The 139998-nt window shown below is 40.5% G+C and overlaps 15 protein-coding genes and 1 long non-coding RNA gene across 19 annotated transcripts; 7 read left to right on the top strand and 9 right to left on the bottom strand.

Moving 5' to 3' along the window:
• The first annotated feature begins 642 nt into the window (after positions 1-642).
• LOC145894676 (solute carrier family 23 member 2-like) lies at positions 643-6591 on the top strand. The gene is made up of 12 exons (XM_082983309.1): positions 643-786; positions 1186-1352; positions 1593-1779; positions 1984-2165; positions 2577-2697; positions 2854-2990; positions 3568-3735; positions 3919-4039; positions 4892-5064; positions 5547-5728; positions 6138-6261; positions 6483-6591. Exons 1-12 carry the CDS (start codon positions 643-645, stop codon positions 6589-6591), a joined length of 1815 nt encoding a protein of 604 aa, XP_082839435.1.
• Positions 6592-7637: 1046 nt separating this feature from the next.
• Positions 7638-15305, top strand: LOC145894901 (salivary peroxidase/catechol oxidase-like). The gene is made up of 18 exons (XM_082983571.1): positions 7638-7755; positions 8034-8082; positions 8142-8248; positions 8810-8959; positions 9291-9434; positions 9850-9963; positions 10220-10351; positions 10700-10827; positions 10965-11078; positions 11155-11309; positions 11840-11976; positions 12291-12444; positions 12843-13015; positions 13344-13541; positions 14032-14265; positions 14499-14617; positions 14844-14970; positions 15261-15305. The coding sequence occupies exons 1-18, from the start codon at positions 7701-7703 to the stop codon at positions 15263-15265; spliced, it is 2295 nt and encodes a 764-aa protein (XP_082839697.1). The 5' UTR covers positions 7638-7700; the 3' UTR covers positions 15266-15305.
• Positions 15306-17826: 2521 nt separating this feature from the next.
• LOC145894675 (myeloperoxidase-like) lies at positions 17827-24477 on the top strand. Its single transcript, XM_082983308.1, has 18 exons — positions 17827-17932; positions 18113-18164; positions 18379-18488; positions 18749-18904; positions 19198-19341; positions 19395-19508; positions 19953-20084; positions 20428-20555; positions 20801-20914; positions 21096-21250; positions 21446-21582; positions 22077-22230; positions 22671-22843; positions 23115-23315; positions 23599-23832; positions 23891-24009; positions 24089-24215; positions 24397-24477. Coding segments are annotated over exons 1-18 (2304 nt in total). The 5' UTR covers positions 17827-17880; the 3' UTR covers positions 24399-24477.
• A 1347-nt stretch (positions 24478-25824) lies between these two features.
• LOC145896079 (sodium/nucleoside cotransporter 1-like) lies at positions 25825-38039 on the top strand. Of its 2 annotated transcripts, XM_082984908.1 has the most exons (16): positions 25825-26013; positions 26086-26193; positions 29386-29525; positions 29762-29853; positions 30067-30256; positions 30420-30561; positions 30692-30883; positions 31794-31935; positions 32238-32383; positions 33239-33369; positions 33630-33798; positions 34136-34204; positions 35689-35902; positions 36155-36253; positions 36607-36718; positions 36992-38039. In XM_082984908.1, exons 1-16 carry the CDS (start codon positions 25903-25905, stop codon positions 37080-37082), a joined length of 2148 nt encoding a protein of 715 aa, XP_082841034.1. In that variant the 5' UTR covers positions 25825-25902; the 3' UTR covers positions 37083-38039. The 2 variants fall into 2 exon arrangements, with proteins under 2 accessions (XP_082841034.1, XP_082841033.1); XM_082984907.1 differs by lacking the exons at positions 25825-26013; positions 26086-26193 and adding an exon at positions 28615-28957.
• Positions 38040-38481: 442 nt separating this feature from the next.
• LOC145894257 (uncharacterized) lies at positions 38482-46588 on the bottom strand. 2 transcript variants are annotated; one of them, XM_082982788.1, is made up of 20 exons: positions 46437-46588; positions 45859-45985; positions 45564-45646; positions 45439-45494; positions 45306-45363; positions 44973-45213; positions 44794-44907; positions 44491-44677; positions 42969-43053; positions 42008-42125; positions 41846-41922; positions 41658-41761; positions 41256-41299; positions 40929-41182; positions 40698-40804; positions 40010-40316; positions 39695-39792; positions 39352-39444; positions 38912-39084; positions 38482-38695 (listed from the first exon to the last, which is right to left on the bottom strand). In XM_082982788.1, the coding sequence occupies exons 1-19, from the start codon at positions 46519-46521 to the stop codon at positions 38944-38946; spliced, it is 2379 nt and encodes a 792-aa protein (XP_082838914.1). In that variant the 5' UTR covers positions 46522-46588; the 3' UTR covers positions 38482-38695; positions 38912-38943. The 2 variants fall into 2 exon arrangements, with proteins under 2 accessions (XP_082838914.1, XP_082838913.1); XM_082982787.1 differs by having other exon boundaries at positions 38483-38695; positions 45439-45497.
• Positions 46589-50356: 3768 nt separating this feature from the next.
• LOC145893894 (NAD-dependent protein deacylase-like) lies at positions 50357-51638 on the top strand. Its single transcript, XM_082982270.1, has one exon. It carries the CDS (start codon positions 50408-50410, stop codon positions 51308-51310), a length of 903 nt encoding a protein of 300 aa, XP_082838396.1. The 5' UTR covers positions 50357-50407; the 3' UTR covers positions 51311-51638.
• A 135-nt stretch (positions 51639-51773) lies between these two features.
• LOC145893893 (NADPH oxidase 4-like) lies at positions 51774-65367 on the bottom strand. Its single transcript, XM_082982269.1, has 14 exons — positions 65228-65367; positions 63856-63951; positions 63436-63546; positions 61849-61933; positions 56257-56354; positions 56081-56181; positions 55778-55858; positions 54989-55418; positions 54610-54777; positions 54312-54435; positions 53492-53927; positions 53093-53210; positions 52787-52956; positions 51774-52279 (listed from the first exon to the last, which is right to left on the bottom strand). The coding sequence occupies exons 1-14, from the start codon at positions 65282-65284 to the stop codon at positions 52159-52161; spliced, it is 2196 nt and encodes a 731-aa protein (XP_082838395.1). The 5' UTR covers positions 65285-65367; the 3' UTR covers positions 51774-52158.
• Positions 65368-71470: 6103 nt separating this feature from the next.
• Positions 71471-82079, bottom strand: LOC145894160 (cilia- and flagella-associated protein 61-like). Its single transcript, XM_082982635.1, has 22 exons — positions 81954-82079; positions 81490-81642; positions 81293-81414; positions 80796-80980; positions 80601-80728; positions 80180-80314; positions 79781-79976; positions 79112-79353; positions 78825-78925; positions 78493-78688; positions 77940-78068; positions 77313-77580; positions 76811-76962; positions 76273-76486; positions 75750-75853; positions 75260-75454; positions 74757-75027; positions 74231-74498; positions 73835-74018; positions 73454-73655; positions 72990-73165; positions 71471-71799 (listed from the first exon to the last, which is right to left on the bottom strand). The coding sequence occupies exons 1-22, from the start codon at positions 81987-81989 to the stop codon at positions 71566-71568; spliced, it is 3891 nt and encodes a 1296-aa protein (XP_082838761.1). The 5' UTR covers positions 81990-82079; the 3' UTR covers positions 71471-71565.
• Positions 82080-83784: 1705 nt separating this feature from the next.
• Positions 83785-93698, top strand: LOC145894400 (G-protein coupled receptor 84-like). Of its 2 annotated transcripts, none has more exons than XM_082982977.1 (8): positions 83785-83933; positions 85004-85201; positions 86767-86922; positions 88115-88292; positions 89947-90129; positions 90924-91009; positions 91378-91479; positions 91997-93698. In XM_082982977.1, the coding sequence occupies exons 1-8, from the start codon at positions 83875-83877 to the stop codon at positions 92277-92279; spliced, it is 1245 nt and encodes a 414-aa protein (XP_082839103.1). In that variant the 5' UTR covers positions 83785-83874; the 3' UTR covers positions 92280-93698. The 2 variants fall into 2 exon arrangements, with proteins under 2 accessions (XP_082839103.1, XP_082839101.1); XM_082982975.1 differs by having other exon boundaries at positions 90921-91009.
• Positions 93699-96083: 2385 nt separating this feature from the next.
• Positions 96084-100720, bottom strand: LOC145894234 (coiled-coil domain-containing protein 83-like). Its single transcript, XM_082982753.1, has 10 exons — positions 100543-100720; positions 100149-100233; positions 99678-99846; positions 99249-99358; positions 98968-99025; positions 98734-98908; positions 98350-98457; positions 97618-97751; positions 97177-97295; positions 96084-96867 (listed from the first exon to the last, which is right to left on the bottom strand). Exons 1-10 carry the CDS (start codon positions 100647-100649, stop codon positions 96628-96630), a joined length of 1305 nt encoding a protein of 434 aa, XP_082838879.1. The 5' UTR covers positions 100650-100720; the 3' UTR covers positions 96084-96627.
• A 33-nt stretch (positions 100721-100753) lies between these two features.
• Positions 100754-102062, bottom strand: LOC145894235 (uncharacterized). Its single transcript, XM_082982754.1, has 2 exons — positions 101948-102062; positions 100754-101871 (listed from the first exon to the last, which is right to left on the bottom strand). Exon 2 carries the CDS (start codon positions 101865-101867, stop codon positions 100869-100871), a length of 999 nt encoding a protein of 332 aa, XP_082838880.1. The 5' UTR covers positions 101868-101871; positions 101948-102062; the 3' UTR covers positions 100754-100868.
• Positions 102063-103193: 1131 nt separating this feature from the next.
• LOC145894674 (uncharacterized) lies at positions 103194-108183 on the bottom strand. Its single transcript, XM_082983307.1, has 5 exons — positions 106479-108183; positions 106268-106369; positions 105749-105927; positions 103821-103923; positions 103194-103642 (listed from the first exon to the last, which is right to left on the bottom strand). The coding sequence occupies exons 1-5, from the start codon at positions 108181-108183 to the stop codon at positions 103194-103196; spliced, it is 2538 nt and encodes an 845-aa protein (XP_082839433.1).
• Positions 108184-113721: 5538 nt separating this feature from the next.
• LOC145896040 (uncharacterized) lies at positions 113722-114557 on the bottom strand. The gene is made up of 3 exons (XR_014401642.1): positions 114470-114557; positions 114084-114156; positions 113722-113863 (listed from the first exon to the last, which is right to left on the bottom strand). It is a non-coding gene; the product is annotated as an uncharacterized LOC145896040 (long non-coding RNA).
• An 868-nt stretch (positions 114558-115425) lies between these two features.
• LOC145895179 (A-kinase anchor protein 7-like) lies at positions 115426-117795 on the bottom strand. Its single transcript, XM_082983950.1, has 8 exons — positions 117629-117795; positions 117461-117565; positions 117187-117316; positions 116971-117131; positions 116700-116803; positions 116407-116551; positions 115893-116072; positions 115426-115773 (listed from the first exon to the last, which is right to left on the bottom strand). The coding sequence occupies exons 1-8, from the start codon at positions 117687-117689 to the stop codon at positions 115664-115666; spliced, it is 996 nt and encodes a 331-aa protein (XP_082840076.1). The 5' UTR covers positions 117690-117795; the 3' UTR covers positions 115426-115663.
• A 265-nt stretch (positions 117796-118060) lies between these two features.
• Positions 118061-123856, bottom strand: LOC145896191 (uncharacterized). The gene is made up of 4 exons (XM_082985073.1): positions 123548-123856; positions 121378-121525; positions 119787-119893; positions 118061-119191 (listed from the first exon to the last, which is right to left on the bottom strand). Exons 1-4 carry the CDS (start codon positions 123797-123799, stop codon positions 118931-118933), a joined length of 768 nt encoding a protein of 255 aa, XP_082841199.1. The 5' UTR covers positions 123800-123856; the 3' UTR covers positions 118061-118930.
• An 11533-nt stretch (positions 123857-135389) lies between these two features.
• Positions 135390-138977, top strand: LOC145895053 (uncharacterized). Its single transcript, XM_082983800.1, has 5 exons — positions 135390-135529; positions 136513-136555; positions 136616-136687; positions 137814-138016; positions 138352-138977. The coding sequence occupies exons 1-5, from the start codon at positions 135476-135478 to the stop codon at positions 138499-138501; spliced, it is 522 nt and encodes a 173-aa protein (XP_082839926.1). The 5' UTR covers positions 135390-135475; the 3' UTR covers positions 138502-138977.
• Positions 138978-139998: the final 1021 nt, after the last annotated feature.

Below are 139998 nucleotides of genomic sequence, written 5' to 3'. Positions count from 1 at the left end.
TAATACACAAAAACATATGTCACACGCTTGGACAAATATCCTGTTGGTCGCCGCAGTTTTAAAAAAAAGTTCGTGGAGACCTTACTGTGAACCTTTTTTTCGCACTGGTTCTTCGCAGTTGAAAAAGGCTAGGTGTCGGTTCTATTTAAGTCCTGTTCACTGTTGATCAGCGTGCAAATCATCATGGAAAGTGTTCGAGTTTTATGGTGAGCATGTCGAATATTTTCCTTCACTGCTGTTTCATAACACCACAAACTGGCTTGGACAAATACGCCGGCCAATTAGGAACGGTTCAACACAGCTTGAACGAGCGAGTGCATGTTTTCTTCTGGTGTTGGCGCGCAGTGACAAATCAGACGGACTCGGATGACCCCTCACTTGTTGTTTGTCAGAATTAGGGCAGTGGTGTTAATAAAACCGACTGAAAGCGAAAATTTACACTTTACAATTCCCTTGGACAAAGTCTGAAGTACAGAACATCAAAGGATTTTTAAGCTTGAGTGAAACGTGTTTGAAAACGGTCGGCAACAGCGAAAATGAAACAGCACCAACTTCTTTACTTTAGGCACTTTTTCCAACAGCATTTAGAAACCGAGGTAAAGGATTCTGAATTGCTTTAGGGGAATAAGTTCAAATATAAGAATGTCAGAACAAAAGAAAGACGACAGTTCAGCATCCGAAACTGTATGTGAAGAAACACCAAAACTTTCGGACGCCAACAGCTGGCTTCTGTACTCTATTAACGACTCACCACCATGGTACCTATCCATGTTGTTTGGCTTGCAGGTATTTGCTTGAACATTTTGTTAATTAAGTTAAATATTATAAGAAAAGAGCCCAACGGATGACGGTGATTGTATAGTCACCACAAAAGTGGAAGTCTTTGCTTGGCCGTTTGGTCAGCAAAGTCGTCTGAAAGTCATACCAGCTACACTGATGAGACCTTTTAGGTCGAAACAGTGGCCATCTGTCTGCAGCTTATACACGAGTTAAATATTGTTTGCAACACTTCCACGATCATGCAAATAGAGTTTCTTTGCTGCTTTTTTTTCCTGGAAACGAGTTAATTACGAAAATCTTTTTTACAAATTTTACAACAACGCAACGTATATCTCTCTCCCGGATTTATTTTCGTAGTAACAAGTAACAGTGGTGACAATTTTATCACTTGACCTTTTCGTGTAGCATTGCCTTCTGTCTATCAGTGGACTTATGGGTGTTCCCCTACTTCTTGCTTCTTACATTTGCTTGAACAACAACGAGGTCGGGAACACCGCGCGAGCTTTGCTTATCAGCTCAGTGTTCTTTGTTAGCGGGCTATCCACACTTTTGCAGACAACTCTGGGAAACAGGTAATGTTATTGTGCGGTCCAACACTAAACTGATTGTCAGTCTTAAGTCCGTTTAAAAATATTTGCAAACTTTAAATGAATTTAATAATTGAATAACAGCAGAACACGACAAAAAAGCACTGCAGAAACTTATGCGATGCATCTTGAAGTTTCAAGAACAGACAATAGTGTTTCAACAAATTTTTTTTATTGGGCCCTTTGTTTATGGGACTCCTTGACACACATTTTCCCTGTTTGCAGATTGCCCATCCTGCAAGGAAGTTCATTCGCGTATCTGGCAGCTACTTTCGCGACGCTGGCCCTGCCAAAAAATCAGTGTCCTGACCCATTGCCTGCGGGCTTGTTTAACTCCACCAAGACTTTGTATAACGACACTGACGGACAAATTGTGGATGAAGAGCAACTATGGATGAAGAGGGTTGCAGAGGTACACGTAGTTACCCCTAAGTAAAACAGCATAGCAGTACTCATTTACTTGAATGATTACGGCGCTGGACGAATACACCCTTACTGGTGACTTGCATTGTATACTGTCTAATTTAAGTAATCAATTCAAATCTACTCAGTTATAAATCGTAATACGAAGTATCTATGCGGCGCAACATCTTCAACATCAAGTTATCTTTTGCAGATTCAAGGATCAATCGCTGTAGCCGCGGTTACGGAGGTGCTGTTGGGTTTAACTGGTTCGATCAGTTTCATTCTCCGTCTGGTTGGTCCTCTTACCATCACTCCCACCATCGCATTGATCGGACTGGATCTTTTTATGGTCGCACCCACACACGCATCAACTCACTGGGGAACCGCATTATTGTGAGTTTCTTCTATATCATATATTGTCACGTTATTGTTGATTGGTTGTGTGTTACGCTATAGAACGAACGTTTTTCTTGTTGTCGGCATTGTTAATCCAAACAAGGTGTTCAAAAGTACATTCGTTACGACTGCAAAATGGAACCAGTTACAAAGTAATCAATTCTCTAATTGTAGAGCTTAATTTTGGAGAAGATCCACCAAATAGTTTCAACATTTAACGTTTCATGAACGTTTTGAATTGAAACAAAGACTCGATACTTCAAAAAACATCTTATGATTAATTAATCCCCTACACGGGCTGTATACTGTTTGAATTTACAACCCAAGTCAAAACGTGCTACAATCTGCGATAAATTCATCTCAACTGAATAGTGTACACGTTGAATACACACATGCGGCTGTTTTTAGCACAATGATAGTGCTGATTGTGACGTCACAATACTGCAAGAACTGTCGAGTGCCGATTCCTGCCTTCGACCGGAAGCGGAAGTGTCACGTGACAAGGTGCCAACTATTCAAAATGTTTCCGGTAAGAAACTGCTTCAACTCAGAGTGCTTTAAGCCAAGATATAACAAGATATGAAGAGTAAAATTATCAAGAGGTTGATGTTTCGTAAACACAAAAAATTTCCAGGATATATCCAGGATTAAAAAAATATTTGTTATTGTGTTACATTGCATGCAGGTGCTCATAGCTTTGGTGCTTGGCTGGATGTTGTGTTGGATTCTTACTGTCACCAAAGTGTTACCAGCAGATCCCAACCACCCACAACATGTGGCAAGAACAGATTTTCGAATGGATGTACTGCGTAACAGCCCATGGTGAGTAGTGCCTTTACAACATCAATTTCAATACTAATTTGTTAGTTATCAGTTATTTTGTTTTTTCCAACTGCCATATCTGATATGTTTGCATCGAGGCATATTGGTATCGGCATAACAAATCCAACGTAAAAACACGATACCACATGGAATTTATTTACAATGACGTAATAATGTGGTCCCATCAATCACAACATGGTGGCGAACTCAAACTTTTGACACCACTGCACGTGGCACAATATAATGAATGTTATTTCACTATCTTTCGAACAAACGTGACAATATAACTTTTCACGCGTTACCATTTATCGTCATCTCTGTGTCTGGTTTATTTGTCCTGATGAAGGTCGGTTGCGTAGCGACCGAAACGTCGACCAAACTAATCATTATTTGCCCGAAGAGCCTTGAGTTATTGAACATTATGTCTGCTAGCGTCAGCAACAAATTTATGTAACACTGCCTTTACACTTCCTTAGTAGTCGCGGCTGAACCAAACCGCGAAGTTAAACTTATTCACAAACTCCACCCATAAGAATAGCATGCATTGACATAAAAAATGCAGTTGAAATATCTTCAGGTTCAGAGTACCTTACCCTTTCCAATGGGGAGTCCCCCGCGTATCATTTGCAAGTGTGATCGGGATGATGGCTGGTGTTTTCGCCTCCACCGTCGAATCGATAGGCGACTACTACGCATGCGCAAAACTGTCAGGGGCCCCGCCCCCTCCGAAGCACGTCATCAACCGGTAAAGTTCATGCTTCACTTTGTTTTTTTGTCACACCGGGATTTAAACCCTAGATATCCTGGGCATGAATCCCGTTAAGGTTTTCTTTTTGATATACGGGTCGGGCGCTTGACCTATGCTGCCAATCACCTACCCATGTTTTATTTTGCTTTGTGTGAATCGTGATGATTTTTGTGATGACAGAGGAATACTTGTGGAGGGAATCGGGTGCGTATTTTCGGGACTTTTTGGAACCACGACTGGCACGACCTCGTTTAGCGAAAACATCGCAGCTATTGGAATCACGCGGGTCGGAAGCAGAAAGGTAGGAGTTTTAATTTTTTTTTCATGCAAATGAGGTTTTGGAGTTTACTAAATCTCAAACCAATCACAGAAAACAAAATCGAATAATAATTTTCGTTTTCAAATGTGTCTTTGCGATTTACAATCAAAGTCGGCCTCCAATATTGTCTTGCTGAAGTAATATTATGGGTTAGGGGCGGATATATCGTCAACGCCCACAATTTACAGCAAACCACATCAATGCATCAAACATGACAGTGCGACAAGCAGGTTGACCAACGCAATACCTGCTTTGAGCTATAGTTCGTTGAAGCTTATTAACCGTTGTAACAGAATATTGACAATTCAACCGTCGAGATGGCATTTTTGGTCATGTTTACATGTAGACCAACAGATGTTTGCGGAAATGCGAACAAGGAAGCTAACGCGAACATTCTCAGCTAATCCGCAACTTCAACTATGTTTAAAGACCTTTATTTGCACTGGTAACCACGTTGTAGCGATCTCGTATATTTGAAATACATGCGTGAACAACACAGATTTAATGATTAAACCTGGGTTGGGATGTAACCCACGCGCCAACAAGCGATTGGAAACACGCAAAGTTGACTAAATAAGGCCTAAGCACGTAGGCATGTGTCCTGAAATAGGCAGGTGGTGATGGGTAATGTATGGTGCCAAGATGGGTTATACCAGATGTATTGTTGTTAATTTACCACAGTAGGATTTCCATTAACGTTTACCCACAATACAAGCGCCAGATATATCTATCTGTAACATGTGGATTATCTCGTATTCCACATCGTGAGAAGGTTATCTTTTAATGGATTTAACCAAATGAAAGGAACATTAATACATTATTTTCTTATCAAAGGTTCTTCAAATTGCGGGTTTGATTCTTGTTGTTCTTGGTTGCATCGGAAAGCTCGGAGGAATTTTTGTGCTCGTACCAGAACCAGTGATAGGCGGTTTGTTTATGGTTTTGTTTGGGATGATAGCAGCAGTCGGCCTTTCCAATCTACAGTACGTAGATCTCAATTCAAGCAGGTATGTGAAATAAAATTTTAATTGATCGTAATTCGACATTGTTTGGAGCAAAACAAAATTACTCACCAAGTTCGACGTGGGATATCTGACCAGTAACAATAGATCCGCCGGCACCACCAAGCAAAACTGGCTTTTGTGAAAAATTACCCGTTGTTTTGCTATATTAGTACAAGCAACCAGGCACCTAGAGAGTTTGTTTATACCGCAATGCTCCGGCTTAAAATTTCTTCTGTGTGCAGTTCCCCTAAAGCATGGGTCGCCAATCCATGTCCTCACAATAAATTCACCTGTAGCAGATGTATAGTGAAGTTCTGTATGCTCCAAAATACCTCTGAAAACAATGGAGCACAATTTGTTATCAGTGAGCTACATACAGGGCCACTGTTTCGACGCATTAGGCCTCATCAGTCTTCAAGCTGCACACCTAAAAATGCAGTATGTTTTATGACATGAATTGCATTTATTATGACTAATTCTTTCAGGAATATTTTCATCATCGGTTTTTCCCTCTTCCTGGGTCTTTCAGTACCTGAATGGTTGAAAGCGAACCGCGGTGCCATAGATACGGGAATATCAGAGTTGGACAACATCTTCAACGTCGTTCTGCAGTCCTCTATGCTGGTCGGAGGACTCACAGGAATGTTTTTTGATAACACTCTGCCAGGTATGGTCACGACTTGCTTGTGACTTATTAGTGATTGTCAAATGCACAAAGCAATATGCCCTCCCATCTCGTTGTTTTGTTAGAATACTATGGTCTGGATCCTCTTATTTTAACGGCTTGGTTTGTTGTAAAGCATGCAGCAAAACCACCGAAATTGCGCGAACTGTTTTTAACGTTATTTACCAAGACTAGTGTCTATCACGCCGTCTAGTGATAGGATTAGTAACCGGTTATTTGCAGTCTTGCGGTTACAAAATTTAAGCAACCCTTTTAAAATCTTTTGCTGGAAGCTATAGTTGACCGCAAATCTAATTGAATATTTAACAGCACAACTTTCACCATTGACTTTTTGGTTGATTTTGGCCCCCTTTTTTCCCGTTCGACTGTTGTAATGTTAAACCTTCTCCAGGTACTGAAAAGGAACGAGGGTTTAAAAATTGGTTACATTGTCATGCAAGCGGTTTCGGTGACCTCAGTTCAGCGAAAGAACACGAAAAGAAGTGTTATGACCTCCCGTTCTCAACCAATTTCAGGTGATTGGTTCGTTCTGACATTTGTGTTATTTTGCTGTACTTATCAAGGAGAACATTGAAAACCTTTTTCTTTAATAAATTGCTTGTTGTTTTTTAACCCCTTCAAACAAATCGAATTAAGATTGATAAGACCTCTTGTAAATTTACAATTTCATGTCAAGTATTGTTATGTCTAAAACATTTATACTTAAAAAAATCCTGAAATTCCTTTTGACCCTCAGATTCGCAAAATACATTCCAATTCTTCCTCAATTCGACGACTCGAAGACAATTGCAGAGGAAAGTGAAATGGAGTCGGCGTTTCTTGAAGGAAAAGAATCCACTCTTTAAGCAGCATATATTTGTTTTTTCTCTTTTATATACAGTTCCAACTGGTCTGGACCGATGTCCCCACAGTAACATATGAGAAATGTCAGATAAAGAGCCTTTCAGGCAATGTAATTTATCCTCATAACAAACTGTGTTTGTTGTACTCCGTACGTTTGATTATTTCAAAATGCTTGAAAAATTTCCGTGCATTCGTTTCAATCACCTGTTGTTCCTCAAAAAAACTGTCAGCTTACATGATGTGTACAATTGTTATTGTTGTACTTTTAAAGAACAAGTGCTTGTAGCCTATTACATTTCGTGCGATGTAAATTGTACAGATAAGAGTGTTCTTGGATGTCGTGCCTTTTGTAATGTTTGCAATTTTCTCCTACAATAATTGACGCAACAAATAGTGCTCTGTACAATTGTGGGTATTCAACCTTGTCGCAATAAAATTTGACAAACGTGTTTTGACAAAAGCAACTTGCATTACTAATTTTCTTGAAATATATGTTGTTTCTGAAAAACACGCATTAAGTTGGTTGAGAATCCCATTTAGTATTCAAAAAGTGGTTTTGTTGTTCATCGTTTAAAACAAAGATTACTCGATTATCCTACATAATAATACACGTGCCAGTGTCACAAAGGATTGTAATTGCAATCGCAACCAATTGTTCTATGTTCTGTATTCATCGTGGTTTCCGGAGTATAGAGGCCGCTGCGTGGCTTACTAACCAGCGCACGTAAGCATAGCTCGACGACAGAAGCAAGGGGACAATAAACGAACAAGAGTTGTGGGGATGTCGCTTCTGACAAGCCACATTTGTGATACACGTCAGCTGTGGTTTCATGAAATCTGATTATGTGGCGAGCTATGCTTTGGATACGAGCCAATCGTTATCCAGATGTATGCAGCTTGGAAAAGGTTTTTGATCCATAATGATGGCAGCCAAGTAAACGTGTTCATTCCAATATCTAAAGTGTGAACTAGTTCGTGCCAAATAACTGGTGTTTGTACTAAATATTGGCACTTGATGCAAAAAGTTGTTTATCTGTCACCAGGTGAACGTCATAACTGCGTTAACGCACTTAAATTAATCTTGTGCAAGGTAGTCTGTTGGATTCCTGTGATGAGATTTGTCTTTCTTTTACTCTGGTGTGTTGCCCAGTGGAATGGAAATGCTGGTAAGATGTGGCATGACCTATAACGCACTGCAACCAGTATGTCAATCCATTGTTCATTTAATTAATAGTGATTTTTGGTGTCGTTTCGTTCAACATATCTTTCTTCGGATCAAAACCCGACATAAAAAAATTTAAACGCTATCGTTTGTTGAGAGATTGAATCTACTTGTTAAGCTTTCAAAAACTTGTTTATTTTGATATATTTTAACCAAAATGTTACAAAGTGATCCATTTAATGTCATGTACATCTGAATATGCACCTCTGTTCACAATCGCAGGCGAAATGGCATCGAGACGTTGCTTGCAGGATGTCAACTGTCACCATACGTAAGTAAAATGAAGGTGTTTCCAATACTTTTTACTACCTCGTTGAACAATGTAATCAGGTATCCTCCTCATGATGGTTCGTGCAACAACCCATTGGATCCACACAGAGGAAGCGCCAGCCTTGCTTTTAAGAGATACATTCGACCCTTTTACCAAGACGATGAAGGTAAAACACCACGGATAAATGTGTAATAGAGATAGTTGTGGTAATGAGACAGGTTGGTGTGTACACCTGCATCCTCTTGCATGTACAGTTTAATGCGGATTTAGTGTTTCCCGTAAGGCGAGATAAAAGTATTTACGTTAAACTACGAAGTACCTTCGAGCATCAAACAGTAGCAACGGCTTATTATGATGGGCCAAGACAGTACTTGTACTTGTGATAAACAGTGTCAGATTAACCATTAGGACTTACGGGCCTTGGGGCTGGCCAAAAATCCAGGTTTTTTATGACGTAAGTTTAGGATTAAAGAGGCGAAACGGTCAAAAATACCGTGGTACTCTTTTTTATATCGCAAGTCTTGATTCATTCACAAACTGGACTTCCAAAAATAGTTTGTCGAGTTTGGCGCTCTGCTCTTGTACCGTACAATATATATTCAAAACGTTTTACACCGTTTTTGCAGGGTTAGATCAACTTTAATCCAAACTTTATCCTTAGCGAGTGGAACTTTAATCTCCTCTGTGGATAATATGACGTATTTTTATGTTGTTTTTCGTGCCACAGAAATCCCAAGAGACTCTTTACCATCGGCTCGAGCAATCAGCCTTACGATCAGAGGAGCTGAAGAATCAAACTCGACCGAAATCTCAAACCTCCTGCCCACATGGGGGCAATTCTTAGCCCACGATATCGCAAGAAGTCAGGCGAGTGAAGGTACGTTGTGCAATTTCCACAAAATTTCGCAAGGAAAGAAATGTATTTGGATTGAACCTCCACCTTTCAAAGAAAAACCATTTATATTTTGCACGAAAACTCAACACATGGACAATAAACATGCAAAAATAAAAATAACATGGCCACATATAAAACCATATATTGATATCGAGTCAGTTACCCATCCCTTGCAGTTATCACCGTCGTAGGATCGCAAGTCGCACTTCGAAAGGCGAAGATTTGCGACAGGCTGCATAGGAAATTGCGTGGTTATCGAGCCATGTTGTTTCAAACACAATAAATAACCAACATTTCGCGTTCTCATTTACAGACAGCAATCTGACATGCCCATGTAACAACTCTATCAACGACGAGTGCTTTAATATACCTGTGGCAGTTGGCGATCCTATGAGAGATGTGGGTGGCACTGAATGCATCGTGTTCGTACGTAGCGCTCAAGCCTACAACGAAACATGTAAGAACAAAATTATTCTTAACGCTTGAAACATGTTTACTTTAACAATTTTGTGCTTTTGTTACGCATTTTCATCTGCTAATATCTTTATCGCCTCTACTGGATACATGTAATTTCTATGACAGCTTGTGGGTGTGGTCAAAAAAGGATGTTGCCTTTCCGTGTATGTTAGTAACACGAACCACTTGTCTGGTGAAGGGCGTGCTTTTCATCGCCTTTTACGGTTTTAATAAATGCATATATCCTACTGGCTTGAAGCAGGTCCTGAGAGCCCGAGAAAAATAACTGTTGCACTTTGACTTTGCCAAATTTCAGCCAGAGACAAATATCCAAAAAATGTTTTAGACAAATACAATTCCATGACGTTTTAAACACATTGAAACCTGCATATTCAATGCTGGCTTTTCGTGCACAGGTCGACTGCTACCTCGGGAGCAAGTGAATTTGGAGTCAGCTTACATTGATGCCAGCATGGTTTACGGAAGCACTGACTCACTGGCGGCGGCGTTACGATCAGAAACAGAACCTGGTGAGGATATTTCATCTATCAAGCAACCAATACTTACTGTCTACATCAAACAAGAAAGTGGTTTTGTCAAATTTATAACGCCTTGAGAAAGGTATAAAAACCTAAAGCTCATTTTCCTAATGGTAGAACGAAGCCTCAAAAATTACCACAAATTTTAAACTATACATAAGACCAACATCAAAATTCTAAGGAAGTATTTGTGATATGTCTTGTTGTGGTCGTTGACGTAAAGATAATGCTCTAACATTCCGCTAAGGTGAGCTTAAAGTGATGAACGTGACGTCATCAAATCCAGAAAACCTCCCTCTGGAATCTCAAGTGGTCAGCGATGTTCCAATGGACTGTCCAGCTATCCACACGCCAATAGATACACCTTGTTTTGCTGCAGGTTCGATAATGAGAAAGTTCTTCCTTCTGTAAAACCTGTTAAACGATTTCCGGAAACCATTTTCCATTCCACAGACAAACAATTTTCATCTTTTGTTATCGATCTTTTAAAAAAAACTCAGAAAATTGGTGCTGAATGTCCAGGACCCCTATTTAAACCCAAGTAACATCAAAACAGATTTACAAACTAATTTTACAAAATATTATGGAAACATTTTGTCGCAAATAACATTGGGTGCGGGTAAATGTCTTAGACCTTATAGGTCGAAACAATGGCCATCTGCATGCATCTCACAGTAATTATATTATTGACAGCTTATGTATCTTATTTTAACTCTGCCTCTTACAGGGGACGCCCGCATCAACGAGCAACCGCCCTTATCCGTAACCCACCTTACCTTCCTAAGGCTGCACAACAAAATAGTTCGTTATCTCGCACAACACAATCCGCTATGGGAAAACGAGAAGCTTTACCAGGTAAAACTGCCACCCTATATGGTATTCAACAGAAACTATCACCTTCTGTTGTAAAGACTTAGTGCAAAGCCAATGTCTATATGTTACTTACCCATGTGACAAATGTAAACAACACAAATTTCTAACTTCAACATTAGACTGCACGGAGGATCGTTGGCGCTGTTACGCAACAGATTACTTACAACGAGTTTCTGCCTTTGGTCCTCGGTCCGACATATATGGAGAGATTTCGACTGAAACTAACGACCAGTGTAAGTTGCTGCTTAAATCTCCAGGCTTTTAAAGCATTTGGTGCAATCAATTGTCATGTTATGTATATTATTGCAGGATTACTGGTACGGTTATGATCCCCAATACGACGCAACGATAGACAACAGTTTCACTACCGCTGCATTCCGGTTTGGTCACACCGCTGTACAAGGAAGACAAACCATGCGTGACGCCCATTACGACATCGCTCGAACTTTAAAACTTGAAAACATGTGAGTATAAACACAACTTTTTCAATAAGATCAAAAAATGAACCAGCCCAATTCGGTGGTGGGAATATGGGTAGCGTGAAATGCCTTGCCAAGATGATCTGTGTTCGTTCGAGAGAAGCTTTGCAAAACAGGTACAACTGAATGCAGCACATATAATTGTTGAAAGATTTTGGCACTGCGTAAGTCTCCTAAAACTCCATTCAACTTTCTGAGAACATGAGGTTTCTAATGACGATTTTGTGCAGTGGAAGCAGCAGTGGGAAAACACCTCAACTCGTTTAAAGGACGATGCCAGTTGTTCTCATAAAAATATGATTTAATCCATTATTTGCAGCATGATTGGTCCCCATACTTACGTCGATCGTGATCGACCGGGCCTTTCCTTTCAACAAACGCGTTGTATATGAGTCGATTTAGGAAGTTTTGTTGTCAATCGTATTCGCTGACAAGTTTGCCACCTCTGACATGCATGATCAAAAATGAACTTCATTGCTTGGAATGTTGACTGAAATATTCTTTTTTTTCCACAGATTTTTCAATACAGAACAGATCATGATGCAGGACGGAGTGGAGGAGATTGTCAGGGGTTTGAGCAACGATCCAGCCTCCAGTTTCGATCCTGAACTTAGTTTGGCGTTGACCGACAGACTTTTCAAGGATCAAGGCGGTGAATAACTCCTTTGCTGTTACAATTTTTGTCACTTGTTAGGTTTTCCTTGTGATAACAAAAACTGAAACGTTTGCAAACAGTGCGACCGTTACTTCCTCAGTATTTGTTTAGAACCTGCTTCAACCAGTAGTGCAATAGCCCTTTACTTGTCTAGACACGTCTGCTGGGTTCTTCAATGAGCTCTATGTCGACCACTTCCAGAGCTGGTTATATAATTAAACTGGAAAAAAATCAATTCATCATTCTAACCAAGAAAGAAACCATTTCCAGAATATCATGATAGCGCTTACACAGTTTCGTGTACTTAATAGACGAATTCGGATCGGATCTTTTGGCTCTGAACATTCAGAGAGGACGTGATCACGGCATTCCATCCTACATGGAACACAGGCAACTATGCGGTTTGCCTGAAAACAACGACGACATTGACGCAGAAAAGTGGGAAAGACTATTGGAAGCTTACGGGTGAGTCACGAGTTAACTTATTTGTTACTTTGCCAGGTGTCGTAAAATTGTATTTGAAGTTGTTATTTTGCAGTTGGGCTGACATTACTCTGATTATGTCTATCTATACGCCCGTCTACAGGGTTTCATTATCTACTATCTACTCTAAATTATTTTTAGACAGAATGTGCTGGTGAGGTTTTTCCGTAAGCCTTTGGACAACAAACGCATGAGAACAAAACCGAAACAAAATAATAACAATAAGTTTGGTGAAAATAAACATTTTTGTTTACTTGACGTTTTGAGGGTTTCTTGTAACCTTGAAGTGTTCCGCGGACAAAGCAATTTGGGAAACACTGTTATTGCCAAATAGGCAATATTGCCTAAACTGCAATATAGGACACGTATTTTCTTGACAGGAACCAAACACAAGACATCGACCTTTTCCCTGGAGGCGTTTCCGAAAGATCTGTGGATGGGGGAATCGTTGGCAACACATTCGCTTGCATTCTCTCAATGCAATTTCGCGATCTGAAGTTAGGCGACATTCGCTGGTTTGAAAACAGGGAACATCCAAATCCGTTTACCCCAGGTATAAAAAACTAAACACGTGACAGACATGGGATGTTGGTCTGGGGAAAGTGTGACCGGTGGACAACTTATTTATCGCCGCCGAAGACATTGTACCAGAGTTTTAATAGGGGGTTATTTAGGAACACCTCTTGTTGTCAATCAATAAACTTGAAACGAACGAAAGCATGGCGAGTCAGGCGCCCATGTTTATGGTGATTTCCTCACGGAGAATTGCCGACTGCCGTAGGATCACAAGGACGTTGCAGCAGGCTGCATAGTTCTTTAGAGATGGTCACCAGGCTATTAAGGAAACCACAATCATTCACTAACTTATGATTACTTTGTAGATCAATTGGACGCAATCAAGGAGATCACTTTGGCCGATGTGATGTGCGCTGCCAACGAGCTGACATCCATGCAATCCCGTGCGATGGAAATGGTGTCTGAGGGAAATCAAAGGGAGGAGTGCAGTAGTGGAAAATTTGAGAGACTCACAAAACTTTTCTCCCAGTCTTGTCGCAGTGAAAAACATTATCCAACCACAGGTGACACTTTAAAGTTGGGATATTGTCTTTAACATTTTCTGAAAATGGTTGTCAATTAAGGCTGCAGACAGGTGTACACACAGTCAGGTATCATCAGTGCATCTGTTGACTGTTGCACTGGGCTTGCTGGTAGACTAGCAGGCACACAGATTCTACTTTGTGATACTTTTCGGTCAATCGTAGATCCATTGGGTACCCTATACTGAGTACCAAACAACAGAGACGAACCACGTGGAGCGCACTATGGCCAAACAACTGTTTGGGATCCAATAGTACTACCGGCTCGGCTGTCACCCAAATCATATTATATGCGCGACTTTCACCCTAAACAGTGTGTACACCTGTCTACAGCTCTCGTTAATTATTATGGCTCTTTTGTGCATATGGTTGTGAATTGTTACCGCAAAGACAACACAGGATAACAATAACTAACAAATAGTTTATATCCAGCGTATAATTATACTTGACTAACGAACGACATTTTTTGCAGAGGACGCGGAATGGAGTGCTTGGATCCCAATGGCGGAATACAACGTGGTTCAACTCCCACAAGAACCACTTCCCGTGTTGCTGGAAATCGCTCTCGGGCGCCGTACGGCGGATGTATGCAGAAAACCCATCGAGTTGCAGACAAGAAAAGTTAACGGACACTTCCAGGCCCGGTTCCTCTGTCCACCCGGATTAATTCGCGCAACCGACTATCCGGTTACAGATGCTCTGCATGGTGAGCACGGAAAATTAAGATTTTATTACTTTTTACTGGTGCATTGGCACAATTAATAAATAGGCTTCCTTTAAACTTGTTTCAAACAAAATGCCTGGAAATAGCAGTTTAGTGGTATGAGACCTGATACGACTGACAGTAGAATTTATTAAATTATGACAACCTTTCACGTGATTTACGGGAATCTGTTAAATTGCTCAATAAAATCCTGCTCTGTCCTTGATAATTTTTAGTGCATTGGAGCGAATGGTCAAATCAACAAACGCCCGCTGCACCCTCACTGAATGATCAGGAACCCTTCGCTGGAATATGTTCTCAACCTGTGGCCATACAAGCACAGACAGTAAATGGGGTGCGTTTTCAACTCTATTTTCGTCAACCTTACATATATTTATGTTGAGAATTTAACGAATTTACACAAAACATGGCAATACCAGGACATAGTGCATGTGCACCATTTCTACTGGCCGCGTTTGTGAATATCAAAGGACCAATTAAGTTAGGTTTGACCCGACGTGAATGTGTTACGCATGCGTTGTGGGGTGATTCCTTATACTTGTATGTATGTACTCACACAGACACCAGCCCGTGAAACAGGTGACGTATTTGAGAAGATAAGTCCTACAGAAGGCTTGCTGTGCCTGGGAGAACACCAGCCGTCCAACTCATGTTACGATTATCGTGTGAGATACCTCTGCCCAAACGGTTGGTTTTTGTTTAAATTTTACTGTATATTTCCTGCAAGACGGATTGAACAGTGCTTACTTTACCTTTCATGGTAAAACGCGTCATAATAAACTGCAAATAAAATAAACATGCACCTACGTAGCACAAAAGGAAGAATATAATAACGTTATTGAGTTGTGATATTTTTTTAAAGACAACAATTTGTTTGACCATCGTTACATAGATCAAAAGTATCGCTGAAGCAACAGCCGATTTGTTGTTGCCACAAACTAATTACGTGTATTGACGTAATGCTTCTTGTTTTACAGATTGACGGGGAGATTTGTAAATACTCAATCAATTTTACTTGGACCAGTTGTTGAATTTTATTTCGTGGTGAATGAAAATAAATGCTACTCCGTTTATCAAGATCTATTGTTGTTGTAGCAGCACATATCACGGCCCACCAAGCGAACCTTTGCCTCGTGTCAAAACGCAGATTTATTTTAAGGAAAGTATGTTTCGCTACACAGCGTCATCAGTTCTAATATAAAAACGGAAAAAAATGTTAAATTCTAAAAAAGTAAAATGGTGAAACTGGCCGGACGTACATATATAGGTTGCTGAGGTCAACTACCTCCAAGTCAAAATTTTAAAGATTTGTGTGTTGTTTATTGTTTGATTATCATCGACTGAAAAAATAATAATGATAAAATAGGTTTTGTGCATTCCAGTCAGCTTTATTACATAATATAGATGACGCCTTTCTATCAATAAAAAGAAAGATTGGACCTCATTTTACCAGCTAGACCTTACCACCTTCAAGTACACTACTTTATAAACCAATCGTAGCGGTCGATATTAAGCAAAACTCACACAAAACCAACACGTCATATTTCGTATAAAATTACAAGTTCGGCGTCACACAATTCCCTTGTCATATAGGGTGAAGGTGTCCGCTAAACCTTATTGCACAACAGGCGTATAAAAACATAGCTAAAAATACAAAATAACGGCGATGTTTAGGTGCTCATGTTCGCCTTAACGCTTTTGAAGTTTCAGGGGACTTCGTTATTTATATAAGTATTTATGTCTTGCGAACGAAATTGGTCGGGAAGAGACTACAGCGTATAGTAACCCCACAAGTTTATTGGTTGCTATTAGTGATGCACCGAAACAGCATTTTTTTTTATTCGGCCGAAACCGAATATTCGGCAAAAGTTGCTGAATAAATTCGGCCGAATAAACCGAAACTAATTTTGGTATCCATCTCTTTAAAATCGCAATAAATGTAAACAAAACATATGCTACAATGCATCTGATCTAGGGATGTGACAAGGCGAACCCGAACCCGAATAGATTCTACGAATTTGAGCACAGATTTCAGATTCGTACGAACCCGAATGTTGCGCAAGATTCGTATGCGAATATTTATTGAAGCATAATATGGTTGTGTGATACAAGTTTTTGTCTTTTTCGCATGACCAATAACGGTAGCACACCGCTTATAATGCCACGAGAACTGGTGTAGTCGTTTTTGCTGTTGGTTTATCACCACGATTGAACAAAACGTGACGAAAATGCCGTTGCGATTTGTAGCTAACATCGTATTGCAGTTCTGGGCGCTGCTCGTATAGCACGGGTTTTCGTCACTAAAATACAAAAGCGCATTTGAAAACAAAAGAACGGAAGTCCTGTATTGTTCAACATTATATTTGCTCAATCATGACATAACGGCTGTATTACGTTATGTCAATCAAAGTATCGTTTTTCCTAAACACTAGCGGTAAAGGCTACTGTTCGTCTGAGGAATAGTATAGACTCGGTTGTTGGTTTCCAAAAGTTTATTAAACTTTGGAGAAAACAACTGTATGCAATTTATTTGTCGTGTGATATCAAAAGAATAGTTGGTGAAGCAACATACTTGCGCACGTGATGCAAACGACCAACTATTATTGACGTCACACTGACATACCAATATATTTGGATTCGCACGAACCCGAATCTTTGTCCATTTGGCACATCCCTATTCTCATCCTATCATACAACCTTATTGGCACTTAAAAAGTGCTGTACCAACTGCTTAAAGTTGATTTCGATGACAATTACCAAACGAAACACACAAATACAATTTGAACTATGATTCTAATTTATACTAAACTGTGCGTACCAGTGTTGCATGCAGTAAAAAAGTTTGGGTTTCGGCCGAATTTTGCAAAAATATTCGACCGAAACCGAATAATTATAAAAACCTTGGTTTCGGCCGAAAAAATTCTTTTCTTTCGGTGCATCCCCTATTTGCTATCAAACAGTTGATAAAACTCAAATCCAGTAGCACGGGTAAAAACGTAATAATACTTAAAACAGATTGTTATTATTCCTACATGGTTGCTTCTTTCTATTTATCATCACATCCGTCCAATTGTGTGCTGGTTTTGTGCCATTGTGTGGTGGGGGATGTGGTGGCATTTCAAAATGTTTACGCGGTCGGGTTGTGAAGCTTTGTCTGTTCTTTAAATGCCACGTTTCGTTCAGTGGGCAAAAAGATGCGTCAGATTCAACCGAAGTAGATGTCTGCAAGAACAAATTGTGTTGATGGGAGTAGGATTCTATGCATTATGTGATAAATTTCGTGTATTCTAACCGAAAAGAATCGCGTGCAGCAAATTCATTCTAACTCATCAAGTGAGAGTTTGATTTCTTTGAATCGCCTGTATAATCTCTATCGCTGACAGAAACTCAGTAACGGATTAGTACAATATATGGTAAATAGTTCTAAATCGTCTGTCTGTTTCAAGTTTCTATATGTCAAACAGACAGACGACTTAGGACTGATTATCATATTTTGTAACTCGTCAAGGTTTTATATCAAAACGTTTTTCTATACCTTGAAACAGAAGTTGAGTAAGTCAGTTAATAATCCGACTGTGAAGCTGTTGCGTTAAAGTAATGAGGATGCTACTTTTCATTAGCTTCCTGGCCATTTGGAACGCGGCTGAAGGTATGAATTTAATGAGTTTTAAATATTTGTCGTTCAATGCTCGCTCGTTTTCAAATATGTTCGTTTAATATTACATACCATGTAACGTAGTAATACATGCATTATACTAATACTAAGCTACATTTATACGAATACTAACTTAAATCCTTCCTAACTTTGCCTTTGTTGCCTTTTTGCAAGGAGGATTGACGTCACGACCGTGTTTGAACCAAATCACTTGCCCTCCTAACAGGTAGATAGCCTATAGCCATACATGAACGCTAGCATTTATAACATGTATTGTAATCCCATGTATATTGTTTTGTGGTTAAAAAGAAGACCAAAATAGCCTAAATAGAAGGCACGTCATCTAAATTGTAAAAAAATGCGTGAATATCACCAAGCCAGTTCGTCCTAATTTCTAGAGATTCAGATCAAAATGATGTAAAGCAACTGATTTTTTACAGAATGTATCCAACGATTGACGGATCCTGTAATAATCCTTTTGACCCAAATGCTGGCAAAGCTGGAATTGCGTTGAAGAGGTATCTGCCTCCGACTTACGAAGACACCCAAGGTAGCCAATAACCCTTCGTCTAAGCTCAATTTGATGGTGCTGGTATGATATTTCCTGCATTCCTTATATGACAGAATGCGTAATTTAACATCATACGCTGACGCTAGAACAATATTTCCCAATCTAACAGTGAAATACAGTATTTGAAAGAGTGAAATCATACGCAGTGTTCGTCCCCTGCCCAAGTATATTCTGTTCGGGTTTCGTGAAAGCACAGCATTTATTTGGGCCAGTCTAACGCTTTTACCACCTTATGGCAGGCGTGCCAAGAGGAAAAAGCAATCTCCCCTCGGCCCGAGCCGTCAGCGTGGCGATCAGAGGAGCAAGCGAACCAAACTCAACATTGTTTTCCAATGTGTTTCCAACCTGGGGTCAATTTTTGGCACATGACTTGGCCAGATCCCAAATGAACACAAGTAAGCATAACGCTAATGAATACAAATAAGGAATATATATTGTGGAATCTGAGAAATCGATTAATGAACTACAACATCACCAAGTAGGTGATTGCCATATGGCTGTAAAATGTTTTACCAATGAAAATTACCGTTAACGCTTTATTCAAGAAATCATTGCAAGCAAAAGCATATTTAAAAGGTGATTGTAGAACTCAACATTCTGTTTTGTGTTCCACACACAATGATATATGTGTTGTTGGGAAAGCATGATGAACCTAACGTCTTGTTATGACCACAATTCTTACCAACAGATTCCAGCCTATCTTGCCCGTGCAACAACCCTATCAGTGACGAGTGCTTTAACATTCCGATCGCTGTTGGCGACCCGATGAGAGATATAGGAGGGAAAGAATGTATTGTATTCAAACGAAGCGCTGCGGCCTATGCAGGAAACTGTATGACGATATCCATATTTTGCCAGGAGACATAACCGTTTGATATTGTGCAGGCAGCCTTGTGCCACGGGAACAGATTAATTTGGAATCAGCGTACATCGATGCGAGCTTTGTGTACGGCAGTGATGACTCATTGGCAGCGGCACTGCGCTCTAACACAGTACCGGGTATAATGGTTAACCACAACATACGGTTTTACGATTATATAAATTAGAGCCAATAGGGCAGCTTGCTATAAAAGTACATGATATGCTTACATAATTATTTTATTGCAAATTCTCCAGAAAGCATCAAATATTTATTCATCCTCGGCCGAAAAAAGTTATAAAAACTTACTGTAGGCCGTGCCGGATTGTACGTTATCTCTTTGTATCAATTTTCTTTTAATGACCATTTAATCACGGCACTTTTTGACCAATTAACTAGGGCACATCCTGGTAACGGAAACGACCAGTCGTTAGCTTGCAGTCAGTCAATGGATCTGGTCGATACTGAACAAATATAACTGGTTTCCTTACTCGCGTGGAACATATTTCCCCAGCTAGAATCATCGTCGACAGTCTGCGACCCAGACTTTAAAAAGTTTCTAACTCTTTCGTTTCTCTGTGAAGGAGAACTTAAGGTCGGAAACCAGACTTCGCCGAACACCGAAAGTTTGCCCTTGCAGCCGCAAGTGGTGAGCGACATTCCGATGGACTGCCAAGCAATCCACAGGCCGGTTGGAACTCCATGCTTTGCTGCAGGTGTGATTTCTTGTTTTTCCGAACATTGTGCAGTTTTACAGCGTTCTCCTTGTTGATCTTAAAAATATATTCTCACGTTTGTAAAGTTCCAAAGCCGTAACTATTGTTTTTGGAGTTGCACAGTTGTGAAGCGAACGTGTTTTAGTGTTAAAAGTTTAAGTGTTGTTTTTTAGTGTTAACTCAGTTTATTCTAAAAATGATGCAGCATTTCGTTAAAGGCAGATCAACCGTAGGTTAAAACCAAACAACCCAAGGGTAATGTCGGCCGTTGCGTAGAAATACATTGTTAATGAAATAAATATCCCCCTTTGGCCCCACAACAACAGTTCATTTGTCACTGCAGGAGACCCGAGGGCGAACGAACAGCCGCCGTTATCCGTCGACCACCTTGTCCTTCTGAGGTTGCACAACGAACTCGTGCGCAAACTAACCCAGTATAACCCGACCTGGGACAGTGACAAACTGTATGAGGTGGGGGTCTTCACTAGTACTTTTTGCAGCTTACTCTCAAATATCAAATTAAAATCAAATCAAATGTATTTTGGGCAAAAAGCAACTATACGCAGATGAACAATATATACAACAGAAATAAAATGGCATGGGCACCGATAAAACCATTAAGGTAATCACGTCCGGCGCCCATCAAATAGCCTATAAGAAGAATGTTCGTATAACTCTTGTGTTAGTATAGCTAAAGGTGCTGCAATGTTTTCCAGGTTAGCAGAAAGATCGTCGCAGCGTTGACGCAGCAAATTAACTACCTCGAATTTTTGCCTTTGGTGCTCGGACCAACGTACATGAAAAGGTTCCGTCTTGGCCTGACTAAAAACGTAAGTGTTCTGGTTCTGGAGAAAGATATTCTTTAAAGAGCAGCCGTTTCTTGGATGTTTACCTGGAAAAAATAGTTAGGCTACGCGGAGAATTTCACACTGCTTTCGTATGTGTTGTGTGGATGAATGCTAATTCAGGTGTTTCCTTGGAGAATAAAGTGGGCCGACCTTCGTGTTACAGGATTACTGGTACGGTTACGACCCCGAATACGACGCTTCGATCGACAACAGTTTCACAACCGCAGCATTCCGGTTTGGCCACTCCATGGTGCAAGGAAGCCCAACCATGCGTGACCACAATCACGTGACTACCCGCGTCATACCCTTGGAAGACATGTAAGCAGGGGAAAGGAAGCATGCGACTGTAATATTATGTGTGGTTTGGTGGTAACGCCAAATTATTCAATTTTCTCTGTTCTGTGTGTTTAACTTCTAATTCTTACATGGCAGCATGCATTGAGAACTGCATTCAATAATTGGATGGGGTCGATTTCCATTAAAATACCTGCGTTCTACTGCCTATTTTTACAGATATTTTAGCACAGCGGAAATTATTTCACCAGACGGGGCCGGCGAAATACTTCGGGGAATGAATAGTGACCCTGCCTCACATTTCGACCCACAGTTCGCTCTGGCTATGACCGACCAGCTGTTCAAAAAACCCAACGGTAAGTTACAATTGACAATCTACTTTACAATGCACAGACGTTTTGTACACGATACTGTTTCGGGGAAGGATTTCATTGTAAAAGGTGATTGCGTGGTGACTCAACCAAATTAACCATAGCAGACCACATCAGATGGTGACCGTTTTTACATGATAGGAACATAACAAACTTTCAGCACAAACAAAACAGCCCATAACCATTTGAGAAAAATTGCCAAAGTGATGTTTACATCAGTAAGGCTAGCCTATATGTGTCGTTTATAGCGAAAGTTTTCTGTTAACGGCCAATGCATTTGATATGTGCATTAACAATTAGACAGACGAGAAAGCTAATTTAATAGTCTGTTCTTCTGGCACAATAAAAACGTTATTAACCGACGTTTCGCCTGTTATCCAACAAGGCTTCTTCAGGGTAATGAACAAGATTTCCTCGGGGTAAGCTAATCTTCAAACAATTTTTCTCTATTTGTTAAACGTGACACATTCGTTTTGCAGATCAATTTGGATCGGATCTTTTGGCTCTCAACATTCAGAGAGGACGTGATCACGGCATTCCATCCTACATGGAGCACAGAAAACTATGCGGTTTGTCTGAAAACAATGACGACATCGACGCAGAAAAGTGGCAGAAATTGCTTGACGCTTATGAGTAAAACTACTTTTAGTACTTTTTTATATGTTGCAAAAAATGTCTGTTAATCGCGTCTTGCCTTGGTCAGCACGGGCGGTGTGCCCAAGATGAGGTCCGACGCGGCAGGTTGGAACAAACCGCTTGTCACGCCAACCGGCTGCGATCTTATACGCATATACGATGTAGTACCAAACCTTTTGCACATGCGGATGACTCGAATACGTGCATGTTTTTAACCAAAAACAACATTTTGGTGGGATGATTTAGAAGCAATCTAGGCCAGTCCTAAAGGGATCACTTTTTGCAGGAACTTCTGTGCTTTTATCCCAAAACCATCCAAGTTGTCAGTGGGAGTTCAATGGTTTTTATAAACATTTCTACATGATTTTAACATTGCCCATTGACATGTAAGACAAACTTAATTTGACCAAAATGCTAATCTTTTTTTTCGTTCTCAGCAACAACGTACAGAACATCGACCTTTTTCCAGCCGGCCTATCGGAAACCATTATAGAGGGAGGATCCGTCGGCAACACTTTCGCTTGTCTGATTGGAATGCAGTTCCGTGACCTGAAGTTTGGTGACATTCGTTGGTTTGAAAACAGAGAGCATCCAGATCGATTTACTCCAGGTTAAACAACAAATGCAGGCATTTCTTTACCTGACAAAAAAAATTACAAATATCTTTCCTTTAGGCCTATATTGAGTCACAGACAATCACGGCCAAGCTGGATTCGGCGTGATTTTAGTTAAAATGGTTTCAGTGTTTGTGAACTTTCCAGTGGGCCCATCTGCAACCGTTTTTAATAGTGGATGTTTAATTACAATATCATTCTTATCACCAGTTTGCAGTAGAAAGAAATTCAGTATTGATAACCAGACTTACGTCGTATTCGTTCCAGAACAACTGACTGCTATCAAAGGGGTCTCACTGGCCGATCTACTGTGCATAGCTGGCGAGGTAACGACTGTTCAGCCTCGAGTGATGGAATTGGTTTCAGAAACAAACCAGAGGCAGAATTGCGAGCAAGGCATAATAGAAGAACTTGCCAAATTGTTCTCATATACAAATTGCAATGACGAGAAACATTTTCCTAACAAAGGTCGGTCTGAAAGATTGTGACTGAAATCGTAAAATTGTGCAACGGCCAACATTTTCATTACAACATGTTGTATTAAATGTAGTTTTCTCCCGAACTTCTATTACCCAGGCAAAATTATAAGTCGAGGAGAAAACAACCCAGTTGCGTTCAAAACCTCTGCTCAATGAGAAGCATAATAGCTTTGGCATTCATATTCAGATTAATTAACTCAAATTTTTACTCGAGTAAAACACATAAATGGAACCTCCTATTACAACCCGATACAATTTGCCGTTGTACACAGAGGACGCGGAATGGAGTGCTTGGATTCCAATGGCGGAATACAACGTGGTTCAACCTCCACAGGAACCACTTCCCGAGTTGCTGGAAATCGCTCTCGGGCGCCGTCCGGCGGATGTGTGCAGAAAAGCCATCGAGTTGCAGACGAGAAAAGTTAACGGACACTTCCAGGCCCGGTTCCTCTGTCCACCCGGATTAATTCGCGCAACCGACTATCCGGTTCCTGATGCATCGAAAAGTAAGTGTTTAAGGTTTGGCCGACGATGTAGAAATTGACAACAGAACGATCTTCTTAGACTATTGGAGCGCATGGTCGGATCAATACACACCCAGTGCTCCTTTATGGAATGACCAGGAACCATTTGCTGGAGCATGCTCAAAACCTGTGGCCATACAAGCACAGACACTAAACGGGGTGCGTTATCACAACAAATAAAGAAATGTGGCCCAAATAGGTTTTAGAGATGCGTTTGTCATAATCTACTCATCTACAGGTACCAGCCCGTGAGACTGGTGACGTATTTGAGAAGCTTAGTGCCGCAGATGGTTTGGTGTGTATAGGAGAACACCAGTCCTCCAACTATTGTCATGACTACCGAGTCAGATATCTGTGCCTCAACTGTGAGTATTATTTTTAGGCTAAATTGCACAAGAAAGTAGGCGCAAGACTATATTGCTTTATACTCTAAAATACCATTTACGCAAATGATTTCGATGGTTTCACAATGCCAAATCAACAGCTGGGATTTTGCACAGAAACCAGTACAACGTATGCGTAAACGTGTTTTTTTTCTTGTTTCAGGATAAAGAAAAACAATACCTCTACATGCACTACTCAGATTTCCACGGTTGTGGTTGACGATATCGATGTAAATAAACCATATATCTCAATGTGATTTGACATCTCTAGTATCCAGCTACCTGGCTACACTTTGTGATAGAAAAATGTCTTTGCGAAACAAAATGAAAAAAAATTAGCAAGTTACCTAAAATACAAAGACGAATTTATATCTTTTTGCACAAAATATAACATTCACAACATCGTCCATTAAAAAAGCAACATATATGAAACATATCAACTTCAGGAAAAACAATCTTGCGAGAGAAGCCCTTTTGTATTTGTATAAAAAAGAATTTGCTAAAGATATTAGTGACTTTGCGGCCGAATACAGGGCTGCAAACGCAAACGACCTGTAGCTACAGCACACAAAAGATGTCCAAATATTTGCAGAATGATTCGATCCGCTTCACCAAGTAAAGAACACATTGGCAAGGCAAACTTGCTTCCATGCCATTTTGGCAATTCAGCACTGATAGGTTAAGTGTGCAAAGAAATCACTTGGTCCGTGAACACGTTAGGAATCGTTGTATGCAGTTTAAAGAAAATAAAGTTTACTTGTTATGTCATGCATTTTTGTGTTATTTCTGCTTTAAATTGCTTTCAGGGGAATTTTTAATTGTTTGAAAATTGGTAAAGGGCTATGACCAAAGGTAACTATTGCTAAAAACCGGTAAATAATTTACTAGGGATTCTAAATTACGTCAAGTAATGGCCAAATGAATATATAGAAAAGTGGATTTAGAGTGTAACATAAATCGACATTTCTTCGTACAGACAAGCAGAGATTGTGCAATCGCTATGTTGACTAAGAGGTTCTAATCACTTGTTGTACGTGATATTTATTAACCTTCATTAAATTAGTGATAACAGATATTTTATTGACAACCCCATCACGTAAAAGCGGCTGGGCCATTTGCACATTAAAGCTGTGTCTTGCTTGAGTCTAAAATTAATTTATTTGAAAATCAAAATATGGAAAGTCATACGTGGTTATATCCCGTGTAAATTTGTTGAGGGGTTAGTGGAGTCAAAGTTGTTTGTCGATATCTATCGCTTTTGCCGTACCCGCATACAAGCTGTAAAGGTGCCTTTTCTCCGGTATGAGTTGCGTGAAAATAAGAAGGCGCCGAGGGATTTAAACCCGACGAACCCAAACATTTGTCAGCAGACCTGTTAAATCAGGTTCTGTATTGTTGTCTGGCGACCGGGTAGTTCGCAATAAAAATAAGTGAAATTTTAGAGGTCAAATGTGCAGTGTAGCATGAAGGGAGTGGAATCTTTTGAATAATTTCGAACGTTTCTTTTTATCTACCTGCAAGTTGTATAGCTTGCACCGCTTGTAAATATTGTCGAAATATTTAATTTAATCGAAGGGTTTCTCGCAGCAGGCAATAAACAGCAGTCGGTATTCTTTTGTTAAAGCGAAGAAACCATTCAATAGCTCCTGGTAATTAAAAGAAAGTGCACATGGACAAAAGTACGTCGTTTAGCGTCGAACCTCTCGCCGACACGGACGGAATATATGTAAATGTTGACGACCCAGAAGACGGGCAAGGGGAGGATAATCCTGCTTTCCAAGTAAGAATGTTAAACAATTGTTTGAGTTTTAGTCGTGGCATTGATGATAATTGCTATTTATTAATACTTTAGGATGAAGAAAGCACATCTTTTAGTACCCCCAGCAATGGTATTTCCGAAGGCGTGGTTTTGGATGCGAAAAAGCTGAATGTTCCTAATGGCGAGGACAAAAAACCAAAGGTAAAAATGACACCGAGTTTTTAAACACGCTTGTAGCAGTGCAATATATGATTAAGGCTGTATGTTAGAATTCTAAACCCGAACGTTATAAGTCGTGTAATCAACGGGGCTGCCTTTGAACTTAATAAAAATAATACACCTGCCTACAGATGCTGATGACTCTTAAATTTAGCTAAAAACAAACTTTAAAAAACCCCAAAACGTCATCAATAGACCCGTGAATCAGACGAAGAAACGATATTTAAACCGATTATCGTACGGGACATTATACATGCCAGCATAAATCTTTGCCGCTTCACTGCCCACGCAATAGAGTAGGTAAACACTTTCTACAACCACAGCAAAGTTAAGTACCTGATACTTCACGGGGTTTGCGGTTCTTCAACAGAATATTAAATAGCGCACGTTTCTATGGTGACGTAAGCGAACTCCCTTCTGTGACGTACAAGGCGCGATGTGTCACCATGTGTTTGACGTAAGTTGACCCCACCTGATACCGTAGGTGGAGATGGAGGTACAAAAACAACTTTCAAAACAATTTTATTATTCGAAACATTGCTTTTATCTGGCCTTTACAGCACATGAATGGATCTGTGGTGTAGACATGTCGTCTTGACAACGCAAATTCTGCTTACGGAAGCAAAAAATTACCCCGTGTGACTATTCTTATAAATTAGCAGGCACAATATTATGCAAAATAAACGCTTATGCTGTGGGATCATAAAAACAGTCTAGTTATTCTCAAAACTATAATTTCAAATTGTAGAATACTCTGGTTTGAACAAACGATAGATAAAGACGTTGGTCTCAGCATAACCCTTTGTTTTTTACTTGTGAATGAATTGAATCATTATTGACACAAAAATCAATTTACTCATAATGGGATTAAACAGACAAGAAAATGAATTTTAGTGTCAAAGAAGTTTACACAGAATATTTAAACCACTAACCTTAAAATAAAGGCAATTCCACATTCCGATTAGACGTGCTATTTTTCCTTCGCTCGGATAAGATCGCCTATTTAAAACATCAGTAAAAAGCAACTTTATTACGTGTCACGCGCCGTATTTATTTGCATATTTGACAGGTGTTATTGACAACTACCGGGACTTTCTGTAATATATCATCACTTGCCAGCAATATCAATATGCAGTAGGCCTACACAAATAGACAGATAATAGAGCTGAAAAACTGTATTGTTACATCACAATATAAATGGCGGGAAAATGGTGGGTAATAAAAATATTTGATGTGCAGCTATTTTCATTGACGCTTTTGAATTTGCAACTGCAAAATTGCAAAAAAACCGACACAAGGTTAAATTTAAATAACAATCACATTGATAGAACAACAAAACTTTAATCTGAATAAGAATCTCTAGTACTGATGGTGAACCCAGTATGCTAATACAGACAAGCATAGTAATTATATGCTTGGAAAACATTTCCTTCATCGACGCCAGCCATATTCGTGGATTTTTACATGTCCAAAAACCCAATTGCTTTGCGGCGCCCTCCTGTGCACAGCGGCAATTCGAATTTTGCTGGCGGAAAACTTTCAAACGAGGTAAACTGACATAGCAAGCTCGCAGCTGCCCGAGCGTTTTTCTTGTAGTAACGGCGGTCATTCATGTTTCCGCGTTTCGTAGTATTTCAAAGCGCCTTTCTCCCATTAGTCATCCTCAACTCTGATTGGTTAGCAAACACTGAAAACGCCCACTTTTAAAGTGATGGCTGTGAAGCAAATGTCCATTGCGTCACAAAATATAGATTGTTAGAAATATAAAAAAGTAAAGAAACTTTATAAATAATAAAATTTCACAAAAGTCTTACATGTGAAACGTCGTAAAGATAAGTTTTACTATTCTGTTACGGCGCACACTCTTCTTTAAACCTGTAACACGTGTTGCCAACCGGCGTTCCGTGACAAAAGTCGAATTTTGGTGGGTCTTTTTCCCGCGTGGTGCTTCAAATCTAGTTAAATTCTATTGGCGGGAGTGGAACAAAATATGGGAAGGGCGCTTGTTTTCAAGCAATGTTATTGAGTTAGGGCAGGGTAATGTTTGTATCACAATCTCTCCGTGTTATCCTGTGTATGTGGGGGTTCGTTTGGCGGATTGTGACAAATGGAGGCGATTGAAATTATCCCAGGTCTAGAAAAACTTACTTAGTGTATGAAAAGGGTTTGTAAGACAGTCTTGCTGTTGTTACTTTAAAAAAGTGGGCTCATCTTTTTAGCGAAATGTTTTGTTTCCACATTCTTGGGCAAGAATTGTAAGCTATTCTATTTTAACAGCAGTCATTTTTACAAAACCAGTCAACCCAAAATATATAGCTGTGTTTTCAAAAAAACAAATTTTTGAGCATTAAGTGTGTAGGCTACAGTTTATTAATAAAATTGTTCTCTTGTGTTGCCAGGAATCAATCATATGCGCAATAAATTTACCTAAAGACATTTGTTAAGCTGCTATAGCCAATACTCAATCCTTCAAGACGCTAAGGTGCCAAAAGTGACCATGACTAAACAAAATGAACTGCATTCCGACTGTATTATTACGTCACACAAAAAACATGTCAACATTGGCATTGATTACAACTCGCACGAGATTCCACATACAGTAGAAGACATTTGTGGAAAAGCAACAGACCTCAACAATTCTGCTACACCTCTGATTAACCACCAATATTCTACCTCAACAATGATCTCTGCTAATACGGAAAATGACAGCAGTTCTTCTGGGTTTGCATCATTTTCTATCAACATGGTGGGAAATGGTTGTGTTACAAGTTTGACTTAAAAGTGGTTATTGACAGATTAGTGGTTTGGGAGCATTTATTTGTGTTTTGATGCGACGATAAAAAAAACATCCTAATCCCTTTCAGTTGTTCAGGGACGGGATTGTGAGTTTATTTAAACTACTTTTGGTTTGCAAAACTCTTTAATCAGGTAATGCCCTCACTTCACATGTTGTAAAGAGGTCGGCCAGTATCCTTGTATGCCCTTCAGATTAAAATCACAATCGCTGCATTTATAACAACTATTCAGCAACGTCACTACAACTGCATGCATTTTGCTGACTAGCTGATCACAGCATTGGCACAAAACGCTAATATGGTAAAAACTACATAGTTTGGCATGCAAGGAATAATCAGATCAAAATGGAATCTAAGGAATTGTCCTATTTTTTTGCAGAGCGATGAGCAAGGAGTTGATTCGAGCCAGAAGAAGTTGATGTCCACGCCTGACAGCTCAGACAGTGACATATGCAATGCACAAATTGATATTGAGGATGAAGATGATGATTATGTTGCGGAAACCGCCTCCTTTTTGAAGTATACACAATTAACCTACAAATGTAGCGTACATATGCAAATAAAAATTGCATTTATTATACAAGTTATCGAAATGATTTCATTTTTTATGACGAGTCATCTTCCACGTAGCGAGGCTTCATCAGGATTTATATTTTTGCTCCCAAATGCTTTTGTTTGATATTCTTTTTATGTCAGATTAATTTTCATGTAACATTCCCCATTACTAATTTTATTTTGTTCCATTTTTGTTTTAGGTATTTAACCATTCCCATCACGCTGGCAACTCAGTTTGTAAGCAAATACAAAAGCATTCTGCTCAAGATATTTGGGGTGTTATTTTTTATCGGTAAGTTTACCATGCATACATAAATTTTAATGTTGAAATTTTTTTGAATAAAATAAAAATGTGTGTAGTTGCAAAATTCCACTGATTACACCAGAAAACAAGTGGGTGCTTTGCCGTGCCGCAAACCAGTTTTCTATACAATCATTTTGGTTAAATTAGGACCACTGTTCATTCTTTTAGAAACTCTTATATTCAAACGACCTTTGGTTTCAGGTATCACAGTATACTTGGGATTTGCATGTGATCGCAACCTCAGTAGAGCCATGCCCTTGCTGGTTATTTATTGTGTTGTGATTGGTTACAACATCTATGCATTTTTCCGTGATCGCTATGGGGATGAAATAAGTGACAAACTGTATCCCGTTTTCAAATTTATCGACAAGAACATGTTCTGGATTAAATGGTGGGTTGATGTTATTGTAATTATTATTTTCCTGTTTTGGGTAAATATTGTCTGTCTATGCTTTTTATTGCAGTAAAATTTATGCTTAAAATAAAATATCACATGTGCTTGTAGGGAGTTGAAATATGTTCAGAATGTAAACACTTTATTTTTGCAATCTTAGGATTTTCATAGCTGCTATTGTTGCTGGGCTGGGTGTATGGATTGCGTTGGACACGTCAAAGAGACCCGAACAGCTGGTGTCAGGGGCTGGCTATCTTGTGTTTGTGTTTGGTCTTTTCATCACATCAAAATATCCTGACCGTGTATGTTTTTTTGTTATTTAATAATAAATATAAAGGTATTTGAACACATTTATTCAAAAAATTCTCATTTTATGTAAAGCTTATGCAAGCATGTTACTTTAACTATCAATTCTTGGGATTTGCTTTGCAGGTGATATGGCGCCCTGTGCTCTGGGGTTATCTCATACAAGTGTGCTTTGGAATGTTTATTCTTCGAACTGAGGCAGGCTTCGAAGCATTCAACTGGTTGGGTAACCTTGCCCAGACATTCATCAACTACGTGGATGCTGGTGCTGAGTTTGTGTTTGGGGAAAGCTTCGAGGATCACTACTTTGCTTTCAAGGTAAACCAATGGAAATTGGCCTTATTCCAAGTGTGTCTGGAGCCACATGCACTTATTTCTGTTCTCACTGGATAGAGAAATAAAGATTATTGAGGGAAAAGCAGTAACGTGAATAAACATTAAACACTTTTGGTGTGACCATTTTTTAATAATACCAGTGCTGAAATCGTTCAGCCATACTTATTTTGTTTTGTGTGCATGAGTTTGGCATAAAAAAGGTCTGACTGATTCTTTTATATGCTGAAGGTTGCCAGACTCTCCAGTATTTCAATGGCAATAGCTGTTGTGAAAGCATTGTATAAAACAACATTCAAAAACCCATAAGCTTGAATGCGCACCCTTCCTGCATTCCCTGTAGCGACTGGATATGATGACGTTTCGGTGCAACGCCCCCTTTTCTCCGAGCCATGTTGTTTTAACATCCCGCACGCCTCTTGTTGATTAGCGACCGTTTACAAAACGTGTTGCCGTCCCACATTTGCCGGCCCTCCTTTTGGTTTTGTGGCTGCAATTCTGGGGATCTCCTGTACTTGGAAAGGGCTGCAACAATAATTGAAAGTGTGCTACTGCGGTTAAAAGTACTGGGTACTGTTTTGTAACGTTGCTGATTGTGGCCAAGGTTCACTACAAGCGTGCATAAGTGATCGTTTCAAAGAATGAAATGTTACAAAGAGTTTAAGCATTTGTAAAGTACATTTTGTACTGTGCGACGAAACATGCATATTTTCTCATTTTCAAAAAATTCTGCACATCTGTCTATAATCACATTCCGCCGCATACGAAAAGTTGAGATTGTTATGATTTATATTTTTATATGTATTGGTGACACTAGCAACATTTCAGACCATTTTCTGCAATGTTTTAAAATGTTTGAAGACTTTTTGAAGGTTTAAAATATCCGTTGCTTTAGGTACTTCCCATCGTACTCTACTTCAGCGCCTTCATCTCCATCATGTATTACTTGGGTGCGATGCAATGGCTCATTCTGAAGATAGCCTGGCTCATGCAAATGACGCTTAATACCTCTGCCACAGAATCCATGGTAGCGGCAGGTAAATACAAAGTCTTGGGTGAATTGCGTTACTCAGTAGTTGCCTTGGTTAGCGTTGAACAATTATGTATGTCATAGGCATCTAATTTACATTTATATATTTTAAACTGTAGTCCATTGCTAGATTGCTCTGCTCCTGGTATAAGAATGTAATGTAAACTTGCTTTTGGCGCAGCCTAGCCAATGATTGTAATGTTTAGCATAGGTTTTTACTCTAACCTTCCAACAAAGCCAAAGATAATTTTCCGTGCGATGAATTCATGTGAAATGTTTCTAAATAGTTTGATTTTCTGCACGTCACAGGTAACATCTTCGTCGGGCAAACCGAGTCTCCGTTATTGATTCGTCCTTACATCCACGACCTTACGACTTCTGAGCTCAACGCCATCATGGTCGCCGGTTTTGGAACTATTGCTGGGAGCGTCCTTGGAGCGTATCTCGGTTTCGGCGTGAGTCAACAACCTGTTCGCTTGGAATGTGATAAGCCATAGTTTCACTTCGAAAAAAGATGTCTAAATGTTGAATACTGCATTGACATTTTTCGTACGTTTGCAAATCTAAATCTTCTATACTTTCTGGTGAATGAACAATCCAAGTGTTGCCCCCCCCCTTCATTTCAAAGGCAATGCAAATATTTTTTACGTGCGGAACTATTTTTTAAAACAATTCCACATGTACATATCCATTCACTTCTGGCGACTTTTGAATTGTTCCATATTTTTTTGCGTTCTTTGCAAAATGGAAAATGCTTTTTTGTGAAAGTTTCGCCAAACGCACGAAGTCTTTTTCCACCAGCCACGGTTTTCTTCATTGAAAGCAGAAGCTGTAATGAACGCCGACCACTTGTATTTGAAGTAACCAATCAGAAAACATACTTGGCTTGTTACGTAGCGACAATCCCGTAAAACATGCGAATCTCTGTCGTTGCACAGTCTTAAAACAACAATCCTTGCTTCGCGAAGGACAGTTAAACATTAACCAGTGCCACAAGCACATTGCAGCTACTTATTTATGGTTGTTGCGCTTGTGGTGTGTTATACATTGTCGCATTATATCTTCTACATACGTGCATGTGTTGTTGATGCATAGACGGTAATTAGGCTTGTGACGTAATAGAGTCACTTGCAACAACATTCGAACGTCATTGGCTACAATTCATTCTATTTGTGAGTGGCTACTGCGTGGACGTGTTTTACTTGGCATTAAAGTTTCGCAATACCCACGACAATAACAGGTGTAACCGCATAAAGCAAAAATGTCGTAACAGTGCTGGTGCAAGGAGTTACCCCTCTTTACTTTAACAGATTCAACCTGTGTACGTCATCACTGCATGCTTCATGGCTGCCCCGTGCGCTCTCGCTACAGCGAAGTTGGTTTATCCCGAAACGAAAAAATCGAAGTTCTTCTCCAACGAGGGTTTGGTGCTTGAAAAAACGTAAGACCTCAATTTTTGTTCGTGCTCAGTTCGGTGGTGCTCAAACTTTATCGCGTGCGACGCACTTGGAAAAACTCACCGCACTTGTGATTAACAGTTGTATATCTATGAAGAAGGTTTACATTTTGCCTCCATTTCTCCAAAACATTAACTCTTTTTTTTTTAGTGCAAATTTTTATGCGACGCCATTAGAAACTCAAAAAGACGCACGATCTGAGAATAACTGTCTCAGTAAATTAAATCTTCACCTTTTTATTCAGGGACCAGAAAAACATCATTGAAGCAGCTTTCGTCGGTACTTCGCAAGCTATTCCCTTGGTTCTAAACATTGGTGGAAATCTCATTGCCTTCCTGTCCTTGTTGGCTGCGATCAACGGATTCCTGGGTTGGTTCGGAGGTTTGCTAGACTTTCCTGAACTGAGTTTTGAGGTGATTAATATAACCATATGCTGTTGTTGTTTTTCTTAATTATTTTAGAAACAAAACAACTTGGTTACACCCTTTTTTTAAATTTTTACTGGTTCTTGTGAACGCTCGGTAAAAGTGGGATGTAATGTAAATCAATTTAAGCTTTTTGTCATGTTGTGCACTGAACCTCTGAAACAAAGGTTCAAAAGTGTTTGTTTGTTCTTGCAACCCTCCCGTCTGTGGTGCGTGTGACGTTTCATTCGACTGTTGCGTAATCCACCCCCAATTAACACTTTTGTTGGGGTGGTCGCCTTTTGCAAGTGTATTTTCCACAATCCAAATATATCCTTTTTTGCAGCTGATGTGTTCCTACGTGTTCCTGCCGATCACATACCTCATGGGGATAGGCTGGAACGACTGCTTCAAGGTAAACATTCACCTTAGCCTGATGCCGTAAAACCAGGGTAACTTTTGGACGCATTGGGCGGACGTTTGTCGTAAAATCCTGTCTCCGAAAGTATGCAATAAGCCTGAACATAAAGTGGATGATTGCCGCTCCGAGCGAAATAATGAAGTTGCTGCACGCTTTCGCCATAAAACATGGGCATAATATGATTTACAAGTTATTCGAGTCAAGATAGGTTGTAAATTCGCGTAAAGTCCCATCTCTCTACCGGAAAATCGTTGTCGTTCACTGCCCGTTAAACACCAGTATAGCCTGTATGTTGTACTCTGCACGCGAGAAGGTCGATTTTGCAATAAATCCAGCTGTCTGCTCTCATCCGCTTTCGGTAATAATTTACCCGCTTGATGGATGACCCGTGGAAGTTGGAACCTTGCTGGGATGTTTGCTGAAGTTTATCTGATTAACCTTTGGTTTGTTTGTCAGATTTCTTGCAGGGATCTACAAAGTAAATACTCGGCCCTAATGCGCACTGTTTGTTTTTGAACCGCGGTTACTTCAAAATATTTGTCAGAGGCGTCATAAGCCCCCATGCAAGGAAACGAAAAGTGTTTGAAACTTCTAAAATTTAGTTTAAAATATATATAAAGAAGTCACCGAATTTTTTTGTACGAGATGCACATTTTTTAGTCAAAATGTCGATGTACTACGTGTAGATTATTCACAATGAAATCCGATAGTTAAGTACACTGCACTCCTGTTTGGATGATTTCTTACACGTGCCCCATTCCTAAGGTGCTTAAGCCATATATCAACAAATAGAAGTGCCCTGTTAATTTTGTGTCTACGCCATCCAAGCAGCACGTTTAATTCACCACTTGTTGACGTTTTGTACGTGACTGCGTTGAAATTGCGACGTGGCATTGGACGGAATGCATTAAGGCAAAGTAGTCCACGTACTTGAACCCCATTTGAATCAACAAGCAATGAGTAATTCTCGTTTACCAAACGACGACATATCTAGCTGTGTCAGGCAAGATCTGCAAACAGGGGTTGAGTGGTTTTTGGTATTTTGAAACACAAACTAAACTTGCCAAAGTCGAAAAACGTACAAAACAATGATTAAATACCCTCCCGATCAGAAAGCTCCGGGTAACTTAAATACCTTCCAACTTCTATTTCAAGTTGTTTCCTAACCGTTGTTTTCTCGTTTAACCCTATAGGTCTGGGGTCCTTGTGCAGGTGTTAAGACGTCAGATTGTAAAGGTGAAGCCTTTGCGGCAGGAAAACCTCCGTTTATGAGCAAATAATGACCTCCCACGTAGACCGTAGGGTCTGTAGGGTACTTGTGTTGTTGAAGACCTTGTTAAAATCTTGTTGTTGGAAGTGTTTGGACTAAGTTACGTAATCCACGATTTCAAATCACGCAAGTTATACTCCTTTTTTTATCCTACAAGACGTCAATATATATCCCGGGGTAAGAAACCATGTTCTTTTTGCATACGTAGGCTGCTGAGCTAGTTGGAACCAAGATATTTCTCAACGAATTCATCGCATACGAAGAGTTGGCTCGCCTCATATCCAACAGAGACAACGGTACGATAGCGAGAGTTGATGATGGAGTCGTACAATGGGTTGACGAACGAACAGAAGCGATTGTGACATACGCTCTGTGTGGTTTTGCCAACATTGGTTCCCTCGGTATTATGCTGGGTGGCTTGGGTAAGTGCATTCCACTAATATGTAGGAAATAAATGGTTGTTGCGGATTTCAAAGCCATGTGATTGGGCGATAAACGGTCACGTGCTAAAGGCAATCTGTTTGTTGCTAACGCTGCCAGGAATGATGCTAAATTAACTTAAAAACTCTAAATTTCAGCTCGTTTGTCAATTTGTGTTAGTTGTACACAAATCAAAACTAAACAATTTCACATTGTGTTATTGTTGGTCGATAAACCCAGTTTTCTGTTTGCAGGAAGTATGGCACCCAAGAGACAGAGCGAAATGGCGAAGATTATCATACGGGCGTTGATATCCGGGATTTTTGTGAGCCTCCTGAACGCCTGTGTAGCAGGTTGGTGTTGCTACAAAATACGAACACTTTTCAATTCATAGCGAATGGCTACGACTGACAGGACGGGAGTGCAGTCATATTTTGTTCAACTAAGAACTATTTTAGTGATATGCGCAAAATAAGGGTAATAATTCAACACTTAGTAGTTGCGTTTTTGCGTCCAGCCAGTAATATGGTTTTTGTAACCGTTCAAAACCCTTTTGGAACTGTTTTTTTATTTATTTGAAAAGGCTTTTAGTGCATTTACAACGAGAAACAAATAATATCTGTAAACTTTGCAATAAAATGACTTGCTCTCTACCACACCCGTGTGGTGGCCATACGGTTGCTTTTAATGAATTTACAATTTCTAGGATTTCTGTACGTGCCACGTCCGATTGTGTGCGACAATATAATGGCTACCACCGATTGGTTGAATACGGAGCCGGATCGACTGTATCAGTGCTGCACAAGGGACTTATACGCGTAAGTGTAATAATTAACACAGGAGCCAACCACGATAGTTCAGCTACGGACAATGGACTCTTTCGACTTGTCCAGATGCCTTATAGTCACAAGTGATACTGATCTGATATATAAAGTCGAAATAGTGCATTGTGTGTGGTTATCTCCAATGCCTGCCAGTAATATACGCAACAACACTTGCTTAATTGTGAGTTTTTTTTGTTAGAGCAAGGTAAAAATTAAAACAGAACATAAAGTTAGACCTGATAACAACATTTTTGTAATTGTACACAGGTCAAACAGCACAACGGCGTGTAACTGTTGTGAGTGGCTCGGCAATAGCACCACGTACCTCCCAGACTACTGTGGCGGTATGACCTGCTAGCCAAGGGTAAAAATTATCCTCTTTGCTTGGTTAAATATGCTGGCTGTACTGTGATAATAGCAATGCGAGTTTTACGCTGGTTTTTTGTTTGTATGTATTTTTAGCGTTGGTTTTTGACGTGTTTATCGTTTTCATGTTCTCCTGCAGACTGCTAGTGTATCATACATAATTCGATATGCTGTGTTTTTGCGTATTGTTTGACAGCTTGCTAGTGTGACGGTTGCCTGTATTGAACGGCGCAGTATTTTCGCTTTCGTAAAGCAAACAGGTGCAAAAATAAGTTTTTACTCACGGTTTTGCGTTTAATCTTTCCAAGGAACCATTTCCTTACAACTCATTTATGCTGCAGACGAACTTATGTTTTGAACTCGTATTCATTCATCAAGCTATACAGCTGTTATTGTGTACTAAGAACTACAGCAATGCACGTTGCATGTATATTGTCAGCATTAGGTTCTGTATCAACCTTTGCAAAAATATCAAAATGTGAATATTGATGCCGTAAGACGATATTTTTGTTTTTGAAATCTCTGCTCCTGATTTTACAATGTCGTTCTTTCATGTGCGCGCAATGGTTTTGTGCGTGTATTTGCTCGTTGCTGGTGTGTGTTTTTTCACTTATGTGCGTACTTTGGTCGGCGTGACAAATTTTCAATTCATTCCGTGTTATGTGCTTCGTCTATTACACCTCTTCCCTTCTTAAAAAGCTATCAACTCGCATTGAGCATGTGATGATAATATGCGCTACTGTATATGCACCGAGCGACCACTGACTTGCTGCAAGCATGTATCAAATTACCGCCATCTTCAAAATGAACCCCGTGAGCAAATGTTACCAGAAGTTCTTAAGTTCCCACATACGGAAGTGTTAAATCAACTCCTGCCTTGTTATCTGATGGCCTTAAATACACCCGTGTTTTTTCGCAATTTTGTTGAAATAAACTGAATCTGTAGTGCGACCGAAGTTTGCATCTCCAGTTTCAAATTAGAAGCAGAAAGGTCTCTAGATCAACGGTTTCTCAGACAATCTCTGGTCTACATATGTTTGAATGACAACTTGTGACCCACTACCAGGGCCGGTTGTACAAAATCTCGGTGGTGAACATTTTCGGTCTCTCTGGAATCCAGACCTTATGTCAAGCGAATGGTAGAGCAAGGACAGGCCAAAGAAACTTTAAATTGTTCAAAAATCTCTCTTAGAGGCCCATTGATAATGTCACGCTGAGATGTGCGCAATAAATTCAGACACTTGTTTAAAGTGAACCACCAGGGATAGTCACTGGAACAACGCACAACAAAACCTTATACTGAGAAGCGCTTTGTAGCAAGTAAATAAAAAAAACTGTTGGCTTCGTGACAACCTCGGTTCTGTTTGCTTTTGGTACCAATTTAACCCTCATATGACCACTCCAAGAATATTCGTGTGTGCAATCCCCGAGGATGTATGGCACAGGTAGTTTATTGTGAAAGAAGTTGTTAAAGGTTTTATTGACACACTCAGAAAAGGTATCGCACGAAAGACATAAGCTACACTAATGTTGACGTGGCAACCATTCATTGGCCGAACTCGTAGCTCAAATTCAAATAAGTCGAATTAAGATTGCGAGGAATCCCTGTAAAAATATCGCTGTTGAATTAATTAAAACCGATGAAATGTATTTCTACGTTAATTCCAATTCAGTGATGTTGCACACAGCTCAGTTAGATGATGTTTAGAAGAAAATATTTCGCCTCGAAGCATCATTAGTTTGTGGAACTTACTCAAATAAAATCTTTATTAGTTTATTATACAACAAGTTCAAGAAATACTTTCATCAACTAATTGTTACCAGCAATAAATTCTCAAAACCGTCGATTTTTTTTAGCCAGGATTCTCTTTTTGTCGCTTGAGTTCCTGTAAATGTTCCTTGACTTTGTCGTAATGGGATTTAGTTTTACAATGGCTGACTTTCCCGGCAGTTTCCGAATTGTAAAACTTGCGGCAGAGCTGGCAAAAGAAACCCTGAAAAATAGTTTTTTATAAAATTTCGAACAAGAATAAAGCACCCTGATAAAGCCTGGCTGTGTCGGTAAAACGTCGGACAATAAACGTCACGGTAATTGTGCCAGATTATTAAATATGATATGCCTGGACGCCACAGCAACAGGACCAGACATATCGGGGACAAAAATTTGGTGTACAGCGAAATATGTTCTTGCATTGGGATTCACATTCACACTGAACGTATCAATACAAAGTGGTGGTCCCACTACTGCGCCGCCCACTCACTTGCATGACTTGTATTGAACATTGTCCGGCAGGTTTGGTGGCATCAAATGGGAGAAGACGGTACTTGAAAGGGTCTTCCGGGAAGGGCTCAACCTACAAAAGTAAAGGTGAGCAAATCATCTATTGGGTAAAAAATGTAAAGGAATTTTGCTTCAATTTTGACCAAACCGGGATTCGAACCCTGGATATCCAAACGCCACCAACTCGGGCTTTGCTAGTATGGGCGAAACGCCATAATCCGGTTTATAAACTGCTTTAAATTTACACTAGTGAAGTGTACACGAAGTTGTATTTTCGAAACACACAAAGTTTGGGATTTTTTGCAGAAAAGTTGTGAACTTACAATGATAGTTTCCACGCGTTTCTCAGGGATGACGTCTTGATTCGTTCGTTTCCGTTTCTCGGGTTTCGGATTCCGGTCTTCTTCCCATCGGCTTTTCCCTAAACGTGGAACATTCATTAAACATTGAAGGTCAGTAAACTTCTACACAAAACTTAAAAAAAGGTTGACTAAGCCAGCTAGAATCAGATAGTGTGTGCAGATCACAAACATCGCCTAATCCGGACAAATCACATTCCAATGAACCGACTCTTCTATATTATGCATTTTCCTCCACAAGAGGTATAAGAGGGCACATCTTCGTCAGAAATTACGTACTCCGTCTGTGGTTGTAACGATCGGGACTCCTACGTCTGGGAGAATATTCCCGTCGTTTGGGACGATTACGTGGAGGACTCCGGCTCCTTCTCGGCGAGGGTTCGCGTCTTCTCGTTCGAACCGACTCCGTCTCGCGTTTTCTGTTCAACAGTGGCGAAATGTGGCGAGGGGGTAGAGGGATTGGAGGGCCGGGAAGCATCTCCAACGAGATGGCGTTCTTCCTTATCAACATTCCTTGTCGTCTGATAGCCATGGCGTTGTCATCTGGTGTGTAAAAGTCAATGTCGAAGATGTTGTAGCCCGTGTTCTGTGGACGAAGGAAATATACCAGTTTATTACAGGTCAGGGGCAGGCAACCTTTTCACCACCGCGCGCTAGGTTACAAACGATTTGTTTATGACCTCGCGCGCAAACATATATCAATTCATATAAAGCCCTGACGGGTATTTCCACATTTTTTCAACCTTTTTAAAGCTATTCTGAACTGTTGCAAATTTCCGTGGTAGTGATTATTTAATATTCCACCAGATCATACTCATGTATTTTTTCCTAGCATTTAAAATCTCACACGATTCAGAAACTTAAAAGACAGTACATGAAACTGTTCCTTGTTAAATAATTGTCTATGGCCGGGAAATGCAAAGCACACATAATTTAAACAAGGTTGTAGCTAATACAACTGTAATACCTGGGCAATTTTGGCAGGTACTATAGGCGCGAAAAATGCCTTGATATCTTCTGTAGTCGCCTGTTCTGGTAAGTTGTACATTCGCATGTATATCGTCGGCATGAACCCTGTAAGTTACAATTAGACGCACGTTTAATTTGCAATCAGTTCTTCTGTACCTTTCTCCAATATATTTTTTACGTCCAACATGGGTCTGCTGAAAAAAACTCACTTCCTACTTATAGTCTATACCTCTTGGGCCCATTGGTGGCCCGGGCCGCATTCCAGGTGGTCTCATCATGCCGGGCGGACCTGGACCCATCGGCCTTCCGCCTGGCCTCATTGGCATCATTCTTGGGGGTCCCATCATATTGGGGCCAGGCATGAATGGAGGACACATGGGTGCCATTGGCCCCATGTGGTGGGGGGGCATTGGAAATGGGCCATTGGGCCTCGGTGTTATGTTTGGGGCCAGATGTCTTGGTCCTTGATCTTGGGGTTTTTGACTAGGTTCAATACAGAGAGCAAAAGTATTGTTAAATTACATTGGTTGCAGTGAGCAACACCATGCACGTCTACCTTGTAGTGGACTTGACTGTTGTTTTTTTCTTGTCATCAGAATTCTGAAAAAAAAACATTACTTATATTTACTTGATTGTATTTTTACGTACAATGACACTGTCAATTCTGCTTTGGCTTCAAAATTATTTTTACTTTAGGCACCCACTCTCCAAAGCATGATACAACTTTAAAAACCAGTCAAAATGCACAACAATTACAACACAAGCGAAAAATGTCATTCAAACAACAGGAATCAGTCTGTTTGCTATGTGGTACTGACGGATCTGTCCTGTCTTGTCAGATATCCAAAAATAATTCACAAGGCTGATCGTCTATCACTCTTTGTGAGTTGTTTTGAATTCAACACATTATTCATTTCTGCAGTACAAAGGTATTAAATAGCCAATCCTTTATGTTTACCTTGGGTGTAATAACTGCATCAATATTTTTCTTATTCAAACCAACAGTTGTAGATCCGGAATCAGAAGCATTTTCCTCTTTCGGCTTTTCTGTTTTCTTGGCAACTGTGAAACAGTCAACACCCCATTTTTAGCAGAGTTAAAATTGTGTAAAGAAAAAATGCAACTTGGTACATAAAGGCAACCTACCTCTGTCTTGAGGAACTTTGTTACTCGCACACCACTCGAAAAACACATTCGGATGAACTTTAGCAGCAAAAACAGATCTGAAACAAGGATTTCTTGATCATTTTCTACACACTTATAGCAAATGTATAAGTGACTGGGGCACACTAAATAACAGTTTTCAACCTTTCTCCAATAGTTTGTGGTTGTGAGCAAATTTCTTCAGCAACCTCCGATGAGTCAGCAGCAATATAAACTGTGCCATTGTTTTGTGTATCCTTGTTTGGTGCAAAGCAGTAAACATCTAAAAAATATCACGCAAAAGCTAAATTACATCTAGCAGTTTTTTTGCATGTAGTCAAGCACACATTGGTTTCCTGTGTGTTTTTCTGCCAACCTAGGGATGCCATAATACTGTTTGCCATAATACTGTTTAGGCCAAATTAATTGCTTGCGAAAAACTGTTTGTTGTACAAAATGTTCATGAAGGCATTTTTGTGAAACTCATATTTTGGGTTAGGGTTTTAGGCAGATATTGTACCATCAAAAATATCTGCTATTCAATTCAAACGCATTGTTATAAGATAGCGAAAACAAAAGTACTGTACCGCTACATACAACAAACTAGATATTCCCCTAACACTTTCTTATAACAACATATATCATGTAAAAGCAGAACTTATAAGAGCATGCATACATAAATACAAATAAAAATGTCTGAAAATTGGACATGTTTATTAAAATGCACACAATAAACAGGTAAAACTCATGAAGGTATTTTGCAACAAGATGTGGAAAATTGACTGGACATCAATCCATCTGAAATCAGTTTAATTTCCACCTACCAAACTGCTGTAAAATTACGCTGGTCAAAAATATGAAATCAAATATAAAACTGACAGCATCCTGGCCTCCACGGAGCCTCAAAATACACACTTGTCATTTACTAGACAGTTTAAATGTTGTCATAATGTACAGCACATCCCATCAAACTTGTTGAACCAACAACAAATACAAATTAAAGCAATTTTTGTGTTAAATATACTGTACATATATATGTATAGGAATTTTTCACTGTATACTACAACTTAATCATTCTAAAACAGCCATTACTTACAAGTTACCCCAACTGTGTGTAGTTTGTTACCTTCTGGTTTCAGTTTGAACTTTGCCAGGGCCTTGACAATATCTTCTTTGCTTGACGATGTATTCAAGTTAGACAGACGGACAAACTGATTGCAAAAAAACATAATAAATAACCCATTACACAACATAAAAATTACCAGAATTTTTTTTAGATTAAACAACTGGTACATCTACTTATATATCATTGTTTTAAAACAAATGCTTTTTACCCACAAATACAAAATTTCAGTCATTGATTTTCACAAGTTTAGTTCCTGGTGCCTTAAAGCTCAACTGCTGTGAAAACCACACAGGTTTTTCAACTACTCCGAAATGATCAGCTAAGATGAAATTGCTTCTGCTTTGTGCACCACATTTTGTTTGCAAAAAAACACATGTATGACTAGCAAATATTTTAACGGTTAAAACACATTGATTCAAAATTCTTCTGCAATAAATTTGACAATTCTGTATCTGCAACTTTGTGCTTGAAAATCATTTTTATACTTTTGCTCACCAAGTCAGCAATAACACTAACTGACAATGTGGTTTTGAGAATAAAACTTTTTTCAGTTGCAAATTAAATTTACTAGAAACTTTTAACAGGCAAGCGACAACAAACTTTGTTTGTTAAAAACCATGTAATAAATGAACAATACAAGGCCGTAAAATATAGGCAGTAATCAGTCAGTCGAGAGTATTTTTTAAATTCTTACGCATTTTTCACTTTACCGTTTCATATAGAAATTGTTTTATTTATTATTCACAAAACAACAAAAAGTTCAATTATTAATGAGCAAGCAAACGACAAATCAAACTCAATGTACCTACTATTATAAACCAAAAAATTTATTTTTAACATTCAAAATCAAAACTTCTGTCATGACTATCTCTGAGAATAACCTTCAATATTTTCGTTCCAAAATAGACTTTTTTCCAACGCCACTTGTTGTGCGTGACACAGGTGGAAACTTCAAATTTAAAATTACAACATAAATAATCTCATGTCATTATTACTTTGTAATAATTTGTAATAAACTGTGTTTTGACACAAGGTTATTATTTCTCGTAATTTTGCTAATTCAGAGAATGACGCTTTTTAATACTGGCTAAATTATATACACTGCCACTGAGATGGATTAAGATCTGCAGATAGATATGTAGCAACAAAAATTAGGTATTTTAATTCAACTTCAAACTATGCTTGTGAATGGATGCTCCTCTATCGCAATAACTTTTTAATGCAAGTTTTTTCTTTCTGTAGTTGGTATTTGCTGTAACATGATACTTTCTTGAAAATTAAAAACTCATGTCTACAGGCATTCTTTCTAGGTAATATCAAGCTAATGATAACCACAATAAAAGATTATATTTTTTAGTTAAAAAAAAGTTTAAATTATATCAAACTGCTAATATCAAAACAAAACTAAATGGTAAACAAAACAGACTAACAAAAAAATAACAAACCTAAAAAATAAACAAATGTTGTCTGACACAAGTCATCCAGGCAGAATCACTAAAATAAAAAAAAGTTCAAACGATACCTGTGATTGTTGAACTTCTAGTGTGGCATGTTCAGTTATTTCCCAATCCTTTTCCATTTGGGCCTCCGAGGATAGCTGAGTTTTTATCTTTCGAGTGTTAAAAGGCATCCCTGACATTCTCAAAAAATCCATTTTGTCTTGTTGCCTTTCAACTTCGAAGTATGCACACCCATTGCGTTCTCCATTACTAAACAATAATATTCACTAAAACGTCTTGAAAACTGAGGCAACATCCTTGAAAACCAAACCATTTGTTGAACTAGTTTAATCTTCAAACTACCATACATTGTACTGTGCACACACCTATCTGTGATAATGCGGACTCCATCACTTCCATTGCTTGGCCAAACACCAAAAAATATCATGAGGTCACGTTTGGTGAAATCTTGCGTCAGTCCAGTGATGCGCATAAAAAATCTGAAAAATTTTGTTGTTTAAAAAGATAGTTAATTCTCTTTATAAGAGTTATGGAAACAACAAACCTATTTGAAGATGTATTCTTTTGGCTTAATGTATTATTTTCTTTGGCAGTGTCGTTTAAATTGTCTTGTACTATGTCAACAGAAGTGTCCACATTGTTACTGGTTGGCACATTATTTGTTTGGCACAGATCTCCTGACTGAGTGACAGTGTTGTTGTTCCTTTTCACTTTGCTTTCCAATGGTGTTGAGTTATTTAATGCAATTGACTCAACAGAACCAGATTGGGAAGAGACTTTGGTTTCTACACAGAAATACACATGGATATTTATTAGATTTGTTGTCCCCAACTTCTACCACTGAGCAACATTATTCAATTGGCAAAACAAATCGTACCACCAGGCTCTTCGCTGCATTCTTGTGTTGCGTTTATTTCCACATCTTTCACTTCTTCCTGTACCATCACAAAAATATGTTTATTTTGTTATGTGGGAAAAGCAAATCATGCCATATGAAATTACAAGTGTACCTTGCCATCTGCTTCATCGTTTTTTGCAGACACCAATATTTTGGTTTGGCGGTCTCCTGCTGATTATTTGATCGAACAATAACCATTATATGTAAATATATGCAAAGAGATATATTTTAACATACCAATTTGTGGTGGAGAGTGGTTGTTTAAAGTTCTGTCCTGTTTATTTCTGCACTCCTCATTCTCCAAAGTGCCATTGTTGGTTCTATAGAATGACAGTGTAAACAGAAAATGAGTTGTTCTGCTAATTCATAACCATAGTAATTGACAATTTTATTTTTTCCCATCATATTGGCAAGTATAGTTATGATTAAAACGAGTGTATACAATAAACTGACGAGTACCAACAGTTTTGAACCATAGGGGGTTATCAAGAAGCTGTCCGGAAAAGGTAGCAGCACATAACAGATTAAATACTTTTTGAGGGTAACTTCCATCACAGACATATCTTGCTTCAGTTCTTTGCGCTTTAAAATACTTTTTATTGGTTGCTCAGGTTGCGAGGATTCAAAATGTAGACGTAAGAATTCCTCATTGCTGAGTGCTGGATAAACAATGAAAAAAAATAACTGTCAGTTCAAAATTAAATATCTTTTTTTCTAGATTAGCACTTTTCGATTATTATCTTAATTTGAAATAGCAATAGTGATGCAAATATATTTTACTATATGATATAAATATTTTGCATTTGTCAAGGATGCTGATAAGAAAGAATCATTGATAAATCCCCCAAACACCTGTTCCAAATATCAGAACTAATTCACCCAATAACTAAATATATGCAAAACACATTGGTTTGTTAATGTAATCAACGCTTGTAAAAAAAAAAACACTTCTGCACATTAGGAACTTTCCAATCTGGTCTAAACTTGGTCATATACCATATAGGCTTAGGCACTAAATGCACAGTGTTTTTAAATTGTTTTTTGCTCATGGCTTTACACACAAGGCAACACTACGACTAATAACCAAAATTACAAAAAGAAAAAACCAACATTTTGCATCTTCTTCTTCCTCCTCATCGTCGGACTCCACCATCATTCTCACTGCTGCCAAAGCATTTGGTTTCTTTCCAGACATGTCTTTGCACACTATAATAACTCTTCAAGAATTCAAGCATCATTGAAAAATCATTCTAGTTGTGAATTACCTTTCATTGCACCACAGAAAAGCAGCATTAAAAAATTTAAAAAAAAAGGTTTTGGTAGTATTGCAAAACAATAACATCATTATATATGTAGGTGTAAGACTTGGTTTCAAAAGTTGTTTACCAACGTTTCACTTAAGTTCAATGCAATCAAGGCATTTTTTTCAATTTGGTTTGTAACACATCCTCAATGTCAACGATACTACGCACTGTAAACCTTCAAAATAAAAGTGAGTGGTGTGCTACTTTTTTAAGTGCAATACATTTACCCCCACACGATACCAGAGTGATGTTAGTTGACAAAAAAAAAACGCCAGTTAACAAAAGTTTGGACGCGCGTTACTCGGCCACCTTACGAGGTAGCGGCATGATTTCACACGATACAGATCATAGGCTGATCTTTCCAACGATACCAAAATTATTAAAAAAAAACATATTCATATTCGGTTATGAATATGATTTGCGTATTATGACATAAATCGCGAAAACAAGATTCGCTTCGCTAAATTTTAAAGCATAACATTGTACGCGCTAAACCCTTTCAAACGATATCAAAACTTTTGAAAAATTCGCTGGGGCTTGTACAGAAAAATGAATTTATATTTTTGAAATATGAAAAAATATCGATTTTTCCCTAATAACTTTTTTTATCGTTATGGCCCAAGTTTCAATTTACAACCATACGAAAGCCCAAAAATCAAGCTTTCCAAAAATATTAAACATGTCTAAAAACACATTGAGCTGCCGCTGTACGAGCCGATTACACTTCAACCCTACACCCCCCACTGTAAACACGGTTTAGGGGTGCTCTGGTGCATACTTTCACCGATAAATGTTGCTACAAAGCGAGTCGCAAGCTTTTCTTTTGCACAAACAACCTTATACCATCCCACTATCGAATGAAATCAAAGTTGAATCAATTCAGTCAGAGATGCTATGCTAAATCCAACGATTACTTACTCAAACCCGACCGTCGCCCGCCGCTTTTTTAAACCGCCAAGCCATATGTATGGGCGTCACGTACTTTCACCGATAAATGTTGCTACAAAGCGAGTCGCAAGCTTTTCTTTTGCACAAACCACCTTATACCATCCCACTATCGAATGAAATCAAAGTTGAATCAATTCCGTCAGAGATGCTATGCTAAATCCAACGATTACTTACTCAAACCCGACCGTCGCCCGCCGCTTTTTTAAACCGCCAAGCCATATGTATGGGCGTCACGTACTTTCGCCGATAAATGTTGCTACAAAGCGAGTCGCAAGCTTTTCTTTTGCACAAACCACCTTATACCATCCCACTATCGAATGAAATCAAAGTTGAATCAATTCAGTCAGAGATGCTATGCTAAATCCAACGATTACTTACTCAAACCCGACCGTCGCCCGCCGCTTTTTTAAACCGCCAAATTTTGTAGTTCTAGTTAATTAAAAATTTATGAAAATATTTTTCCGATTTAATAAAGTTTAAAAGTTTAGTCGCCTCTGTGTTTGGTCAGCCGAAACTGCTTCCAGTCGCACCACGAGGAGGTACACAGATGACTTGGTGTTTGAGCCAAATAGGCCACAAACAACCCAGCGACCAGCCTGTAAAATACTTAAAACATATGTTAAACATTTGTTACATTCACAAGCCTATACTATAATATCCCGCTGGATATTTTAACATTTTCCGCAAAACCAAGGCACCTCCTCGATTTTAGCTTCATCCGGTATGGAGCGCTCTAAACATTCCGGATGAAACCATTCTTTACACTTACTACACTCAATAAAGTATTGTTTATTTTCTGCAAGTCTACAATTACAATGAATCGCAACCGTCTCGCTGTTCTTTCTTCTGTTTACGATAAGCTTCTTCATCTTAAAAAGAGGCTCAAATTCTTTTTTGCGCAACATTTTTTCTATATCCGTTCGCAGCGATGGTTCGTTAAAATTTAGATGTTCTGGATGGTGATTAAAGCATAAAGCGACCGCAAATGCAATGGCGTACACCCCACAGTTACCTGAACCAAATTGCTTTTGCACATTTGGGAATTCCAGATTTATGTATTTGGCATTTGTTAAATTTAGCAACTTAGAAATAACGAATTTTTCTTCCGGTTCATACTTGTCCGGCTGACTGTCATATACTTGAATGGTATGGTTATTTAATGCGAAAATATTTGAAAGTGTTACCCAATGGCTACTATTAACATTAATTATTTGGATAAACTTCTTTTGTGGGGTGTACGTCGGTACCCTATCCATTTCGCGTGAGTACGCCAACGTGCTCTGCATGCCGTCGATCCCTGGGAACTGATTATGTAATACGCAATGCGCCGCATCTATATGTTTGTCACTAAGCCAAACATTGTCTGCCGAAAGCTCCGCGTAATCTGACGTATTCATACAATTCGCCGCTTCCATTTTGCGCGCGCAGCACCGCCGTGCCAAACTATTTCGATCGAGCTCACTTCTACACACGTGACTTCCTGTTTTTTCTGATGATTTGCTGGGAGCACGCAAAGCTTTGGTGGGAGTTTGAAAATATCTTCCTATCGGCGAAAGTACGTGACGCCCATACATATGGCTTGGCGGTTTAAAAAAGCGGCGGGCGACGGTCGGGTTTGAGTAAGTAATCGTTGGATTTAGCATAGCATCTCTGACGGAATTGATTCAACTTTGATTTCATTCGATAGTGGGATGGTATAAGGTGGTTTGTGCAAAAGAAAAGCTTGCGACTCGCTTTGTAGCAACATTTATCGGTGAAAGTACGTGACGCCCATACATATGGCTTGGCGGTTTAAAAAAGCGGCGGGCGACGGTCGGGTTTGAGTAAGTAATCGTTGGATTTAGCATAGCATCTCTGACTGAATTGATTCAACTTTGATTTCATTCGATAGTGGGATGGTATAAGGTGGTTTGTGCAAAAGAAAAGCTTGCGACTCGCTTTGTTGCAACATTTATCGGCGAAAGTATGCACCAGAGCACCCCTAAACCGTGTTTACAGTGGGGGGTGTAGGGTTGAAGTGTATTCGGCTCGTACAGCGGTAGCTCAATGTGTTTTTAGACATGTTTAATATTTTTGGAAAGCTTGATTTTTGAGCTTTTGTATGGTTGTAAATTGAAACTTGGGCCATAACGATAAAAAAAGTTATTAAGGAAAAATCGATATTTTTTCATGTTTCAAAAATATAAATTCATTTTTCTGTACAAGCCCCAGCGAATTTTTCAAAAGTTTTGATATCGTTTGAAAGGGTTTAGCGCGTAGAATGTTATGCTTTAAAATTTAGCGAAGCGAATCTTGTTTTCGCGACTTATGTCATAATACGCATATGATATTAATAACCAAATATGAATATATTTTTTTTTAATAATTTTGGTATCGTTGGAAAGATCAGCCTATGATCTGTATCGTGTGAAAAAATCATGCCGCTACCTCGTAAGGTGGCCGAGTAACGCGCGTTCAAACTTTTGTTAACTGGCGATTTTTTTTTTGTCAACTAACATCCCTCTGGTCACACGATTTACGATTTGCAGGTTTCGATTTCAAATATGACTAGATTCGGTCTTTTGCCAAACCCGACGTTAAGGTTACAATTTTTTTTATTAAATGTCATGGTGGGTACTGCAACAAATTTAAAACGTGAATACAATAGCCAATCCCCCCAAAAATTCTCAGTTTAAAGGTATGATTTCTATTGTAAAAAAAAAAAAGAAAAAAGTTTACAATATGCGCTTGAGTAGGTTCCGGGTTTCACGCTCCCGCCAGATACGTTTTGCTCCCGCAAGTGCTGTTTGCAGCGGAGACTGTCTCGTCTTTGCTAACTTTGTTTGTGTTATGCGTAGTTTGTTGGTAAACTTTGTCCGCAACAGACGTTTATGCAACCAGGTCTTATCCATAGCTTCTAACACTATGTCTGATGAAAGTCGCCCAAGTTCTGATTTGGCCGCGTTTCGCGCGGAGGTGGAAAATGCGAAACATGTTCTGATCTTATCAGGGGCCGGTGTTAGTGCCGAAAGTGGCGTGCCAACGTTCCGTGGAGCCGGTGGCTACTGGCGCAAGTGGCAAGCACAAGATCTTGCTACCCCTGAAGCATTTAGAGAAAATCCTTCCTTGGTATGGGAGTTCTACCACTACAGAAGGGAAGTCATGAATACAAAGTTGCCCAATCCAGCACACAAAGCCATTGCAGATTACGAAGAGCGAATGACAAGAGATGGAAAGACTGTTGTTGTGGTGACGCAGAACATTGACGAATTGCACAAGAAAGCTGGCTCAAAAAATCTCATTGAGCTGCATGGCACACTGTTTAAAACCAGGTGCACTGAATGTGGAGATGTAAAAGAAAACCGAGACAGTCCCATATGTGAAGCACTGCATGGCAAAGGAGAACCAGATCCATCCAATCCAGATGCAGCAATCCCAGCAAACCTACTGCCGAGGTGTGAATCGTGTAAAGGTTTATTGAGACCCCATGTTGTCTGGTTCCACGAGGGTTTGGATCGAAATGTTTTGATGAATGCCATGGGTCAAATCGATAAGTGTGACCTTTGTATTGTGGTGGGTACATCATCAGTAGTTTACCCTGCAGCTATGTTTGCTCCAGAGGTTGCCAGTAGGGGTGTCACAGTTGCTGAGTTTAATTTAGAAACCACACCTGCAACTGACAGCTTTAAATATCATTTTGAAGGTCCTGCTGGGACATTTCTTCCTCAAGCCCTGGCTCCTTTTAATGCATAAAGTGCAGAGTATGATTTTTGTGTTCTTGTTGACAAATGTTTGGAGTCAAAATCATGTAAAATTAGCTGAAAATTAAAAGGTCAAAACTTGTCATCACAGTTTCAACTGTCCACTGTACTGCAACTTGTGTATATAGGTTGTATCTAACAGGTGTTTTTGAATTCTGTACTACCCTGTCGTTTTTACTTGTCATTCATTTTAGTTTTTTTTAGGTATAACTTTTGTAGGTATAACTTTTGTGATGGAAATATTCTGTAGGTTTTTTTTGGTTTCATTTGTGAAATTTGTGCACTTTATTCATGTACATAATAAATAGGTTTTAGAGAGATGCAATGTATTTAATAGACATTACAGTGCGTACAAACTACACCTCCCGTTGCATAAATAACTATTCCAAGTGTCAATCACGTCCATTGCATGTCGTTCTGCACATTCCAAGACATAAAAGGTGGGCACACGTGCTTGCTCAAGTAAGCCCTGAAACTGTATTGCAATGTATACAGTGTCGGTACGTATTGAGATGGGAGAATTTTCTAGTGTGTAATGCGCACGTTAATGAAGGCACAAATAATAATACTGCATATATCGATAAAAGAGGATGCGCCGCACTTGGTGTGGTGAATAGAAAGCACGTATAAATAGCCTTAAATTATTGGCCACGGGCCAAGGGCAGTTTGCGGAACTTGAAGGCACAAATAGAAAAATAAATATAGGCAAAAACAGGCGGAAGTGTAAGGACTAATAAAGTAAAAAATAAATAGCAGACTTGAAGTAAAGAGGGCGGACGAACTGCGCGATTAACAAGATTTGTTTATTTTGTCGACGTCCAATTTCATCCATGGAACATCTCAAAAAGATTCTTTGTTGAAAACGAACTTGCACCCGTTGGACGAGGTACATTCGAGACAATGCCGACGAACAGTAGATGTCAAACCGGACGGGCCACAGCAGAAAACCCCAATCGTTTGTCTGCAAAACAGGAATTGCGAATGTAAATATCACTGAAAGGTTTAACAAAAAGCAAGTTCGGCCATATAGCCGTGGACATACAGGACGTCGCGGTTGCTTTGTGGCGGTCACGAAGTGAAATTTGGCATAACAAAAGACGGTGTACTCAAGATTCCGGAATTGCAATTGAAAGGTTTAAACGACAGATGGCGGATAAAGGTGTCAGCGAGTAAAATATCCCCGTGACGTCAAACAAAAACGGTTATTTTTCCGTTCTTGGAAATCAGGAAACCGTTAAAATTTTCCATTGACGCACAAAAAAACACATTAAAATTTCAGTTTCGGTTTAGTTATTGGTCAAACAACACCACTAAAACGAATGTTTCAAAACCATGGCCTAAAAAGTAGTGTTTGTCAGTTGAAATTAAGTACTTGTGCTTTCTTTTTTAATGTTTATCCAACTCAACCCATGGCATGTACTATCAGCTTACACGTCTTCCGAAAAAGGCATATTTTGATGACTCTCACCTCGGGTGACAGTTGGATGTTTGTTCTAGAACTTGATTGATTTCCGGTCGGCCGACAAACAATCGGCATCTGTCCGAGCCGAAACGCTTCTTTTCTTGTTCAATTGAAGTGTTGGGATTGGTTGAATACAAACTCACGCTCAATAAATCAGGCAGGGAGGTTGCCCACAGCTAAAACACAACAGCGTCACTTGTTTATTTTCCAACAAACCACAAAAAATTTTATGGCTATTTGCATATAAATGCTGTTTAATGACAAGAAACTTCGTGATTGTTTTAAGTTTATAAGTTAGAGGAAGATTCTAACCTTTTCCTGGAGTTCGTGAAGCAGATTTGCGAACCATTCGAAAGATGTGACGTCACGACACGCCCAGATCAAGTGCAAACGTTTTAACTTCATGTTTTGAAGAGTCGAAGGATCAGATCTGGAAAAAAGAAGGCTTAACTGTCTGAAAAGCTGATCGCTAGTTCACTTTATTTCGAGTTTACGATACGTTTTAATTAACAAAATGGCAAGTTATTTAAATAGAGTAAGATGTTGTGCAATTCAATGGTGCTGATGTTGGACGCAGTTCGTGTTCGAAACGTCTACGATGATTAACAGCATAATAGCTTTGGCTTTCAAATTCACAGTAATTAACACCAAGTATTTTGCACCCAAATGTTGCGCAATAATCCCTAAATGTTGACCTGTATCCCCATTTACCTGAGGGTGTCCAATACGGCAGCAAAGGGTGTCACACCGATGCCACCAGCAAAACAAACAGCAGTTCGGAACTTGAACACGTCTTCCATGGCGCTTCCAGTTGGTCCTTCAACAAAAATCTTAGGAAATCGTGGAGCTTCCTCCTTATTTACATCCGAAGGAATAGGAAAACAGACGTCTTCCCCTTGTGTCTGTCTTGTAGCCCGATCTCCAAGGCTCAGATCGTTTTCATTGGCGATGTTATCGTACAGAGACTGGGCGTCATATTCTTTTGCTGGCTGTGAAGGTTCCGTTTCTACTTGCAAGGAAACGGAATCGGAACGATTGTCTCGAGTTTGTGTCGTATCGTGTTTTTCAGAACGGTCGATTGCCAGCGATTCTTTGGAACTGTTGTAAACGCTCCAATCTGAATTGGTAACGACGTCACGAAAATCCCCTGTAAGTAGACACAAGAATGTTGGTTGTGTTCGCTCCTTCGGACGTAACTTGATATAAGTGCGAACCACTGCTTTCATTAGCGAGTCAGGAAATATGCGTATTGTGTGTGTATAATAAACAAGTCGCTTCCTATTCGCGTACAAATACGATATATGGAAGTCTGTAATATTCCAGAGTTTCAAACAACATACCACCGTGTATATTTTATACACATATTTGCAACCATATAATATCAGTGCAAGTTAATAATATATAGTTCCAAACGCTCCTACATTATACATTTCACGCACAGCAATTATCTCATGGCAACGGAAATCTCGCTTTGTTGATCAATTGTCCGTGGGCGTGAGTAAAGACTGCAAGTATGCATGCGTGCACTTACGTGTCCAGTCACCGAGCACTTTGATGTGGATGCTGAAGGTCGGATCGGACGAGCTTGGAACTGAGGTAAGGGTAAAGGGATGGGATTCAACTTTGGAAATGAGCGGACATCGGATCCAAATGCTCTGCAACCAATTGCGTTATTTAGATAATTTTCATTGTAATTTTGCGCGAAGTACATTTGTCTTCAACCGTTTGAAAGCGGTACATGTACAGGTATCTTGCTGTGGTCTTGTGTTCTATTGCAAGCTTCGCAACCGTCTTTAAATGAGTAATTAACAAAAGTGGTCTGCACTCACCTGACCAGCCTTGGCGACAAAATCTTTCTTTTTTATTCTCAACTCGATGACGTCACTGGGGTGAAGTTTGTAACTAACGATGGTTGCGTCGTGGTTGGATGCGTAGAAGAATCTAAGCAACCTTTCCAGTATGTAGAGGAGCAGAGGAAAGCAAAGCCATATCCACGTCTAAAATCAAAGCAAACGTGGAATTTTAAGTTATTACCTTTCAGAAACAATTAGATACCTCTTAAATATGTCTAATTAAAGAAGCTTTGTTTTTTTCTTTTAATTCTTTTTTGTTTGTCAAACGCACGAGTTAAGAGGCTGTTCGAAGACCAACAATATATTCTAATGCATGTTTTTGATTTGAATCAAAAGCGGCTGTTATGTTTCTTACCTCTCTAGGGCACGACTCAAATGTGGGAGGAGGTTGGTCGCACTCTTCCACTTCTATCCAAGATCCTTCGACAAAAATCGTGTAAATTGCAGTGTTATTCTGGGCGCTGCTCTCTACCGCTACATGTTCTGGCATTGGTTCGGGCTCGGCGACCGCATGGTGATGGGCAAGCGCTACTTTCTTCATCATCGCTGGTTCTGGCTCCGGCAAAACAATTCGTCTCTCATTTTTGTCGGCTTTCATCACGGCTTTTTTAGTTGTTTTCATGCTTTTCGGTGACGTTTGTCTTTTTGTGTTGGTATCCGGTTCCGGAAAGGGTTCAGGCTCAGGTTGGACCATTTGCGGCGTCTTGCCGGCGCCGGTTTGGTTCGCATGCACGAAACACCCAGGCCTATGTTCCCGGACGTTGGTTTGAAACTTTATCACGCCACTGCAAAGAAAGAAAAACGTTACTTCGTTGCCTGAAGTGAATTGCTCGGAAGGAATGTGTTTACTACTGTGTACGATGGAAGTGGTTATTTTTGCGGAATGCGCGCCTTTCGTTGTGAAATCATCAATCACTTTATTTGTTCCGATACCATTGACGTTATTCTGGTATTACGCGGTATCACGCTCTCGCTTTAAGCAAAGTTTTGACTTTAAATGGTTCGCAGTTTAAACACGTGTGTGTCCTTGGGTTTAGAAAACGTCAAGGTGTCGAAGAAAAATACGTTACGTTACAGCAGAGTAATTTTGCACCGTATGTCTTTGAATAAACCACTGTGAACGACAGCTTGTGTAAATACTTACTCAAAACCATGTAGGAACAAGATGAGGTAAAACGCGATAAAAAGATGATGCCACTTCCAGAAGCGGTTGTGGTTGTTTTTCCTGGAAAATAAGAAAAAACAACTTATTATTATACTATTACGTCACGCACAAACAGCATTCCTATGTCATTTAAACTCTCATATTAGAGGCCTCGTTTTGTGTTGCACAAAAGTGCTAAAATTTTCCATTACACTAAAATCGTCATTTTACAAAGAAATGAACGATCAGTTTTTTGGGATATTTTATATTTTAATCCTATATTTAAAAACCAAAATACCTTACCTTAATGGCTTAGAAGCGTACACGGTTATTAGGATCAAACACACGACCAGCATTATGCCAGTAATACCAGCCACGGTTGTAAACATCATTACAACAGGATTCTACAGAGTACATGCATACATTATTAACTCGGCTCCAGTAATATAATATATGTGCATTACTTGGTGGCTACGTACCTGGTTAGCGTATTTGGCCACGTTCAGGTCCTGATAGCGTTTGTTGTAATATTTTGAGAAGTAGTTGGCGTTGTAGGCGTGAGCGCCGCAATGGACAGCTGTGAAAAAAACGAGGGGTGTTTACAATAAAGTTTATGAAATTAATTTGCAAAATAACAACATAGTTTAATAGAAATACTTAAAAGTTATGAAAACGTTTCGGTTTCAAAATAAATGCGAGTCCTTGTTCTGGGCATAACCACAATATAGTAACCATTACTATTGAAGGCAACGACACGGAACAAAACATAATGCTTGACTCAGGAGAGGGCAAACAAACCGCTATAGCCCAATCCCGCCCATTCTCTTTGATGTTCTTATGTTCTGCCAAGGCAACATGGTATATCCATGTACTGATTTACAGTCATAACGAAATCTATACTCAGCGTTTCTAATTGAAACATGCTATATTTAGATTAACCCTACGATGTACTTGTCACCAAGATCAATAGAAAGATAACTACTGGGTCCAAAACTGAGCCATATAATCCCACCACAGTGTGTTTTGGGTGAAAACACCCACGTGTATCTTTTCTAGCGTCCAACGCCCAGAAACCAAACATTAATTTACGAAGTTCGAGGCCGTTTTTCAAGTTGTTTGAGGTGTCCACAATTACCTCGCTTTGTCACCAGGGTTAGTCGGGCGAAATCAGGGAGCGTTTTTACGCTTTACGCCGCTGAGACTTAACCCCGCTTGAGTGGGGTTTATCGTTACACAGTTGGAACTCCACCTGGTGACACTACACGTCGCCCACGAAGAAATCCTTTGCACTAAAACGACTCGAAATGGGTGAAGGCAGTGCGTTCCCAAACTGTGCGTCGCGTGCGTAGTTTTAAATTTCCAAGGCCTTCGCGTGACAATTTTAACAATGAAAACAAAGCGCTTGGGGGGAAATGGAGGCAACTAACACGTTAATTTTGCTTATCTGAAAATTGTAAATATGGGAAAATCGTCCCGATAAATTCATGATTAGTATGTCGAAAGTGCTTTAATCTTTTCAAGTGGTCACGCGTAATGATGCCCACTTTCTTCGTGCGTTGTAATACAAATACACCTCACCCGGGTTGAACAGTTCAGAGGGTTGCAAGAACAACAATTAGGCCTTAACCCATGACTCACACGAGAAACTGACAACTCGTTGATACGTTTTATCAAAACATTGAGACCACACATGCTTTATATAGAAGCGGGAGAAGCCAAGTGACTTCTGCGCTGGGAAACAATTGTCTACCGCTAATTCCTACATCGCCTTGCAATGTTTCCGGAATCGGGTGCCAGGCGTAAATATGGATGTGCTCGATGGTTTGTCCGTACTTCGCATTTCCGCCCGTCTGATTTCATGCGACGATGTCGGAAGCGAGGCGTGGTCCAAAGGTCCACCCACCAAATGAGGAACATTTGAATTTATCGAGCGAAAAGAAACAATGTGAAAATTGTGAATTCTGTAACCGTCGATCGCTCAGAAATAGATAGTTAAAAAGTCCTTTCACACGTCACAATAGACTGAAATTACGTCACACGACAGGATATAAGGGCCACCTGTGCAATGTGACGTGCAGTTTTGTAAACAAACTTCAGTTGCCATGGGGGCTTTTGTTGCTGTGCAGATGACGCAAAAGAAGAGCCTGAGAACGGATGAGGGCGGGGTTTTCTTCCGATGGTTATTTCGGAGTTGATTGTCGAACAAGTGGAACGCCCTTGTGCTCTCCAAGCAAGTGAATTTTCTTGCTGTCTTGTGTGAAATTGCGACACGTCCGGCCCGCTTGAGATGATGCAAACTCATAGCATGAATGTTTCATTCGATTCCTCCACCAACGTAAACCAAACCAATGACATTTCAGGCAGAGAACCATACTAAAGAAAGGTCTTCGCGGTCATGCCGTGTCATAATACCAAAACCACAATCATTACAACTATAGGCGGCCCAAGAAAGTGTAAGTTACTATTTTTAAGCGCTACGTAATTCCAGCATCACCCCCTCCCCCATCTATCCGCCACCATTGTTGTCTTCTTCCGTTCAAACATAAACACCGTATCACCTTGTGGTACTATGACGACACAATAGTGTCTGTCGATGTCGAGCACTTCCCTGTGTTCGCAGGTCACGCTTAATAGATACTCTGCGGTTGTACGAAGACTCTGCACATTTCCGGGCTGTGGTGTTGAAATCGCTGCGGTCGAAAGAGGAAAAAGCCACTCCAGTTGGGGGGGGGGGGGACAATAAAACCTTTCTGTGCCACAGCGGTGTAGTGGATGTGGCAAGTTGGTTCGATTTCGTTGTAAAACGGATTTGGAAACATGCAAGGTCGTATAATGGTTTGTGGCCGTGCGAAGTCGTTACAGCGTGTAAACATTGCACACTGTAACCGTCACGGGATACAAGAGTAAAACGGTGACAACTTGGTTAGTTCAGCATAAAACAACCGCATGTAAATGTGCATCCAATGCAGCAGCACTCAGACATTGCAATATGACAAGCGATCAATCCGCCGTTGATTAAATTTACTTCAAAGTCTGTCTGGCGCCCGCAGGCGGCAAGTGGAACGCATTACGTCACTGCGAACACACAATCACCGGCCGCCGATTCGCAACCTTGCAACATCGAGCGCGGCAATTTCGATTTGCGGTGAATCATAAAGCGATTCGAACAATAGACGCCCTTGTGGCAATGATACGAGTCCTGGCCGAGGCCCCATTTTATATACACAGGATTTTCTCAGGGTACTTGGGAAGCACCATTACTCATCCCAAGTGAAAGACGTTCATTCCCCACAGTTGATGTGATTATTATTATTGTTTTGTCTGGCGTCTGAATGTGGCACACATGTGGCAGAGATGCTGACTCGACTGAACTTTAATGTCTTGCGGCGGAACGGGCCGCTGCAGGTGGCGTCTTTGTCGCGGGATTAACGGTGCCCCTGGTGGGGGATTCATTTTCCGCGACCTCGTTCGAGTTTGCGGCTTGCCGTGAAAAATCAATTTACCCGAATAATTTCACCATCCCACATAAGTGATGAACGTATTTTATACCGACTGTGTTATTAACTGCGGCCAATTTCTTGATGGTTACGCGAACGAAACAACTTACTGGTGAATTTATCTTGAAACTACGTCGAATACGCTGTATAAGCACTTGTATTCGACACAAAGAATAATTATCCTTTAAGTATTATCTATATCAATATATTTAGCATGTCTTGCGGGTAGTCTGACCATTAAGTGACGTTTGGCATTTTAACCAATCGCGTTACCCCAGGCAAACCCAAACCAGCAAAACTTCGAAAACGCTTTCACAACCGTTAACCTGTCTGTCATATGACGTCAACAATAAGACAAAGAGACCAAGTGGCCCTTGACGCACCGGCGACCGCACGAATAACGCGCCACTCAATCTTGGAACTTTAAGTTGCAAGTAAGCATGGGTTTGCCACGCGTCAGCACTTGGCCAAGAAATGACCGAAGTGCTGATTTAGTTCGTCGATGGCCGTCGGACGCGGGGAAAATACGAGGTACGAGAAGTCATGACCAACGATTCGCTTTCTTGCGCAAAAATTGTAGAGATGAATTCAGCCTGGTTGAAACATCTCAACAGAAAACATTAACCCCGGACCCAATCCGTGATCCCGAAACAACCTGATGCAGATGATATTTATGCAAATAACAACCATTTTCTTTCGAGTTTATGCACACAGCTGCCACGTTCACGTCTACAGCCAGCCAGACAAATCGATTCCTGCTACTGTTTCTCCGTCTGGCGACTCTGACACGAGGGAGTCAGACGAGTGTATCAGTTCCATGTTGTTTCGCAGCTCCTCATTCAACACCTTTTGACAGACAGATTATCGACCGGCGTCTCGCAGAAAGTGCAGCATCGTCTTTCACGGTTTTAACTCTCATCCTAATGCGGACTGTTTCTAGTTTTAGAGTAAGTCGATCCTCAATTTGAGGGAAATGGACCAAGAAGGCTTTCGCATTTCGAGCACAAGCACACAAGGGGTTACTGGTAGAAATCATAAGTTAATGACTTCAGTATTTTCGTACCTGACATTCTCAAGCCAATGATTTGACGGGAAAATCGACTAATGAGTTTACCTTCGCACCAATGCGTATGGTTTGGAATGTTAATATTCCCACAGTAGACCGGGGGTTATAAATATAACTAATTCGCCTGTGCTTACGCAGAGACAAAAGCAGAATTAACCAGAAACATTATTACACTACCCGAAAGCCGTCCAACTTGCGAAATTTTTGTTAATCACTCGTAGATTTGAAGTTAATATTTCAGAAATGTACTGTTGTGCTTCAAAACCGGTGTTTATATTGTTGGAGAAAAAGGGGATTACCAATGACGACATTATGCAATTGTGGAGAACCACTTGGCCATCACCGGTACACCGGGCGCCATCAGTCGACCGCCTTATCATTGGCCCTCAAGTGCCACGCTTCCAGACAATACGCGCACTTATGACTGAACAATGCTTGGTTGTGACGTTACGATTTAATTGAGAGGAGAGCGAAATGGTAAGTATTGCGAATTCAGCTCATGTGGTTTCACCGTACGTGACTTCTCAGGTGTAGACATGTAACATGTGAACATACATCTTGTCGATTATTTGCCAAGTTACAACAACATTTGCGCTAGACGTGTTTACTTTATGTAACGACCGTCTTCCTTCGTCGCGAATATCCGGCAGGAGAAAGTAAATTAAAACCCCGTTGATGAACGATTTTGTCGTCTTTGAAAGGGCATAAGTATGGCACAATGATAAATATGGTTCCGTGACACTGCAGCACACATTCCCTAGAAATCCAAACAAATTTGCGGCACAAAATAACCTACAATTGCTCGCCACGACTGTTCGCGAAAACGGATAAAAACGCGGTGAAAATGTCATTTCGGACATATCTCAACAACAGATGTTTCACTTTAACGATCAAACGGCCCAAGTGGGACACCTGTCAGTCACCAGCCCACGCGCTAAGGCCATATTTAGAAAGATGAACGCAACGCGGCATTGAGACAGTGCCTGACTCGCGCGACACGGTAATTGCAGTGGTTGGAATCCGCACTTTCGACTGTAAAAACAACACGCATGACGGCTCGGCGGACCCGCAACTTTGGCTCTTGTCAGCATTCCACGTGTCGCGTGTTTAAGTGCTTGTCCTAATAAGCGTATGTGCGCCGATTCTGTAACAACGTATTGAGCCGTAAACTAGCTCCCTCGCTCATCGGATAATCCTGGCAATTTAGCGCCCGACTACGGTGCGTCGAAGTGTTGACGCTCAAGAAGCCGAGATTCATCACGCAAGCTCAAGTTACAACGTCAAAAGTTAACGATTTAATCGCTCGTGGGGCCAAGACTCCATGCCCCAATCATTTACAGTGTACAGTTTATCGCAAAAAAGGAGGGAAAAGTGACACGTTTCGAGCGCAAGTCCAATTTTGTGTTAAAATGTGTAACAACGAGCTAATATGATATTGCGAATTCGGAAAAACCCTGAGATAGTAGAAAACATCACTTCTGCCACTTTCGAGCGGCAACAAATCTAACCTGCGAGTGCGCAGAGCAGATATCCGCAATAGATGTGAAACGATCGACTTCGATCCAAGATCCTTCTCATCTGCCTTCCGAAGCACTGAAAAAGTACCATAAGTTTTAATTCAAACGCACCTTTAAACCATAAATTATTACACAATCATCCAAGAATATTTATATATATTTCGACTATACGGCATCATCAGTATCCTTTCACCCAAGAGGCATGAAGTTTGACAGCACCCTAAACAATTATTTGCAATTCCGCGATACTTTAACGAGGGGCGATTTGAAATCTTCCGAACCCCCGCGTAGCTCGTAATTCAGCAAAAATCCGGTGTTCACATAAAACACCCCTAGGCAAACGCTCCGGACAATGAAGGATTTGCGTCATTGGTGAACTGCGAGAAGACAATGGGGTTCCGACACACATGAAAATCTCGGTACCAGGACGATTTAATAAATCGGCGGGAAATCGGAAACCAAAACGCGGGGATCCACCTGCCGCTGTCTTGATGTCACCTCAACGGTGACCGGTTTGTTTACAGTGGCAGAAAGTTTACGCTAGATGCCGACGCACGCGGTTCTGTGTTGCCTTGGGCGCGCACTCATCCGTGATGCGCACGTGATTACCACGTTGTTGACGGCCATTGACGCTCGTTGGGGCAACAAAGAAAATGCGCCGGTCTAAATTATTAATTGTCATTCAAATAATGTTTCGTAATGGCAAGAATAATTATAAATAGCTCAACCCACAACAATACAAAAATGTGGCAAAGAATTTAGTTAACAAAAATAGCGAAGTTTTTGCTGAAATGCGCTTTTTACAGTGATTTTGTCTTTGCATGTGTTTGACATCACTTGTCAAAGCATTTTTCAGTCGCAGCGACGTAAAAACCAATACTTCTCATTATCATTAAAGGTTCAAAGCCACTACAACAAACCGAAAGGCCGTTAATGTGCGTTGTTGAAAACCTTACCCTAATGAAAACCCAGTACCTATATTATAGCAAGCAACGTCGACGATACAACCCTCCCGCCACATCCTCACAGATAAGTGAGATGCCACCTGTGCGGCTGCAACAACGCGGTTTGTCTTGTTTATGTTCTGGGGCTGACGCGCAACGGCTTTGCCGGGAAAGTAGGGGACATTACCCGGGCAAGATCGTTAACGGCGCCCTTCTCAAATAAACACGTGGTGAATGTTTTAAACAACTTTAATGCCGAAATTGCCTTTTCTACAATACACGTGGAATATCTTGGTTATCTTCAGCCATCAGGAGAAACTTAGAACCCATAAAGGCATTAAACCGGTTTCAGGTCAACAGTGGGCAGAGCGTAAGTTATTTAACGCGGCACAATCTTTTACCCACAGGGGTTGGACTCAAATATTGATTATCGTTTTTGTGCTTTTCTTCTTCGTGGAGAGTCCGTTAATGCCCATTTTCCATTCATCATTTCTCACACTGTCGACAATTTCTCAGCCGGTTTTGTCCGAATAGCAAAATGGTAAGATAGAGACCGCGCTCAACAAAACACGCTAAATTTCAACATAAGATTCCACGCAGGGACAGAGGGGTAAAAGAAATCAAGTTAACTTACGAAGTTAAATCCTCTGCATCTTGTAATCAGTCTCTTGCACATTGGAAGTAGCAGCGCACTGCAGTTGAGGTTGATGCAGGCGGCGCTTGCACGGCTAATGCACAGTCCATACTGAAAAGTAAATGCTGGTTATTTCAGCTTTCCCGCCATAAACACAGATTAATGTGTTTTATGATGTGAGTTGCATACAGATGGCCACTGTTTCGACCTACAATGTCTCATCAGTGCAGCTTGGTCTTAGACTACTTTGCCGACCATACGGCCAGGCAAAGACTTCCGTTTTATGGTGACTAACAACAGATTATTGTGGTTTTGTCCTTGGATGATACACCTCGACAAAACAAGTTCAATGGTTTGCAACTTCGGGTAATGTACAAAATACAGCGATAAAACATAAGAAAAATTGCTGCTTCAACTTACCCCAAGCATCTGATGCAAGTAGTAGAACTGGGGACCTGTGTAGTAATACATGAACGTGTAGTAGAACAGAAGGGCGTTGATCGCGAACCAGATAATCTGTAGAACGAAAAATACTTGCATCACAAAGAGGGAAGAATGTGATGGTCGACACTTTAGTGCGACAGTGAGTAATTTAGATCGTATGAAAAGACAATGGTAATATCAGATGTTTTTCACATGCAAATGCACGCTGAGGCGCCAATGGGGCTTCACTGCGTAACCGGATCCTATTCGTGCTCTGCAAATTGTAGCGCAATGTCTACTATTTCCCACTATGGATTGCCGACATTTTAGGGCGCCAGGGCAACGTTGAAAATTGCTCTTCCGTAAATAAAATGCCGTTTTCATTACCCCCAAATTGTTTCACGCGGGAATAATTTACATTCAGCTGTCAATCAAACCGCCGACTGTTAATGAACAGCAGTGTTTCAACCGACATAGACGTAGAAAAACCTTCAAGTCAATTCGAACGTCAATCAGTCGCTTAACACCTTGATACCACGTCGGTAAGTACGCATGACAAGGCCGCAGTGCATCAGCGCACAGTCAAGTGGGTTTTGGATTGATTTTGCTGATCTTCGGTGGATCAGATTACTCTGCAATCGCTTGTGCCTTATAATGATTGATTTTGTGGCCCTCAAAAGCGTCGGGGCCAAAGTCAACGAGATTTCTGCGGCTCTCCGCTTTCTCTGGGCGTTCACGGGGCACAAAGGCCACATAGTTGCGGTGCGAAGTGCCACCGATTTTAAAGAAAGCGACTTTCGAAATTTGGTAAACATTTTTATTTCACGTAATGCTTTGTGGCCAAATCTGAAATAACCCAAGTTGATTACGTGTGCACTATGGTTAGTTAATTGTTTAATGAAAACAAAAATTTGGGTTTATTTAAAAACTGTCAATATTTACATAAGATAAGCACCAAAGCAAGAAACTGCTAAAGTGGCGCAAAACCTTGCAACCACGTTTTAGCATTTCCCTCCTCATGCATAAAAATATAAATTATTATAGCAACGTGTCCAATTGCGGTTTGTTTCTGTTATTTAAATCCCCAAACTGCAACCAGTTTGGCAATGGCCGACGCCGTAAACTTGTTAGGCGGTGAACGCCCGTCTAAAATTTGCTCTGCGCTCACGAGGTCGCTGAACAAACCCAAGTACGAGGGTGGTACGTGCGCCAGTGTTTGCGAAAGCTCAATCGCTTTCTTTGCCGATTGCCCAGTCCAGCAACGCAAGAAAATTTCGAATTGCATTGAGAAATCTGCCTCTACCAGCGCCCTTGGTCGAAGTCGGTGGAGCTTGAAGAGTAATTTGCATCGACCAAAATGCCAACTTACCGCCAGAAGCGACTTGAATCCTTCGTTGGCCGCGTAGGCTCGACAATTGGGAAACATCGCTCGCCTGCTGTGATACTGCGTCGCTAGTAAGTTGCATGTAAAGTCAGGGCTTCTCTTCTTTATAAAATTCTTTGCAATCAAAAAATATTTGCAAGTCTTTCTCTGGACAAAGTTTTGTCAAACTAGCTGTCAAAAGCGTAAAATGTATCTGCAAATACATGCATTGAAAATGTAAGCGCGTCAATAACAACATCTTTGCATTTACGTATGCAGCTATTCAGGTATTGCCTCAACTCTAGATCGGCACAAGCCCGGCGTCTATTTAAACGTTGACTGGATCTATTCAAGTCACCGCACTGCTATCCGCTCACTGTATTTGGCGACCTTGGCTTCGTATTCAAAGCCCCGTTCATGCCAGCAACGCTGCTGTGGTCGTCTGTGCTCGCCATGTTTACAAACGCTGCAAGATATACTCGCCCAGCGCGTGGCTGTCAAGTGGAGAAACGCCCCCTAATGCTCGCTTTCACACCCGAGCGCGCAAGTATATTGAAGCATAGTTGGAAGAAGCCACCCCTGCACCGCTTGAGAAACAAGTCGCATGCGCTATTTTTACTTGGCCGAATTTGTTTGGTGTGAAAGTGGTTTTATTTAGGATCAACCCGCACACTGATATCTGCACGTACGCTATCATATACTGGAGTGGATCGGATGCACCAGCTGTCATCGCTTAAATGTTCGCTGTATTTGTACTGAACTTAACCACTAATCAGTTGTACCAGCGATTACCAAAGTGGGTGCAGAGAAACCCTACGGGGTCCCATGACTGAACATAAAGTACACCAGCTGAAATGCAACAACTGCCGAATATGTCCGTTGGGCAACAAACGCACGAGAACCAAACCCAAAGAATTACGACCATTTTGGCGAGAAACGTTGACGTTTTCTCGATACTTTCGAAGTTTAGGGGTTCTTGTCAACTTAAACAAACTTCTGCGGCAAAAAATAAATGGGAAACACTGCTCGAGACTAAGAAAATGTACATAACCCCGGAAAGGGTAATTTGATGATTTATGATATTGTGAGTAACTTCGACGCTGTACCGTTTGACTGAATTCTAACTTTCGGTGGTTTTGCAGATGACACAACGACCATCATGAAATTTACGCAGAAAACAACAACCCGACCTCGTGTGATGATTTAATCGTGTTTGTTGGAGGATTAAAGAGATGGCAACACAAAATTCAGGCGAACGTCACACGAGTACGTAGATTCTGAAGCACCTTTCCAAACCTTATTCTTGTGTCTGGATTGGGTTTTAAAGCAAAACCACCAGATGCCTCATACTCTGCTAAGTGTAAACGTCACAGGTATATCGTATTCTGTTTACCAACGTTTAATTCCTACTTCCACGGGCAACTGGTTTAAAAATGTTATTATAGGAAGCAGTGTTGGGTGTTAAGGTATTCAATTACCAAAGAAACATTTCCTCAATTCCAAATTTTATTAATGTTACCGGTTCCACAAAACAATTGCGCAAAATCGAGTATTTTTCGTGTAAATAAGCCTTCTGGGTTCGATTCGAAGCAATCATATTACAGTATACCTAATACGTGTAGGCTGGCGACAAAGTTTTACACGTAGAATAAAAAAGCAGCAGCCTTCTAACCGACGAAACACAGCGATCAGCCCCAGCGTTGTCGCCACACCCGTCTGCCTATATAGCTATTATAACTACAAAGGCCAAAGACTAACCACACTCGTGTGCCTCGTTCCCACGCTGACTGACAGGACAACGCTTGCAAGACAATTACGTCGACCTCAAGATCAACGAAAGCGACCTCTTATCGTTCAATGCGCTAATATTTCGTTGCGAAGAACCCTTTGAAAGCTGACGAGGCACTTTGAAAGCCAAACTGCCGTTTCAGGCAATATTAAAGGACTAATTACGGACTGATTTCGTCTGACTCACCGAGCTATCGTTTTATACTCTGACCCGAAAATAGTTGTCCTCCGGGATAATCAACTACCCCTCATCCAACAAATTGGCAATTGGAGTCAACACGAGAGCGCTGGGTTAATGACAGGTCTGGTTACGAGGTACCACAAGTGCTTGGTAGGTAATGAGGCAGTCCAATTGAGCAACACCAACCAACTTTCACGAACGCAGCAACGAAGAAATACAATGTCGAAACCAGGTCCAGTCCAAGTCACATATTTTAAAGAAAGCAAAAACAAAAAAATGGTGATAAAATGTAAACGTGAATATTGTTAACAGTAATGCAATCCACACAAGGTCGTCGGTAATATGCGATACGGGATGAGTACGATAAAACCGTTGGCTTTAAATTTTTAAAGATAAAGTACAGCATTTTCAAAATTAATGTCATCAGTTGAACCATAGTGGTATATGATGGGCGGACTGCTTTGATGGTGACATTGAGTTGGATTAATACTATTTCCAACCGGGTATGAGCTGTGACTTATCTCCAGCATTGCGGCAAGCATTAAGCGGAGAAGGTTATTAAGCAATATAAGTTATCCTTAGTGACCAGCGGACCATGACGCATCCGATATACTGCGTAATTATTATTGCCAATTTACATCATACAATGTGTAATTTTGGTTTGCCGCAAACATTGAGCCGTTGCTAAGAGCGACAACGCAGACAAAACGCCCGTTTAAACCTTTCCTAGACTGCTTGGTTCCCACGACCTAAGTCGGTACCTGGAGGCCAACGCAACGCTCTATCTTGCACTTTTACAACACCAACATTATTGCCGGGCTCAGTCGGGCATCGCTGCTGGCGCATACGCGAGAAAACTGCGACATAAAGCGATTGCACCTGTCTGTTGCTCTTCTCATGTGTCGTACTCTGGACCGGCTACATCTGCACAAATAGCAATTCAACGCAAACTGTTTCACCGCTGCGTAATATTTGTCTACTTTGCATTGGACCTGTGGTTTTGCCTTGACTGTTGCTCAGGCGGTAGCAAGTTATTACCTGACCGTTTCTACTTTCACCGGCGGACATTTCAGCTTACTGAAGAGGTCCCGACGACGCGCGGTTATTATATACCGGCGTGCGTCACGATTGACTGCGCACAGCGGATGGGAAACCGAGTGCCTGTCAACAAAGGCTTTATCGGGATTTTATCAAGAAGTGTCCGATCGCAAAATTTTCGGCTCGAGTGCCTTTCTCTGTGAACAAGTGGGTACAAGGCAGGAGAGCGATCTAAGTTCATTCGAAATTCGAATGTGCCGTGTCTTTTAGCTGGTAAGAGGGTGCGATTATTGGGAAGAAAAGGCAAAGTAATTTTAGCTTGTGGAAAGCATTGCAAACAGTGCTTTTTTACTTGGGCGAAGTTTGACGGCCAACCGTTTACCGAGGCTATCGCATTATTAATAACACCGCATATTATATCTTCACCATTGGTTTATTTGCGATACATTTTGTGTGATTTCTGAAACGTAGTGCATTCAAACCTTTGTTATGTATTATATATTTGTCATCTGTGTTTGATCGTTGAAGAGACTGTTTGGAAGAAATGCTTTGGGCGAATTATAAAAAGCGCAATTTCGATTTTGGTTTGCACCACCTTGTTGACCTTGTGGCGAAACTCTTTGATCATCGTTTTCCTGTCGTATAATTGGACAAAAGAGATTGTTCTTTGCCACACAGTGAGTTCCACTTTGCGAATATTTCTCGTACCTGTGATTGGTGACACGCAATTCAACTACAGCGCAAACAATATGCGGAAAAATCAATGCTGGGCCCGATGACTTATTTCCAAATATATGATAGTCATAAAAGTGCCTTTTCTTTTGTTCAAAACGTCTTCTTACGCTGTAAACAGGTGGTTTGTTCGCAGCAACCCCGCGCAGCGTCGTGCGCATTCGGAAGCACGTGACCTGGCGGTGACCGCTGGGCCATTCATCGAAGGGGAATCCCCGAGGACCACCCTTGCAGCGTTGTTTAGTTTGTGTCTGGAAGGCAACGCGAGACGTCGCCCAAGCAAACGTGTGGCTTCCAAATTTCTGACCTCTAACAAGTTTCAGACGCTTTCAGCTGTTTAGTGATTCGGGCGGTGGTGGGAGGATCGCCTTGTGTTCCACTGTGCATTTTGGGTTGCAGCAGATTATCGCTTTGTACGCAAAATACTTGCAGTAATGCTTATTTTTCCCTACAAAGATTTGTTGTAGTCGTTGTACGTGAATAAAACAGGAACTGACCATTAGGCGAAATCTATATTTCCTTGTTTTAAATAATAGATCACACTAACGATCATCGTTTGTTGCCCTTTTTTGAGCTCCCGGAATTGTTGCAAGTTGACCATAGAACGCCTAATGTTGACGAATACCGGTTACTGCTGGTAAGTTGCAATCGGACGTTTCGCAGCAAAATTAATACCCATCCACAAAGCTTTGCGGTTTAATTAAATGTGAAGTCGGATGCCTTTCAATTTCGCTTTGACATTTTGCCGCCTTTCCCTTGTGAGATAAAACCCACACCACTCAATTACCACCGGCCGCATGGAAGTGATTACTTACGGATTTCTGGACGTTATCCAGACTCCAATTTCACTGTGGGTGTGCTCTGACCTAATTTCCTGCCCTTAAGAAGTTTCGCGCGTTAATTTATTTGTTAAGTTATCGGTTTAATTAAACCGCCTAAGAATACGATAAACCCAGATATCATCCAAAGTTTCGAGAAAGTGGTTTTCCTTATCACATTTGGTTGTTATGTTTATCTGCCATGTTGTTTTAAATAATCTGAGTTAAAATGCGTTGACCTGTAATTGTTGCATGATTTGAATGAGTTTCAATTTTCGTGCAACTTTTATTTTCGTAAGTTAGATAGATTTACTGCGCGTTACTTGCGTACGTAAAGTTTGGCTAGTATTAAAATCAATCAACTTTCCATGCTGCTTATACTGTACACACTACACCGCTGTCAATTTCACACGTAACCCGGTTTCACGTGAAATAAACCGTGGGACGCCCGTGGGAAAACCTGTACAGACAGGGTTGTCATGTTCCGCCAGACGTGGTGTGTAACCTCCAAACCAATCGGTTACTCGGGCTACTTACACTGAATACACCCGACCGCATCACCTTACTTTGAAGCAGCTAAGAGGTCTTACTGAAAGCTGTTGAGGGGTTTGACCCTTGCTTATAGATCTTAGTTGTCAGCTTGTTGAAGACAATTAACCATTAAGTTAACGCGTTTTTAGACATCTCGAAAAAAACATGTAAGTTAATATACAAAACCTGTTATGCTTTTTGCGGAAATGGTGAAAGATCAGAGTTTGAATACAGGTGCAAGTTACCTCTGGGCATTCATGGTTGAATGCAGCCTGAAAGTTCCTAAAGCAATGGCAAATCCCCGCATCAGCACACAGCATTGTTTATGCAAGCGTATGTTAAACTCAAAAACGTCACTTTATCTAGATGAATGGAGGGGCAAAGAACGCCATCACGTACGAGTCGATATCAATCGTTCAGTCGATTCAAATTCGTCACCATGATTTCAACAACGAAGCAATTCTATTCAGGTGTCACAATTTGTAGAAAACCATCTGTTAGTGGCCACACTGCTTTCACCCAGCATTTGTTTGCTTGCGGAAGTAGTTTTGCCGCAAAGTCCGTTGTATATGTTTGCTCTCCACAATGGAGAAGAGCTTTCCCCTTTTGCCAAGTGCGAGGTCAAGGGCTATTGAACATGGCTCGGCAGTCACTTGGATTTAATAAAACTGTGACCAGGTTGCGGTCAACGGCGGTCGAATATCGTTAATGCGGCGGTAATTACAAATTATCTGTTAATACTGTAACGCGTTAAGAGAAATGGAGAAATGCGATGTTACTGGGAAGAAACCTCAACCGAAAACCTAATTAGCAACATACATAACAACTTTACAGGGTGCCAAGTTTTTCTGAGTCATATGGTTTTGTGTTTAGGCACGAAATCTGGTGATGTTAACATGAAAAACATACACTAAAGGTGTAAAGTCTCCATGCAGCCAACTTATACCATGTGCCAAGGTTGGCTCGGAAGAACAAGATTATCCACGCGTAACTTCTTTGTTATATTCAAGTATAATAATGGAACGTTGAAAATCATCCACTCTTTTGATTTCCTCGTGAACGATCTGACACTTGCGTATACTGCACTGCTATTTGGCTCTAGTTAACAATTTGATACAGACCTTTAAATTCTTGCAAAAAAGGTTGTTCTGTTACTGTTCATATTGTATTAGCACGAGGCAAAAATCACAGAAGCGCGACATATTTTATAAAAACGCAGAATACACGAAAAGGTCTACGAAAAACCACACACACATTTATACCATCCCGGGTTTGGCGTACATGGGAAGGTGGTAGTAGTTATAACTGAGGAAGCTCAGGAGTCTGGCTTCCGTAGCTTTACGCTGACCAGTTGATATGTAGCTTCTACACAGGTCCTCTCTCTGCTCTTCGCTGATCACCAAATCCTCATCTATCAGTTTACGGACGTTGGCTTCAATCGACGGCAAAGTATCGGCACCGGATGGTGTTTGCCCCAACAAGTCTCGCACCTTGATGAAATGTAACTTATATTAAAAAGTTATGTAAGAAAAAACCTAAGTCGTTTGTATTTCTGTTGTTTCTGATTTCGCCTACTATTCGGCATCGTCGGTATCACTAAAATAGAATAACTGTCGGGAGATACAATAACTGTCTACACATATTTTGAGAGTTCCACATGTAACTTTAGTGTTGAATATGAGGATTTGAACCACAAATTGCAGACGATCACCTGTTGGCCACCGTTCTTTAAGAGATAACACACACAAACCACGCGCTTTTAAACAGGACCACCACATGGTATAAATTATAAAAACATATATTTCAACCCATGGGCATTGCCAGTTCCGGTATAGTAAATACACACGAAACAGTATAAGCGGTTATTAAGTACCGAAAAGTACTGATAAACGTCTACAATAAATAGACTAAGAATTAAAAACAACCTCAACCTGTTACGACAGTACATATGACCAGGCTATAGCAAAGTAGAGTGAATTGCTGGTGATTACACAGATATGCTTGAGGCGTCTATATACGAAATATTTGTTTCAAAACCTGATACATATCAGCAACCGCCAACTAATCCCACTGGTGAAATTATATCGCTTGATCGCTTTTGTGGTAATTACCACGCCGATAAACAATGAACACAAGCAATAAGCGCCACGCGCACCGACAAACTTTGTATTTTAAAGTAAATCTGTGTAAAAGATTTCCTTCAACGCCAGCCCAAAGATTTCCCGCTGTGTTTATCAGGTAAATGAGAACCAATCACACTCTTAGAGATTTCTAGATACTCTATATACAGCAGGGATGGGTAAACGTTTCGAATCACGGGTCAGAAATTATCCCAAAAAATTGACAAACGGACCAGCGGTCCATGTTTGTACATTGTGGGCAAACAGTGTTTACGCCACAGTTTATGAACAAATCTTTTTACGAACTATAAAAATATGTTTCAGGGAAACAAAAAAGGCGCAGTGTGAACAGTGATGTTACGTGACACTGTATTATAACAACAGACCTAGAGGCCAGATTTCAGTCGGGGGCCGGAATTTATCCATATTTGCTCTACAGATAGACCAGAATGTAGTTACTTATTCTATGATAAAACATCTATTTTTTCAGGACACTATTTATTCCCGTTCGCAACCGTAAAAAACAAGACGTAATCCGCAGCACTCTCTCATATTCTCACCTCCTGTCTGAAGTCCTGGAATCGGTCGTGGAAGAGGGCGGTGCACCATGGCTCCCGGAAGAAGAGGAAGAGGTCTGAGATGAGTCCTTCGTCCACTCGGGATAGGAGGTTGTTGAGATATCTCTCATGAGTTCCGTACAATCGGATCAGGTTGTTCACCGGCAACCCAACCTTGCCTGAACACAAACACAATTATCACAGGTCGCGTACGGTTTGCTTACTACGTATTGATGTTATCCAAGGGAATGTTAAGTGAAAATTTCACCATAAACAAAGAGAGTACGTCGTCCATAGACAACAATTACTAATTCTGCTGCAAGTCAACTATTCGGTGAAGCAAAATTCAGTTATCGAGTGGCAACAATCCGTATCAGTGAAAGACTTAATATTTACCAGCAATTCAAGCACACATTTCTCAAACAGTTTTTTATCAACTATTATGTTGCCTTACGCCGACCAATCACCTGGCAGGACGAGGCACGTGATCGTCTCAACGCGACGGTATTGGTTGATGTGGAGACGGAAGTAGTTGCCGGTCTCTGGCGACCCAGTGACAATTTCACGGCCGTGGTCTGGATTGTTCATCTGCGTGACGTATGGAGGTCGCTCACCGGGTTTACGCACGTGCAAGTACCGGTAACCACCAGGTAGTTCCCCGTGGACAACCTGATTCATAAAAACGTATTTGCAAAATTTGTTACAAAATTAAATGTTAATGAGTTGTTGAGTTGGATCGTATCTTCTCCATAAACATAGTATATTTGGAATTGAATATTAATTGCAGTTTATTACATTAACAAAGACATCAGGTCATATTTATTATTTTCAAACCCTCAATCGGGTACCTTTGCCTCGTTGTAAACCGGTATTAGTTTCTCGTGTGGATTGTCGGTTGTAAAAGCGGTTCCGGGGGTTTCGGGCTTAACTGTGGTAGCCGGAGTTAAGGGTGGCAGCTCGTTGCTGCCCTCTAGCGTCGGATCGAACATGGGCAGAACGGACATCGCCAGACGAAAACCAATTTCACGCGAGCTGAAAAATGGTGGGCGTTGAACAGAGACCAATGAAAGACGTAAAAACACACGTAAGCAGTTAACTATTTCGTGCTTGAATCACTGCTTGGCCCAACAGGTAACTATTGCACTGCGATCTGTGATTGCAATAACGAGTTGAGTACTAAACCACACCTTGCTAACGCTATAAACCAACATAAAGAAACATCACATACGAATATACTCAGTCACCTGTAGTTCTCGTGCCTTGACCAGTATGCGTCCGCGTGGTACCGCCTGGCGTACTTTGTTAGTGGCCCGGCGGCCCGAATCGAGCGGTCGTTTGTACTGAAGTTTGCGTCTATGGTTAGTCGCCCGTCGAAGACCAGGCACGAGTCGTTTGCTGCGCGGAAACTGAAGGTGTCGATTCGCCGCGGATGAAGAGAAACAAGCCCGAGGCAAGGGAGCGACGCCACAGGCTTAGCGGGGGTAGTGAAGCCGAGAGATGTCACTTTCGTACCTGAAGTAACGAAAAAAACATTGCCGAGAGCCACTTTAAGTGAAATTTACGCTGATTTTGATATCTATTGTATACTAGGAACGTAAAACCACAGAATAGTTGGTAGTGTATAAATGGAAAGGAAACAATTAACAGAAAAATATCAAAACTGTTTTACATCTCCGACCATTATCGCGAATTAGTAGGATCTCAAGCACTCTTCATTGCCCACATAACAGATAATATACTGCCTGCAAGGAGCCCATAACCACGGCTTACCAGTGAGCGTGGCTTCCACATCCCACTTAGCAAGCACGTGATCGTCCAAAACCTTGATTCCCAGCTTCTCGAAAGCCTGGATGACGGTTGCACTAACCACAGGTTCGTTGAACGGATCACCGTCGCATTCGTCGTCACTTACTGATATCGGAGAATAGTGGGGCGGGGGGCGCACAAGCACGATGCGGTCGCCGGGAACTCCGCGGGAAATTAAGAGCTGAATTGCCGCGTAGGCGTCGAATGTGCGACCGTACACAACCACAGAAGCAGACTAAAACGATAAACTTGAATAAACGGAAACAGGTAAGTCAACTTGCTAGATAACTGCAGGCAAAACCAAGCTATAACGGCAAAGTTGTTTTATTTTGCCTACTGCAGGCTACAATAATGATCCCAAGTTGCCTGCGCTGAAATTACGATTGTTCTAACGTAAAAGTTATGCAACTTTTTGCAGTATTTTATTCATTCAACTACGACATATGTTTATTGTGAAGTCTACAAACCTTGTCGTCAGTGAACATTTTCGTCACGAGCTGACCAGCCCACGCAGATAACAGTCTTGCGTCACAGTCGTCGTTCAGCGCCATCACATTTTCAGGCGGTGGAATGTGGGGATCGAGTGCACGCAAGAGGGCGCTGGTGGGTAGGTCGTGGTTGGTTGCCATGTCATCGACGTCAGCACCTGTTGGCTGCGGAATCTGGAAGTACATGTAAAAAGTTGTAACTATAAGACAACGTTGGCATTGCATTTGTTTTGTCTTGCGTTTTTAACAGTGACATGTCGTATTTGACCATTTTGACCAAAAGTTTCAAAGATTAACGAATTTGCAAGTGTCACGTTATTGCACAATAGTGGTTGAGTATTTTATTTTGCTCGCAATGAGTACATAGAGTCACCAGTTACAATTTACAACAAAACACAGTGTAGTTTACTTAAAAACACATGAAAAGCAAGTTGCATGTTGTTTTGACGACGTTTTTTGCTCTACCCACCTGGTATTGCTGTCCAGTACAAAGAATTAGGTGGTCGAACGACACTCTTGTATCGTCACACATTATAACTTGCTTGTGCGGACGGTCTATACCAGTCATGTTGCCTATGACACATCAGACAAAAGTAAAGCTGTGGCGCTTTCATAAAATATTACGTTAATGAGCTATAAATCTACTGCAGAATTAGGCCAAGTTTGAATAATTTGAAACATATCGAATTCAATGGCATTTTCGGTGCATACTTAAAATGGAAAACTTGTAAAATATTCTGTTGGTACAAAACCTGCGATAGCCAGAATAAAATTACATACAAGACAAAACACTAACAAATAAAAAAATATTGAAAAGTCGTCATATGGATTTACAAGGTTTTGCGTTTTTTTTCCCACACCGGGATTCGAACCCATGATATCCTGGCCACGAACCCCGATCAGATTTTCTGGTTGATTTACAGGCATTGCGCTTAAACGATGTTGCCAAACGATGGTATTTCGCAGACATATACACGCTCTTGTCACCTCACCTTGTACCACATTAACCCAGGATCGCAGGGAAAGTCGCGCCAGGTCATCTTCCGAATAAGTGTGCGCGTTGGAGCGTAACGTGTCGGGGAGTCCCCTTCTCGATATGAGCGTGAGGTTGTTGAAGCGCAAGTGAGGGCAGAAACACATGCTTTCCAGGAAGGCGAGTCCAAGGTCAGAAGCTCCAACCACCACTATACGGGCGTTGATGGTCACCTGGGTAATTTATGAAACTCAAATTGATTTTCTAAGTTTAAAACACGAACAACTGACGAAGCAGTTTCGATGGTGTTTACTGGGTTGCCAATGAACATACGGATTGAAAACATGCAGAAAAATTATACAAAAATCTGTTTAATGGAGCAGGTGTATTGTGTGGAAAACATGTGTCGTGGCGTGGACAGTTTTTTGAATATCACATGCGATTGTGGGGACAAGTCGTTGTGTCATAGAAATCCCAAAGCCCGTCCCTCTCGTGGGGCTTGTAGCCGAGAACTAGAACATTTTAAACGGAGAAAAAGCTGATGTGGTCTAGATCACCTTTGGTTCAAGTGTCAACTTTCGGTTGATGTGGTAAAGCGCGTAAGGGGGAAGATCTGCCATCACACGCTCGGAAGGAGCGTTTATTCCAAGCTCAGTGGTTGGATATTCGATCTGTCGACGCGCTCTCACGGGAACCAGGAAGTTGATGCCTGACGTAATTGTAAGGAAGTACATGAGTTAAATTTACTGAAGAAGAAACTTTTTTCCGCAATACGTTGGGAAAGATAGAAATAACTTGTGTTTTTCTTTAATAAAGGGTTTAAAAACTCGCCAAAGAATTCGGTATTGCTTCGGATCACGTGATTGCAAAGATTCATTTGGCGAAAAAATAATTTGCGCAACGGATTAAACAAACTCAGGGGAACATGCCTTATACCGTACTTGTCAAATTTTACACTGGGTGTATTTACATAAGAGAGACACATATCTTAAATAGACAAACGGAAAGTGGCTAACTTCGTATCGATTTTATTTGTATCGAACATGCCGTATTCCTTACCAGTGATCAGTGAATGGCGTTCGAGGCACTCTCGCTTGGCGTAGCGCGGATAGACGGGATAATACACACACGACTTGTGCCCCTGACGCAAGACTTCCTTAATGAAATGCTTGGAATAATGCTGGAAGATGGGGTTGAGAGCGAAGTGGTGGAGGTGCGCGTGTTCGTCGCGTCGGTAGTGGTTGAAATAAATGAAATCCTCTACGTTGTAATGAGAGCGAACGTGCTCGATGTCCTCTTCTCTGCGGACGATGCAGATTCCAACCACCTGATCGGAAGGAAGATGAGTGATAAAGTTTTCTCGTATGATCTGTTTATCGATGCAGATAGGGTTGTGACGTTTTTCCCAAATATTGTCATTATTACACTTATTTTTGGCGCTACAACAGAAGTTCTTAAACTTAATGTTGTCGGAAATTTGAGAACCATTGCATTACAATAATTCACAGGGTAATGATCGATGAAAATGTTAGTGTTGACCAACATGCGTATTTAACACTTGCTTGTTCAAGTTGCAAAAACGACACATTTGCTTCCGACAGCAAACACTCGTCGTCAATGCCAACATTTTTTCGTAAAGACACTCTTTTCGTTCTGTGAGAATGCACGCCCCTAGCCCTCCCCTACCTGACCAAGACAGTCCGCCACAAACGCCTGTATTTCTGTTCCATCGTGGTCTCTGCGCGCTGAATTGAAAAGTCGCAAATCGGCTAAAAGGTTCTCGTTCATTTCAATCCCGCCGACAAGCTTTTCAACCTGGAAAGAAGATTTTTTAAACTTTCAAAATAACTCAAAGAGTGATGGACGATCAGCGTCAGTGCGGTATTTTATTTAAAATTTTACTGAAATATTAATTTCGCCTTGGCGGCATCGTCAGTGATCGTTCATCACTCGTTGTGAGTTATTTTTGGATATCTGACAAGACAGGACAGATCCGTCGGTACCACATAGCAAACAGACTGATTCCTGTTGTCTGAATGACATTTTTTGCTTTTTTTAAACTTTAAATTTTTTCTACATACGCTCTATCCATATCCATACCCATACAAAATCGGTAATATCGCAAACTGATCACAATAACAACAATCAATTTGCCACTTGTATCACTTTGATCCGGCACTGATTGTGTTTCCATCTTATCACAACTTACGGTTTAGTGTCCAAAGGAATTTCAATTTACCTGTTCGTAATCTTTGGTGCAAGCAAGGCGCACTTTGAAATCCGATTTGATCAAACCGTACCGATGAAATACGTACAGCTCATGCGGTACGTTGGCACGAGAGCGGGGAGTTACTCTTACGAACTGTTGGATGAGCGGGAATTCAGGCGTCAGATGAGGGACTGTTATGACAGCCACATCCTTTTTCGGGAAAAGCCTACATAACAAAACCGGTCAAACATTGCAAGTAAAACTACAAAATCGCAAATTAACTTACTGACCCCAATCTAACCATGTTACAGCTGTTACCCAATTAACTTTTTCAGTGACAATCCCCCGTAAGATTTTGTTACCTGAATATTTCGGGCAGGAAATCGGATGACCTCATTTCATATTGTTCATCAATGCAGAACAGTTGAATGGAGAAGGCGTTTGGGTCGCCTTTGTACGTTGGCTGTCACACAAATAATATATTCTACATCGTAATGTACTGATAGTTGCAATTTATCAAATTCTGTTTGTATTTCCAACACAATATAACATATGGGCCAGCTAAGAACCGAAATTGGTTATTGTGAAGCTGACCCTAGGACGTTTGACAGGCTTTTTTTAGTGCGAATATTACGTCTAACTCTCCCACCTTGAAATCCTCTCTGTCGCTCTCTGTGACAAAAGAAGTGCTACTCAGAAAAACTTCTTCTTCTGTCTCATCGGCGCTTTCTTCCTGTATAAAGGAAGTAGTGCTGCCCCCAGCCATGTGGAGCTCACTAAGTTTTGGTTGCATGGCAACGGTTGACCCGCTGACGGAGGTTTGTGAAGGCGCCGGTGTAATTTGTTCGTGATCAGTGGCCACCGACACTGACCCAGTGCGTTCCTTGTCCACTACATACAAAAACATGGGGAGTTAGACATGACTGTGCTCATTTTTGGTTAAAGTTGTGAGTCAGCAGAATATTGGAAATATTTCTTTTTAAAAGTTAGGACATTATGTGATGATGAACGTCGGACAATGAAAGGACAGATTATTAAAATATAATATGCATGGCAGCAACAGTAACATAATATTTATGTGTTGTTGTAGTCGTTTTCATGCCTTTGCCACAATACCACATGAAATGGACCTTTGGAAAATATAATAAAAAAGTTGGAAAATATAATATTTCCAATTCCCCATTTTGCTAATGTTCAATACTTCGGTCTGATGTATCAAATACCGTGTACACAACAGTCTCACCAAGCAGATACATTTCATGAAATATAAACTTAAACCCCCAAGATTAAAAATATATTCAGTTTTTCTTCCACCCACCCATTACATCTGAAGTTGATCTGACAGAATTGTCACTTTGTTCTTCTTGTACAGCAGACACAGATGGTGTGGAGACCACAGATTTAATAGGAACAGATTCTGGTGTGGGCTCTTTTATTACTTTCCTTTCTCTTTCAAGGATGTCATCAGAATGTGGTTTGCAGAGGCCATGGAATGAATCAAGCTCATAGCTTTTCTACAAACAACATATCTTTTTTAATTGAATCCATCGAACAGTTTGCCTCAAAAACAATGATCAATTGAATGTTTGTTATGCTTCATCACAAAAACAAGATATTTTACATTTTACAATTTCCCAAATTTCAAATGTGACTATTTTAACGTAAGTTTCAAATCAAATTGCTTAGCACACCAAATGCAAAATAGGAAAGAACCTACTTGTAGAAAGTCCACATTTACATGAGCACAAATGCTCATGAAACCAATTGCTTTTCCACCAACTTCAGCGACCACAGCATGGTTTTCTTCGTCTTGTGCTTCGATCATTTCAGCAAGAAAGTAATTTCCATAGTCCTGTAATAAAAGTAAATGATGCCATCATGTGATGCAACATAGTAGTAGCACAATCCACACAAAAACAACAATAAACACATGGCAACCGACCCAACTTATTTTAAACTCATTATGTAGAGATACAGAAAATACATGCATAAAAGAGTGTGGGTCAACCCAAGCAAACAAAATTTTCAGGGAATAACAGATATCACTTTGCCTGTGATGAAATTTAAGTTGTTCAACCAGAGTAACCTATCTCTTTATATTTTGTTTTGAAAACCTGCTTTTTATAACATCAAAAAACCTCTGTGAGTGTATTGTTGAGTCTTTTGAATATCGGCAAAAGATCATCATGGTCCTCAACAACGGCCTTTCGAATATGTAGTACTGGAATGTGGTTATGGCGGTGACAAACATACAGCGAATGATGTCCTGTAAAAATAATCTAGTCATGCCATTATATAGTTCATAGAGAACAAAAAAAGTAACATCGCTATACCTCCGGGAACACCTTTATCCACAGACTGAAATATTTCAGCCAGAGCTGGCTCGAGGTGGTTGTCAGATCTCAGAGTGATAAATATAAACTGCAGTTCAGGCACTGCATTAAAGACAGTCCGTACAATCTCACTCGCACATCCGATGGTGTAGTCGTCCCTTGCCACAAAGTAGTGTAGGAACAAGCTGGAAGAAGATATATGAATGATACACAACATGTATGTATAAAACTTTGTGATCTATGCATAGTTGTGATACATAAGAGTCAAGAAAATTTTCCACACATTGAAAAGTAGGAAAGGAAATGAGCCAATGATGAGTAAGCTACATACAGTAATGTACACTGCTTCAACGTATAAGGTCTCGTAATGCAGCTGAAGACTCTGGTCTAGCTGGTAAACTAGCCACAACAACATTTACATGAAGAAACAACCATAAAAACAGTTATAAGAAGGAACCAACAAAAAACATCAACAATAAAAAACACTACAGCCAAACCTATTTAGCGGGGAGGTTTTTGAGGTCAAAGAATATTTTAAGTCCTCCATCCATGCTTCCCAACTTGCAGGGTCACACACTTCAATTTGTGGGTGATCAAGAAATCCAGCAAATCCCAATACCTAAATCAGGTGTTATTGTACACTGCAACCGTAACAACCATAATATATGCATGACAAGTTTCTTGTATGAGCTACCTCATTTTCTTCATTGCTTAGTGTCACAGAGAGATTGGACTTCTCTATCAAGTGCACAATGTTCACTCTTCCAAACTGTGCATTGGTTCGTTGGGCTACCAGGTCCAAAATTGCAGGTGCATCAAATGATTCAGTACGCCTGGCATTTATGACCTGGAATAACATTATAGAGAAGCATTTTTTTAGTGTTTTTTATGTTTTGAGGAGGTTGGGTTCTTTGACATTCGTGAAATACAAGCAAATACATGATCAATTCTATTTTTTATGGAAATATTATTCAAGAAAGCCAGCACATATCACAAGATACTTGAATTTGTTTTCTGTTTTGCTAAATATAGGACAGCTTACACGGATTTTACATGTTAGATACCCAGCAACCAGCATGGATGGAGCATACAATTGGCCTACTTTTAAACTTATATTGTTAAAAATTAAACTACACCAAATTTACCAAAATGTACTACCTCAGTTGGGCCATGAGATGATGCAACAGTGGTCATGTTGGTGTGTCGCTGTTTAGAAATAAAATTCCTAGAGACAACAAAATAAATCCAACATCTTTTTGCTGAAACTACAAAACTTTTGGTTAACTTCACAAGTAGGCTTCGTACGAATGTTGTCATAACAACTAGCGCTAGAGAGCAAGATATTTTATTGCGGCCAATACTTTCTCCAATCAAGAGATTTTGTCGAAATATCTAGCTCCAAGGACCAAATTTGTACGTAATTCTTGGTAATATTTGATAGTTTAGGGAAACAAAAAATGAAATTAATTTTCTGTTGATTCCTAAACTGAATAGAAGTCAAATAGCAACGAATTCAGAGTGATTTTTATCGTTGGGTTTGTTTCTGCTGCATTTCATGCAAAAAGATACCAGGAACATTTTAGTTTAGCTCCTGAAACTTAAAAACCCGAAAGGTGGATATTAAACATACAAACATTCCCGCTGTGAGGTCAAATTTAATGAGTGCAAAAAAGCAACGGTTACGAAATTCAAAAAAAGAAATAATTAGACACTAAAATATTGATGGGAGTGGGAAAGTAACGCATATATGCGATGCCATGTCGCATTATGAAAGGTTTATGCGGTGCTCTCCCCCATAAGCGTTTGGCACAAAATTTAAGCTGGTATGGAAAAAGGTTTTTGTTTGTCGTAGTGTCAACACTAAGTATTTTTTTTACTTTTTTGATTGCTTAGGAAAACAATCATAGTATTTTTTGTTACTTTTAAAGTTATAATGTTTTTGTTGCTGCCAGGCATATTGTAACTTAATAATCTGTTCTTCTGGCAAAGATAAAACGTAACTTTATTCACCGACGTTTCGCCTGTCGGTGAATAAAGTTACGTTTTATCTTTGCCAGAAGAACAGATTATTAAGTTACTTTTAAAGTTATTCACATTTCCATAAGTTTTGCGAATATTGGAAGGACCGACCAAAAAATTAATTTCTAGCCTTCATAAATTGTTTATAATATCAACGTTTTATGCTATGGGCGTCACAAGCCATGCAAGACACGACCGGCTTTGCTCAAATCACGACTAAAGGCCTCCTTTTTGTATGACGTTAGATCAACAACCAGTGTACGGAAGTACAAGCCTTGAGGCATGACGATGTCAACGCTCAGTTGTCAGCTATTTAGTTCAGAAATATAGACACTAACGTCATTTGTCATGCCCGTTGCGCTGTTCAAACCGCGCTGTACAATAACAAGCAAGTTTGTGTATGGCATTAAGATTACCAGTAAGCTTTCGTTTACGTGGCCTTCCATTTAGCGCCAGTGCTTGGTTATACATTTTGGCTTTAAAAATAATAAATAGACGGATTTGTGGAAGCGTTGCCCATATGAGGGTATTCAATTTCAGCTTTTCAGGGCGGCAAGAATTGTTTGAATAATGCCTATTGTGTGGAAAATTATCCCTTTATCAGCAGCACCTTAATTAAATCATCGCGAAATCCTATGTATTGTATACTTCATTCAAGAAACAGCTGTTTTTGTGCATTTTTCACCGAATGCACCGACGCCTGTGTACATGAAGACGTAAGCGTTTTTCTTGACGCATTGCTGCGCCGGTTCAAGAAAAGCATTCTTCGCGCAGGCGTTGAACGGCAAGACCTTGAGAAAAAAGTTTATCGACGTTGAATGGTAGTATTTAAACGTGGCGTGTGCCACAATCGAATGACGTGTTTGGACACGAGACTCGGAGTAAGAAAGGTGCTTCCCAGTGAACCAGGAAGCTACTTATTGGGTTCTAAAGGATATCCCGGCGTGACCGTTGTCGGTGGGCTAAATTTTGTTTGTGTTGTGTCTACTTTGCAGCTGGCATATTCGTGCCATAAGCTACTGAGTATTGACGGTGTTTGTAAATTCAAGCAACATTGAGAATGGAGTTGAACGCGACATTGAACGCAACGACCGACCTTTCCAAACAGGCTTCCTTCAGGTAAATGTGGATTTGCAATAACTTGAAGGTATTTGTGTGGAAAAAATCGGACAATTTGATCGAGTTGAAAATGATTGCAGACAGATGGTTTAAGAATGAAATCACAAAATCTGTTTCGACAATACCACTTATGATTCATATGCCAATGACTTGTTGCAAATTTAAGCTTGATTAGCGTAGGAAGTGACTAATTTACAATAAAGACACAATGCGGATGATACCCATACATACGGTTTAATTTTAAGCTGTGCGTTTCTTGGGCACTCGTGTACCCAGAGTGCTTTTGCGTCCTGTACTGGTCTCCTCTGTGGCATTGATATTACCATGTGCTGACATTGGTCAACTGACGGATCTGCACTGCAGGGAATTGTGTAATGGGGAAGTGCAGTGTCACTTACGCTCTTGAAAATACGCTGACGTTTGCAACCTATATGCGTTTTGTATCTATTTAATCGACGCACGATGTAAAGGATTATTTGCGCATGCCGCACTCGACTCACGGGCTTACCAAGCTATGCCCAGTATTGTTTCAAAACAAGGACTTAATAACCAACAAGACCCTATATGCTTTATTCGTCAAAACTCTTTAATATTAACATAACAAAACGTTTCACTTAATATTTCATGGGTAAAAAATTGCGTTATTGCAAGATTAATAAAACAGAAATTCATTATTTATTGCAAGTGTTGAACGTGTTGAACGTGGTAAATATTGTGAAACACATAAACGTGGAATAGCCTATTGTTTATATGTGCCTACATGAAACCTTGCAATGTGGTCATTAATGTTTATCATGAATCGCCGATATATGACAACGGTGTCCGGTATAAAGTATTATTTATCAACGATATATGCCGCCGACTCTCCGAACTAGAGAGATTGTATTCGTAAGAGCAACTGGATTAAACAACACAAGGAGCGCTTGCGTGAGCTCTTGTCTCCTGTAATTGTTCGTTTTTCCCCCTTGTTTCTGTAGTCTATGGCAACGCACCGCACAAGACTATTCGAGGGCGCCTAACTAACCGCATTTAATTGCAACCGATTTGACCGTATATCTGATCTCCTGCAGATACTTCGGAATTTGCGTTGCGCTTTTCACGATTGTGGTTGGAACAATCGGCAACCTCCTGACCATCCTGGCCTTCGTGTCAAACCGCAAAATCCGCACTACCTTCAACGTATTCATTGTCAACCTTAGCATCGTAGATTTCATCACATCTTGTCTGATGCTGCCCTTTAATCTTGCCGGATATGTACAAATGCAGTGGTAAGTGATTTTCCCGCTCATAGAAATCGCGTGGTCGTGTTCTTCGTATTGTCGCGTTGTTTGATTTCATCTTCGGAAGGGCGAGGTTTTAAAATTTAAGGAAACGTTATCGCTCATTGTTTGATTTTTTCATTTTAGACGCGATTTTGATAGATTTGTACGATTGTTTCTCACAGGGTTGATTGCTGTTGGTCCTGAGTTTTGGGTGATAAACTTAATTTTAAAAATGGTTGGAAATATGTATTCTGCACAACATTATATTCGTTACGTAAACACTTCTTACTTAACACATATTTGTGCATTGCCCACGTCCCCTAATTTAACCCAAGAAAAAGTTCGGCCAATGTGGCAGGCCATGCACTTTGTTGCGTAACTCCATCGCAAAAAACCATAACAGGAAACTTTTCCCTCCCCACGTCACCGCTGTACGCGGTCAGTAGCGGATGCACACAATATGACGTAACAATCCCATCTTCCCCTTCTGCTTCTCATCCGTCTCGATGTCACCTTGTATTTGGGGGACTTCCCGGAGTCGATTTCCGTTTACGTTTGATATGAAATGACGTTGCCGCTACGTCACTTCCGGAATTCGTGATGCCCGTCATGTCCACAATGGTAGTAACAAATCCACAGAAAATTCACTCAGTTCAGTCTCAATTCATCTTGCAGACTTGCGTATACGAGAAATATTGCGTATATTGTGTGATAGGAGTAAAAATAGAAACCGATCCATTTGAATGGCCTATTGCGCCCATCATGTGATTTTTGTCCGACGAATTTTCGCTTCCAGTCAACACCCTGCGGCTTTTACTTTGGTCCTCATACCCGGGTGCACAAAGAAATGTCGACGTATCAAATTACCGCGGGTATCGCAAATGGCCACGTTCGAGTTGTCGTTTTGAATCTAAACTTTCAAACAAACCCCGAAACAGCAGGTTTGACCGCTTGTCGATATTCAGTTATTTTTAGCACTGCCAGGAAAACGCGGAAAGTTGGAACCGGTGCGATATTTACTGATAAAGTTGAAGTTTATTTCACGCCCGCATGTCTTTTCTCATCCCTGCGTAGATGTGGAAAATACAACCACGAACTGCGCTTCTGGCTGTTTTGAGTCATCTAAGTCGCAGTAGAATAAGGCGCGCCGCACTTGATGTAATTATAGGCTCCTACTTAAAAACCCACTCAACGCCTGCGTTTCGAAGTAAAGTGAAATTCCTCCATACTTGGTGTCACTATAAATTAGGAATGTATTCGTCGGAACTCAACTTATAAGCTTATGTCCTTCCGTTCAAGATCAATGTGGGGATTATATGAGGGATTTTGCTTCGTGCGCATCGATTTTTTGTTATATCGTACTTTCCCGTCAATGGTTAACTAATTAAGCCCAAGACCATTTGCGTCATCTGCCCTCACACTTTATATAAGTGGTGGAGGTTCCAATTTCGCTTAAAAACTGGAACCTTGGTTTCAAAGGCATGAATATTTAAACAGAGAAATTTCGGTGGCTCGCGTATCGTCTGTTTATCTTAACCACTCATTTTTGTGTTTCTTTTCTTCGACCGCAGGCCGTTTGGAAATGATTCCTTCTCTGCACGAGTGCAAGCTTACAGCTATTTCTGCTGTGGCTACACTTCAGTGGTGTTCCTGATAGCGATCACTGTGAATCGGTTCGTTGGTGTTGTGAAACCCGGTCAATACCGCGACCTATTCCGACGCAACAGGTGAGAAAGGCATTTTAAACCTATCATGCATGAGAATTGCCACGCAATTTAATTGTGAAGCCCTTTTCCAGTGCTATATTAACTGCCAACTTCGAGAATTATTGATGAAATAAAAAGCGACAACATGTATTGTATTTGCTCACTTTTTTCCCCACTTAAAAGTAGAATTTTCCATCACAAAACATTATAACATGTAATTTTAAACCTAAAGATATTTATGAAACCAAAACACAATCCACTGAAATAGGTGAATTCCGACGGTGACTAAGACGCAACTTGGTAAAGTCCAATGTATAAAGTCATCGTTCACAATGGCAAACCACAGGTTCTTCCCAAAGGGCATTTTGTTCGCAATTGAAGCACAAGTGGCAAAACCTCCCCGCAGCGTTTCTAATCCCTCTCGTATTCCCCTCTGCGTTTTTTTCACTTTTCCAAAGTATGTTTTCAAATTAAACAACAATGTGAAATGCATAAAATCCTCACAATTCGTTCCGGTAAAAGCGGCAAGGCATGATTTCTTGGAGTCGGTCATTCATAATTAAAACACCCAAATTGCCATTACCAACCACGGACATGCAACTTGGTTTATGCTTCTGACCTATCATCGATTACCTAGTAGCGCGGCCACGCGAATGAACGTCATTCCGTCAATTAGATTACATGGGCAGATTCTTCCGCGTTTATGGGTTTAAGGAACAGAGGGTCTCCGACAACTTTGGATAAACTCCACTGCAATAAACAAATGGGATTTAGCTCTCGTTCGCACGTTATCTCCACAGTTCTTCGCCAGCACTCTGTTGCGATGTCAATTCTCATAAATAAAATATGCAACAGACCAAATCTCATATGCAGAGCTTATCTTTATAATCGGTGTGAAACGCCCCAAAGTGTGTAAGTTAAGCGAAATTAAGTGCATTATAAGCAAGGTTGCCATATTGTTTCATGACATGTGTGGTTAGTGATATGTCACGCAGTGATAAACGCACCAATACGGATCACTAAATTATCGGTGTAGGTTTCTACAATTTGTCGTCATCCTAACGCAATTAACAACAATATCAAAGAGCAGCGTGCCTGTTTTTTGGCCAACCGATGGTAACCCTGAATATATTTGTACTTGTGTATGTTAGTGACAATGCTACCAACGCATGTGAAACCTGAAGTCCAAGATTAACAATTTTGCTTCCAACAGGCTGGTGTTTACCTTGGTCTTCTGCTGGACGTTTGCTCCAATCTCCCTTTTTCCCTTCTTCATCGGTTGGGATCCGCTGTGCAAAACTCACAACCAAGCATTGACTGGATTCCACCCGCAACAGTTCGTCTGCACCTTCATCTGCTTGCCCCCCAACGGATGGAACGCATACATGCAGGCAAGATGACATTTTAAATTGCAAAAGCCGATCTTTAATAACTGCTGGGCCTGGTGTCACGTGACCGTCCAGTATAGGTTACCGAAGCAAAAAAAAATACAAGGTAGGTGGCAAACATGACATGTTTGTTCAAAAGGTACCACGTGACATTTTGGGGTTGATATACCACCTTGCAAAATATAAAATTGTACCACGAAAGGTTTTATGTTGGTTACGTCGCTACGCGGTTGGTGATGCCAACATTTTGCATGTCATACGTTTCAAGAATCATTGCCACTGTCTCGGCATAATTGTTTTTGTGCAATTACGGTGATATAAATACAGACATTATGCAACAGCCCCATTATCACCATCGTTTAAGGCATAAAACTGTCATGACTAAAGCGGAAGGAGGAACGGCGGGAGAACCAATAACAGACGGTTCCAGGGGTGCCTATAACGACCGAAGAGGCCATGTCAGGGTTATTGACTGGGTTTTAATAAAATTACGCGGAAAAATGTCACTGATAGCAACGTGCGAATTGCAATTTCGACTGCTTTGATGTTGCGATCATCTACAGGAGTAAGAACGACCATTACTGGGTTAATCATGCTGAGCTGTTTATGTTTAAAATTGTTTTTTTGAGACTCTGCCCTCGCATTCCCGATCACTTCCACCAATTACCCTTCTTATGCGTCAAACTTAAGTGCAAAGCAAATTACAGTGGGTTGGGGCTTGACTAAAATAAGTGCAATTTTCACATAATGTCGCTCGTCTTAGTGTGTCCCTTCCTATTTTTGTCGAGGAATTCTATATATTTGGCTGTGGACCTTCTTATAAAACGAAGTCCAAAACAACGCGATAACCGCGGTCACGTTTGGCGGTGTAGGATTCTGTGTTGCTTTGAATGAGTCACGGTATAGTGTTGACATTTGGAGACGCAGAGCAAATTTTCTTAACAACCTCTTCCTGGTTAGGTCACCGCGTGTTGTTCACAGGTCGTTAACCCCAACACTTCAAAACAAGGAACTTATACAGGCTTGCTCGTATTGCACCTTTGCGCGTATATGTTGCTATAACAGATCGTGCACAATGTAGATTCATCTCCATTATGTGCGCTGTGACCAATGGCAGACTCCGATTTCGTGTCATGTACTGTAGGAAACGGTCTTTTTAAAACAAAAATAATTTTTAAAATTAGTTGTTCGGTGCAACAAGCAACCGGAGGTTTAACAAAAATTGAATATTTTTATCCGCACCGAAAATCGTTTATTCACGTTGTTTGACGCCAGGCATTACTCACCGTCCGGTTTGCAAACATTGTGTTTTTACCAAACAAAGTTCTTGGCGTGTTGCTGCTGTTGTTGTTCATAGACATGTTTAAGTAGGGTTCGTATGGTTTTTACGTAACTAACCATCTGGCATGAATTTACATTATAAAGGTAATTATTAAAATTAAAGTAAAACATATATATTCCGCATTTCCGCTGTTATACCGCTTCGGCGTACTTTGTAATCTGTCAAAAACTGCACAAAAACAAAAAATCGTACAAAAACCTGTTTAAAATTTGTTCTGTGGCGAAAAATCCATTCAGTCAAACTATTTTATTTCGGTTTCATGTAAGATCACCACTCTGTGCATTCTACGCATACTCAACATTCTTGCAACTTTAGGTCACTCGCGTCGTGTTCCAGTTTCTTCCCCTGGCCATCATGATCAGTCTGTACGGATTCATCTTCCTCCGCATGAAGAGGAAGAGAGAAAAGGTGGTGAAGAGCATGACGATCAGTCGCATCGCTCCCTCTCTCCAAGCCACTGTCTCTGCTTCGGGGATTTCCCACTCCAGTTCCACAAAGGTGATAAACTTTACGAAATTGCTTTCCGTGAAATCGTTTTCCCAACACCGTTTTCCCAAGAACATTTGTCCTGTAAGTATGTAGGGTTTTTGTCTGGCGCAAATCCAGTTAAATTTAACGTCGTTCAATAAGGGATTTCTATATGGTAAAACCATGACTTAGTTATTGAAAATATGTTAGTATGCACCTGATTGTATTTTTTTAAACTTTGTCGGGCGTTTTTAATGCATGCTTTTGATAACAACCTATGGGACGTATAAACAAGTAGCTTAATTTGCGTGGTTTGCAGACTTTGCAGGAAACATGGGTGGCTTATTTGCATTCAATACCGTGATATGAATATTTTAGACCGCAGACATAATATCTCCTTGAAAAAGACCGACGCATATTTTGCATTTATTGCTCCAGCTTGCTGGTACATTGGCTGCAGCATGTGCATTGTGCGTTGTTTAAAGCCAAATTTGCGATGCTTTTTGTCCAAAATATTTTGACTGGGGAGAAATGATAAATGTGCATTTAGCAATAAAATAAATAGCTGCTAAAAACATAAAAAAAATAACCTTAACCACCTAAAACCACTTACAAATACAAACAGGTGAATAATGTTGACACAATATCTAAATCATACTGATATAAAAATTTATCTTTTTTGACCCACATGCATGCAACGTCTGTATACTATATGCAAGGCGTATTGAATTGAGCAAAAATATGTTTGATATCGGAATACCGTGTTGGGAACGAACTTTGAAACCTTAGAGAAACAAATTGTGACTTTCTTTTCATCTAAGCAGAGTAAGGACTCGAGAAGAGCTTCGGACGCATCAAAGAAGAACTTGATGCTGAGGAAGATGAGCTCCCAGAGCGTCCATTCCTCCAAGTAAGCCGGGGATTTTTCAGCAAAACTTACTCAAAAATTTAGGAATAATTTCCGCTGATATGCTCCCATATACACCAGAAAAAACAAAGACTTTATTCAAAACATATTTAAAAAGACTGATTTCAAGATAAAATACCAACACGGTTCTTGACTTTCATCCAGCGTACTAATGCCGTATGCTAATATATAAGCAGCTGTAGTAATTTTTACCTCTTTGTAGAATATAAAGTTTGGTTATTTAAGATTGGTTTTCGGTCAACAGGGTCAAAGCGCAAAACACGTTAATGAATATTTCAAACACGTATATCTACCCCCAGTATAACTTTCGTTTTAATGCATCTGAGTATAACACATATGTTGTCACACAGAAGCCGGAAGTCTGACATGAGGATGCTCTTCATCAGCTTGGCGATCTGCATTGGTTTCATGATCACGTTCTTGCCCAGCGTCATCGTGAACCTCATTCCCAAGTACGTTTCATTAATTATGAATGAACGCATTGATTTTGGTGCTTGACATGTCGACCACAGGAACCCTTGAATCTCCAATGTTTTCATTATACGAAGAATAAATTACAGATGCGGCTTTTTATAAGGGAGCGCTGTAGTGCGGGTGTCCATTATGGCACCGACCTGTGCTCATTTGTTAACATTCTTATTGCAGAATGAATAAAGGGAAACAAATATTTCTTTCTAAATAAATATACCCTGATACTGAGACTATTACATTTAGGATTTTCTAAAACTAAAAACTTACGTTCCGTCAAAATCTTAATAACTGCAAACATGTGTAACCGAAAATTTAAGTGACATTAAACTTACAAACAGCTTCGTTTGAACGGTCGATATTTTATGTTAATAATTGTTATAAGTTTTGGACAGTCAATCGCTATATTAAACATTTCCGCCCAAATTTTTAAGCATTTTATAGGTATCCACATGCTTAAGGAAATACAACTTGTTTTCTAACGTTCGGTATTTGCTGCAGAACCGTTTCAATCGATCCACGTATCCACATGATGGCGTCCAATCTCACCTGGTTTAACGCCTCTATCAACCCCATCATCTACGTCATCATGAACAGGAGATTCCGCAAGGAATACATTCGACTGGTGAGGATGCTCTTCGGTCAAGTGAAGGGCAACTTTGTCCGCGAAAGCTCGACCACCAGCATCAAAGACAAGGTGAACCGTGGCCAGAGCACTTCCACGCCCAACACCAATCTCATTGTGAATCAGGTTACTGTCGGCGACAGTCCGAAGCGCGTGTAGGTCGCGCCCTGTCTGTCTGTCTGGTGATTCAATGATAGAAAGTTCCCAAAGGATGCTGCCAATTATTTCAATCCCTTCATGATTCCTTGCGTACCTGTCGGCGACTGTCCGAGTCATTTTGTGAGCTGCAAAGGCGTACAACCTTACGAGAGACGATACTTTGTATTCATGCAATGCTTGCAGTTTGGGAGTCCGAAATCGTACGTTTTAACCCGTAGCATGATAAGGACTAAGATTATTGCTTTATCGCGGCATACTAGGTCCTGCATGTGCGTTTTCTCCTTATATTCCAAGGAAGTATTGCATTTCAAGGCTTCCTAATGACGTATTGATATAAATTTACCAATACTGAAAGGTTTCATTCTCACAATTTCCAAATATGGGTGTAAGTTCAGTGCATTACTTTTGCCCTATGTTTTCACACTGAATTTGTTTATGAGTTCAGAATTTCACTTACTCGAAATTTCTTCATAGCACAAATTAAAGAAAAACTGCTTTAATACCAATATCAACATGGACTACAGATTTTTACGGGTTGAAAAAAGGACACGTTTGTCGATTCGGTCATACAATTTTTTGCATTCTGTTGGTTAATTACTTGTTTATTTCATAAGTTCCAGAGAACATAATTTAAATATCTGAAGCTTAACTCAATGTGACAAAGTTTCACTTATTCACAATTTTCGCCTATTTTTTGCCGAAATCTTCACGGCGCATGCTTCGCCTTCCATTCAAGGCCCACATGAATTACTCATCAGAAATCAATAATGCACCGGGAACGTCCAAGTATATAAGCCCATGTGGAACAGGTGTACTTGTAATGCTCCTAAACTCTCTGTTTTGAACCCCAACGACCTTTCACCGAAATGTCAGATGAAATTCGTTGCAGTATGACGCAACGGTGTAAAAAAAACTGTGTTTGCGCCGATATTTAACTGTGTTTTTCGTGTGCAATGCTCTGCCATCACTGTCAGCCGCTAATTCCAATTTTTATTGACGTGGATTCTATTTCAAATGTCGTAGCACCTGGCTGGCTGGTAACACGTCTGGTAAATTTTACACCCTTTCTTGTTCATTTTATTATTCTGTGCGCAACGTGTATTATGGTTGTTACGGATCGATATTAACGTCTCGCCGGGGCATTTAAATAATGGCGCTGGGTGGGATATTCAAATAAACACGAGAATAGAAATCAATGAAAGTGTAACATAACAAATCGGAATCATACGTGCTACCTTAGCTGCTTTACATCAAACTTTACAGTCAATTGGTTTGTTTGGACTCCCACAATCATCGTCTGGGGCAACTGCTTGTCTTATCGACCCTGTGGTGATAATTGTCTGAACGATAATATACTTGAACCGGTGTGAACTTGCATTTTCACCTGTGGCGCGTCATCGCTTGTACAAATAAAATAATTCGTTTTATTCGTGTGGATTGCGGAGCGTGGAGAGAAAAATGTACGAATTGGGGTTTTCAATACCAGTGTTAAATCAATTCTTCCAACGAACTTTGAGCTGTTTGGTCGCGACATACTTGGATTAGTAAAAGGAGTGGGGTTTTAATATGTTGGAAACATATTTTTCAGCCACCAATTTGAAAAAAAAATTAAACTAACGGCTGAAATTTAATTAAAAACAGCTTTTGTGCGAATTTCGTTTTTTCACGTGATGCTCAATAGCGCCTCGATGTGGATGCATGTTGGAACAATTTTGCAACTAAAGATCACAAGTAACGGCACGAAACAAAACAGTTTGGAAATGACGAACAGCAAGGGAACAATGTGTTTTGTGCAAACAGAATTATTAACTTGAGCGGTTCGTCAGGTATTTTCGGCTCCTCTTGAAGGCGAACGTGATATCCTTGTGCCTGCCAAAACCAACTAAAGGTAAATGATTAACAAACCTGTAATATCAAATAACCGCTTTTCAGGGCGCGCCACCTTGGTGACGTTGACAAAATCTTGCTTTAAAATGAAAAGGAATAAGTACCGCAACTGAACAAGTTTCGTATCCATATCACTTATAAATGCAACTATACGAGGGGAGATAATATACATATCAGTATGTACCGATCCCTGTAAACCGTTTCAATGACTCCTTACCCATTAGCATTGTACTGTTTCAGTCATTTTTTCTTCCACTAAGTCCAGCTTTCATCTTTAGAGTAGTAAGTTTCGAAATCGCACTGCTTCCATAGACATTACACTTCCTCGACTATTAAGCGAAGATGTCATGTCTTTGGAGCAAGGGAAAATCGAACAAAGTTGCCGAACACGGTTCTTTTTTCCAAGCGAACCCAACTACAAGCAAACGCTTTGCCAGTAGATCACCAAACACGTGTACAAGTCAGAGGGAAGATTTACGTATAAGCCCCTCTGTGATTCACACGTTCCCAAACCCTGTTCATACATGTTATACAGCTAGACTTAACAGCTTGCATTTTCGTTTTACAAGAAAGGAAATATCCTGCTGAACATCCGCAACCACGTTTTGTCAGTTTAACATCACCAAAAATTTTTATATCCTTCTATACTGCCTCTCCATAAACTGGCTGGGTAATATGCGTTTATATAGGCTTGAAACACGACACGTGCAGACCTTCTCATACCACCAAGTGTTGCTGTTTCCACGCCGTTCCGCCGTGTACAATAACGGTGTCGGGTGCGGATATTCGTGTTCTCATGGACGCTATTGACACAGTGTTATCTTGAGAGGCGGACCGAGCTCTGCAAACTACATGGGCAAACAGAGGGGCAGACGTTCAAGGGAAAGAGTCTTTTGGGCAGAAAATATCCTATATAGCAACGCGGCTAAGCGTCGACAACGGCCCTTGTTTCATTCTGGGCGTCGTTATAAAACTGTTTGCAGTGCGATAAGGTGCTCTTTCTTTTTGCCCTTATTAGCGACGTGTCAGCTAAGGGCCGCAGACGCCATTGCTCACATTAGGGAGGTCACACTTTCAGATAATTTGCAAGTCGCTAAGGGTTTGCAGTAAGTTGGAAAAAAATCTGCATCCTTGATCGTTAGGCCTGATTTTTTCTTCGTTCCTTTGCCTTTGGGGGCTTCGCAAACAATGGAAAATCCGGCGAACGGGGATCCAGACGATTTTAATGAAGGTGTCTGCATAGTAAAACATTTTGTAATGGTTCACGTTCGTCTGTATGTCAACCAACCTTGGCAATGCCGTCAGATGTACCTGCGTGGCCACGTTTCTGTGGACTAGATTTACTGTAAGAGCAAAGTTCGGTCCTCCGGCTATAAATAAGTGGAAAAGCACACCCGATACCGCTTGTGTGGGGCGGAACTAAGTTTAACGGCCACGCTCTTTACGCGTGTTGATTTGTCACATCATAACCGTGGCCAAAGATTACTTGGCATCGCGAAAATAAAATTTGATTTACTTCCGAAGACAAAAAGCGTTACGTCATCGTTTCCATACACGCGTATTTTCGTAGAACTAATTCGGTCGCTTATATTTACCTGAACTAATTAGCAATATGATTTTATCGAAATAACTCTACCACACTTAAAAAAACATTTCTCTTACGTCATATACAGGCGCGCAATATTCACAATATAATAACCGAAACCGCAATGCGTTAACATTCTGTTTGTTTTTTTCACGAGTACAAAATTAACTATTGTTACGTCATTAGTTTAAAACAGTCAACAGGGCCAGGTGACAGAATTCGTACCGAGACCTGCCCCGTCTGTTAAGCAGGTGGCAGCCTCCCACGTATGTGAATTACGCCGTGCGAGTCTTCAAGCTGTTACGACGGGATCCAAGCAAACTTTGCATGTGTTTATTTTCATCACAGTGCAATGTACACGGCTTGTGAGAACGACAGGTGACCTCGCGGACTCGTACACGGACGGATCGGATGAGAGAAACGCAAAGCGCGGGCACGAAGCAAAAATCTCTGGCGACACCAAGCGGCACAGCTATTCAAAAAGTTGTGGATGGATTTGATGAATAGTGAAAATGCAAAGCAAGAGTCAATAAACTTCATGACATTATAAAGTGAATGTCGGAATGCATACAGGAAACCTATCACAAAAATATTCTTCAAATGTGTTGCTAGTAATATGATCCACGTTTGCTTTTTACTTAAAACTGTAAACTTGTAAACAAGAACCAACAACACATCACATAAAAGTGCTACTCGCGAGGCTAAGCATTGTTTAACAAGAACTATTCACAGTACGGAAAAAAAATAAAACATCTTGTACAGAAGGCTGTTATATCTACACAGTGCAAAGTTATTATGGGATTTGTGAAATATGACATGAAAGAGTCATATGTAGGTTTGTCGATTTATAATACAACACATCACACAAACACCCCTTCACACAGTCAAAACTTTCGCACTTTCTGAAGGTTGGGGGGCAACAATAATTTCAGATGGTGAGGTGTCCAGAGCAGCTCGTATCATCAGTGGATCCACCGGCCATCGGGGTCTGGTCACAGTCAAGTCGGCTTTGGTGCCATCAACTATCTCCTCTCGATCATCCATTTCATAGATTGGTTTCTTCTCACCAGTTACACAAAGTAATTTGATTTCCAATGGTCCAAGGTGAAGGTATTCCTGTTTAAAGACACAAGGCCATGATGTTGGGCCGATTTCATTGAGAGCAGATACTTAATTCACATGCACAAACACACATCTAGGTTTGACATTTGCATTTTCTGTTAAAAAAATGAATATTTCTTGGAATGAAAAGCATTAGGACCACATTATACTAGGGAATTGTATCCATTTAATGTATATCAAACTTGTTGGCAAAACTATTGGACTTTGAAAGTTCATAAAAAGAAGATACACAAAACCGGGCAGAGCAGGTACAAGCCCTCTTTTATAAATCAACTACAAATAAACTGGACAATCTTTACTAACCATGTCTTTTTGTAAGTTAAGAGCGTCATCTTCATCTTCTTCATGTTGAACATCCATTATAGAGAACACTTTGTCCTCCACAGCTGCTTGCATGGCACTACGAGGGCGATCCTCTATGGCTGACAAATATATTATTTGTCAGCAATGCCATTTTTTAGTTGATTTGCTTAACTTCTAACATCAACTTTTTTCAAACAGAAAAATAGAACAAAAAAGTGGGTTTATCACTGCCATGCATAATGTAATTTATAGGTGTATACTGTTGCTATGGCAATAAGAAAATATTCATCTAACTCTACCCAGACTTCACTAACAATAAGCCTCATTAGGAAAAGTGAAAAAGACAATTCTCAAAAACCAAATTAGTTTTAATGTTACAAATTCTATCAGGTCACAGCATATTAGCATGTCACCTATTTTTTAAACAAATATTATTTCTACCCCGTGGCGTTGGACTGTAGCTATCGGGCGTCACTCCACCATCATTGTAAACTGACATCTGCTTTAAATCCATGTCATCCATATTTTCCTCAACCAGTTCATCACCATCTTGAAATTGGTTCATGTAGAAGTTTCTAAACAAAGGTAAAGCATTTGTGTATCTACCATGGACAGTCAGTGAACCCAGTAGGCTTTTGTGTTTCAATGGGTTATTCTTGAGCCTGCATAGCCAAATGGCCACCTAACATCAAATGCAAACTGTCGCAACCCATTGCTGCGATCCCATGCCAGACAGTAATTTTCCCTGTGGAAATCACCTTCATGTAGGTGCCTGACTCGATATGGTTTTATCAGCACCCTGACATTTAATTTCTTTTGAATATTGTTCATCTCTGCACAGTTGTTTTTTGTGTAAAATACACAATTTGGCATGGTTTTTGTAGGAACCATTTACACTCAAGGCAAGGCAGGATCATCTCACTGCAAATTCCCTCAACTGGCAATTTTTGCTTCCAGGTTTCAATCCTAAAGTGACATCGTCAAGCCTAACCAAAGCCACTTTTTCCAGATATGTAAAAGAGAGATATAAATAATCAAGCTCCCAGTGAAGTTTGAACATATGTCCGTGGTGTTGATCCAGTTTGGCTGTGATGTCACTACCTTATACAGCATAGTTTTTGTTTAACTCCAACTGTTTCCAACTTCTACAACTAATAATATAAGAAAAATTACCTTGATATTTTTAGGTCTTCCTGTCTACAGTCAAGCAGTTCACTAATTATTTCCAAGTTCTCCCGTTCGAGGTCTTGCAATCTTTCCCTTAAATGCCATTCTTGAGCTCTGGAAAGTCATGAAAATCATCAGAACCACATGCATGCTATATGTCACAAATACCCTGACTGTTTTTAAATAAGTTTATCAATACTCACCCCACTTTATGTCTCGCAAGTAGTATTGTGCGTGAGCATCGCATTTTTTGTGCAAAATGAAATGATGTGGTTTATTTAATTATATTGACCGGTATGTACTTGTTTCAACTTATAAAACTCTTACACTACATATATATATAACGGTAACACTGACAAGTTTATCTCTTATCATTTTACTACAACAAACCTGTGGACTTCTGCTTCATTTTTGAGCCACTCATTTTCATGCACTTCCTGCACACTGATTGGATCAAGTTTCCCCATTGCTTTCTCAGATGCCAAGTGTTTCTGCTCAGCCATGCATCGGTCCATGTGAGTTTTGACTTCCATCTTGGCAGCATCAAGTTGCTTCTTTAAATGGGCTACAATGCAAATGTTTATTGTCGGAGGAGTGGTAAAGATTGAATGAATGCCATCCTACCACACATGTCATCGAAGTTGTTTTGCATATCTTCCAATTCTGACTCCAACAAGTGGATCTATAAAGAACATTTTATGTAACACCAAGACATGAAAGAAATTTTGTTAATTGATTCCCATTCTGTTGCAACTGGCGCTTGACGATTTCAACCTTATGTGTAATTATGTCACAATCACAGAAACAGCACAAGAAGAACAATAATATTTTAAACTGGTACAATAGAATTCCAGCCAAGCCACTTTTTATTTTCAAGAAGTTGACATATTGATTGATATGCTTGCCTGCATTTTGTGTTCTTCAGCCCCCATATCACTATAACTTGTCCAGAAATCAACTTCAGCTCCAAGTTTTTCATTTTGTTTGTCCGTTTCAGCAATTTTTAATCTCAATTCTTAATGAAAAAGAAAAAAACATTTTTGAAACATAACATCTGGACAAAGGAATCTTTACAACCTAAATATATGGCAAACGTAGATGTAACGGTTAGAAGGTTGTTCAGTTTTTTCACAGTTTTAATACACATAAAGGATCTGTTTCTTAAATTGAAAATAAGTAATTTACCAGCAAACAGAAACTTTTATTTATAATCTTCATTGAGCATTAAGACAAATCAATGCTTAAAACTGAGAGAACATTTGCATCATCGGCAAGATTGTTATGACAGAAAGGACCTGAGGCGTGATCTCAACACGAAGAAACTGTTTATTTACCATCTACAGAGTCCTCTTCAATGCGAGCAGCATCCCACTTTGCTTTCAATGCTTGTTCAACATGCTCGCTGTTGTAAACTTCTTTTTGCTCTAATTCCTGCTCCTGTTCCTTGGCTTGTCGGAGCAAGGTCTTGATGTGGATGAATTGTTCATCTTTCAGTCTTGCATTCTATGACAAACACACTTTTTATGCACAATTTGCCATGCAGATACTGTTTATATTCTGCCTACATACATGCATTGTCAGTGTCACTTATTTAAAAAGGACCTAATGTTTGTACAGAAAAGTAGGTAAAAGAAATCTGATATCAATTTTTTGTTAGCCATAAGCTGGAAGATTCTGCTAGTTTTTAAATTTCCCCACTGTGTTATGGAAAAATAAGGATTTGTTAATTGCTGTTTAAAACATGTTGGGCTTTGCATTGCAAACAGAATACAAAGGCATATATTTAATTATTATGTGGGAATTACCCTTTCTTGGTATCTTTTGTTTTTCTCTTTCAAGCCTTTTATTTCGAACTGAAGTTCTTCTGAAGTTTTCTCTTTAACTTGAATTCTATGAGAAATAATGAATGCTTTTTTTCACAATTATTATGCAGAGTTTCTACAGAAATGGGCAAAAACAATGACAAAAACATTTCATAGACCAATTATGTATCTAAGTATATGGCAAACATATCCATCACATGTAGTATATATTATGCAATTCAGGTATTTATATCTCAATTACAAAAAAAATTAGTGCAAGACAAGCAATATGAGCCTGTGCAATCACATATGTTTTCAAAGGCACTTTAAAACAATCAAGCTGGTTTAACTGAGTGAAGTGGGATTCAAGTGGACACTTTACAAACCAGACACTTACTGAAAGGCCATCAGTGCTTCCTTTAAAGTCATTTCATCTTCTTTCTTTCCGCTCTTCTTTTTAGCTTTACCCCCTCCCTTTCCTTTCTTTTTTCCTTTTTTAGCCATTCTTATTGCTAATTTTTTACCAGTATTAAGTTAAACAACAGTTGATACGACTGTTAAAATAAAAGAATGTTGGCAGTCTGGCTGTGATGAGCAAGCAGCAAGCTTTGACTGCACTTTCTCGCAACGGAAAACACATCCTACTGCAAATAACAAATACACAAAACAACAACCATTATTCATAAGTAACCAAGTTTGGAAAAGACCACATTGTTTTTTAAGCTAAGTATTTGCTTCATTAAAGCTTTTTTTATCGACATTGCGAGGTACAAATGAAGGTGGTGTAAAGTTCATGTTTACTTTTTTAACAATGGGACCACTCTCTGCATGCAAACCAGTTGGTCCAATAATTCTACTTGCTTCAAGAGCTGCCACAGTTTTTTGATGAAAATATCCACTTCTGGTTTTCAGGCTTGTTTTTCGTTGGTCTTTGGCTTTCGACACAATTTTAAGGCTCTTTGACAATGGGTGGGTTTGGTTGTGTTGGATACTGTGGGTAGGATTATGTCTTTGATTTTTCAGCATTGGCAAATCTTGAGGAGGGGGAGGTGGCGGTAAATATAATGGAATGCCAAACCTATTGCAAGGTATTGCATTCTCTGGAGGTTTTGACACTGCTTGTACCACATTGCTCTCTGTTGTTGTCATTGCATTGTCATTGTTATCTTCTACTGCATGCACATTATAAGCAGGCTTAATTTGGTGTTGGCTGTCTGTTTGTTTTGCTGCAGCACTATTTGTGATGGCACTATTTTTGTGGTGCTTATTTTTGATTAGTTGTTTTGACTCTTTTTCCAACACCTTCACTCTGACTGTGATGGATTGTCTTCGGCGCAAGATCTTATCTCTGACATCATTAACACTTTCATATTCCGGTGCATAACAAACATGCAGCGTTCCTCCATAAAAATACTTTTCGTCTGTAAATTTCTTTGCAGTTTTTGCAGCTTGAATGTCCTGAAATTCCACCAAATAGGTCTTAACAAACTCTTCTTGTGGGTAATCAATCAGTTGTCTTGCATGATTCAAGGTCCCAAATGCTGAGAATAATTTAATCACGTCTGACTCTAGTGATGGACTTGGGATTTCAGTGACAACCAGGAATCTTGACTCAGTGTTAATAGTAAAAACCCGCACGGATGTTTTTTTTCGGCCTCTTCGATAGTTTGGCCGCGTTTCACAATATTCCTGCTTGACGTGGTGACTTGGCGCATTTTCCATTGACCTAATGGTAATAAGATCGTTGTTTCATTTCATAAAAAATAATTTAAAAATGGATTTTAATAGAAAGACGTCGTTACCTTCATGAGAATCTGTCACAAAAGACAAAATGATCACTTATAAATGCTTTATTATTTGTCATCAATCATTTTACCTAAAATCACAGCATCCTTTACGGAAAATCGGATATATTTTTCTTTGCTGCCACCTACCGACCGTAACTAGGAACCAAACGGTACTTTCCCTAACCTTTCAAATTGTATATTTTTATTTAAAATTTTTATGTCGGCCAGGTTTTTATTTATTTCCAACACCTTTAAACATTGCAAAGGAAAGCACATTTTACTAATTAAAGAAAAATCAAATCAAACCTGAGTAGACAGACAAAAAAATAGCAAGTTGGTGATTCTAACGTTTATAATCGTTTTTTATTGTTATGCTGCCAAAATGAAAAAAAACTTTTGTTTTTACATAAAAGTACCAGGAATCATAAAAATGTTTTTTAAGTATCTCGAAAACAAAAAAAATGTTTCTTTAAAAAGCTATCATAGAAAACTTATTTAAAAAAACAGTTTTTGCGTTGTTGCCTCTCATCCAATAGAAAGCAAAATTGCACGAAAGAAAGGATAAAGAAAGAGTGTAGTGTCTTCAGTTTCCCGCTAAATTTAAGTAAATCAATGACAGAAAATTCGGTGTTTACGTTAATGATGAGACAACTACTTCGCTTCATAACCTACCTCAGCAAATATTTGCTTTCCAGTTGTTTAGGCGTTGTTGCTTTTTAGCAATATGTTTTGGCAGTCTAGCAGCCTGCAGGAAAGCAGCACTTTAATGATGAAAAAGGTGTGATTTATTCTTTACTATTATCAATTCTGCACTCCAATAATTGATTTACTTAATAGTCCCAGTAGTCTTTAGGGTTACTCTTGCTTTTAAAGCCAACCTTTGGCACTCTAACAATTTTAGCAACAATTTTATTAAAAATAGTTAATTAGCAAGCTTGTAGTTCGTTTTGGGAAGCTGCTCTCACACCAAGTTTGCAAGCAATTGTTGCAGGCATCATCTTGTGGTAAGTGATTAATCTGATTTTTGTTTAATGTTGAAAAGTAGGGAATGCTAATTGCAACATTTCATCACTTTTCACTGTCAATAGATTTGTATTCAAACACAACAAACCACTATCACAGTATTTTTTTTGGAAAAAATATCATGCCTCAGAACTAAGCACTCAATAATCTATACGGCAAAAATTGGCAGTAATGAACAGCAACGAAAACACAATGAGTTTTGGAATAAAGCTTGCGCAGCCAAACAAAAAACCGTTCTTTATTGTTGGACATGCTTTCCTTTGGCGGTTTCTGCAGAAAGTGAAAACCCAATTTTGTCAAGGTCACGCGCCTTGACTGTATCGTGTAAAGAAAAACCACCACCAGCAGCAGCTTGTGAAGCGCAAAGCAGGTGCAGCGGCAATTGGAATTTCGATTTTAGCGCATAGGGCGACGGCAAGCTGGTGAAAGCCCCGCCGCTTGTAGGGGTCGTAGTTTCGGATGAAGCGTGTTTCAATTGGCCGTAGACTCCAGCTGCCTGGCTCGAAAACAAACCGTCGCGTGCGTTTGAAAGCATTCCTGACAAAAAGGGAATGGACAGTGCGCTTGGGTATTGGTTGGTCGCTGACTCGCTAGTGGGCGATGTGGAGCGTTTTGGTGACGCGGATAAATTTTGATTGTCTCCCACGTAAGGTCGTGCCGCATTTAGTTTGGTTGACATGGTTGATCCTAAAAAATATAATATTGATATCATTACTACAGTGTTACAAAACCCAAATGCCATTTTGCACTTGTAATTCTTAAACCTTGTCAAAGGCTGCCAATATGGGTGGTTGCGCTAAACAGAGGTACATATAAATACTTAATTATAGCCAATTCTTTCTAATTTTTTGTTATTAATTCTCACCGAGTGCTGTCGTGTGTGTGCAGTTGTCTAGCTCCCTCTCGTGGCTGGAGGCATCCGCCTTTTCTTGTCTTCTCCATTTCGCTCTCCGGTTTTGGAACCACACCTGTAAGTTTGCACGTCATTTAGTCACCCTGTCGTAACTTATACTGACATATGGAGTCGCAAAATATATTTGTGGAGCGTTTATTGAGATAGTAGAATTAGAACCCGAGCTAAAAAGAATTTAAACTTTATCTGGGCGATCCGTGGAAGTATTAATACTTGTTTGCGAAACTGTTTGTTGGTCGGTTCGTGCAAGGTGTATCAAGGAGTAGGATTATGTAGGAGTTGTAACTGTCCCAAACCCCCATCTTCGCCCGTCCCGAAATCAAGATGAAACTCCCGATTTTCACGCTTTCAAGTTTGTGCGCTGATTCATAATTTAAAGCCAAGCCACTTCGCTGATGCAACAAACTCCACTCTCAACAATAAATGCCCCTCGACCTACGGTATATGCATTTACAGATGGGTCTGCGACCTGATTGGCAACACTGACAGCCGGTTTTGAAACACTCAACCAGATCAAATCAGGCTCTCGTTCCCGAAATGAATTAATTATAAGCATTTGTAGCATTTAAAGCTTTGAGAAAGGATAAGTTTAATTACAGTCCCTGTCTTCCACCTCCGTAAGTGGTTGATTATTTGTGCTGGCGTGCCATGAATTATCCATGCCTTGCATGCCACCCAGTTGTTTGTCTGCCAGGCAATGGCCATGACTTGGGGTGGGCCAAATTTTACGACTGGCCGTTAATTATGCATTTCAAATTACGGACCCATCAGCACCCCTGCGTGCGATCATCGCCACCATACAACCGTTTGTTGATTGCCCCCTCGCCCTGTTGATTCTCTGGCGGTTGCATTTTGCCAAGTGCCCTTCCCTTTTCCTCTCCCCCAAATGTATGTAGGTGTTTGCAACGTTTTGTGCGAGGAAGAGGCGCGGACAACAAATGTATTCCATTTGTCAGATTCAGGTGCAACGGATCGATTAAATTATGCCCACAAAACACCCACACAATTGTTGGTATCGCAGTTTACACGTGATAATAGCCAAGCACGTGTTTACTTTCGATTAAAACCATAACTAGCAATACGCTGTTCCTAATTCAATCATTTAGGAGATTAAGGTCATACTGTAATACGTCTTTTGCCGCTTGTGGCTGCCATATGCCCATCTTGTATGCATTTCACACTTACGTACCATGATTTTTCAGCGTTGAATAATTCCGTTTTCGTGGTCATTATACACGTATGTATGAGATGTTATAGTTAACTAATTCATAACTCTGACATTTATGTTAAAGATCACGGGTTTAAAGAATTTTGCTCCTAAGTTTAAAATAGATCGAAGGAAAATATCTGGTAAATCAGGTTGTGTTGTGTCACCCACTTCGTAAGCAGCTACCCTGGCCCAATGAAAGCAAGCCCTTTACATGAGACAAATATATACATGCATTAACTTTGTGCGTTGAGTATGGGAGTCTACATTACTTGTGCGAGTTTTATGCGTATATAATTGTTACTGGGGGATTTTCATGCTGAAGTGGACAATTTTATATATAGTTTAAAATATACTGCTCTTCTGGCATAAAATTAACGTGCTATATTGTTATAACATTTCGTCTGTCATTCAGCGAGACTTCATCAGGGTTTAAAACCGCAATTTCAACGTAAACCACACTTAAACATTCAGGGGGCACCTTGCAACAATACAGTACGTTATTTTTTGTCCAGAAGAGCAGTACATTTTCAATTGCAATATGCCTGGCAGCAACAGAAGTTTCAAATTTTTGCGTATAGTTTCGTAAAACACCCTTTGTTGTCTAAACGGGAATCCACACACAAAAAAGTACTTATGGTCGAACAGCGATTTGGTTAGCGTTATAACGTACCTGGACTCGAACCTCAGGAAGGCTGATTTTCACCGCCAACTCTTCACGACTATAAACATCTGGGTAGTGGGATCTTTCGAATGCTCGTTCCAACTCGTGGAGTTGAAAGGTGGTGAAAGTTGTTCTGTTACGTCGCAGTTTCTTCTTATTATCGGGGTCGGAAGAATGGGGAGATTTTTCTGTTGGTGTAAATGATCACGGTTGCTTAAATGACAAAACTTTTTCCAGGATGCCCAAGAAATGCCAGTGCTGTAATAGTAATTCCTCGTTCTCACTGTTTGATTTAACTCAGTAGAAACAGGGCATATAGAGCTATTTTAAATATATCGTATTAGTATTGCGATTTTAATTACAACAATAATTGTAATGACATGATTAAGTCATACGTGCAACCAAATCAGTAAACAGCTTCACAAAAACCAAACAGCAAAATGATGGCAAAACTTTGACCTTTGTACGATGCTTTTTTGTTTATGGAGTGAATTCGTGTCGAAAAATTTTACTGCCTTATGCGTTTACCTCCTGCGTTTCTGACGTTGGGTGTCGTGCCCCGGTATTGCGACTCATCCTTAAATTGTGGTTGAGCTCCTCCCGAATGTCCTCCGCCCCAAAATTTGTCACCTGCGCGTGAAGTTTAATCGATAAGATTAGGTTGATGTGAAGTAGTCAGTTTTGGTTCGCTTTTATAACGAGCTGTGAATTTCATAGCGATATTGATTGGAAAAATTACCTTGCATAAGTATTCCCATTGCGGGGTGGGCTCCTTCCAAACCATTTTTCTTGTCGTTCGCTCCATTGTTACGGTAACCCGGAGCAGTTTCTTTGGAGCGGTCTTGTGTTGTGCCATTGAAAGAGGTTGATTTGGATGCAGTCGCGGGGTCTGATTCTTTTAGGTATCTCTCCAGCGTCTTTTGGCTGAAGTCTTTAACTTCGGGCTCGCATTTGACTCTTTCCCGTTCCGCCAGGAGGGAATACATTGCCAATAAACTATTACTATTGCTATTTCTGTCGTCTTTTGAACGTTCCAACGGAGGGCTTGCAGGCGGTTGCGCGGCGTCCAAGTCACTTTCGTTGCAAACGTCAAACTCGTCCGCGCTGCTTCCGACGTCATCATCGTCGTCGTCAAGGTAACGTTCGCGAGGGGTGACCGGTCGTTCTCCAGCGATTTTTGCATGGAGAAGCATCATAGCTGGTGGAAGCATCCATTTCATGTTCGAAGCCAGTCCACCGTCCAAAGCCCGTGCGTACATTTGTCTCAATGCGTCTTGATCCATCGTGCGGGTGGCCATCAACTGCTCGCTGTACAACATGGCGGCGAGCATCAGTTCGCGTTCGAATCCGCCTACACTGGCAAAGTCCTTCGGTGCGGGAGTCGCGGCCTTTGTTGGTGGACTTTTGTGTTCGCCAACGGTTTTCATCCGTTGTGAAAATTCCTCGTCCTTTTCTTCGCCATGTGATCGTTTTCGTGTTTCCCCTGCTGCAGGCACTGCTTGCATTGACTCGTAATTTCCCTCGCTTCGTTCAGCAGATTTACCGGGTTCATTTGATACTTCCACATTCCTCTGTCCGTGGCTTTCGCTGCACGCGAATGGAAGAAAGAATTTATCATCGATCGGTTTGCTGTCGTTTGATGCCGCCAACGTAAATGGAGAGATATCATCCATGTGAGTGTGTGGCTGGCGATTAGATTGATTGCTGTTTGAATTAAAATGGAGCAACGGGTTCACAGATGATTTCAAAGCCACGGGTTTCGGCAACGCACTTTTGTTGTCGTCAGAGCTGCTGGACCATTCGTCTGTTTTATCAGATTGTTGTTGTTGATTTTCCTCCGCTGTCATTTGCGCGCTGTTGCTGCGGGATTTCTTTTCCGGATTGCCGTTGAGTTGTTCGTCGAATTTTCGTTTTATTTCGTTTCGTGAAGGAATCTCGTACTCAGCAATGACCTTTGATGACTTTGCTGTTTCATCTTCGTGCGAAGCCCGCGTTTGGCGTTCGTTCAACCCAACCATGTAAGGATATCCCGCCAACTGGTTCTGTCTTTGCAAAATCGAACTCGTGATGTCAGGCGTCGGGAAACCGTACATTGGCGGGTATAACTGACCGAAATAACCTCCGAAAACTTCCTTAGACAAGGGCTGGGCATACTGGTGACCGAACAAAGGGCGTTCGGCATTATCATGCTCTTCCGACTTCGACTTCGCGGCGCTTAGCATCATTACCGTGTATTGCCTCTGGAGTGCAGCACTGTCTAATACACCACCGGTCTGCGCGTGAATGCTCATTGCCTTGCTGTCGCTGAAGGTGCGTTCCATGTCTGCAGGTGATTGAGACTGGCCGAGAGAGTGAGCTTCGGCAGATGCCTTTTCGGGCGACGGCGCGTTCACCGTTGTTACGTCATAATGGGACGACGTCGTCTCGGCGCCTGTGGAATCCATGCCTGGGTTGCGTGGGAAGTCGTGTAAATCGTAACACAATAACTCGCCTAATCCAATCACTGCGGAAAGCCGACATCAAAGTCAAGTTAACAAGACGCGACGTTGAAATTGAAACAGTTGACAGTTTTCAAATACAAACTCGTTGCTTTTTCGCTTACACAGAAGCATAAACTCCCACACAAAGAGACTTCTTGTGTGCGTAAAAGTTGGTTTATGCATTTTTTGGAATTAAAAAAAAATTGCGTTGATGATCGCTCAAAAATGTCCTCTACATTATTTTATAATTGAAGATCAAAATCCACGTTGATCTCATATTTTAAGGCGTTATAGACGTAAGTGAGGTTTTTTTCAGCAGAAATTAAATTAAACGAAAGCCACCGTTAAGCCTTATTTTGTACGTGTCAAATATCGGTTGGCGGACGGTGCGTCGGGAGCTCCACTGCTTTAACCAAAGCGAATAATTCGCATTAATTATTAAATGCTGTCCATCGTGGTGTTTTACAACTAGGCAGACACGCCACTTTGCTTGTCAGCTCCAATTATAAACCTCATCTAAGTTTACCGCCAGGGACACTGAACAGCTTTATGTTTGACGCGCGCGTTTTTCGTTTCACTGTGAATGAAAAGAAAATGCTGCACTTATTTCTGTTTAGATGTCTTGAAAGTAACATGTACTCTCGTTCGTTTGATCTGATTGCCTGCCTCAGTGGGATTCACTTTCATAACTTATTCCTCGGCAAATATCAAAGAAAATGTTCCCATACGTTCCAATACTGAAGCATATTTGGCCTTTCTGATTAACACTCATGTTGACAACTAAAGTCCCTGTTGAGCAACTACGTATCATACAATCGTCTGAACCCGACTGATCTCGGTATTTCTGGTGACGTGCGTTTCTAACAGACGAAGCACCACCACTAGTTAACTCCGAAAAGAAATTCATCTGCGTAGATTTCTTTGCGTAACCCGCTGGACCGCAAATCGATGAATGGCTTACAGTTGCACCGATTAACAGAATGCGCAAGCACTTTTGACAAACGTCGTCTCCACGCGTATTAAAACGGCGACTTGGGCGTGTGCGGCCATCCGCACTGCATTTAATTTGTTAATGCCGAGCAAAGGCACTCGATATGCCGAAATGCCGCTTAATTCGAATTACAGGCATTAGCAAGTATGGCCGGGTGCCCACTGGTTTGCCGCCGAAATTATTTTAATTGCATTTTGTCTTTCGTCGCCTCGACGAAATCCCACTTCAACATATGGCGAAACGCAAGATGTGATTAAGGGACTAAATATGTTCTTATGGCAGAAAACGGATTGCTGAATGTGATTAACGGTCGATTTGTTTTTGCTCCCCTTACAGCAATTACGTATTTGACCCCCAACTCCATCCAATCTCCTCCTTATTTTATCCGCATGGTGGTGTTGCTTCGATTCGGACTCGGATTTCTCTTTTTGGCCCAGTTACAAACTGTTAGATTGATTTCAATTCACATTTGTTTTTTCATTAACCCAGCGGCAAATGACAGCTACAACTGGAGTTACTATTTATCTGTATCTTAAAATAAAAACGACCAGAAAAAGATTATACATCGGTGGTTATTTCAAACCTTTTGGGCGTTGGTGTCTTCTGATAAAGGGACGTCACACAAAACATGATGGCAAAAGATGGAAAAGCGATTAACATTCTTGAAGATGAAACTCACAAAGACAACAACAAAGAGAGTATGGCATCTCATTCCATAACCCCCTATTGCTTGTGTGGTTGGTGGGTTGTGAGGTTTGTTATTGACGAACACAGTAGTTCACAATCGTTGACAGAAAAACATGTGTGTTTACCACAAAATTAAGGTAATGATATCTTTGGATATATAAAGTTTTCAGAAACGAAACGTTTCAATCCAGCGTAATATAGAAGGACATGCGATCGTGCCGCTTGGCGTTATCAAAACACAAGTTCTTGGTAAGCTGCATGACTTAAGTATATACCCTATATTAAGAAATTTAAAGATGAAAAACGTTGATTATGTCTAAATTTTTCTCTATTCCAGGCATAGTTTGCTGTGCAAAGCACCATATTAATTTGTACGCTGGTCGTATGCCAGGCCACATGCGTAAATTTAATTCCATTAGCGTTTTAATCGTTGTGCATTGCTTAATCGACGATAATCGCCCTGTTCGACAATGGAAAATGCCATTATGACGAAAGAATTGATTGTAGTTAAAATGGTGCCAGGCAATTTCTACTCGGTTGATTGGCATCGATTGTAGTACAGCCTGTGGGATACGTTAAATATTAATTGGTTTGTTTTTACATTGGGCAAATGTAAAGTCATTGTATATACTTTCACAGTGGCAAAACCTGATGACAACTGAAATTTACAAAACGTTTGCACGCTTAAAAGTGGTTATTTTGAAAACAGCATGACTGACAAAAGCTGTTAAGTTTTTCCCCACTTTCTTGCTATAAACCCCAGTAGCAAATTTTGACAAGTAAAATAAAGGCAAAATTTCTTGCGTATGACAAGGAGTTCATTGTGTCATAACTCATTTATATTAACTATCATGCAACGGAAATATTCGTGGTAGCATTCTTCTTGCATGAAAAGGCGTTTTTTCGTAGTCAGAACCCACATAAGAAAATTCCAACGATTAACTACAGGGAAACCATTAAACCAGTTCTCTCTGAAGAATCTTCCATTTGTGCCGCAATTAGTTTCGGCGTTCAAAGCGATAAGCCCAGGGTGCGTAAAGCCAAATAACCTTTACGCTTTATTAAAGTAGGGGCGCTCATAAACATGAGCCATCAATAATAAATATATTTCCACACAGAGCAAAGATAACAGTTTTTCCCTTTTCGTGGTGACGCACAACTTTTCAAACCAGTTGGAAACAATAATCTGATGATGGAGCACTTTTTACATTATAGTTTGTAAAGTGGTTTTCCTCATTACAATTGAGTAAATTTTTCACGCGCGAAGACGCGAGGTTAGAGTGTCTTTTATTAATCGCTACAAAATCTTGATAATCATTTTAAAAAATAACATGAAACATCAAAATGTGATATGGTAACATCACCAAGCGTAGATTCTCGTTTAATCAAACACATTGTGTTTGCCACAGAAATTTCTTCTTTAGCCATTTGCTGTTTATTCATAACAGATGCAATGTCGCCATTTTTCATGATACGTTCGTCTGTACTCATATATGGTAAGGTTTTCCAAACGAAATTATTCCCAAACAACCTGTAGCATTTTGCACAACGTAACTAGCTTTAAACCGCCAGCATTGACGTAATCACCTCGCTGATGTAATTCACTGTTGTTGCGATTATGTGCACGTCCATAGATTAAGCTTCAGATTCGCAATAGGAAAATGACACTTAGATTCTGTAGAGCAGGTGATTTGATGGAATGCAGATTATTGGTATTAGTGAAGCGTGTAGGCTTTATCCCAGCATGTTTGGCGCATATGTTCAAATTACACGAGTCCGACGATTAATCCAGGGTTGATCTGCAAGCGAATATGATCTGTTTATCCAATCGGTTAATGCGTTGTTGGTGATGCGCATGTTTTGTACCCGGAATCGATTTATCGGGTTTCTGTTGCGCATTTTTGGAATAATATCTCACGAAAGGCATTTATATCAGTTTGTTTCCACGGAGAAACGTAACTATAGTTGTTGTGTGATTGGCCTCGTTGGTTGCTGTTGTTGGTACGTTAACTAAACATATTACGATTTTTTCCGCATATGACATAACATATTACGTCAGATATTTGTTAAAAATAAACCGAACAGACAAAAATATGAACGGCGGCCGACGGCACCTGGTCCAGCCTGTTCTTGTGGGAACGCAATTAAGCGACATAAGCAACTATTGTTGTTGCGCGTTCAGGTTAAGGGGTATTTTCGAACATCGCGACGCGTTACGTGTGGCAAGGGACAGCGGTGGTGTGATCAATAAGGATTACAACCACGCCTGTGGCGCCCAATTTGAGCCAGTGGCTTGTGTTCACGTCGTTCTTGTGTAACTCGGCGGCATGACAGACAGATGTGCAAAATTCACATCGTTGTTTATGAAGTTAAAGTAGCAAAAATTCCATTCCGCGTTTATTGGTGTTATGCTTGCAAACTAAGAAAGTACGCCGACAGCAAAACCGCACACACGCATTGGCGACAATGATGGTTTGAAAATTATTTGTCAATGCAAACCGCGTCTTTCGCATCCTTCATAATTCAAACGGCCTTTCCTATAAAGGGCTTGGGTCTTCGCTATGTTTAACCGTGCAAGTATAAAACAGAGTGTTGGTAAACTCAAAACTTTGCAACACTCAACTTTATCTTCCCACTAGTATGTAAGATTTTAATAATACCATCTCTGTACCAGATATTTAAAGACGTGGACAACTGACCTGTCGTCGGACAAACCGGAATAACACAAACAACTGATTTTGCTTTTTGCCAAACGACAACAATACTAGCCTACAAACCGGAATCAAAACAGCGCATGTATGTCTGTGGCTCTTTGTGTTTGTAGTAAGCCATATATATTTAGTTGGTGGGCCGTAAAACGTCGCTGTATTTACATTTACACAGATCATTTTTATGTTTCGTTCATGACGAGTCGAATAGCGGTTTACCGCTGATCGATACAATGACCAACAAACCAAGTTTTCCTGTTGGGTGTCAAATGGCTAAAAAAAAGTATTAACAATCATGTCTTGAAACTGGTAGGACTGTGAAATTATGGGAGCGGCGTCCTTGCATTATGTTTTGATGACCTCACAATGGCAAACACTCTAGATTTTCGAGTAGAGACTGAAGTTTTATACTTTATTGCATTGTAAACACAACGCGTCATGTCGTTAAGCGGACGTTGAACCCGTCCACGATATCTCCATGATTGACTGTTGCATGGTGGTAAGATGTCAACTAACGGATTGACAGTATATAACAGGTATATATGTGGAAGCGTTTTTGGTGTGAAGGTGGCTATAGCAAGGGTCTGTGCCCTGGCAAGGGTATCCTACAATCTTTTTGAACACGACACACGATTTTTCAAGTTTGCTCGCGGAAAACTTTTAGGGTCCTGCCTCGTAGTCAGTTGTTTTAATCGTGAACTATGATAAACATCATTGTGGCGGTTTGTGTATCTTTCCCGGACTTAACCCTACTATTTGGTAACCAGCCTGATCCAAATTAAGCAACATTTGCATGATATCGTGTGTTGTAAACCATTTTCACAGAAAGAAATTGGGACCATTGGTACCCCAGCCCACAGCACAAAACTAGTATTACTTTCACACGAGTAAAACACGGTTTGAGCTGCCTTTCTGGAACTTAGCCCTACCATATAAGAACCAAGAGATATAGGCCAATCCAAATTCAGCACCACTGGCATGATACACGAAATCCAATAAATACAAATATGCTTTTTTGCATGAAACAAGATCACTATTCGAGCAAAATTAGACATTTCGACTACACACGAAATAAAAATTTATAAAAGTGCGTAAAAACAGCACCGAAAGTAGCGCACGGATATTATACAAATGTTATTTACACAAAGATTTTCCGACACAGTTTTAAGCCATCGATTCGCCAGCAGTCAGCTTGTATTCGTCTTCAGTTGCCTTTAACTTTTCTGCTCCAAGACGTCGCTGCCTTCTACCCCACAACCTATGAAAAACACAATGTGGTAATTGGTCACGTGGATCGCTCACGCACGAAGTGAGAAACTTGTTTGAAATCCGAGCACAGGATAACGTGGGTTCGAATCTCATCGCATCAAAAAGAAATACAGTATATTTTTGGGCGGAAAACTTTCGTTTGCATTAGCACCGGACTTGGATGCGACAAGAAAACTTAGAAAACAAGATATTCCGATATCTCTACTTACAACGAAAGAAGAATTCCAACCCCCAACAGGACAGATATTGCGATGATCATGTTCATATTCCATTTTGCCACCTCTGAAAAATCATTAGTTGTGCAGCGTCACTGAAATGTTCTTGCTTGTAAGCTACAGGGCATGAAGGAGCAAGTTGTACCCCAACACACATTGGCGCAATTAAGATCCTTGTCATTTCTGTAGGTTGTGAGCTAAGCAGTGTTTAGATATTGAATATTGAGATTTGCACTTGAGACGTTGTTTGACATATTTTTGTTATGTGTGGTGTTATATAGTGTTCGCAATTGTATAGCTAACCATTCATACTTGAAGTTAGCACAACATACCGGCAAACGCCACTTAATATCAACATATTGTAAAGGGTACTTCCTTACTTCCTTGCATTTTTTCCAGTATAGCATCGAAAACAAACTGTACCATCATATCTCTTTTTGCCGCCATCATTCCTGGCATGCCTGCCATTTTTTTAGCAGAACAGGAAAAACTGTACACGGCTGCCACAAATAAATAAACTTAACTTTTTTTAAGGTTACGATATTTCTTTCTGTAAAAAGGCGAACTTTTCCACCAAGTATAATTTAAAAACCAAAACAAACCTTAAATTGTGGCTACAATTTACAATAAACTCAACGCTGCATTATTTTTCTCGGTAAATTTTTTTTAGTTTTTAAGTGACGCTAACAGCACAGTTTATAGCCCTAAATTTCTTTCCAGAAACCAAAGCATTCAGACCACGTCGACTGAAGCACAAGAGAAGTTTCGCAAAAGCTACAAACTCCCAGGTTTCTGAGAAAGCCTCAGTAAATCGCCGAACATCCTGATGCCTAAATCAGTCGTTAAACTTTACAACACAGGCTGTACTGAGTTGGATGGCCTCGTTATATTCTTGAACGACATTTTATTACACCGTCCTTTGTAGTTCGCGCAAATTACCATCCAGTGTTTTCTCATATCAAATAGTGCCCTTTGTCCGGCAACGTCGATTTGACCTGGCGTAAAACCAAAGGTGACACGGTCGATCCGACAACTTGGATTACCGAATTTTGAACCCGATTCAATCAACATTAATTGGAATAATAAGTGTTTACCTTTCTTGTTCGCAATACTTCTGACTGAAATGTTTCCATCCAAAATGTTTATATAGTTCAATGTAAATTTGTGGCACAATTGTTTGCTTTCAACTAATGGGCCGCCTGTAAAAACTTTGTCCAAAGTTTTGGGCTGACAATAATCATTTTTGTATCGTTGGGAAATTGCTGCACCTTTTCCTTCTCCTTTTGCGCACAAAGCAAAAATAAAACCAGCGTAAAACACGGTTTATGGGGGTGTATTTACATTCGTTATTCACTTCACCAACGACCCTACACCAAATGTATGTCGAGCGAAAGAATTTCACATGGTCACTAATCCAATGTTACTATTTGCTCGACAATTAACAGTGTCTTTTAAACCTACAACCTAACACGTCGTGATTTCCTCGTGAATAACCCCTCGACAACCAACCCTTCTACCGTGCTAGAAGCGACACCGAGAATATCGCCCGCATGATGGAGCAATTGAGTCCGATGTTAGGTATCTCCATAGTCGGCGCTGGTTTCTTGTTTAATGCGTGTCAAAATCTCGCCACTGTTTATTGTCTGTCGAAACTTGTGTAGTTTTTGTTTCATCTGGAGCAGGCCTGTGGATACACGAGAGTCATAATGTTTTTAGGGAGAGCAGATTGGGGCAGAAAATTTGCTTTCTACATAAATAAGACTTCTTGACATTTGCTACATCTTATTAATGTAAAAACTTCACCTGCATCTTCTGACAAACATTTTTGTAGAATCGATCTGGCGAGATCATCGGCGTATTGATGAATGTCTGGTAGTGGTTTCTTGTTTTTAGGTAGCATTGCTGTAGTAAGACAACATACTGCGATACTTTCTGCCCATTTATCCAAACTCAGTCTTTCATCCACTTGCTTTTCCCCGGTACCTGCAATTTATCACACTGTTAAAAGCCTTCTATATTAATACAGGCATTTCTGGAGCCAGCAGCCTTAAACGAAAACCATGCAAAAATAATTTAAAGAAAGATTACAACGATGCTGATCGTCCATCACACTTGAGAGTTATTTTGGGTGACTATGTTATATTATATGCTTGCTTGTGCACTGCTTTCATAAGAGACTGACTGTTTGACAGTCAGTCTCTCATAAAAGCAGTGCACAAGCAAGCATATAGTCATAGATCAGAGACTGACACGACAAACTGAAGAAATTGAATTATGTTATATTAGTATTTTATTGCTGTATATTACTGTTACTTACCAATGTTAATTACAGCATCACTATGATAGTAACCATCCATTTGCTTTTTCTTTGTCAAGGACAGAAGCTCAATGCTGCTAATTGTCTGATTTCCAAAATTCATACTGGCAAAGGGCTTGTACAGACTAGAATTAATCTTCTTGATCTAACAGATGATGTTGATTTTGTTTCAAAAAGATTTTGAAAATCAAGCTTATTGTTAATATTTGAAATAATCCTACTTGCCGTGACAGATACTTGTAATTACTTGCACTGTACTGTTATCATTTATATTTGCCAAACAACATCTTTACTTTTTTATGTTTCTGTTTCATTCTTGAAAGTTTCAAAATGGTTAAGTGGGGCTTGAAAGAATCTCCTTTGTTGATAAATTCATGCAGTTTTCTTTGTATCAGCTCTGAAAAAAAAATGGATCTCATGAAGGCCTAATTCACAGTAGACATCTTATGTACAAAGAGTTTTACCTTTGAATACCAGAACTGTTAGGAACCAGCATGATACAACAAAATATATGTTTGCAATGAATCGAACAGAATTAAAGAAGAATCTTGTTTGAATTCTTACCAGCTATTTGCATTAGATTGTCGAGGCCACTGTCTTCAAGCAACTTTGCAAACAAAACTTGATGCTGAAAGTTTCCAAGGTCTTTCGCAATCAACTCGAGCTTTGCATTCTCCAATATATTTAAAATTTCTTCTTTACAATCAAGAAGAATGTTGCCAGCCCTGATTTATAAAGACAAAAGTTTCATACAAGCGTTAACACACAATTGACATCTACTTTTCCAAAGCTGTGTCATCTTCCAGGTGCAAAACAGCCAGTGTAACATGAGTGGTTGCAACTGGAATGCACGCATTTGTTAGGTCTGGCTTCTGCGATTTTATATGTTCTTGAATTGCAAGAATTTTTCCTGTAACAATACACATGAAAAATGAACATGATATGAAAATTGCATTGGCATAGAAAACCACAAGGGTTATCTAGTCCAGAGTCCATAACATTATTTGCCAACTTGCTGATAAAAATATAAATAATATTATAAAGTTTTTTATACCAACTATTTCTGGATTGGAAAAACGGGTTCCAATGAAATAGTTTGGTCTTTTGAATTTGGCATTGTTGCTGCTACTGGCTTCTTTGTTTTTGCTTCGCTTTCCTTCTGGAAAAACAATAACTTTTTATATACCAGTAGCTAAAATTATGGGAAACGTCATTAACTGACTTGATTTTTTCTTTTTGGTAGCGCCCCCTTGTTTCGAAGTGCTGTTGGTACTAGACGCCATCTGGTTACGGATGGATATTTGTTTCAAACAAATTGGGATAAAATAAACTTAAGCAGCTTTTAACGCAAGAAACACGCAAATTTCCACCCATTCAATCCCCGTTAAACATGTCGCAGGATCCAACGCCAATAAGGTGCCTTTGGTAAAATTTACCAACAGGGGATTTACCGATATTTTGTTGTTGTTTTCTATGTGTAACGCATTTGAACTTAAAACCAAGTGGCCGCAAAATTTTCATTGTTTAAAATAATTACCATTTGTTAAACAAATTTAAGTTTAAATTTAAGTTAACAGGAAGTTTCAATTGGTAATACTGAATGCTTATGTTTCATGAGCAATCTGGCCTTTAAATACGTAAACTGACTTTCGTTTAGTTTTATTTCCAATAAGGTAATTTTTTATTCAACAGTAAAATTATAAAATCGATCAGAATATCCATATCACAAGAAAATGAGGAACAAATATCAAGAGTTCATGTATAGCACAAGCGTGTATTGTTAAAAGAACGAACAAAACTTTTGTTGGAACGTGAAAACATTGCTAAAAGGCCTGCATTTGAACAAACGCATTCTAAAACATACACTCTTTACAAAAAGTGGTTATGAAACTTTAGCTGTTAAACAAAAAGAGGGGGGCACTAATGATGTATCGCATTTTAGTCACCTATTGGAACTTAGGGGTACATTGAACGCGCAGGATACATTTGGTCACTGAATACAGGCATTTCGGTATAGGCAGAATTCTCTACGCAAAGAAACCGAACAGCAGAAAAGGAAAAAAAGAAGTGAGCCTGACGCCAAAAGCCAAAATGTAAGTAAGTGCCTATTTAACGATGGGCCATATACAGAAAGAGTCGCAACGGTATTACGAGATGGAACATATGTCAAAGGTAATAAATATTGAACTTGAAATAAGATCCTGGAAATACTTAAATGGTTTATGGTGGAAGCTGTAGTAAAATCATATATCAAGTCTTTGTTGCACATAAGACTGTTTGGTGATTTCGATACTTACACAAAGTCTTGAATCTATTCGAAATCCGGGCATTGCAGTAGGTATAAGAGGCTGCTAGTGAGGTTTCGACTGGTGTCAAATAATAAACAATATACTGCACATCACTTCCGTCCTTCACGGCCCGCGTCTTACTGCAGTACAAGAGCCAACAAATGTCCCGGATGCACCCGGGACCGCAGCAACACCAACGAGTGTTTCAGCATCCAATCAAAGTCATGGAACGGTAGCTAGACGAACATGAACGAGGCCTGGGCGAGTCTGTATGCAATATAACCCACCCCGCACATTACAGCGCACAGCGACATGGTTATCTCGCGTTTAATTTTCCGGTAGCCAGAGTTTGGACTCTCCATTCCCTCCTTGAGAATGCTGCCTCGCTTGTTCTTGTGCGGGAAGCTTTCTTCGGGCACTTGGCACCCGAGGAACGAACAAAGGGGACCCCAACCCTCCGAACACTTGTACACGAGAAGCTTGTCTTTCGGCGCCACCTGTAACATGGGGTAAACATAAGTAATCTTGCCAATGTCTAACATTACTCGTTTCTTTCGTGGTTCCTTGATAACAAAAGGAAAATGATGATGAACGCAGTTCGTGTTCGAAACGTCTACTTTACATAAGATGATTAATAGCATATTAGCTTTGACTTTTCTATTCAAAACAAAGTGAAAAAATTGACATTTGCTTTTCCGTCGCTCAAACCTTTCGCCATAATGAGACTGGATTTTTGTTAAAGATCGAAAGGAAACTTTCGTCACCCATGAACAAGTTTTAATGATTGGAGACAAGAAAAAATTATACGTTAATATTCTCCCACAAAGTCGAGAAACGTGCAGAAAAAAAGAATTACCCGAAAGATGGCAGCACACGTGTTCGCTCTTGTTTCGATAAAGCATTAAAACAACCTACTAAACGCATTGCGGGTGCCTTCGGTCCTCACAGCAGTGCACATCAAACCGCAATAGAAAGGTCTGCCCCAAGGTCGCAGTGCTTAGTATCCGCAAACAGGAAACGCATCGACCTCGTGGCTCAGGTCGCATTGTGTTTGGCGCTTGGCAAGATCATGACGCCCCCGCTTTTTCATACCTGCAATACTCGTGCGTTGTGGTTCCTGTAGGCAATCTTCATCGACTGCTCGTTCGGGACGTAGGTCTGCCAAGGAGAAATCGGTGCCAAGCCAAAGGCAATGCGAACTACAAAAATATAAAAAAAATGATAAGAGTCTAACAAAAAACTTACTTTGTAGATCCACCTACATTCGTTACAGCATAAGGTTTTATAATTAAAAACCCTGTAAAGCAACAAACATAGGAAAAAGCTTGACTGCAGACTATTCGTGGAGTCTGCAAAGCCGCATTTCAAAACAGCAATATTTGACTTTTGCTTTACAACAAGACTGAGCGAATGAAAGTCATGTGAAGTACATGGCGGAACATTGTTCCGGGAAACACGTTGCATAACAGGTTGGGCGTGCTGAACGAAGTGCATGGAGGATATATACGTTGCATAACAGGTTGGGCATGTTGTGGTTGTTCAACAGTGACCCCACGCATTGCACTCGATTGTACCGCGTTGTTGGTAAACAAGCTACACTACACATCCTTGACTTTGATTCGTTTATTGCCAATGCCTTATTTCTTCATTTGTTTCAGGAAAAAAGATTAGGAAAAGATGAGTTCAACTTCCCTAACAACACAGTCCCATGTTGAAAATGAACATGACATTGGTATATTCCTTTCAAGGAATAGCAGAGCTACATCCTCCTTGTTATCACGCATTCCTTCACTTTGAGTGTCACTGACGTTTGCTGCTACCCGTTGTGTTAGTTTGTTCTGTCACTCATGGCGCCTGTTTGTAACGTATACGTGATCGAGTTACAGGGTGCCTTGCCTCTTGCATTCTCGTCAACACATCTCACGCCACAGCGGGTAGGTTAACGACAAACCATATAAACTGGCTCAGACAACACAACAACATTGCCAATGAAAGGCGCACTTTTTTGTACGAGTTTGTTTACAAGTTTTAGTCTCAAGCTTCATTGGTCACGCGAGGTGGCAGCTGTGCGCTGATTGGCTGCTATCCATGCGGGGTTAGTCTAGGTCGTAACATAATTACTAGAAGCCTAAATCCCGAATACCGACGGGGGAGGGTCTTGTTTGCCGAGTAAACCTCGAAAGCGTTCTGTGACTGGTGTTAACCATAATGTGGTGTAGGTGTGCATGGTAAGCCGCCGACCTTCTACCGGAGGTTACGCAAGTCAAAGTCTGCTGTGAGGTGACACTTGCGATCGTGCCTAATGTTTACAAGTCAGTTGCGAGCAAAACAACAGACGTAACTTTGACCTGCTCCAGGTTCGCATTCCTCTGTATACGTTTTTCGCTGACGGAAGTCTTTCGTCGCTGGGATAAAAATACACTTTCTGCCTACCTAAGGAAAACGGGAATGTTTTGCAAGCCCAGCTATTTGATAGATGCGACAAGATGAGAGGTCTGGAAGTGGGCCCCCGTCTATGTTTTTGCTTTCTTCCCTCGGTAAACATAAGAAATTCATCAAGAACGCCACAAATCGTTGTGTGCAGCGACTCGAAAGCCAAACGGCAATCTAATACCTCATATTACAACAAAGCTAAAGTGGCACTCTAATGGAAATGACTGCCATCAGGCAAATCGAAACTTACTTGCTGTGTTGAGGAAACGCTGAAGTCGGGCGCAGTGTGGGGATAGAGTGCTCATGCGACTATAGAGTCCACAGTTCGCCAACATCCTCAGTTGTCGATCCATACTCTGCCACCATTCCTCCTCCGAGTCCCGAATCATCAGGAGGATCTGTTGGAAAAACGATTTTTTAAAAACAACACCAATAGATGGCGCTATGGTCGAATTGAATGTCAATGTTGCATGCAAGCTTTGTGTTGGGCGATATGGTCTAATTGTGTCTGTTGAAGCAAAAATTAAAATTGGTTTGTTTGGTAGAACCTGGCGAATGAGCCAATAGTTCTTCAATCCCAAGTAATTCCGAGTGCATAAGCACACAGCGATACTGGTAAAGTCAAGCACACATGCTATCTGCTATAAGTATCACGGGTCTACCTGGCCAATACCATGCTACAACCACTAGAAGCCGAGTTATGGACACCAATACAGTTCTGCATACCGAAAAATCTTTAAATAAAGTTAAAGATTTTCGAAAACACGAGGCAAGTGTGATTATATGCCCTGGCTGAACATCCGGTCGCATTGGATAGCTGATCTACAATTCAAGTCATTTCCAAGAAGCCAATGTGGTTTTGCCCGAAGGCGCCTAACCGTCTGTCAAGTCTTACGCAAATTTCCAGGAAGGACCCGTATGACCGTAGCGAATCAGGTATGCGGCAAAACCATACGCGGTGCAATTTGCCGGCATCAGCAGCTTTGCTTGGTTGTCAAGCAATATATGGGATAAACTGTCACGACAAAGGAATTGGAAGGAAACTTTATCAAAAAAAAACTAGAAAAAAAACTAGGATTCCGCCAGGAAAAGAACAAGTGAAAAACCGCACAAAATCTCCGCGGTATAAATGCAATATGAAGCCAAGCCTAACAACGAAAGGCAACCGCATTAGAGAGCTGCCATTCACCGCTTGACACAGGTAACCACCCACACGCTCGAACCACAGAACTAAACTATTCCTGTAACCGCCCACCTTGTGCAGTTAAGCATAAGAGGAGTGCTTCTGTTATTTCTCCAACATCGCCGATAAACGGAAGCATGAGGCGAAACTCTGCCTACAGGTAAATCTTCCGCGAGGGCCCTTGTGTTATGTATTTATTTTATGAAGCGGAAGACCCGCGCGCCTTTGTGCGGGAAGGCAGAGGCTCTGTCTATAGGATGATTGGAGGCTTGCCGCACCGGAGATGTTGGTGTAAGACGACAAATGCCTTAATATTTTGAACAAACCTGCTCCCTTGGAGCTGCTGATTTGTTCCCCGTTACCCGTACTTGATTTTTGGCAGCCTGTTGCATCCCCAGCAATGCAATAAAATATTGTATGTAATCTAATGGCCTGACACGTGACACATGACACAGCCCACGACACCCTTCATTATCTATCCTTGTTTTTTCTTCCTGTGCAGACATGTTTATTTCACCCTAACCGACGCAAATCACGAATCGCTTTTTCTTGGAGCCTGGCGCTCAACCACCCACCACCACGAATGCAGCGCACGCTTATTGCATCATAAGCTGGGGCAGCTTCTAATGGACCCAAATCACACTGGACCTATGCTCATATAAACAAGTCTTTGGCGACAAGAGTTGTGGTCAAAATATATCTTGACAAGGATTAAGATCGACCCTACAAAAACACAGGTTACCCCCACAAGTCAATAAACGTTATCGGTAATTACCAGATAATAAGGGATGTCGTAATTACCGTCACAAGAGGTTTGTTTGCTACCACCATGGATGTAGTTCGCGGGGAAGGCGTTCGTCGTGGTTTGTTTAACATTCCGCGATACCTTACCGTAGCGCAAACATAACAGGTCTATTTATAACTTCCACTGCCGCTTTCTGTCCTGCTTGGGCCTGTACTATTTTTAGTGCTGGCCTATTCCGATTCCACGCGAACGCTTTTCAAATGCCTGGCATGGAACGCGCTGTCGGGGATAACACAAACAATTTTTTAGAGCGAAATGTCAGACTGCATGACAAAAATACGCCAAGCTGACAAAACAGACTCGAATCACAACAAGCGACATAGAAATCATGCACAACAACCTGGATACTTTCACATGACCAAATCGGTCTCTAATTAAAGCTTAACCTCTAGAACAAGGGAACAGTCTTACATTGCACAGAACGCGTAATACCTTAGCGTCCGGGAACGCTTTATGCATCTCCTCCCAGTAGTAGCACGCAGGAACGTCACAAGTGGCGTCAACATCCGCGTACATCCTCTGGAAGTCCTCTGTGGATCCACCTACGGTCATTATCTTGGTCCAATCCGCATGGAGGTACTCGAAATTCTCCTCAGCGTCGTACACTGTGTAACCGAGCATCGTCAACGCCGCTTTGATTGATTTTGTTCCTGTCTTCGGCATTCCCGCCACAACGATCTTCATGGTGTTTTCTGGGGGTATTTTTTCTTTTGCAAAATACAGATTATTTCCTATTGCACAGCTCCTAAATATGAAAAAGAGATTAGCGATTTGTTGTTACTTTATAAAGACTTCTTTAATGTTGCAATTGAAGCTTTACTCCAAGCACACCTTAACTGCATAATTGAAAACTAACAACATTTTTCACCACTGTTTCAGCTGGATTTAACGATTAACCATTTCGAAAACTGCAAACTCAGCAAGTCTGTGGCAAGCAGTAGCGCCAAGATGCAATAGCGGAAGCGGTTCGGTGCAATCACGATTAGCCGAGCCTGCGCCGAAATCAACTATTTTCGATCCTGCTTGTCATGACTCGCTAACTTGTGGTTTAATTAGGTTCTGTCGCTAAACCAGCAAAATGGCTGCACCGAAATGCATATGAAGAACTGCAGCGTGCCGTAGACAGTTCCTGGACATTAGTTTTTGTTTCTAAAAACACAATGCCAATTTTGTTTTTGAAAAAACTTGTAGTGATTTTTTATGAAGGCCTACAATGTAAAGCAATATGGCTGTAAGCGTCTGTATTTCTGTGGACTCTGCAATACATTTGGAAACACACATCAATATATAGTGTGCGATACCTGCCAAGGTACATACCTTGGTACTGTTTTGCAGATCCTTATTATCTTTACTACTCTGTAATACATGGTTGGCGGCATTATCTCAAGCTTTCCTGGTGTAACTTCAACAAATTATTCTTGCGGACGCTTTGATTGTGAAAGATCTAAGTCTCACAAAATCGTCGATTCAAAATATATTCCACTATCGTTTATAGTCGAATATATTTTATTTCAAGAGAGCCACATCTTATACTAGAGCAAATACAAGACCATTACCTGTCCTTGACGCATTAAATTATGTGTATACAGTATACACGGCTGTTGAAACAGGCGGTAGCGGGCCACAGTTACCGCGATTTCTAAAGGAAGGCTACGACATTACACGACCAGCGGCTTAGCCTTTGAACGGAAAGAACAGTTAAAGGTCAATGCGGCTTGTCGACAAAATAATTCCGCTTTACACTCGGCACTGAAGAAGTCAAATCATGTTGCAGTCTCCAAAGTAAAAATTTCAACGAAACCAAACAGGAATCCCCGTGTAAGCTCGTTCCAAATCCATGACGCACGCCTTCGCGTTCGAACTTTAACAAACCTCGCTGAACTGCAGTCAGTCCACGCATGGTTTGCTGGGCAGGGAATTGTGAAAGTTTACCTGCGTACGTGCGCGCGTATCTGATTCGTTCCGAGGTACTTCATTCGAACTCGGCGACCTGCTTTGGCCTTTTTGAGGAAGTTCGGCGCACGCACAACGAGCATAAACAAATCCCTGGCACTTCCGCAGTGGTGAACAACGCCTAATTAAACAACCACTCAGTTGATACAACTAAACAAACTGTATCGACCCGAATTTTGCGTATTATTCCCCTATAAAAGGGTTTCATAACCCGGGGTTCGTGAACCCCCTGAGTGTCGTTGAATGTGCTTCAAAATGTCCGCACACCAAAGTTAAATCAATAAATTTGGGTATTCTTTCGTCATTCTATGTAACGTCCTATTGCAAAGCCTCTATTGTATTTCATTACTTTTTCTATGCTTACATTTTGGTTGCTATAGTTTGTTTTACTTACAGTTTGAAGTGGTGCACGCAACTAATACACATCAGCTGCAACTAAATGTAAGTAAATACGTGACAAATACGTGGGGTCGTGGGCCCATTAAATAGCCGCGAAACCCGCCACTTATCTACCTGTTTGTGCATTGGTTGATGCAACGTTTTGCCAGCACTGCAAGATGTTTCACATGGCGAAAACCGCGCATCTAAGGTCACTGTCCCACCTTCCCTCCGCAGTGACGCACAGGTATTCCTGCTACACCAGCAGCGGTTTTGTGAGTGGCGCAATGCAGTTAAACGCGCTAATGTCTAAAATGCTTTCTTCTTTTCCAGTAAGATTTGGCGCAAACCCATTGAACTTTAAATTACCGGATGCATCTTTTCCGTTTCACGAGCGTCATGAAAGTTGTAAATTCTAATCGGAACCAAAATGCACCTTTCCTCTGTAAAATGCAAACAAAGCCGACCTTGTAAAATAATAGTCGATGCCCCACTGCTACAGTTTGCTGCGCCGCTCTGCTAAACGATAGCCTAAGCGCGCAGCTTTTGAAGTTGCCGAACGCGAGGCTGAAAAGAAAAAAAGGGTAGAGAGGCGAAACGCCAGTCGTCTCTACAGGAGAAATTCCACATCTGCATTCAGACGAGTCGGCCCAGGCTAAAGCTAAAGGCGAAAATTATGCGAGGGTCGTTTCTTCATTAGCCTGGCGGGTCAACGGAGTTTAGCCTTTCGATGGGTTTTGGAAGCGTCCGCGCCAACCTCGTTTGGCTGCTGTTCTGGCAAAATGAGCTTCGCCGTACGCTGCTGGTACTTGTCACACAAATGTCCGCTATACCGCGAATATTAATTAACACAGAGTCAGTCGCACTACGCTATATTAACAGTGCGTGAAACTAAGTTTACGCTTAAACCGGATCAGAGTGACTTGCCGTCACCGCTGTGAACCATCGCCTGGATTTAACACAAGTTTAATCACGTACCCGTATGACTCCTGTATGTGTAACCGAAACTGAAATCTGTCACGTTTCTAAGTAAAACGCATGTAACGCATTTCTATTCAAGACTTCTTGTACCGAGCCTGAATTTCAATAAAAATAAATATTAAACAAACCAACAAACCGATCTTCGTTAAATCCGCCACGACTGAAGAAACTACAAGGTACACAGCCTTTCAGGAATTCTTGTAACCCGGGATGACCTTTGCGCAAGGTCGTAAGGTCGCCTAAGAGCCTGGCACGAATACAAATATTTGCCCGGGCACTGGGAAACAACACACCGCAGTTAATATAAGACAACAACAAGTGGTCGCGTTGCTCCTATAGACATGTACAGCACATTCAAGCAATTAGACAAATTGTGACCTGAACGTTCCTCAAAAAGCGTAACGTGAATGAGAAATAAATTTCCCTAATTATACCACGCTAAAAACAGTTGCAACCCGCAGTGAGTTCACGCCCATAGCTAGCACGTCCATGCACAGTTCCTATATGCTCTACACTCATCGTGCGGCTATTAATTGCTGTGGTAATATACGCAGGCTGATATAGGCACGCGCGTTTAGCGGGGTTGTACGTTCCGCTGCAGTCACTATTTATCTGACCTTTGCCAAAATGCTGCGGGATCGGTAGACAAAGGTCGCGCTACGTGATTACATTAAAGTCCCTCTTCACGAATCCAGACACTGATAAGTTAATTTCCACGCAAATACACAACACAAGTTATATTTTCCATTGCCTTTGTGAAATGTAATCTGTATGAGAAAAAGCAATAAAACACAGGTGTTCATGACCTTACTTCTGCGAAGGTTGCATTGATGTTTCACAGCAATGCATTATTAATCTTGAAAGTTAATTTGCATACTAGTAACCGCGTTGATGGGTCGAAACGCCAAAGCTCTCAAAAACCTGGTACTTATCTAAACCTGCCGTGAAAAACCGGTTCCGATAAACCGTACGTACCCAAATCAACTCGAGAGCAAGCACGGGCAATTCAGTCGCACATTGAAAGTATTTGAGTCCGGCCGACCGGTCGATGGCAGACGAACAGGCCCAGACCAGGCTACAGGGAGATTTCGTTTGAATGCGGTTTGGACTCGCCTGGCCCTGACGATATTTCAGGAATCCGTGTTGTTTTCGCTGCTGCCGTTGGCAACGCAAGCCTGGGGCACATGTTTCGTTAGCGGGCGGTCTCAAGTTCGAACGTTGTGTGAGATCCCGCGGACGCAAAGCCCAAAGTTATTGCGACCAAACCGGCAATTAAGGCTGTCTTTATGCGACGAGCGCCAACCAAGATCAAACGACAAGCGTTGTCACGATATTACCTGGAAATATGGAATGCCGGGTGTTAAAGTGGCGAAGCAGCGCGAACCTCATAACTTATCGAACGCCTTTTAAATTAACACTCTCTGCGTTGTTTTGTTTACACCCCACGTCACTTAAGCGCGATACAACGGGAGGTTCTCCTTATGCATAACGCACTCCAATGATCTCTAGCCAACCAGAGTCTAAACAGTTACTTGTCTGAGTTATTGTATAGCTCAACCACAACTGGAACTGATACCTAAGGAACACAAATTGGCCTAAGACACTAAAAAACTTCCCCCGGCTCGTGACTCGGTCAAAAACCTCCCTTCATCGCTCAGACGTTCGCCGAGCCCTATTTGAGCGATTGGCAACAGAAGCAGAGCGGGCAGAGAGGCATTTGCGGTCGAACCAGTTCAGCGCCGCTACGTGAGCGGAAATGACGTTGCACGCGCGAACCAGCGCGTCATTTTACCCTGCGCTGGTGTCACGTGTTCCTACATGCCCATGATACCGGAAGGCTTCGTTACGGCGCTTGTCAGGCTAAATATCTTGTTGCCACTTGTTGAGGCTGTAGATCTTGCTTATACTTAAGACGTGACCGGGGGTGTGAGGTTTGGAAAGATGCCAGACGTGAATCGCCTGCTTCGTATCTTAGAGATACAGAAAGTGGGTCGACGCATTGTTAAGTCTGATTGTAGCCCATAACTTTCATTTACGCCATAGGTAACATTATAACTGTAAAGTGTCTTTCGGAATACTTTTTCTCGTATACTTTTAGACATTTGCTGGAAACCCATATTTCAGAACTCCCAACTTGACGCAGTAAAACTTTTGTGCTTCAATTAATTTGGAAGTTGGGGGGGGGCTAAGTTCAATCATCTGCGTTGCAAAGTTTACAAATAATATTTCCATTTTATTCTTCTCAAAACAAATAACCCTTCAAAGTGGGCATCTGATGAACCCAATCCACATGATAACACAGCTGTCGTTTGCGGTCGCGTTGCGAAGATAATCAACAACATGAGCAACGGGTTATTGAGCTGCAAGCTTCTTGCAGCTTCCGTTGGTGTTTGCAAGACTCAATCCACACTTGGGATCGTTTGAGTTTCGCATCTACAGTATTGTTGGCACTTCCTTAGTGCGCAAGCGACACATGACGAGGTGACAGCGTATTGTTGCTCCTGTGCCGGCTTAAACCGAATGTTGAACTCTTCAACCTCAAATCTCCACGGCATCAGAATTTGGCGAAATGGTTGCACTGCAGGAAATGATTTTGAGCGTTCAGAAGACCCCGACAAAAAAACACAGCCGCTGGTGTAACTCTGTGGCTATCTTGCGGGTTTTTCCAATGGCCGTCTCAAAAATGGATCAGTCACAAGGTAATGGAAATACCGGAGCATCTTCATCAGCAAAATTTGGTTAGCGTGCTAAATTATTACAATATAATTTCTGTTAAAGTGTTGTGACCGAAAATTGACACCATACACTGCTTGGTATTTTCGTCTGACACACAGAGAAATACTGAAGGTATTCCACTAAAAACCGCGGCCCTTCTCCTTGCATATTGTGCAGCAGATTGGCGAATTGCACATTAATTATTTACGCGATTCAAGCATTGACTTAAAGGTTGGAAACATCCAAACCTCTGCAACGCCAAGGCGTAATCACAAAATTGGTTACTGATTCTAGTTTAAAGCAGCAAACGTTAAGCATATTCTTTCACTAGCTGGTAAACACAAAAAGCGGTCCATATGGCCATATTCCACGTCATTATGCGTCTCATTTAAATTGGCAAACGTTTTAGAACATGTTCGTGACTTCCAAGAACTGATATCGAAAGTGATGTAAAAATCATTTAGTCATAGCCTATACTTGATTGCGTACTTGGAAGAAATTTCTTTTCGTAGAAAATCCGAAAATACAATAGAACTCAGGGTGCCCCTTTAACACGCACTTGTTGAACCCAAAAATTTCCCCGAAATGAGGCGGTTTTGCGCTTGACTCCATATTACCCCAACATCTGTCACATCCAAGGAAACGTCCAGCGTCACGTGGTGGAGGGAGAAAAAATTGGTTCGCGCGGTTTCGAGTGATGGGGTTGAACCGAGTTTCTTTCGACCGATGAATGACATCAGCTCATACGTTGGAAATGCACGCCCTCTTACCAACAGCTGTCTGCTGTAAATATGAGTAGATATTTTTGTGTCCGCGCTATTTAGGCTTGCAGTGTTTGCACCCGTTCTACCCCGCGTAGCCGCTGGTCGTTTGAAGCGTACAATCGTTTGAGGCTGCCTCTATACCGGAAGGGTATGTACGGTCGGTAGTGGCAATCCCCTCTATAGAGGATATAGTTAGGCGCTAGGCTCGCGGGTATGCTCGGTTCATGCCGATTGTTTTTGCAGCAATCTGTCGGCTGTTTGCAGCATCTGAGTGCGCGGTTGTTTTTGTTGAAAGATAAACGAGGGGGAACCCATTGTCATAAGGCAATCGTTCCATCTGTGATAGCTGAACATAGTTATCCTATAGTTTTGAAGCTGAAAATATTTTTGTGACGTCCTTTTTTAAAGGGATTGCCACTCCATTGGTCAAAGTGACTTAGATAGGTTCTCTTTTTTTACATTCAAACTTGCCCCAGATGCCAAAGTAAGCATGGACCCCTTGCACGAACACAACAAGAATTTTGTCATAATCTGCATTTTGCATTGTACTTGGGTTTTCAGCAAAAGCCGCGTTGTTGTTTATGAAAAAGTGCCTGGTTACGGGGTCGTAGGAAGCCACGCTTATAAATAACCCTGTGTTATATTTAGTGGTCACGAATGTATTTGGATCTTTGTGAAGTTATTCAGTTTAAATGTTTGTTTACTTTACGAACCAACTTTTTGACTTCCTTGCGGAAAAGTATGGGTTTATTTATATTGAATGGTGATTTTATTTGCATGGCGATTTGAAGAAGGTTTAAATCTATATAGGCTGCCAAACACTCCAAAACAATCTTTCTCCTTTGCTACAAAATTGGCTCCAAATAGGACCCGAGTGCTTAATTCTGCAAGGTCATTTCATTTCCAAGCAGGTAAAATGCAAATAGCCTTCGTCACATCCGTACGTCACATTCGGTTCATTCGGGCCCGATGTGATTTTGGCGCCCAATAAATTTGCTGGGAGATTTGATCGTGCATAGAAAAGTAGAAATCTGTTACCTCTTCACACGATATGCGTGACAATAGGTATAACGATTATTATTATTCGCGAGCGAACCCAATTAAACTATACAAGGAGATTTTTGCAGGACAGCAAGTGTTGCAGCGGAGCCATTAAATATTGGATCCTATAACAGCTTCATTCCAACCCTGGGAGCTTTGGACACACTTAGTGCTCTATTATTTTGACACTCTTCCTTTGTCTAATTTAAACTTTTTTTAGCATATGAGAAGGATTGGAAACAGTTTTTGCGGATGCAACCAATCATTGGATCCTAGCTGCTTTACCAACACCCTTGCGGTCCCATCAATAGAGGCAGTATGTGCGCTTTTATTTGGTAAACCAACTCCATTTACCCAAACTCATTTTTATTCAAATGAACTTTACAATAGCATGAGCCTAATCACGATACAAAAGAACTATAGCTGCAAAGTGCAGACAACTCAATGTCCAGAAATCCCCCTAGCGTATTCGGCATGACAAACCTCCACACGATTCCGTGTTTCGGTATTCCACAATCACCACACTGCACTTGAGTCACCTTTCACATTTCAAGCTTTCGCCACGACCAGAATGATTTCGAGTCATAACAGTGTAAAGGTTGCGCGAGTTCACGGATTGTTTGCGGTTTTATCATTCGAGATTCTTCCGCTCTCAGTCAGGGTGAGTCACGCGACACGCCGTGTCACAACCCGCTCGGTGTGTTTGCAGCAAGCATGCAGCCCGCCGCTGTAGCGCGCCGCTATGCAATACTATACAATTTGCATGCAAGTTTGGATTGTTTCCTTGCGCAACATAAACGGAAACAAGCTCAAGGGTGTTGGATTTTCTCTATTGGTTCGCGACACCTGTAACAGAATCGTTGGTTTCTGTATCGAACGCAAGATGCGAACAAGTTTGTTCGTAAAATAGTTTTCCTAATACTCCTTGGACCTCTTCCACCTCTAGGAATGTAATTATAATTTCACTTGTAAACATTGACTTGTTAAACAAAGTTTCGGTCAAGCGCTAAACGCGTTTGTTGTACTGCTTGTTACTGACTTACAGTCATGAGAACAAACCGGGACAGCCCAAAGAACTTTGGTTTGTCACATTTAATCGGTAGAAAATTTAGGCCTTTTAGGTAAAATCAGTTCACCATTGCATTAGTTTCTGTTGAAACGACTTTAATAAACATGTAGGGGTAGATCCAGGAGAAGTCGAATGCGGCGATCGACCCCCCCCTGAAATGTGGCACACAAAAGGGTTGTCTTAAGATTGATTTTTGTCCATCACTGGCATGATTTGTCTGACGCATGCTTGGCATTTTAATGGTCAAGAGACCAAAATTGCTTTTATTGCGTAACAATCAGAATTGGATAATAACCACCACCCCTGGAGATACTTGATCCGCCCCCTGTAAACGTGTCAATCACTGTAGACCAACCAGTATATGTGTGAACTGCGCTGGAGACCGACCTTTCTGTGATTTTTGTGTGTAATGTACGCGTACGGCGACTATTTGAGCATTTTTTTTTGGCCTGAAAGTTCGTCTGTCAAGCTTTTTTCTGTCGTTATGAACAAAACACGTTTCAGTTCTCAATTGAGAACTTTACATATGGGCGCGTATACAGGAGAAGATGACTTTCTTTGTTCAGTCATGCGTATCGTAACAACCTCATAAAGCATTTGCGCTGAGGAACAGGCACACGAAACTCTAATGTGACTTTGGTTTGGCTCCCGAGACCAAACAATATTTCGTATACTTGTAAGATTCTTGCAGTGAGTGGAAAACACAACCAAAAAATAACTGCGCCAGCCGTTAGATTCTCACCAGAACACCACACAATTTACTAGAACCATTTCGGTTTACTTACACTACCGGTGGGCTGTAAAAATACAATGCAAGTTTGTCTACTGCACTTTCTTCCAAATTTTTTTTCCCATTTGGCAAGTACTGACGCTCTACCTCCATCTAACGGTTATAGCATTCAAGTATTTCCATGTCATTTATCCGAACTTAATTACGTCTGGATTCTCCGTCGGTTAGAAAGATGGGGTTTTGTTGTCTTGATTTTTGTTAGCAAAGTGGAGCCAATAATTTTTTTCTCCGTGAGGTTGCACCTAGTTTGGAGCCCAACGGATGACGGTGATTGTATAGTCACAACAAAGTGGAAGTCTTTGCTTGGCCGTTTGGTCAGCAAAGTCGTCTGAAGGTCACACCAGATGCACTGGTGAGACCTTTTAGGTCGAAACAGTGGCCATCTGTCTGCAGCTTACACAATTGGTTTTGGTAGTCCACTTGTGTTATCAAATTTGTTGGTTTTCGCTCACCCGAAACCTGATTAAGCCACGTGTTGAAACGTTGTTTAATTCAACGATAAGATCGCTGTGTCCTGAGTTGTGGTTATGGAGAAAATAATGAAAATATTAGTGGGACAATTTGCTTTGATCTGAAAAGTCCTTTATTCTTCCCGTCGCTGACTGGACTCATCAAACATCGTTGTCCCACATTCAATGCTATTTCATTATTTAATTGATTTTCGCCTACAATCCAAATCAATATGAAGATAAGTTGAAGGAAAAAATATTCTGACCGAAACGATTGAATTTACTGGAAAAAATAAACCATTACGTCTTCGTATACTATAGGTAAGTGAATAAATTCACTAAATTCAAGTTTCACAAAACTATATTTGCGCACACCAGCCGGTACGACCCTCCGGTTAGAATTATTTTACCGAAACAGCCAACTTTCAGTTTCAGCATTGAGAAAAAGAAAGTTGTTTATTTTTTTCGACTCGTCAATGGTGTCATTCAGATGATAATAAGCATGCGTACTTTCATGACGCAAGTGTTGACTGAGGCTATAGTAGTGCAAATCCCATACGTTTTGTCATATCGTTATATTGAACGTTATATTGTCATATCGCCTGTGTACCATATTGTTATTATATTACACCCTCGACCAACGTTGTTGACCGAAAGAGCCTCTGCAACTCACAAATCATAATTAAATTGGCAAAAAATATATTTGTACACTCCGAAGGGGTTTAAAAGATCTTTATGGATCGCGTGAAGGATTTCCATTCAAATTTTATTTTGGAGCCGGGCCACAGAAAAATATAAATAAATTAATTGTGTGCTTGAAGTCCTTACCACAATAAACTGTTTCCGTTCATTTTATACACAATAATTAATGAAAAAACGGAGGTTTATTGAATCAGAACCCGACAAAAAGATATAATGGTGATATGTAGTAAACGGTTTCAGGGCAGGTTTATTTTGACCATCCACGTACGTACAGTATATTTATAGTGCCCATTAGAGCGGGTAATTGCGACCAAATCATGTGTAATCCGTGGTGTTGATTACATTTCGCTGCAACCGCAAAGCAAAGCACTACAACGATTCTAACTGAACTACTAAGTTTATGATTGGCAAACCTCGTCCAATGCGGCAATTTTAAATCGAAAGTTTCAAAGCAATGTAATAAACCGTCCATTTTTCAAAGTACATTACATATGGGCGCGTATACAGGAAAAGATGACTTTCTTTGTTCAGTCATGCGTATCGTAACAACCTCATAAAGCATTTGCGCTGAGGAACAAAGGCACACGAAACTCTAATGTGACTTTGGTTTGGCTCCCGAGACCAAACAACACCACGGTGGTTTGTTCTCGCAGTACAATGGGGAAAAGCCTATTGTCCTGCCACAATACAGACTCCCCAGAATTCGCCAAATCATGGTGGCTTACGACAACGCGGACGCTCCATTTCTGCAGACGAAAATAGCAGGTGAGGACACGCATTTTTTACGCACAGTCGAGCGTAAGCGAACACAAGCCCAGGTACTACGTGGACCGTTACTTATTAAGTCACATAGCAGCTACCAGTTTAGTTCCAATGTGTGAAACGCAGGATGTTCGAATGAAAGGCAACTACGTAAAAAATAGTTGCAGCTTTTTAAATGCGAGCCAAATGTTACAAAGCTGTCAAACAGTTTGTGCATGCTGTGTAATTTGTGACAGAGTATTCGGGAGTTTAGCAAGTTCAAATGTGAGTAGTGTAAGTGCGAATATGCGAATATGTTCTGTGTACGTACGATATGTAAGTTTAGCTTGTCAAGTATTATAACTTGTTTGGTTTTACGCCAGTTGAACTGCGTAACAATCAACAGCCTAAAGCAGACACGTAACATTATTCTGGCCTGGTTTTACAGCGGCCCTATAAACATAAAAGAGATCGCAGTGCGTTACCTGACACCAGCACAATTCAAACGTTGCAAAAGTACGCAATTGGACCCGCACCAGACAAACATGAGGTAGTTTTAGCAGTGGAAGGTCATTTGTCAATGTATTCAGTTAAAGGCAGTGCGATTCGTTGAGTAGTAACTGCTGTGCGTGTTTTTTTGTACCCCAGTTGTTACATTTTGCGATTTTATCACATCCAGCATGTTTTCGTTGCAGCGTTTAACAGTGGGTTACGTATCGTTACAACTACACTGCTGATTAAGTTTGAACTGTACTTAATTACTTGGCCGATAGATTTATGATGAGCTGGTATCTGGTTGTGGGCTTACTATACCAGGCTGGTACTGCTTTGGTAAGTTAAAATTAGTTAATTTTTTAAGCCAAATTAGTAATTAGCTTTGTTGTAAAGAACTGCTAACAACAGTAAACTGACTGCCAGTTTGTACACAAGATATCAGAAACCAAACCTTTGTCAAAACTTTCTCCTAAATTGCAAGAAGGATATATAAGGTAGCATCAATGTGTGGTGATACTGTATTACATGCAACGTTTAGTATTGTTTCAACAAACGTGACGTTTTTACTCGTTTTCACCGATAAGCTTATGACTTAAAACAACAAAAACAACAACAACAACAAAACAAACACGGGAACCACATGGTTATGCGCTTCATACGGAAAGCGTTGACAACGTAAACATGTAAAGGAGTAACAGCATATAACGGACAATAAACTCGTTTTTCAGTCGCAGAAAACCGCTTAGTATAATGGAGCGCTACGCTGAAAGACAGCCGGGAACAAAACAACGTACTTTTGTAATATCGGGATCCGTGTTCGCTAGGCAAACGGTTGCTCAGACATCAAAACATCCACTTTACCCACACAAAAGCCGTATCTATGTGCTCAGCCCTTCGTTCTCATTGTGAAGTTTGTGATCATTCGCATTGTCCGATAGGCCACCTATTTTGAGTGGGAATTTTTGACAAAGAAAGTATTAGAGCAATTCCCTGCCAAATAATTAAATCCAACCTCCTTCGGGCGCGTCACCTTTTACAAAATCTTCAAATCTTCAAATCTTAACAACTCGTCCGGAAACATAAGAAGTATAGATTTCAAAGAAATGCTTTAAGTCACTGAACTGTAGAATAATGTGTTAACAGCAGTCTCTAACCTAAAACACATGACTTGGTATCGTTGGCTTTACTTGGTTAGCTGAATGCAACATATCGTTAAGAAAACTCCAATATGTAGTTTTTTTATGTAGTTTTGATGTGTAAAAAAATTATATCTATAACTATTGCCATAAGTTCGACTAAACAGGTTCTGTGTTGTTTAGGCTTTCCGCAATAACCGTCGATGCGATGATGATCGTTGCCGAGGTAATTCCCATACGACCCAATCCCAACTGAATGGTATTTAACGTGTTTTCCTGTTTTCAGATTTCTTCACCCAGGTTGCATACTGCTGCGGAGATAAGTGCTGTTACTACTGGAGGTGGTACGCAAGATGGTGTAAGTCGCAGTTAACCCTAAGTCACCCTTATAACGATAAATTGCGCAATTATCAGTAGTGTTTATGCAAAATAAATGATGTGCAAAAAGCAACAAGAACGTGCTTAAAATAACGTAGTAACTTATGTTACAGAACGCTGTGTTTAGTTTCAAATGTTTTCGTGACCAATGTAGATGACAAAAAATAGCCTAAAAAAAGAGAAGCATATCAACAATAACTTCAAAATTCTGAGTCATGGCATCGGTAAAACCAACACGACCACCATTGAGTCAGGCGTTATCACGCGTGCTGCAGCATAGTTGTGGGTTTAACAACTAACTCTCAGTCATCGTGACTTTAGAAACCAGCGTACGGAATAACGAGAAATATGCCGTAAAAATAGAAAGTTATTTTGCGGGGTAATAACAAGCGGGCACCGACTGTTGGCTCGTGTAAATTTAATGGGAGACCAACCCTGTGTGACAACTTATCACCGAGCGCTATGAAATTTCACAATTATAAACGCTGCGCCTCTCAATTATTAATGGTTCAGAATAGCTTCTATGTCCCCGCGGCTTAACGACGCTCTTAAAGTTTGATCATGTTTATTTATATTGAGAGCAATTGGCGTAAAATACGTGAGTGTGATGTGGTGAATAACGTCATATCTTCCCTTTTAAATCGTTCCTATATATTATTCCTATTTGAAATCGGTCATGGAGCGTAGCAGGACCGACATGTTTCGCGGTTACGACACTTGCATAAAACATGACACACGCTGGGCACCACCGTAGTGCCGTTCACACAAAGTGGAACACACAGGAATTATTCCAACCGAGATCTGATTAACAACAAGCGGCGGTTGTGTAAAATGTTTAAATTGTATAACGTTTATCTTTTACAAGGCTCGTAGGACCTGCTTAAAACCAGTAGGGTACAAATGCCTTTATTCAAAACGTAAAAACGGCCAAAACAAACGAGCGCTTCACACCACATGTCCTTCGCGTTACTTCCACGCATGCATGGTCTCAGGTCACTACACCCAGAAGCGGTCATAGATAACATATTAGCGGACGCTAGAGGCGGTAAGGAGATTGCGGTCAAAATATGTAACAAAACTTCAAATCTTTTGTGCGTTCCTTGTAGACTTCTGGTTTATCCTGGCTGTTTCGATCATGTTGGTGAGCGGGTGCATAACCTACTGGTGCAAGAGGTCAAAGGTCAAGCACAACAGAAGGGTTGGAGCAACCTCCAGAACAAACAGACAAACAGCGATCGCGATGACAACAACAACCACAAACAATCAACACGGCGCTTCTGAAGGTCTGCACTACCCACCACACCCCCAGGTGAAAGTATTAAATGTTGCCTCGGGTGAAATGCGGTTGTAATACGAAACTAAGTTCCTGTAAACAAATATTCGCTTTGGTTCCGAGAAGCGCTTTGTCTTGTGATGTTTAAACAAGCGTTCTTCTATCCAAATATCAAAAACCTGCGCATTCTCTGCACACCCATTTCGACTCTTGCTACGAAAAAAACTCTGGACTGTTAGCTTGTGGAGGCAATTTCCATTCTCAAAAATTAACTAGGCGATTTCGTCATGTTGATATTTAAATATTTCTGCAGCAAATTGTTATCTAACGTGAACACTTTGCCTCAACTTTTGTCGTCGTTGTCATTGCAGCCAGTTCACCCACCCGATTTTCCGCCCACGTATCAAGAAATAGCGAATTCGCAGGACTACAGCAAGACAGGAGCGTTCAAGAATATGTATCTGCCTTACGAAGCGCCCGCAACCGCCCCACCCCCCTACACGACTTACCGCCCAACTTAGCTCAACTGACTGGGACAAAACAAAAATTAATTTTTTTCACTGTAGGCGATTATTTTTATCTGTTTTTATCCTTCAAAGTGCTTTACGTGTTTCCGTTGGACTTTTGTCCAAATTATCGACATGGATTATGAGTTTCTGTTTAAAAAACCGGCCCTCTGTCTCTTCTGTGTTGCAAGGATCCCGAACGAAATACACGATAAATAATAATCTTAAACAATTTGTGTTTGTCCTGTCATTTTTATTACACCTCTGTCCGTCGCATCATCATTTACCCGCCAGCTTTTCCGCTTTTTCGTGTCATATGTACATATGTTGGTTGATTGTGCACTTACATGTGTAGGAAGCATGCTTTTTATGCGTACAAATGTACAAAAACATGTTCGTTTTCAAAGTAATTTGCCTTTTCAGTGCGCTGTTTGTCCATAAATGTATACAATGCTTGTTCCTTCATCAATTACAGACTGCTTCATACCGTTTCTGGTTTTTAAAGCAGGTTTTATTACAAACTGATGTACTTTTGGTTTGTGTTTTAACAATATTACAATAGTGTAAACTGCATATAGATGCCCACTGTTTCGACCTATACTTTAAAAATAAGGTCTTATCAGTGCGTTATTATAATAGCTGTATGGCAGTGGTACTATATTGTATGTTTCGGCAAAACAACGCAGCGTTAGTGATGATAAGTCAGCCAATAACCAAATCTTTTAAAAACAGATGTATGTTGTTGTTATTGATTACCGTGTTTCCTCGATTTTAAGCCGCCCCCGGACGAACCACACGTAAATGTTAAAGGCAAACTTAGGTGCCCTACAACAATATTGTCAAGAAATCTGTCGTTTAAAATAGTCAGATACGCTGACAACCTTGGGGGATAAAACGTATTGGTACGATGGAGCGAGTTGATGGTAAATTTCATTAAAGTACAGAGCGCAGACAAAATAGCGGCGCGACATTAATTAATGTAAGCCGTCCTCGATTGTAAGCCGCACAAACGGTAGGTTAAAAAATTTAACAAGTCGCGGCTTACAATGGAGTAAATACGATAAGTTTTTCAAAAGCATGGTGGTACGCTTTGTTAATTGCTTCTGGCCGTTACATTTGGTCAGAATCGCAAATAAATGTTGCAGAAACCGTCACACATTGGATACGCCGCGTAAATTTGTAAAAGCTATCGAACGCGTTTCCTGGTGCACCATCGTCATTATGACAAAACACTCACATGACTATAACTGCCAAACCTCATTCAAATAAAACTACACCCTTGCTTCATTCGGTGGCGACGAAAATTTTCGTCATCAATCCGCCGACCAATAGCACTCACGTGAGTAGCAGTCAGGTGCCTAAATTTTCTGAAAATAGCGTCACGGTTTGTTGGGCGAGAATAACGTCATGTGACCTCTGAAACCGTCACGCTTTAGTGCTTGTCAACAAACGTCGTTTGGAGAATAGAAGTTAGGCGTTTTTTTAGCGTGTAAATGTATCTCCTCGGCAAGG

The sequence above is a fragment of the Ascidia mentula genome, chromosome 3, assembly GCF_947561715.1.
Source record: "Ascidia mentula chromosome 3, kaAscMent1.1, whole genome shotgun sequence".
In the NCBI taxonomy this organism is placed as follows: domain Eukaryota; kingdom Metazoa; phylum Chordata; class Ascidiacea; order Phlebobranchia; family Ascidiidae; genus Ascidia; species Ascidia mentula.
The sequence above is the reverse complement of the archived record's forward strand: the minus strand, read 5'-3'. Positions and strand labels throughout refer to the sequence as shown.

Excerpts from the sequence above, each read along its gene's own strand:
- LOC145894676 (XM_082983309.1), top strand. The coding sequence starts at position 643 with ATGTCAGAACAAAAGAAAGACGACAGTTCAGCATCCGAAACTGTATGT. Across the intron at positions 1,353-1,592 it reads CAGACAACTCTGGGAAACAG|ATTGCCCATCCTGCAAGGAA; the intron begins GTAATGTTATTG and ends CCCTGTTTGCAG. Across the intron at positions 2,991-3,567 it reads GTACTGCGTAACAGCCCATG|GTTCAGAGTACCTTACCCTT; the intron begins GTGAGTAGTGCC and ends AAATATCTTCAG.
- LOC145894901 (XM_082983571.1), top strand. The coding sequence starts at position 7,701 with ATGAGATTTGTCTTTCTTTTACTCTGGTGTGTTGCCCAGTGGAATGGA. Across the intron at positions 8,249-8,809 it reads CTTTTACCAAGACGATGAAG|AAATCCCAAGAGACTCTTTA; the intron begins GTAAAACACCAC and ends TTCGTGCCACAG. Across the intron at positions 9,964-10,219 it reads ACGATCAGAAACAGAACCTG|GTGAGCTTAAAGTGATGAAC; the intron begins GTGAGGATATTT and ends CATTCCGCTAAG.
- LOC145894675 (XM_082983308.1), top strand. The coding sequence starts at position 17,881 with ATGAGGATGCTACTTTTCATTAGCTTCCTGGCCATTTGGAACGCGGCT. Across the intron at positions 20,085-20,427 it reads AACTCCATGCTTTGCTGCAG|GAGACCCGAGGGCGAACGAA; the intron begins GTGTGATTTCTT and ends TTGTCACTGCAG. Across the intron at positions 21,251-21,445 it reads GTCATACCCTTGGAAGACAT|ATATTTTAGCACAGCGGAAA; the intron begins GTAAGCAGGGGA and ends CTATTTTTACAG.
- LOC145896079 (XM_082984907.1), top strand. The coding sequence starts at position 28,709 with ATGACTAAACAAAATGAACTGCATTCCGACTGTATTATTACGTCACAC. Across the intron at positions 29,854-30,066 it reads TGGGGTGTTATTTTTTATCG|GTATCACAGTATACTTGGGA; the intron begins GTAAGTTTACCA and ends CTTTGGTTTCAG. Across the intron at positions 36,254-36,606 it reads CCTGAACGCCTGTGTAGCAG|GATTTCTGTACGTGCCACGT; the intron begins GTTGGTGTTGCT and ends TACAATTTCTAG.
- LOC145894257 (XM_082982787.1), bottom strand. The coding sequence starts at position 46,521 with ATGTCTGGAAAGAAACCAAATGCTTTGGCAGCAGTGAGAATGATGGTG. Across the intron at positions 44,908-44,972 it reads AAGAATACATCTTCAAATAG|ATTTTTTATGCGCATCACTG; the intron begins GTTTGTTGTTTC and ends AAAATTTTTCAG. Across the intron at positions 41,300-41,657 it reads ATGCAGTTATTACACCCAAG|AATTCTGATGACAAGAAAAA; the intron begins GTAAACATAAAG and ends TTTTTTTTTCAG.
- LOC145893894 (XM_082982270.1), top strand. The coding sequence starts at position 50,408 with ATGCGTAGTTTGTTGGTAAACTTTGTCCGCAACAGACGTTTATGCAAC.
- LOC145893893 (XM_082982269.1), bottom strand. The coding sequence starts at position 65,284 with ATGTTTCCCAATTGTCGAGCCTACGCGGCCAACGAAGGATTCAAGTCG. Across the intron at positions 55,419-55,777 it reads TTGTTCCTACATGGTTTTGA|TGGCGTGATAAAGTTTCAAA; the intron begins GTAAGTATTTAC and ends CTTTCTTTGCAG. Across the intron at positions 53,928-54,311 it reads AGTGCTCGGTGACTGGACAC|GGGATTTTCGTGACGTCGTT; the intron begins GTAAGTGCACGC and ends GTCTACTTACAG.
- LOC145894160 (XM_082982635.1), bottom strand. The coding sequence starts at position 81,989 with ATGACCACTGTTGCATCATCTCATGGCCCAACTGAG. Across the intron at positions 75,455-75,749 it reads GTACTGGACAGCAATACCAG|ATTCCGCAGCCAACAGGTGC; the intron begins GTGGGTAGAGCA and ends ATGTACTTCCAG. Across the intron at positions 75,028-75,259 it reads AAATGTTCACTGACGACAAG|TCTGCTTCTGTGGTTGTGTA; the intron begins GTTTGTAGACTT and ends TTATCGTTTTAG.
- LOC145894400 (XM_082982975.1), top strand. The coding sequence starts at position 83,875 with ATGGAGTTGAACGCGACATTGAACGCAACGACCGACCTTTCCAAACAG. Across the intron at positions 85,202-86,766 it reads GGATATGTACAAATGCAGTG|GCCGTTTGGAAATGATTCCT; the intron begins GTAAGTGATTTT and ends CTTCGACCGCAG. Across the intron at positions 91,480-91,996 it reads ATCGTGAACCTCATTCCCAA|AACCGTTTCAATCGATCCAC; the intron begins GTACGTTTCATT and ends TATTTGCTGCAG.
- LOC145894234 (XM_082982753.1), bottom strand. The coding sequence starts at position 100,649 with ATGGCTAAAAAAGGAAAAAAGAAAGGAAAGGGAGGGGGTAAAGCTAAA. Across the intron at positions 99,026-99,248 it reads CTGAAGAACACAAAATGCAG|ATCCACTTGTTGGAGTCAGA; the intron begins GCAAGCATATCA and ends TGTTCTTTATAG. Across the intron at positions 97,296-97,617 it reads CTACAGTCCAACGCCACGGG|CCATAGAGGATCGCCCTCGT; the intron begins GTAGAAATAATA and ends TATATTTGTCAG.
- LOC145894235 (XM_082982754.1), bottom strand. The coding sequence starts at position 101,867 with ATGGAAAATGCGCCAAGTCACCACGTCAAGCAGGAATATTGTGAAACG.
- LOC145894674 (XM_082983307.1), bottom strand. The coding sequence starts at position 108,183 with ATGGATTCCACAGGCGCCGAGACGACGTCGTCCCATTATGACGTAACA. Across the intron at positions 105,928-106,267 it reads CAACGTCAGAAACGCAGGAG|AAAAATCTCCCCATTCTTCC; the intron begins GTAAACGCATAA and ends TTACACCAACAG. Across the intron at positions 103,924-105,748 it reads TTCCTGAGGTTCGAGTCCAG|GTGTGGTTCCAAAACCGGAG; the intron begins GTACGTTATAAC and ends GCAAACTTACAG.
- LOC145895179 (XM_082983950.1), bottom strand. The coding sequence starts at position 117,689 with ATGGCGTCTAGTACCAACAGCACTTCGAAACAAGGGGGCGCTACCAAA. Across the intron at positions 117,317-117,460 it reads TTCCAATCCAGAAATAGTTG|GAAAAATTCTTGCAATTCAA; the intron begins GTATAAAAAACT and ends GTATTGTTACAG. Across the intron at positions 116,804-116,970 it reads CAATCTAATGCAAATAGCTG|AGCTGATACAAAGAAAACTG; the intron begins GTAAGAATTCAA and ends TTTTTTTTTCAG.
- LOC145896191 (XM_082985073.1), bottom strand. The coding sequence starts at position 123,799 with ATGAAGATCGTTGTGGCGGGAATGCCGAAGACAGGAACAAAATCAATC. Across the intron at positions 119,894-121,377 it reads GCGTTTCCTCAACACAGCAA|TTCGCATTGCCTTTGGCTTG; the intron begins GTAAGTTTCGAT and ends ATATTTTTGTAG. Across the intron at positions 119,192-119,786 it reads ACAACGCACGAGTATTGCAG|GTGGCGCCGAAAGACAAGCT; the intron begins GTATGAAAAAGC and ends CCCATGTTACAG.
- LOC145895053 (XM_082983800.1), top strand. The coding sequence starts at position 135,476 with ATGATGAGCTGGTATCTGGTTGTGGGCTTACTATACCAGGCTGGTACT. Across the intron at positions 136,688-137,813 it reads GAGGTGGTACGCAAGATGGT|ACTTCTGGTTTATCCTGGCT; the intron begins GTAAGTCGCAGT and ends CGTTCCTTGTAG. Across the intron at positions 138,017-138,351 it reads ACTACCCACCACACCCCCAG|CCAGTTCACCCACCCGATTT; the intron begins GTGAAAGTATTA and ends TTGTCATTGCAG.